Source organism: Thermobia domestica, chromosome 3, assembly GCF_964235325.1.
Source record: "Thermobia domestica chromosome 3, izTheDome1.hap1.1, whole genome shotgun sequence".
NCBI lineage: Eukaryota > Metazoa > Arthropoda > Insecta > Zygentoma > Lepismatidae > Thermobia > Thermobia domestica.
Window position 1 is genome coordinate 36,654,984 of NC_137456.1, and position 144,179 is coordinate 36,799,162.

The window sequence follows — 144,179 nt, forward strand, 5'->3', positions numbered from 1 at the left end:
AGCCTATTGTTATAATAAATACGGAGACTGAGAGAAATTGCTCCAACAAGGGTTTCGAGGAAGAAAGGATCCTGCAAACCGGAGCACAATATAATTCAAGAGAACGCAATAATATATTGACCATAAAGAGTGTCAATGCTGCTTCGAGCTACATCTGTTACATATTCAAACTATTTCGTTGATTAAGGGCTTAACAAATGCCCTGCTGCACCGGGCCCCAAAGAGCTTTGTTAAGACACTGTTTAATACCTTATGATAAAATAATGTCCAACAAACTTTCTTTGATGCATGATATTTTTTTTTAACTCCTTAACAGCAAAAGAATGGAAAATAAATGTGTTGTTTTAGTTTCACGGTGCTATACCGTTGCGGGAAGATGTCGCTTACGGGAGGTGACCAGAAAATGTGATTTGAATTTTACAGCACTATCCATCTACATAGGGCAACAGAACTATCTAAAACATTGAACATTTAGCTAGAGGGAATAATAGGGGCATTTTTATTCAAGGGATATTTGTTGGTATCTTGAAGATTTGCTACTTACGAAACTGTAATCGGATTGACTATTTTGAAAAACTTGTAAACTTGATTTATTGGATTTTATTGAATAATGCTTAATTTCTTATCCATAAACAGTGGCGGATCTAGGCCAGGGCCGGGGGTTCTAGGCCCTCCAGTTCTTTCAGTGACAAAATAATTTAAGCTATTATTTATATATTTTTGAAAGTTCATATATATCTATCATAGTCTGAGTACTGGCTTCCCGCCCCCAGTTTTTACCTTCTAGATCCGCCACTGTCCATAAATGTTTTTAAAAAATAAAGAGTTGTAGTTGGAAGCGCGAGGTGGCGAGCCTTGGACAGTTGACCTGTTCATCGTCTGTAAAGGCCATCACTGATTCTTGTTATAAATCAGTGGGCTAAAGAAGAAACGTTGTGCAGATAGTCAACATCCATTCCAAAATTCACAAAATAAATTAATGGCTAGGCCTCAGTAGTTCAGTGGTATAGCGCTCGCATCTGGCGTGTGTTCCTGGTTCGATTCCAGTTGCTGCCAAGTGGGTTTTGTGGTGGACAAACACATCATGCATGGCTTTTCTCGCGATTCTCCCGTTTCATCTCACTTTTATTGTTCCACCGTTATCATCCATCTCATCGTTTGCGTCTACCTTAGCCTCTGTACATAATCGACAGATATAAATATAAAAATTGATTAATAAAAATAGCAACTTTCGTCTGCATCTACGAGGCGTGTTCGGAAAGTAACCTCTGACTGGTCATTGTGCGTGAAGTATTGGAGCAGCGCTACCATCTTTGCACAGGCGTCGCGATGGATCAGTCTGCATCCAGTCGTGCTAGAGTGAAGGTTGTCTGATCACTAGTTCCACTTTTGTAGCGTCTCAAAATGTGTGCTGCAATAGAAAACCCCGCCAAGTGTGAGATGCGAGCTGTTGCACCTTTTCTTAAGGTAAAACAATATTCGGCAGCAGCTATTCATCGGGAACTTTATGCTGTGCTTTGACCAAGTGTGATGAGTGAAGGAGTTGTTCGTGAAGGGGTTCCTTCATTTAAAAGTGAACGAACATTCATGATGAAGAGAGGAGTGACAGACCATCAGCGGCCACTGATGAACTCGTTCAGAAAATTGATGAAAAAGTTGCCCATTCCAGATTTGACACCTAGCTGTTATCATCTCTTCATGTATATAAAGAAGTGGCTTGGATCTCAGCGCTTTCATCATGAGGAGCTGAAAAGATGCTCCTAAAGGCATAGGCGGGATGGAATTATGCTGATGGAATTTCTAAGATAGTACTTGAATATTTGTGGAAACTATGTTGAAAAATCCCAGACAGCACAATGCACGTACAGTACCCGTATAGTACATGTACAATTGCACGGATGCAACATATGCATCATCTGTATAAATGCACGCCTGTACATGTGATGCACATATACATCACAAGTCCTATTCAACATCTTCACGTGCACAGGACATGTGCAATGCACACTTACAGGTCCTGCACAAGTGATTTACACCTATAGCGCAGGTGATTTACAAGTAGCACGTAATCGATTTACATGTAGTGCACAGGTGATTTACATTTAGGACAGCGGTGATTTACACGTAGCACACAGGTGATTTACATGTAGCACACAGGTGATTTACACGCAGTAACCAGGTTATTTACATGTAGGACAGAGATGATTCACACCCAGTACCCAGATGATTTACATGTAGGACAGGGATGATTTACACGTAGCACATAGGTGATTTACACTCAGTACCTAGATGATTTACATGTACCACAGAGGTGATTTACACGTAGCACACAGGTGATTGACACGCAGTAACCAGGTGATTTATATGTAGGATAGAGATGATTTACACGCAGTACCCAGGTGATTTACATGTAGGACAGAGATATGATTTACACGCAGTACCCAGATGACTTACATGTAGGACACAGGTGATTTCCTCGTAGTGCAGAAGTGATATAAAAGCATATTCGAGACGCAACGAAAAACAGAGTTATATATTTGGTGGCTTACGCAGTAACACCATCTATCTTTGTATCCAACTGTGCAGGCGGGGCATAGAGCCTGGTTCCTCCATTTTCACCTAGCATCCTTTTCCTTTGCTCACTAGAGCTCGGTTTCTCCTTTATACCAGCGTTTGTGTGAAAAGATTTATATATGCATATATATGAGTGTGATGTATATAAAATCAGAGGGGGGCTTTAGTTTTCCCCTGTATATCGTCCTTTTTTCTTTCCCTTTTCCTTCTGTTTTTCGTTATTATTGTTATTATTAATGCTATTATTATTGTTGTTATTATTGCTATTCGTTGAATAGTTTGTTTTTTGTCGATGTAGCCACACGTGTGGTTGTTTCACCATAAATGTGTTGATTGTTTCTGTTCTTTCGTTATTTTGTTGTTGTTTTTCCGTTTTCTTTATTATGTCTCGTCTTTCGTGTCTCGGTATTTTTTTCTGTTGTTATTGTTGTTTCACTTGCTTTTAATTCTTGTTTCTTTGATCTCTTGGTCCGATCTTTCGGTCTGCATTAAAGCCTTTTTTTTTGTGTGTGTGTGTGGTTCGTTTTCGATCTCTCTTCTGTGGTTTCTGGTTGGGATGTTTGACAGTTTTGGTTGTGTTTTTTTCTTTCCTCATGGATTTTAGCTTCAATTTTTTATTTTTTATTTTCTGTGTTTCCAGTTTCCTTGGTTGGTAAGGTTTCTGTTTATCCCTTTGTTTGGAATTTTCCTTTTTCTATTTACTTCTCCTGATTTTCCTTCTTTTCTTTATTATTTCTCCTTTTTCATTTTTCCTTTTTTCTTTCGATTCATCTCCCAGAGTTTCTTGTTTGTTTGTGGGCTTGTGGTGTATTTTTGTCTAGGAGTCAGCATTGTCTTTTATCTTGCTACATCCAGGTAGTTTGATCGGGTTTGGTTTGTTTCCATGGTGAGTTCCCACACACCTATGTTTTTGGCAGGTTTTTCTGTTTCAAGTCTTTGTGTTGTGCCTAGGATGGGTTTCAGTTCTGTTTTCGTATAAAAGTTTCTTAGGATCCGTTTCTGTCTGAATTAGTTCCATGTGAACGTAGTCGTTCGCATGGGTATTCGACAACCGGTCCCCTGTGGCTGTATGTTCGCACAGGAGAAATGTTTTGTCACCAAGTCTAATGTAATAATATACATAAGACTATCCAGCCCTCTCCTGTCTAGTAATGAGGCTTGTGGTTACAGAATTTCTCCCTCGTATTGTTTTTTTGCCTAGCATGTCTCGAGGTGTGATGGTTTGGTGCGAGTGCTATTCTTTCTTTCTTTTCATGCTTGGTTGTAGAATTTTGGTGTCTGTGGTTATAGGAGGTCTGTGGGGTTTATTTCTCTGAGCTGTCAGTATTCTTTGAGGAGTATTTGTTGTGTCTTTTATTGCTATTTGGTAGAATTATGTTTCAGTTTCTGTGTGAGGTTCTAGGATTCCTTTTGAGAATAATCTGAATGGTTTCGTGTGTTAACAAGTGGAAAGTCTTTTCCCAGTACTTTCAGTTGGTTGTGGGTTTGAGTTTTGTTTGAGAGATTGCGTATTAATGATTTTTTCATTCTTTGTTTCTTTTCTGGTTCTGCTTGTTTTTTAATTTACTCTTCTTTTTGTTTTTTCTTTTCGTCGTCATTTCGTTGGGTTTGTTGGTGGTGGTTTTTCAGTATTCCTTGGGTAGGGTATGTAAACTTTTAACTCTGTTTTGAAGTTTTGGTGGTCCTGACAGGATCTTTTTTTTTTTTTTTCAAGTACGTCAGAAGCTCATGAGGTCTTCCATCGATTCCCTTCTTGGTTTTCTTTTTGGAGTGTTTGTTTCCGTCTTTGTGTGGTTTGTTTCTTTTCGGTTGTGGTTCGATTTTGTTGTTGTTGTGGTTGGAATATTTCTTTTTGGGAGGTCCAGAGCTACTTGTTTCACTCTGGACTGCCTCTTTTTGTATCATGTGGGCTAAAGCGAGACTTGCGCTTCTCTAGGGCAAGTTCACTCTCTTTTTTCCGTGTTCGTTCTAGTTGTCTCTGGTGTTCAATGACTCGTCTGTTTATTTCAATTTGAGTTTTTTAAAAATATATTTTGTGTGTTTGAGTTCGAAATTGGTTGGTGCTTTGGCGTATTCAACCAAGTACATATCTTATTTTTGAAGCCGTATTCGGGGTTTTCCAAGTTGGACCCCCTATTTTTTGTTTGGCTTCGTAGTGTTGCGCAAGGTGTCCTAGTAGACTAGCTTGCGTAGTGTTTTTAAGGTTCTCTTTCCTTCCCCCGCTCAGCCTTTAGTTGGGCCAAGGGGTTCCGGGCTGTTTGCTGGTTTTGGAGTATTGCTCCTTTACTCTTCTCTTCTCTTCTTGTTTGGCATTGGTTCACTTCCTCCGGTCTTGGCTTCTCCATTGTGTTAAATGGTATTCTTTGTTTTGGGTTTGTCGGAGTTTCATAGTCTTGGAGGGTTCGTATTAGAAAGTACGTTTTCACACAGGTTTTTAGAATGTGCTTTTGTACTGACAAGTACAGTTCCGAATTTTAATTTCTGGTCTTGATGACTGCTTGGTGTGCATTGCCCCAGGATAGTAGGGCTCCAACCATTTCGACAACTCGTCTCGTCAGCCGGGGCTTCTTGCGTGGCTTTCTTGTTGCAGTCCGCTTCCAAAATGGCAGGTTGCAGTCTTTCCCTCTGTTTCTGTGGGTGTGGCCTGGCTGGCCGATCACGTGATACCTGTGTGTTAGCGAGCGTGCTTTTACGCCAGAAATTTTTACTTGGGGGGGTGTTCAAAATAAAAAGGGGGGTGTGCTCTCAGAATCTATATATATAAAAGAGAACGCACAAAATCCTTTGTCCGCTCATCACGCTAATACGGCTGAACCGATTTCTTTCATTTTTGGGGGGTTGTTAGGATTTGGACCCTAGATGGTTTTTATCATATCACTTTAATTTTCAATTACCAGTGTCTTGAGATAATTGACCAATCAGGTGTCAATACGTAAAAAAAATCCTTTGTCCGCTCATCACGCTAATACGGCTGAACCGATTTCTTTCATTTTTGGGGGGTTGTTAGGATGTGGACCCTAGATGGTTTTTATCATATCACTTTAATTTTCAATTACCAGTGTCTTGAGATAATTGACCATTCAGGTGTCCATACGTACAAATCCTTTGTTATTAGTTCATCATAGGTATAAAAATAAACGTATTTATATGCAACCCGCATGACCCTGTGACTCGGCGGGTTAACATAACTGACAGGCGCTATAAATCACTTGAAAGCGAAAAAGTAAAAATTATCTAAGTAACAAGGTTTATTGCGTTCCGAGGTGACCCCAGCGAAGCGGGGTGAACGCTGCTAGTAATGATATAATTTTTAAACAAACTCAAACAAGAAAACAGTATGTTTTGTTACGCAACTATTGCAATACTACTACTACTACTACTACTACTAACTACTACTACTACTACTACTACTACTACTACTACTACTACTACTAATAATAATAATAATAATAATAATAATAATAATAATAATAATAATAATAACAGCTCTTCACAGTGGTAGGTCCAATAAAGTAAGTTCACACATTTGAGCATTTATCATTATTACCAAACTAAGTAATACAGTGAAACCTCTCAAAACGGACATCGGTGGAACCGATTACTTGTCCGTAAATGAGAGGTGTCCCTAAAAGGAAGGGTTCTCTCTCATAACACCACACCACACATATTTATGGCATGGAAGAATAAGAAAATTTGTCCTCTTATGAAGATGTCCACTATTGAGAGATGCCCATTAAGAGAGGTTTCACTGTATTATGAATTAACCTCCACTATTTTACCCAGTAATTACATGTGAATTGATTACATACGAATTATTGTATTTATTTTGCAAAATTGTGCTATTATTTCAATTTATTCATCCCAGGAAGTTTTAGTGGGTGATTTTTTAAAAATATTAATTGGAAAAAATTTTCTCGTCTCATGCTGAAATTATATTCGTTTAGTAATTAATACTGTACATAGTTCCAATTTCATTATTTTAATATTCTAACCCTGTTGTTTACGTTAATTGTTGTAATATTATTTGATCTCTTAATCTCCGTTCCAGCCTTTTCCTGTCTACGTTATTCGCTCTGAATATCTATATATATAAAAGAGAACGCACAAAATCCTTTGTCCGCTCATCACGCTAATACGGCTGAACCGATTTCTTTCATTTTTGGGGGGTTGTTAGGATTTGGACCCTAGATGGTTTTTATCATATCACTTTAATTTTCAATTACCAGTGTCTTGAGATAATTGACCAATCAGGTGTCAATACGTAAAAAAAATCCTTTGTCCGCTCATCACGCTAATACGGCTGAACCGATTTCTTTCATTTTTGGGGGGTTGTTAGGATGTGGACCCTAGATGGTTTTTATCATATCACTTTAATTTTCAATTAGCAGTGTCTTGAGATAATTGACCATTCAGGTGTCCATACGTACAAATCCTTTGTTATTAGTTCATCATAGGTATAAAAATAAACGTATTTATATGCAACCCGCATGACCCTGTGACTCGGCGGGTTAACATAACTGACAGGCGCTATAAATCACTTGAAAGCGAAAAAGTAAAAATTATCTAAGTAACAAAGTTTATTGCGTTCCGGGGTGACCGCAGCGAAGCGGGGTGAACGCTGCTAGTCTTTCATAAGAAAACTATTCATTGATTTAGTTGTTTTCCAGAAATCCAGTTTTTCAATTTACAAATATTCTGTATCTTTCTGTTTTGTCTTCTTTAATATGCCCTAATTTTAATAATCCCAGGGCTCATAGTGGTCTGGTCTCTTGTAAATAGTTGAAAAGTAACCAAAAATGGCCAAAAGCACACGAAAAAGTGACCAAAATCTCATCATGCCCCTTTTTTCCTTTGTCAATTTCTCCGTCACCTCTCTATTTGTTTGTGTTTTATTTCTTCTTTACTTCTTTTTGAGCTTCCTCCTTTCTTAGGTTTTCAAAGTAGACCTATGCTTTGTAGTTACGGTAAGCAGACTTAGCAGATGTAAAAAGCTTCTGAGTAAGTGGAACCAGTTCTGGCCTATTTCCGAATTTCTTCATCCCAAACATTATATTTAACTTCGCATTAATAGTTCTCAAAAACGTGAAATATTGAAATTCATCACCTACTCTTAAGAAGAACATGCAAGAAGCATAACACAAGACGAACACGATGATCCACACAAACACACACACACACAACGTTGAACGGAGAGTTAACTATTACGAGAGAAAACTAAAAGATTATTATGATAGAAGAAAGAATAGACACAGAAGAGTTCTCAACCCCACCTTGAGAGCTAAAACATCCACCAACCGTCCATTGTGCTTTAGAAAGAATAAAAACTGAGTGAGAATAAAGCTGACTGTTTTACATGTGGCAGCAAGTACTGAAGCTTTCAGAAGAGTAATGAGTAACAAGTTTCTGCCTTTTTCCATTTATTTTTATATTTTTCTTAGAAAACTGCCAATGCAAAACAAATCACACGAAAAAGTCACTTTACCTCTCAAAAAAGTAACTTTTAGTGACCAACTTGAAAAAAAAGTAAATTTAGTTAAAGAAGTGACTCGTTATGAACCCTGATCCGCTCAATGAATTTCCGTGAATAAAAATATACTTTACAAAAAATTAAGCTAGCGCCAAATGCGTTCCTGCATAGCAGTAGACTCAGTCTAAAATATAATTCTTACTTCGATCAATCTCTTCATTTCTATAAACGTTTTGACTACATCCTTCTAACGTCCGTCCGTTGATACACCACTTGCAGAGGACGCTCGAAACCAGCCACAGAGCTTTGGGGTGCCATGAATATGTTAGGAAGGGCCAAGTCATTAAAAATTGTCTTACAAATATCTAAATTGTGCATTTTGTATTGAGGTCTGAAGGGGACATGAAAAATTTAGGGAGAGCCAGGCCCTCCCTAGCCCCCCGCTGATTGCGAGCCTGTTGCAGAGTAGCACTTACCAACTGAATCTGGTATAAGTTTATTACTATATTGTCACATTTTTCCTTATTGAGGAGGAGGTAGGTGAATGACCGCTCAAGACGTTGCCAATTTCAGTCATCTGCATCTGTTCATCAATCTCTTTTCTCGGAAACGATCACAGAGCCCAGGAGGGTAGGTATCAGCGGTCTGTTTTGTCAATTGTTTCGATCGAAATACTGCCCGAAACAATGAGGTCGTGTGGTTCTCGAAGAAGTACATGAGAACGAGGTCGCTTAGTATTTTGAAGTGAAATAAATAAATAAGAATATTGCCTTCTTTTCTAAACGCTAAACGTTTTTTAACTTGATGTAATAAATAACCTATATGATACTGATTGATACAATTGGATTTGGGGGAGTATTCCTTTTCTATCCAGGGGTGTGTGTAAAGAAATTTGGAGGGGTGTTGGGGGGGTGTAGATTACTCCCTGATGGAGCCCGCGTAGTTCTGTTTCTCTGTTACTCCTTCTCCTTAGTCTGGGTTCTTTTGCTTTGGAATGTCCTTTTTTCTGTTTAAAAAGATGCTATGGTTTCATTTTTTGTGGTAATAAATTTGTTGGGGTCATCCCCTTCCTCCTTTCTCCGGAGGTTTCATTTGGTTTTTATATTGTAGGTTACAAAGGAAAATTTGTGCTTTATACCACAAGTAGTGGTTCTTTGGTGTTCACAGAGGGTGAGCGGGGATCGAAAAGACCTAACTATGTCCCAGTCGACCTAGCTTGGCGACTTCACGTAATCTTTATATCCAAGTGTGCAGGACTGGGGCAACGCACACCAAGCAGTCATTAAGACCAGAAATTAAAACTCGAAACTGTACTTGTCAGTACAGAACACAATTTCACCACGATAACTCCTATACATCGTAAAGTCGTGTGTGAAAACGTACTTGTTAATACGAACCCTCCAAGACTGTGAAACTCCGGAAAACCCAAAACAAAGAATACCATTTAACACAATGGAGAACCCAAAGACCGGAGGAAGTGAACCAAGGCCAAACAGGAAGAGAAGAGAAGAGTAAAGGAGCAATACTCCAAAACCAGCAAACAACCCGGAACCCCTTGGCCCAACTAAAAGCTGAGCGGGGAAAAGAAAGAGAACTTTAAAAACACTACGCAAGCCAGTCTACTACGACGCCTTGCGCAACACTACGAAGCCAAACAAAAAATAGGGGTTCAACTTGGAAAACCCCGAATACAGCTTCAAAAATCAGATATGAACTTGGTTGAATACGCAAAAGTACCAATCAATTTCGAAACCAAACAAACAAAATATACTTTTTAAGAAAACTGAAATTGAAATAAACAGACGGGTCATTGAACACCACAGACAACTAGATCCAACACTTAAAAGAAAAAGGGGGAACTTGCCCTAAAGAAGTGCAAGTTTCGCTTTAGCCAACATGATACAAAAAGAGGCAATCCAGAGAAACACAAGTAGCTCTGGACTCCCCAAAGGAAATATTCCAACCACAACAAATAACAAGAACGAACCACAACAAGAACGAACGACACAGGTGATTTCCTCGTAGTGCAGAGGTGATATAAAAGCATATTCGAGATGCAACGAAAAACAGAGTTTATATATTTGGTGGCTTACGCAGTAACACCATCTATAACACCAATTTTTTAAAACTGACTTTCATTCCCATCTTTCGATGGGCGGGCCGTAGAAGGTTACGCCTTCTCTTTGGCCAGTGGTTTAGATTAATAATTGTTAAGTACTGTAGAGATGATCGTCAGGTTTCAATAAGATGTTGGAGAACCTAGGGTAAAAATGTCAAATTTGATGCGCCTGTGAAAGGAGTGGTAAGCTTAGGCTAAAAGTCGTGGCCTATGTGCTCGCATCTTTATCGATAGAGATGTGGATGGGTTTGGTATATATTGCGCTCCGGGTTGTAGTCAGGTGAATTTGTAGCTCTTTCGTAAATGGCGAGGAGGTGGTCCAGAGGAGGATATCCAGAACGTGGGAGAGCAGGAGTCTGGTCCAAGAGATCGGCGATTGTAAGATGAGATGTAGTTATATGATGTGTGATATAGCGGGTTCGGAGGGTATATAGATGGTCCAAAATTGGGGGCATGGTGGTATTTTGATAGAGGTGAGCGTTTGCGGTTTGATATGAGAGAAAATAGGCGATGCGTAAAGCCTTTCGCTCGAGAAGTTGGAGGCGGTCATAAAAGTGTGGTGGTGCTGAAAGCCACGCTAGATTGCCGTACGTCATAGCTGGATGGACAAATACTTTATAGGTGTAAAGTAACACTTTGGCGCTTAGGCCCCAAGTTGTTCCTTTCAAGTTACGTAATAGGTTTAGACGTTGGCGGATGTTTTTCTCGAGAGTGGCTAAGTGTGTGCGCCATGTTAGATGTTTATCAAAATACACCCCAAGATATTTAACGCTGTTTTGAAGTGGAATCGCTGAGCCGAGTACCGTAATATGGAGGCGTTCAGGATTTTGGGAGAGGCAGTATTTATGTTTCCTGCGAGCAAAGAGCGTCATTTGTGTTTTAAGTGGGTTCAGTTTTAGTTTCCAACGTAAGCACCATGAGATTAAAGCGTCTATTGCTGTTTGTAAGTGAATATTGATGCGGTTACAGAGGAGCCGAGAGCAAGATAGGCAGTATCATCGGCAAACTGTCGGGCATAGATTGGAAATGACGGAGAGGGCATATCGGCTACATATAGGATATATAGCAGCGGAGAGAGAACGGAGCCCTGTGGCACTCCTGCTCTCAAGAAAAATTCATGCGAGTGTCCCTGGTTCAATTGAATGAAGGCACGGCGTTGATGTAGAAAATTTGCTATCAGAAGGACATAATGCAGTGGGAGGAGACGTTTGAGTTTATATATTAATCCCTCATGCCAAACAGTATCGAAGGCGCGCTCTATATCGAAAGAGATAAGCACAGATGGAAGGTGCTTATTCAAGTGATTCTGAATGAGTGATGAGAGTTTGAGGAGCTGATCACTGGTTGCGAAAAATGGTCGGAATCCTGCTTGAGTATGTGGAAGAATGTTGTGCTGTGCCAGAAAAGGATGGAGTCTTTTAACTAGAATCCTTTCCAGTGTTTTGCTAAATACTGAAGTCAGGCTTATCGGTCGATATGAGGTAACTGATGTCGGATCCTTGTGAGGTTTTGGAAAGACTACGAGTTTGGCAAGCTTCCACAGGTTAGGAAAATATCCTGTTGAAAGGATGACGGTGTAAAGAAGGGCGAGCAATGTATGAAATATTGGTGGTGCCTGTGAAAGTTGCTGATAATTGATAGAGTCTGGACCAGGCGCGGTATTAGGTCTGTTATGAAGAAAGTTCTGGATATCCTCTCATGTAATTGGGGCTAGGAGGCCAGTGGCATCAGTAAGTGGATCGCCAAACTGTGCTCGTAGGGTTTGCTGAGTGGAATTACCTTCTATTTCAATATGTCGGTGAGAAGGATGCGCAAATATTGGATCGGAGTGAGGAGTAAAGACGGTTTCAAAGTATTGTGCAAAGGCCGTTGCCTTGTCCGTATCTGTAGTTGGAGCCGTATCATTTATGAGTAGAGGATATTGCGGACCATGTTTCTGAAAAGTCAGGCGTTTAAATAGGTTCCAAAATTTTGTTGTATTGAGCTCAGTCTGGAGTTTTTTACAGGAATTCTGTCAAGTAAGGCGTTTTTTGGCGATGACATAATGTTTTACCATTCTCTGAAACTGTTTATGAAGATGGAAAAAATATGGATCATGTGTTTTTCGGTACTCGGCAAGGTAAGCGTGGGAGCGATTCAGAAGTGAAAGTGCATATGGAGGTAAATTAGGCCGGAGTGGGTGGCAAGTATGTTTCGGTATGGTATGGTCGGTGCCATCACTAATTGCTTCCGTGAGAATCTCTGCTAAATGATCTATGGATTCAAAACTGGTAAGAGTGGGATTAGTTTCGGCGAGTCTGGTCGAAATGTGAGTTTGATATTTGGTCCAGTTGGCCTTATGGAAATTGTATTTCGGAGTTGAAGATACTAGAAGTTGGGTGCCAGCGAGTTGTTGTATCGTAAGTAGAATCGCCAGATGATCACTCCCAATGGTGCCCAGAACTTCAATAGTAGAGGAAGTCAAAAGGTTATTTGAAAGTATAATTACATCGGGAGTGGTTCCACTTTCAGGGCGCGTGGGGTGTGGAATGTCAATGAATGATGCGTTGGTAGTGAGCAGAAAGTCTTGGAAGCGTTCTTTTTGAGCGGCAGTACAAGAATGGTAATTAAGGTCAGCCAGTAGAGCGTATGTTTTAAAATGGAGGTCCAGATAGGTGAGGAAACGATATGGCAATATTTGAGTTGATCGAACATAAATAGTTGCGACTGTGATAGCATGGTCTGGAAAATAAAGGGTAACAACTACGTGTTCCGGATATTGTTCAAAATGAGGTGGAAGAAGTGAACGTTTCGGTAGGTAACACTTGACGGCCAACGCAGCACCGTCTCGGGCTACATTCTGCGGTAAATCGGAACGAAGTAAATGATAATTTGGCATATAGCAGTGGTTAGATTGTTTCAGAAAGGTTTCGTTAAGAGCTATACAGTCGACATTGTGAGCTGCTGCCATCGTTTCCAAAAGCAATCTGTTGGTGTTCAGAGAGCGTACGTTGTTGAACATGATACGGATGACACTCTTTCGCTGAGGTGGATGATTCATACTGCTGTACCAGAATGGAAGTGCAAATAGATGTATAATCCTGAATAAGTAGCTGTCATATGTAAATGGAAAATATCATAGGCCGCCTTCTGAATATGTTCCAGGATTCGCTGACGCCCAAATGGAAAAAGAGTTTGGAGGATAAGAGTCGTAAAACGAAGTACGTTTTCGATAGTAGGTGGCGGAAGGAGTGATGTTTCAGTACTAGTGGTTGTGGTTGTAGTGTTAGGATCATTATGAACACGGAGCGGAACAACAGTTTCTGGTTTGGCAGGGTTTGGTTTCGGTTTGCTGGTACATATAACACCAAAGACACCAAAGACATCACCTTCAAAGTATATCACAAGTAACTAATAATTGTCAGTGAGACTTTTAGTTTTGGAATTTATTATTTGCAACGAGCAAAGCTTTAAGTAGTACCTTTGATATATTTGCCAAGCAACAAATAACGCAACATATTCTGCTGTAATCGGTCACGAAAATAATTTTGTAAACCTGTGAACTGTCCGACAGTAGTTACAAAACTACAGTGCTGTCACCTGTTGATCTTGTATCCTAGCTCAGCGGAAGTTATGAAGTTTCTACAATCATTCAGCTGTCATTCGTCGAAAAGTTTCTGTAACACCGCCTGGAGGAAAAACGACACCTACCAAAATTAAAGGTTACTTTATATTGTTGATGAAAATGATAGTAAAAGAATGAAAGTAAAAGTATACACTTGCACGGTATTATGGACGTCTCATGCACACGTGCAGTAGCCGTTCAATTGAACATGTGCACACAATGGCTTAAGCACCGGTAATTTAAATGTGCTTCATCTTCCCAAATGCACATGTGCACATGCACGGCTCAAGCATGGGTTATGTACGTGCGCTGCACCCATGCAAATACACATGTGTACATAACGGCTTAAGCACGGGTTATATAAATGTGTGCTTCATCCATGCAAATGCACATGTACACATAACGGCTTAAGCACGGGTTACGTACGTGCGCTGCATCAATGCAAATACACATGTGTACATAACGGCTTAAGCACAGGTTATATAAATGTGTGATTTATCCATGCAAATGCACATGTGCACATAACGGCTTAAGCACGAGTTCTGTACGTGTGCTTCATCCACGCAAATGCACATGTGCACGTAACGGCTTAGGCACGGGTTATATAAATGTATGCTTTATCCGTGCAAATGCACATGTGCATATGGACGACTTAGTCACTGGTTATATACGTGTGCATAACCCACGCAAATGCACATGCGCACATACACGAGTTATGTATGTGTTCATCATCCACACAAATGCACATGTGCACATGTACGGCTTATGCATGGATAGGGCACATGTGTCGTACACGTACGTGTTGTCTGGGATAGAACGAGGAAGTAATTTTCAGATGTATAGAATAAATTCTTCGTATTTACTTTGGTGTTTCTTTTTTAACCAATAGGGGGTTACTTTCCGAATGGCCCTCGTATAAATATTTGGGTTTGAATATGAAATAAAAGTCTTTTATAAACTTCATTCTTATTTATGATATGTTTTATTTTTGCATCATATAAATTGGAAATAGTTTCCCTTATGATCTTGGAATAAGCTAATTTCCAATAACATACATTTGTGTAGCCAGATATAGGTTTGATTTTGCTCATACAAATGTTGTTAAGTCAACCCTGTTTTTCCAGATCTAAGCTTCCCTTGGGACCAAAAGGACGAAATCGAAGAATATTGTTGGGTGATTGATCATTGTTGTCTTCTGCTTCCGGTTTCACCACTCTTCTCTCATCGTCTTCCTTCTTGTCCCATGGTTGACGCACTGCGGAACCAAAGATCACGTAAAAGAGGTTACCCAAGATGTACACAGCCGCCGCAATAAAGAATACGTTCCGCCAATTGGCTTGGCTTGGCTGCAAGAAAAAATAATAAAAAATAAATTAGTTATAGTTATTTCAATTAAAGTTTTTTATTTTTGGAAATTTAGTGTTTACTACAAAAATGTGTTACTGTTAGAAATACGCGTGTCACAGTTAGTTACGTGTCACTGTCAGGAGTAGTCCAATAACAATACAATTTCCTAGTTAACTAACTAATTAAAAAAACAAACTATATGGCCTATGTAACCAAGAGGTTCAATGCCGCGTTCACAAAAACTCTCCGTTGACTTCTATCCTGAGCCAACTGGGTCCAGTTTCTCCTTTCTATTCCTATTTCTGTGAGATCCATCTTAATATTATAATCCAATCAGCGCCTAGATCTTTCTAATAGTCGTTTTCCGATTGGTCTTCCAGCGCCTTTGGTGCGGGAGACCCGTGTTCGATTCCCAGCGGGAGCTCATGTGGTTCGGATTCCACGTTAATCAGTAGGTCCCCGTGTCATATAGCCTCGCTGCTGAAAGAGACGCTAAACTAAAATCAACTCAGCTCAACCGATTGGTCTTCCAGTTAAGACCTTGAAAGCATTCCTACTTTCTTCCATCGTGTCATATAGCCTCGCTGCTGAAAGAGACGCTAAAATAAAATCAACTCAGCTCAACCGATTGGTCTTCCAGTTAAGACCTTGAAAGCATTCCTACTTTCTTCCATTCTGGCTACATGACCTGCCCACCTGAGCCTCCTAGATTTGATGACCCTAATTTTGTTTGGTAAATGGTATAAATTATGAAGTTCTACGTTATAGAAATTTCCGCCACTCCCTATTCCCGTTCCTGTTAAGTCCGAATATTCGTCTCAGGATCTTCTCAAATTCTTTCAGTCGACGTTCTTTCCTGAGAGCAAGATACCATGTTTCGCAACCATACAACGTAAGAGGCATGATTATCCTTTTATATATTTTAAGCCTCACATTCCTTGACAGAATTTACGACGACAAACTACTGCTACTAAACACTGCATGTTTTTACATTAAATTGCAGAAGTAACAATTGTCATTGGCATATATTTTAGAACTTTAAAAAGTAGTTTTTATCCTCTTTTTTTCAAAAGAAATGCGTATAAGAATTTACCCTCAAGGAAAAACAAAAAAGATAAAACTGTTCCACGGACTTCAATTCATCTCAAAAAGCCATTACTCACTATCTCTTACTGCTTCTGCTCTATGAATATTAATAATGAAACCGGAAGTGTTAATTGATGTATATCACTTCCGGTTGCAATAAAGAAATAAAATCAGAGTTAAAATATGAAGTACTGAATCCACATTAAAAAAACTGTCGCTTTTTACTTCCGTTTTATCCATTATGCAACGAGGGTTCCAACCGGAAAATGACAGACTGCATCATTTCTGGTTATTCTTTTGAAATCTCTTAACGTTCTTCCACTGTTGGAAATAAACATTTAAACCGAAAGTACTAGAAAAAAATTCAATCATTCATCGGTTTAGTATAGTATTGAGTAAAATGTTCTCTTGAGATGCTGAATCGATTACAAAAAGAAAAAGAAACAAAGAGAAAATCCTTTTTGCTACATGTTCCCATGTGTATTCTATGGCGATAAACTTGAAACCGAAAAAAAAGTACGGTTTATTGTCACACACTTACGAATTAAAGGTGATTCCCTTCAACTTATTCCCCTCCCCTCTTGGAGCTTCTTCGTGGCTAAGGGTTTACCGCACACGCCTTTGGCGTGGGAGACCCAGGTTCGATTACCGCCGGGAGCTCATGTGGTTCGGATCCTACATCAATCAGTAGGTCCTGCCTCATATAGCCTCACTGCTGAAAGGGACGCTAAACTCAAAATCAACTCAACCCCCTTCACCTCTCTATACACATTTTCGTACGAAGTTCTCATTGTAGAAAGGAGTTGTGGAAATCTTCAGGTGTCACTAACTTGAGTACTGCTGCCGTTTTTTGATTCATCTTTTGCACAGTTTGAAAATGAATTCCCTTGAGGGCGGATTTCAGTTAAAAAAAAAAAAAAAGCACGATGGAAAATCCATTGAATAAGATGGGTGTTCCAACGCTGGAGTGTTCTTAGCTGCCAAAACTACTTAAATGTTAAAGCAGTATGCGAAGAAGCATTGTCATGATGCATAATCCATTTATTGTTCTTCTACAAGAGAGCCCATTTCTGTCACTTACAAAGAGTGTGAATTGCTATAAACAAACATATAAACCTAGTATACGTTGCGATAAGTTTGTGGCAAATTTGAAGAAATGATACATGATATAAATTGGAAATATCTTTTCTTATAAATCCATATCGAGAGCGCCTCATGGCGTCTCTACAAGACATTGAAAATATCAACATTCAATAGATTTTATCATTCAGATTAAAGCTAATTGCCTGCAATGCCCATCAACCCGTGATACGTAGCCCTTCTACTGGTTGCCTAACACAAGGATATCAGCCTTAGCAAACGCACTACAATCTTAAAATGATCTCTGAAACATTGAATAGAAAAATAACGGCACTGGTCTTTATTTTATTTTGTTTTATGTCAAAGAGAACTAACACATCTACAGAAAATTTGGAATCGACGAGGGAAAATGGTATATTTCTATAATGTGTGGTTGCCGTGATCTCATCGATGACATGAATTGGTCCCAAACATATAAATGTAGTATTTTAATATATCGCAATGATTTTATTATAGGTCGAGTCTAAATGATGGTCCGGGCGACTTTTCCCTTCACCAAATTTTATTACAAAGTAAAATAAATACAAAATGTATTTGATTTAATGTCTCCTTCTTAATGACCAAGTGAAGGAATATCGATGTTTTGCCGAATGCCCTTTCTACTCATGGCAGTTTCCAGAATACTTACATGTTAGCAGGTTGTAGCTTAGATTGGGATAACCCCCTCAGCTCAAGGGGGCTTCGCAAGGTTTTCAGTTGAAGATGGGATCTTTAGTCCAGTGCGACATAGGATAAAGGAAGAGGTGTGCTCCTAGTTCACTGCGACATAGGAAGGTAATGGTTAGGCGATCAGTTGGTCGACTGATACCAGGTCCTTCGGTGTTTGGGCTTTTATCTCTCCGTTTCGGGTTCTTTCGTGGGGTCCGTCTTCTTCCGGAGGTCCTTGGTGTCTTCCGTGTCGGATTCTCATCTGCTAAACTGTTTACAATCAATAACACGTGTTGTGTTGACATGTGCTTTTATCATGATGTGGGGACTTTTACAATATAAATGTAGAAGTTCTTAATAACAGCCTATGTTTTATTAATTTGTTCTGTGTTTTATTTCCAGCTTTTCTCGTTTCATTTTGAAAATTTTTGCACAAAATTTTTTGCCTTGATTTTCTTTTCTGAATCTAGAATAAGAATCCTTATGTGTGACGAGAGATTCACGAAGGGTGTGATATAACATTCGGATTTATTGCGTAATATTATGCATCTTTAAACGTTAATTTTGTTCGTTAATTTACTTTATTAATTTATAATCTTGTAGTATGAATCATGTAACATGAAAATAGTTTCTGAGATCTAAGATTCGGATGAACTTGTGTTACATACGAGACTTTAGAAACTTCTCATTGGAGAACAAGACAAGCCAGGAAGCAAGATTAATTTTACGTATAAATATTGCAGGGGCGTCATTTAGGGGGCAGGGAGGGGCATTTGCCCCCCTGAGTTTGGGATGTATATAGATTTTATCAATAGAATAGCAGTAAATCAGTGGAAAACGCGAAATTTTGCTTATATCAAGGGGTCTTGCCCCCCAAGCAAAATCTGAAATGACGCTCTTGCATATACAGGGTGAACCTAAAAGACATGCACAAACACAGGGAGGTGATTCGTGACATGAAACGAAGACAAAAAGTCCTCTTGCATGCTGTCATGTACGAGTGACAGGGGTGCCTACTTTGAATGGATAATCGAATCCTTATAATTGGAATGGAACAAAAAGATGTGCACAAACTGCAGGAAGTGATTTGTGACATCAAATCTAGTTAAATGCGGTTATGAACATCAGCAAAATGGTACATTAGGCAGTTGCGCAGAGAGAGAGAATTTGTGAACATCTTTCTGTTCCATTCCAATTGCCAGGATTCGATTGTCGATTCCAAGCTGGTACCCCTGTCACTAGTATATGACGCGAAATTCGACAACATGCATATACATATATGTAGAATAGATTTGAAGAAATAATCAGTAAAACTAAACTATTAAAATCCCCCTCTCACTTTGAATAACACAGAAAAATACTTTTTTTTTCATATATCATTAGGGTACAAAACAAAGAAGGCGACGTTTGAAGTGATTACGAAACATCACAACACCAGTCTATAATTAGCAGCATCAGACGACATACTGGCGACCGACCGAGCTCTAAATTAATTCTGCACATGTTTCCCAAAGCCACAGCCAAAGTTCACCGCAACGAAAAACTTGTGTTTCAAATTTAATTTCGCAAAATAATAATAATAATAATAATAATAATAATAATAATAATAATAATAATAATAATACTTCAGTCTTATTTCCTAATTGCCGCTCTGTGTATGAACTTGTTTAATGTCTTACACTAGAAGTGTCTTGTCAATATGGTGAAGCATCAACAAAGAATTACTGTATGTTCTGTTGCTATCTTTGTACAATTTTATATTAGTATTCGTTAATTATTCGTAATGTATCATATTAATTTTATACTGAATTAAAGGTTTATATTTTGTTGCATTCGATGTTTAATTGTTTTCTGGTTAGTATTGCTTAATTATTCCTAATATTATTGATGACGCATTCAGATTAATTATTTAGGGAAAGAAAGAAATAACTCACCCTGTCTCCAATGATGAATCCAGCTGCAGTTGGTGCCATAAATCCTGCTATATTCGCAGAACAATTAGTGATACTCATTAAAACTCCAGCAAATCTTGGAGATATGTCCATATGGTTGACTTTAAAACCCGAATACACTCCACCGTTGAGTCCCACACCTATCGTCAAAAGAGCCACTGTGAGCACCTGATTGCAACCTGTATAGGACGCAGCGACTAGGGCTATTGCTGGGCTCCATTGTCCTGTAAAAAATAAGCAAATTTATGTAATACTCTTTAAATACTGTAAACAGAACGTTAATTATCAGTGTGAATTAGGAATATTGTTTAGTTACTAAGTTTGGTATATATTTGTTAACCATGCAAATAAGAATGAGGAATATGGGAATATTTTTTAAAGAAGAAACTGAGTCATGATCTGTGTATATTTACAAATACTTTGGAAAACTTGTGGCGTTCAGAGCACAACAGAATCAAGTCCAGTTACGCAACTTCTTGGGAACAGAGAAATAAAGTTTGTACGGTACGCATAAATACATGATATACAGGTTAACTCTGCTTTTACATCATGAGAGTTATTTTCAATATTTGGGCATGAGCCTTCTGAGCTCTGAACAGAGCTTCAAATAGAGATATTAAAGATTAATTATACCCAAAATGCCCAAAAAGGGAACTTAATTCTTTTGTGCACTGAACGCGCCAATTCGCCTGGTGGGAATAGAAAAAATACTCTCAGAAGTGACGTGTAGGTAATTGCACACATCAACGATGATATGTGTTGGAGTTACATTGAGTTGAAATCACATGTAAAGTAGAATTGGAATCACATGTATTCTGCATCATCAAATGCAATTTTGGGAATTGCTCTTCCAAACAATGTGATAACTCCTTCTGTCAACGTGGTAGTGGATGTTGCCTAATCAAGAATTGTGAAGTGTACTGGCCCAAATATTTACAAAGAATTGCTGTTGGATTGAAAATGCCCACATATGCTTGTTGTGCATACTAGGCATTGCTTCGCATATGAGTCACCCACTTTCGAAAGTATCTTGTCTACTTTATTACAAATTTTAATTTATTGTTTTGATTGGTTAATACCGAATTTCAGCTAATTTATCCCATTTAATGTATTCTGATATTTAAATTACATTTTATAAAATTTATCTTGATTTTCTTCAGGCATAGAAATTAAAATTATAAGAAAATATTTGATTTTTCGAAAGTTTTGTAAAGTGGACAAGAGAATTCTTTGGAATTAGCAACTCATATAAAACTGGCATTATCTCTGAGAAGTAGATTTTTTGGAACCTTTGATTTCCTGCACTCTGCTACAAACCAGACTGTAGTTTCTCCTGAATAATAATAATAATAATAATAATAATAATAATAATAATAATAATAATAATAATAATAATAATAATAATAATAATAATAATAATAATAATAATAATAATAATAATAATAATAATTCTCTGTATGACGAATCAGATCACCCTGACATTACATATAAAAGTTATTATTCTAGATCCGGAATTACATTTCGGAAGCTGAGGCAGTTCTCCTCCAACCTGTATTCCTACTGTAATGGAATGATTTGGTTTCACAGTGCCAGCAGTGCAATAGTGCAAAAATTTTGTAATCCAATACTTGCCTATTAAGTACAAATTCGAAATGAAATCTGTTTTTCTCTCTACCATGTTAGCAGCACCATACACTAAATGCAAATGACTTCTCGAAATTAGCGATTTGCATGTTTGCGTTGCGACTGTTGGAAGAAACTCTTATGACTCCTTAAAGTTTGTTCTATAAATTTAGAATCGCTCCTTTAAATAGCAATATAAGAACCATGTGAATGCAAGTTCTATAATAGACGGCTAATTCTGTAAAATTCAGAGACTGACTGGAAAAAATGAAATTCAAATAAAATCTTTTAGATCAACTTCCCATGCTTATGTTCTTTAGACTAAGCGAGAAATATTAAGGTAAGTGAGCGGTATTGTGGGAGAAAACGGAAGTACTTCGAGAAAAGCGACGGACACAATGTTTCCAATACAAAATTACTTGGTTGGGGATCGAAATAGAGATCCCACGCACCGGAAGCACGTTCTCTACCACTGAGCCACAAATTGTCCAATAAATCATTGTGACACAAGAGCGTTTTTTGGTTAGTATAGGAGGGGCAATTGCCTTCCCCCGAGTTTAAGGAGCACACATTTTTTAAAAAATAAATTGTATATTAATTTTTAAAAACCGTGAAACTCTTACGTCGGTGAAACGCCCTGCTAAACCTAAAATGATACTACTGTTGTTACACAAAAGGAACAACATTTCCATTGTATGAATGAAAACAATAAACACTTACCAACGGAATTCAACACTTTCCTGGTTATTGTATGCGACGCACACTCACTTGTGATCATCCAGTCTGCCATATGACTAGCTACTATAGAAAATATCCACATCGCCAAATAGGGAAGCGCAGACAAGATTCCATTCTGATTATTATGGAAAAAAGAAAGAAAGAATGTTAGTGTTTATCGAAGACAAAAAAAAAAAAAACAAAATATATTTCTAGATTTTTTTATCGAAGCTTAACGAAATAACAATTCTTACTATATTTATTCATCAAGTTAATAAACTTCTCTTGATATATCCTGACCACGTAAAAGCAAATAGATTGGATTTGTACGTAGTTTTTGTTAAACCCCGTCTGTACTAACGGTGTTGCCAGGTCGGAAAGTCAAAATATCTGTAGATGTACCGTAAAATATCTACTATAAATCGATATTTTTATTAGAACATCTGGCGAAATATGATATATACTATGGAAGAATTGTTGGAATATGTGGGAGGAAACGGAAGTATCCCGAGAAAAACCATGGACACGGATGTTGTCCACCATAAATTTACTTGGTCGGGAATCGAATCAGGGACCTCACACACTAGAAGTAAGCACATTGACATTGATCTATCGTATACCCCTATATTTCAAATCAGTGGCGGGTTTTAAGGAAAGTCACATTACTAAAAATTAAACTTTTTTCATAATCAACAAAGGGCAGAAAACTTACCTAATGTATTAAGTATTGAGTACAAGAATAGGGATGCGCTCGAGTCGAGACATGTCTCGAATCTCGACTCGACTCGACTCGAATTCGAGTCGAGATTCGAGTCGAGACACACTTTGTAAAATTCGAGACGAGTCGAGACAAACGTATTTCTCGACTCGAATTTTCGAGTCGAGACACGAGTCGAGTCGAGACGGCTCTTAAAAATCTCGACTCGACTCGAATGTCTCGAAAATCTTTCTATAATTTTTAATATTATTTTGAAGAAAGTATTCACTCAGAAACAGCCTTGAAACCAATTCCAGCTTTTATTCCTTCAGAAAGGTACAGAACTCATAAAATTAATAGTTAATCTTTAAAGATCAAGATTTAATTTTCAGCTCAATTCAGTTAATTAGAACTAATAGTTAATGTCGTTGTATTTGGTTGTACTGCAAATATAATGATAATAATAATAATAATTGATTATCTAGTTTGTGTAAAACTATTATCCGTAGTCTAAATCTAGTTTGTATAAAACTATTGCGATAAAGTGAACTTCATAAATTCTCTGAATGAGCAGTTGGTAGTCTATAGTAATTTAGCATAGTTATAATTATTGTGTTTTCGTTCCCATGAACGCAATAGGGATACGTAACTTCTGGATTATTCGCTTGCCCAACTATTCTGAGGCTTTAATATGTTGCAGCATATCACGAGCTACGGATAATATATAATGTAACATTTGTTGTACATCGCATATTATGATACGAGACTATTTTACATAGTATATCTTATCTAATATAAATAAAATAAAGAGTTTGTTTGTGTGTTTGTCTGTCTGTCTGTGCGACCTGGGGACCAGACGAGTGGACTGAGAGTTCCCAAAATTTGGTCACGGGTACCTTAGTCCAGGCCCCAGATCAAGACGAAGCGTTTTTTTTTAAATTTTGAACCAGGGGGTCTCGGGGGGGACGTTTACTGGGACCGACCTGGGGACCAGACAAGTTGACCGAGAGTACCAAATTTTGGTCACGGATACCTTGGTCAAGGTTCCAGTCTAAGGCGAAGCGTTTTTGTCAAAATTGGAACCAGGGGGTCTCAGGGAGGCGTTTAGCGAGACATGTAGTAAAAGTAATCCAAACTAATCGACATTAGTGTCAAATCCATAGTTTTCACGGTCGCTGAGATCAATGGATTTCCATCAGCGATGATTTGCAAATTCAGCTACTACTGTATGTGGGCCGGCTGTCAGCGGGTGAGGAATACCGAGACATGTATAAATAGCCCATATTGATTGATACTAGTGTCAAATCCATAGTTTTCGCGGTCACTGAAATGAATGGTGATACTTCCATAGGTGTTGACTTCCAAATACAGCCCCCATGCGAAGAATGGGTATATTAAGCTAGTATTACAATAAATGGACTGCTTGGATAACAAGAACTAGTACAGATAAGTACCATTCACTTCTATGAATAGGTATTTTTTAAAAGGATTTTTGTAAACACTAAGTTATAAAACAATGAACTACATACAGTAGTTATGGTTTTGGTTCCCAACATAAAAGAAATATGGATTGTTCATGAGATATTGAACTTCAACTTTCACTCTGGAAAATTTCAATTTTGGAGTTAGGCCACTTGGCATCAAAGCAGTTCACTGTAAGATAAATACATTCCGCACATTAGTAACATAGTTGTTCAGGGGCCTTCGATTTCCATCCTCTCAAATGAAAGCTGAACGATTGCTTGATACATGCTGACTATATAGGAGAAATAGTGTATTAAGTTTTCGAGCTTTGGTGCGTATCCGTATTTATACTCTGATATAATTTTAAGTTCACACTCAAATCGAGCTAATTGTTTAATGCATTTCGAAAGCTTTTGTTTTTATGCAGCTCATTAAGGAAAATCTATTTCATAATCGTAACATTTATGTACTAAGAAACTATGAACGTAAAGTGGACTCGACCTAGCCCCGTGGCTGCTGTGACTCAGTGGCACAGAACTCACCCTTGGTGTGTGAGGACTCTGATTCTGTGTGTGTGTGTGTGAACTCCGCGGCTAGTGTATGCGTCTTTGCCGTGGAAGACTCGGGTTCAATTCCCGGCGCGAGCTCATGTAGTTCGGATTCCACGTTAATCAGTAGGTCTACATTTCATATATCCTCGCTACTGAAAGAGACGGTAAAGTCAAAATCAACTCAACAATATATATGCGTGTGTGCTTATGTGAATTTCCTTGTGGCTGTATGGTTAACACATACGCCTTGATCGCGGGAGACTCTGGTTCGATTTACGGTGGAAGCTCATGAAGTTGTTACCGGTATCCCACTTTAAACTGCCGATCCATACCTCATATAACCATAAATATAATATATATGCCTTTGATACACTTATTTTCCGACTTGGAAGCCATCGAAAATTTCCGGACACAGAGTCCCGTAGACCGAAAATGAGAAACATGGGTACAGAGTAAAACAGCCATAGAAATTTAAGCTTTTTAGGCTAACTTAATCCTTACATATAATGCAACTAGCTTGGCCAAGTTATAATGGAGGAAATGCTATCATTGCAACACTCTGATAATAGAAAATGTTCGTCAGGTATTACTATCCCCCCTCTCCTGCAGAATGAAAACCCTGACTAAAACTCAATATATATATATAAAACTATTTTGTGTAATGTAACAAACAGTGGCGGATGTTTCCTTGCAGAGGTCCTTACGAGGGTTCGCTTCCATCTTCCTCTCCCCAAGAACTAAAATAAATTTAAAAATTGCTATTACTTGTTAATCTTGTACAAAGGACGCAATTCAAGTCCCAGTGTAACACCCCTTCACATTTAGATTTTTCCCCTGGAAGAAAGCCAGTTATTATTGTTTCTTGATTTCTCAGTCTCACCTACATAAACATACGAATAGAATTACAGGATAGGACATGTTTAGAGTGCTTGCACGTGACATCTAACTATATTTCTCATCAAATGTGTCACAGATGAAAATTTCTGTTTGTACTGCCTCTATTTTCTGGTACATATGTTTCATTTATGTTATGTTGCTAAAATTCGTTAGGAAACAAGTACAGACTGCGCCTGTGTGCCTGACAAAACGTAAATGTACTGGATAATTATTTCTTCACTTTTTTCCAGGAAAAAAAAGTAACCCATCTCATGTCGGCTAACAAAAGGAGATAGCGGACCAAAGATAGCCGTTGTTTACCTAAGGTCGTTACACAGCAGAGGTTTCATTCAGTCAGAGGGAAAAGAAAAAATAATTTAAGGTTTCTACATTTGTTTTGAACTGCAATATACTTCTTTCTTTTATTTTAAGAACCATTTCCTTCTCATTTGTCTGCATCAGAAAAAAAATGCAAAAAAATCACTAAAATGTGCCTATTTACCCAAAGTACGTACTAGATCACTAGTTCAATAGTAAAATCACTAAATCTAGTACGAAATCATAAATGCGGCATCCCTGGGTTGGAGCGAAAGTAATTGTTGGAGTAAAAACTAGTCCGTATTTCTACTGCGTTCTGTTGTTGAATTCACAGAAATGTTCAAAAAGAAATTCACGAAGTAAAACACGATCCTACAAAAGACTGTTTACTTGCTCACTGGTTTTAGTATTGTGAACTGAAACTCAAGTGTGCAGTCATGTTGAATACTTCTGTCCCTTTCTACTTTACAACTTGAGGTGGGATGAGGGTCAGATCTAGTGATATACCGCTAAAGGAAGTGCTTCAGTAGCGGTATGTATTGTTTATACTACTTACAACGTTACCCCCCCCCCACATAAAATATAAATTCACCCTTTCTCCCTTCCCGTTTTCGAATACAATGAACCGACTATTTTGCTGAAGAAAGATGCTAAAAGAAAATTGAAACATCTGTGTCTAAACTTTCTTTGAAGCGCAGTCTTTCGTATTTGTAAGGTTTTGCGAGTGTTTTCGAGATAGCCAAATCTTTTACCATGGACTCCTGCTGCGAACTGACCGTGAGTAAACACCCGATCACGCTGTGCTCAATTTTTCTCGCATACGTGAAATGGGTTTGTTGTTTCCAAATCAAATAGGAAGTTACCTTGTGCTTTTGCATTTCTGCACGCACACAGGTACTATTGTTGTTTTAATGATCAGAAGAAATATCAAAACCATCCGATATATATGATACAAAACAGCTAACAGAGGGAGGCAAAGATAAAAGTAGGCCTATACCAAGTTTTCCGCGTGGTACCATTATGGAGAATAAATATTTGATAAAGTCACGCAGATGCGCTTAAACCTATTCCATCTGCCCTTATAATTTTTCTGGTCTTATCAATTTCTCAGGAGAATACGTACAACATATGTCCAAATTCTATATATACTCTTTCTAAACTAATGAGTAAACTCACTAAGAACACCAACTGATATCAATAAACAGGAAAGAAAACAATACTTTATACTTCTATCATTTGGTACACATCTCTATGAAGCACAGCTTGTTTCTTTTCGAAATAGCTCCTTCGTGTCACAGCTGTGGTTAGTTTTGTTTTGTGTTAGGATGAAAGAGAGAAATGCAACATTTGCTTCGCGGTGAAGTTATATATATTATTAAGATGAGCGGTGATAAGCGAGGTTTAACAAAGAGTGCCTTTCGGATGCACAATTTAACGGGTAGTTGCAGTCCGTGTTGAGAATCGAACCAAAGCTATGTAAGACATGTTAATATTGAGCTCTTTTGTGGTAAAAGTGAACTTCAGAAACACACAAAAGACTTGAAACATCAAGCTAATGTAAAGCAATTAAAAAATAGCCTACCTATCGCTGCATCTTTTCTGTGGCTAGGAACATGCAGTGTGTAGCAACAAGAATCGTGTTAAGGACTTTGTTTTCGAACATAACATTCCCTTCCACACCATAAAAGACAATATAATGTTTGTTAAAAGAAAGTGCACATAATATTTTTAAATTTTGTTTGTGATCCTATCATGCACAATTATAAATAATGCCTTTCATACTACGAGAATGAGTTCAACTATACGTCATGGCCCCTCTAAAGCGGGGCCGCGGTGGCTCAGTGGTAGATCGTTCACCTCTGGTGCTTGGGGACCCTGGTTCGATCCCAGCTCACACCAAGTGAACTTTGTGGTGGACAAACACCGTGTGCGTGGGTTTCCTCGGGGTTCTTCCGTTCCTCCCACTTTCTTCATTCCACGATTTCACTAATTTCTCATCATCACCCCTCTCCTTTAGCCTAACCGCCATAACCGTGGGACGTAAAACTCAAAGATTTCACTTCATTTTTTCCCTCGAAAGTGATATCTTTCAAAATTATTTATTGTTAGATATTGTAAATTTACGGTATCTATTTTAGTGGACGGGAAATTTTGCATCTAATCGGATAATTTCATGGCTTCTAACAGGAATTCGCAGTTACGAAATTTGCATCACTGTCTTTTGAAAGGATGCCTAGAAAAAATACTACTAGAAAATAACTGAAAACACAAAATGGATTTGATAGCCAAATTCACGTCATCTTGGTGCGTCATCATTTTTCTTTAAATATTTGTATTTAGTATTAGATTAGAGTTTAGTGTCCCTTTCAGCATCAAAACTATATGAGACGTGAACTTACAAATTAACGTGGGTTCAGAACCACAGGAGTTCCCATCGGAAATCGAACCTAGGTCTCCCGCACCAAAGACGCGTACGCTAATCATATGGACAAGGGTGTTCGATATTTAGTAATGTGTACATAAAGTTGTGAAATTGCGCTTGTATAATGGAATGCAATTCCTTCTACTGACATAAACCTTCACAATACTTAGCTGGACAAAGTATCTTAAAAAGAAAATGTCACTCTTTATGTTTCAGTTCCTGGTTCGACTGAAGGATGGAACAAATTGCAATGAGCGTTTTAGGATCCTACTTTGTGTAGTTGATTCATCATAAACTTGGTATTTGATACGGATATGAACTATTACACTTATTTGGTGTTTATTTCTAAATAATAAGTCCTAATACAATTTCATAAAGTTGTAATTCTTCTTTAGTTTGTATCACTTTACACAATGACAAATCCAAAAGGTGTGTTGTATCGGTGCAGTACCAGTTTTTCACGTTTTTCAAAATGTTCCAAAACCCAAAGAATAATCTTTAATTTCTGATATTTTAGTCGTCACAAATTACAAATTTATAATGTAGTCAGTGTTTATAATTACTGGGCAGTTGGGCGTTTAAACTAATGACATCATAATAAAGTCAAAACCATAATTTTGAGTTGAATTGATTCTGAGTTTAACGTCCCGTTCAGCAGCGAGGCTATGTGTGACGTGGACCTACTGATTAACGTGGAATCCGAACCACATGAACTCCCACCGGGAATCAAGCCCAGGTTTCCCACGCCAAAGGCAAGTATGCTAACCGTTAGCCACGAAGGAGCTCCACCATTATTTTAGTGGGCGATAAGAAATATCTCGCCAGTGCTTTTACAATAAATAAAATTTTATAAGTATTAAAGAATAGTGGTAAGAGATTTTATAATAGCTCTTTTATTTATGAGATATGAGTATTTTGAAAAAAAAAACTAAAGAATAGGTTGGCGGAACCACAAAAGACTCGTAAAATAAACTTTCTTATAAATACATACGCACCTTACTCACCTTTTATAATTGCTATGCTTACGTTCTCCATAAAAACAGAAATTCCCTTTTAGTGATACTTTACACAAGATCATGAAGTGGGTTCAAATTTAATTAAAGGCAGAATACAATACAATAATCCACAAATATTGCCTCAAGTGAGTTTAAAGATTTCTAAACACTAGTGCGAAACCGGGCTCTGCCGTTGCGATCGATTTACAGGTCTTGAGACGAAAGTAAGAAGGGACTTACGCACACAGTAAGTAAAAACAATTAATATGCCTGTAACTTTCCCCCAAATGGGTGTATCTTAAAACTAACCTCGCCATTATTTTTCTAATTAAATTCTAGCCCGAAATTATGTATCATATTACCCTATTCCCATTTTGAAAACTTGACCTTAATTCAAAAAGGCGGATTTCAAGATGGCTGCCATCAAGGTCATATCTACCATACGACTTCCCCCCAGGACTTATATGTATCCACATGGTTTTTCTTCACTTTTCTTCATTAACGCTCCGTTTACAAAGGGTAGTAAGGGACTTCTGTAGTAATCTCTAATAACCACATCACAACCCTTAAAAGTAATTAAAAAAAATAGAAAACATGCACCATGGCAAAAATTTGTCATCACAAGTAATGATGCATACATGCCTTCTATCAGCAAAAAAAGTTTCATTGAAATTGGAGCCGGACATTTGAGTGATGTCCCTTGTGGGATGTGATTGAACGTGACGTCAGAACACATCGCCCCCCTTCCCGGAATTTACGGGAATTAGGTGACCTAAGTGAGCACATGTGGTGCCAGCTCTCTCCAGCGACCTATCAAGGATCATTGCGTGTATGCCAAGACGTGTCGCCGTTTTTATCCATGCCAAAAGTCGATATACTGACAATTAGGTAGGTAGTCATGATGGTCTGGCTGATGTGTGCGTATATTTTAACTCGTACATTTTGTCTCGACTCGAATTTCGAGACGTCTCGACTCGAATTCGAGTCGAGTCGAGACAGAGACTGTCGAGTCGAGACACGAGTCGAGACAGAAACATATTTTCGAGTCGAGACACGAGTCGAGACAACATTTTCTCGAGACGAGTCGAGACAGGCTTAAATCTCGACTCGACTCGACTCGAATGCATCCCTATACAAGAATTGGTATATTAAGTACATTTTCTTCCTTTTGTTTGTTACATTAAGAGTTTATTTTTGGTTAGTGTGTCTTCCCTCAAAATCCGCCACTGTTTAAAATATTTGCAATGAAACTTAGACCTTGTTGCTGATTATTTCCGATATGCAATACTAGTAAAGCTATTTCAAAATATTTAAAAAATGAGATCTACATGGAAAACACGCCCTTACGGGTCTGAATAGAACAAAGAGAACTTGAAGTATTTTGACGAGAGACACTTACTACATCGATCAAGCCAAGAATGGCCATATCCAAAGAAGCATTCAATAAGAAAACATCACTCTTAACTAGCAGGTGTAATATTGGACTTAGGAAGAAGTTGGCCAAATACTATCTGGAGTATTGGACTGTTTGGTTCAGACTTGGACATTATGAAAGTTAGATTATAAATATTTAGAGATCTTTGAAATGTGGTGTTGGATGAAAATGGAGAAGATAAAATGGACAGAGCGAGCGACAAGCGAAGATACTTTAAAACAGATAGGAGAGAAGAGGACACTTCTAGCAAGCATCCTTCGTAGGAAGGCCAATTTGATTTGACGCATCTTCTTCATACCGCCATAGAAGGAAAGATGGAAGGAAAGCGAGGAACAGGAAGAAGAACACAACTGATCGGAAGGAAGAACACAACTGAAGTTAAAAGAGGAAGCTGAGGATCGAGAAAAGTGGAAGAAACATTTCCAAACCCAAATCTAATTATAAAAAAACTCATTAGTCCCAGGACCTGCCAAAAGGCAGAATATTAATAATAATAATAATAATAATAATAATAATAATAATAATAATAATAATAATAATAATAATAATAATAATAATAATAATAATAATAATAATAATAATGTCGATACCGAATCAAACTCAATTTATTTCTGCATCGCCACCTGAATTCATTTCTTAATGATTAAATCTTAATTTTCTTAATGATTAAAATAAAATAACGTACCTGTTGTATATCAAAATGCAATATTTGTTTCATGAATGTAGGTAGTTCTGTCATGAGAGTTTCGTAGCCCCAATTTTGAGCCACATGACTGACAAGGATAGCCCAAAATGGTAATGAGACTAGTATAGATTTCCAAGGGATTGGCTGCTCCTGAAATAAAATACAAAATCCATTTAACAGTAAGCTTTTAGACAATTGTAAAGTGGCCACCTACTTAGTAAATCTTGTATGTTCATATTTACAGACTAACGGGGTCCGGTAGCAAAGTTTCGACAAAAATACGCACAATAATTCGTGGATAATGCGATCCGTATTCATAAAGTTTAAGTTGAAAAACCTCTGGAAAGACAAGAAACAAAATATAAATGTTCGGTGCTTGATTATTCTGTCACAAGCGCTAACAAGTGATTTGTGTTTGGTTATTCTTAATACAAATTCGAACAAGTGACTTTGTGTCTGATTATACTTAATACAAATCCTAACAAATGATTTTGTGTTAGGTTATACTTAATACAAATTCTAACAAATGATTTTGTGTTTGGTTATACTTAATACAAATTCTAACAAGTGATTTTGTGTTTGGTTATCCTTATTACAAATACTAACAAGTGATTTTGTGTTAGCTTATTCTTAATATTTGGTCTAGGAATTAATTCGTGCGGGTGGACAAGAGATGGCGCAACGAACGGAGCGTCCCACAGTTCCGTGTATCCACACATGTGTTGCAAACCCCTGTCATCGCGTATCGTTCGTAGTATAGGGCAGTGGATTAAAGCGTCAACAACACCAGTTTGTAGTTAAGTGAACATGGCGCAATTTGTGCCTGATAAAGTGTTTTTGCGGGGTGTCCTGCTGCATTACTTTAACATGCAGAAAAGTGCGACTGAAAGTCATCGTATTTTGGTGGAAGTGTATGGTGACCATGCTCTAGCTGAGCGAACGTGTCAGAAGTGGTTTGCACGGTTTAGAAGTGGTGATTTCGGCTTGGCAGACCAAGAGCGAGCTGGACAGCCAAAAAAATTTCAAGACGAAGAATTGACAGCATTGCTCGAGCAGGATTCGTGTCAAACGCAGGAACAACTTGCAGCAGCATTAGGCGTTGATCAAACAACAGTCTCCAAACGCTTGAAAGCCATGGGAATGATTCAAAAGATGTCACATTGGGTTCCACATGAATTGAAAGACAGAGACGTTGAAAGACGAAAAACCATTTGCGAATTGCTGCTTCAACGACAGAGCAGAAAGGGGTTTCTGCATCGAATTATTACGGGTGATGAGAAGTGGATCCATTACGAGAACCCTAAACGAAAAAAGGCCTGGGTGAAACCAGGTGAACCAGGTCCATCACAACCAAAACGAGATATTCACTGTGCAAAGGTTATGCTGTGCATATGGTGGGATATGAAAGGTGTGGTGTACTATGAGCTGCTGCAACCGGGTGAAACTATGAATGGAGAACTGTATCGACGACAATTAATGCGTTTGAAGCAAGCTCTGGCCAGAACACGACCAGAATGGGAGAACAGACATGATAAACTTATTGTTCAACATGATAACGCTCGCCCACATGTCGCAAAACCGGTCAAAACCTATTTAGAAAATGTCGGATGGGAAGTTTTACCCCACCCGCCGTATTTACCAGACGTTGCTCCTTCGGACTACTACTTGTTCGATTGCATGAACAACGATTTGATTGGACAGCGGTTTACTTCTTCAGAAGATATCGAAACATGGGTCTCTGACTGGATCGCTTCCAAGGATGAGGACTTCTTTCGCCACGGAATCCGTACATTGCCTGACAGATGGGCGAAAGTGGTGGCTAGCGATGGACAATATTTTTCTTAAGGTATTTATGTATTTTGTGTTTGTACTACAGCTTCAATGTGTGCGTACCAACCGCACGAATTAATTCCTAGACCAAATACAAATTCTAACAAGTGATTTTGTGTTTGATTATTCTTAATACAAATTCTAATAAGTGATTTTGTGTTTGATTATTCTTAATACAAATTCTAACAAGTGATTCTGTGTTTGCCTATTCTTATTACAAATTCTAACAAGTGATTTTGTGTTTGGTTATTCTTAATACAAATCCTAACCAGGGGCGGATCCAGGGGGGGCGATCGGGGCGATCGATCCCCCAGTAGAGGAAACTTCCTTATTTTATATATTATATATAAATGAAACCCATCCCGAAGTTTGGAGCCCTTAAAAGTAGCAGTATGACAACCCACCGCCCCCCAGAAGTCGGTCCTGGATCCGCCCCTGATCCTAACAAGTACATATTTTGGTATTTTCTTACAAGCCATAGCAAGTAATTTGATATCTAGTTTTCCTTTCAACAACTGTTTTATTTTTTAACGTGTGGTTCAATATCTACTTATTTTGATATAAATGTTTTCGCAAGTACTTTTTTTTACTTCTCTTCACAAGTGTTTACAACTGCTTTGATGTTTGTTTATGTTGTTTTCATAAGTGTTAGCAACTGTTTTAGTGTTTCAATATTCTTTTTTTCAAAGTGGTTTTGTGTTTGGGTATTTTGATATAAGTGTGTTCGTATTTCATTATTCTTTTCTACAAATGCTAACAACAGCTTGCTTGCTAGTTATTATTTGAATTGTAATTACTTAGTAGGTTTAATATTATGATTTGATAACGTTATTTCTTTCTTTAACTTCACTTTAGGAGTCATAACTTATGATCGCCATTATAAACTTATGTTTAACTAGCGTCAGTTGACCGCTTCATTGTGTTAAAATAAGAAAAAACTAGTAATATGCTCCATTAGTCAGTCACTTTTTACTATTAATGAATCGGTCTCTGATATTGCTCGTTTTCGCCCCAAAAGTTGCGGGGCTGAATTACGATTTAAACGCATCGGAAGTGTCACTGTTCATCTCAGCGACCCTGAAAACTATGGATTCGATACCAATATCGGTCATTTTCCATAACTTTTATACATATCTCCCTCCCCATAGCCTAAGTTACATCGTCAAAGTGAAATGACAAAAAATATTCCAGGCCCGAACCTGATCTATGTCGAAAATTTTATCTAGATCGGTTGGGTGGTTCAAGAGTTATTAAGTCACAAACACAATCACTTAGTTTTTACTTATATAACTTAATAATGTAACTGTATTATTTAATATTGTTTTAATAATTATAAATATGAGTTAATGAATGATTCGGTTGTCTCTTACATTGCCATACCACAAATTAAACTTCATTTCATAACTATTCACATTAATTGATCATTTGTCTCCTTCAGCCCAAAAGAGCATAAGTTTGGACACAGAACTAGAATTATTTTCTATTTTCTTTTACAAACAACTGTACTGACTTACCGTGGACACTCTTTCAGTTCCCCAAAGAGACTTCATGATGTATGATTTTTCCGCCTCGGAAATAGATTTGTGTGAGCTGGGATCTTCATATACCAAGAGAAGAAACGCCACAGACCAAATTAAACTTACTATACCAAACACGTAAAAGATAGATGGCCAGCCGCCTGCAAAGCCGTATCTTGCCAACAACCCGCTTAACGGCATAGAAACAACAGTTCCAAACTGGGCACCTAAAAGCAAGGAAATACATTCAAAATTACTTTTTGTCGTTTGTTATTGTTGTTCATACTTCTTTGTGTGATTTTGATTATCATCGAAAGTTTGTACTTTTTGTCTTGACTAGTTCTCATGCAACTACATTATTAGTGTAATTCTGATTTCCCGGACATTTGAACTACAATAATCTACTTGTAGGACTACTACGCAATCCTTAAAGATTTGCTGAAATGCAGAAACTTTCCGGCTTTTATTATCTTTGACGAAGTAATCACAATCCTTCTACTACCCTATTCTGGAGTATGGCTTCATCTGCAAACTCTTTACCGTCCTAAATTTATTTTTTTCAGTATTAGGCCAGCTCAGAACTGCAACATTATTTTTAATATCAAAACATAATATTTTGGTTTGTGCTGTCAGCGACAAAAGTCTTTTTTTTTTTTTCGTTTTATAAAATTCATTTTGGGAATAAGTGTAGTACAGCTGGAACATATGACTAGAACGTATAGGAAAGTACATTCTTTTTAATTTACTGAAAACTGTACTCAAATTGTCCTTCTGTACTGAAGTTATTTACGAAACCAATTTCATCAAAGGGAAGAACTTTTGTTATTGACTGTACATAATATTCAACGCTCAGATTTTTTCGCATCCAAGATTGTAAAAAGTACAGTTAAGTCTGAATTCCTGATTTCTCAGATTAAGTAATTTATTTATTTTTGAGTTTATGTATAACTTGTCTCTCCTTTAAGACAGAAGAGACCATGACCTTTTGTTTGGTTTGGTTGAGCCTTTTTCAGCACAAAGCCTAAATTAAAAGTGAACCTACGCCTTAACTTAAGACCCAAGCCACATAAACTCCAATCGGGAATCGAACCTGGGCCTTCTGTGTCAAAGGAGTAAACGCTAACTATTACGCTATGAGGTAGCTCTAAAGGAAACCATTAATAAATGAATGATAGTAATAAAACAAAAGGTGAAATTACAATACATAGTGCCCATAACATGATTCCCACAAACAGGTCATTTGATCTCAAACCTCCGATTTCCTGAATATGTTGACCCATACAATACATAGTAAAAGCAATTTTCAGGCATTATTTCATTTACTGTCTTAACTTTGAGTTCATTACCGTGGATGATAAATATCTTCATCAGAGAAAATTATTTTAAGTCAGTTATTTTGAAAAGAAAATGATTATTTTCCACATAGATGAGAGCTACTTCTCGAGGATTAGGTTGATAATTTCTAATTCTAAATTCTGGGTAAGTAAAGCAAATTTAGATGATTTATTTCCATGCGCAATGAAATGACAAAGTGCACATGATTTCTTAGTGGTCAATTTTGTAGCTAGTCTCGAGTAATATGTTGTGTAATCCGTAGTGGATTGATTTATGGTATTGAGAATCTAATGGATTTTCTATTCCCATTGTACTTCAATAAAGTGGAAGATTGAAAGAAGACTGTACCATCTCATGAAGAAAAGAGAAATATTTAGGTTTTCGGTAGCAAAATTAGCTCACTTTAAGCTCACTTCGGTAGTAAGTTATTGACATAAATGCACATATTGTCATAAGTGCCATATTGTCATATATCATAGGTGAAGCTATTAGGACATTGGTATACCTCAGCTCTCTCTAACCTACTATGCAGATCACAAAATAAGTAACGGATGTCCCAGTAATGAACTGAACATATCTACGTACTGTATAACATATTGGGACAACATACCCAAGTTACCTATGGCATATTTTGTGAATATACATGATATGAGAAATATGTTGAAAGTTGTTTGAAACGTATCTGATTGTGTAAAGTTCATAAATCTATTACGTGTACTTTGTGTAAAGTTCATAAATCTATTACGTGTACGTTGTGTAAAGTTCATAAATCTATTACGTGTACTTTGTGTAAAGTTCATAAATCTATTACGTGTACTTTGTGTAAAGTTCATAAATCTATTACGTGTACTTTGTGTAAAGTTCATAAATCTATTACGTGTACTTTGTGTAAAGTTCATAAATCTATTACGTGTACTTACCCGCATAAACAAATGCCCCCATTCGACTTCTTTCAGTGGGTGGTATCCATTTTGCTAACAAAGTATGCGTGCACGGCACTATTGGACCCTGAAAATAAAGTCGTTATAGCTAAATAAAATTCTTAAGGATATAATGTTCATCCTCTACTTTTTTTCTTTTTTTTTTTGAGTATGCGTTACTTAGAAAAAGTAATCTGACACTTTAAGCAAAACTTCGGAAATCTTTATCCATACAAAGTTATATATATATATATATATATATATATATATATATATATATATATATATATATATATATATATATATATATAATGGCAATTTCTGTATCGATTACATCATTTCTGAGAGTTATAGAAGACTTTTATAATATACTCATCAACACCAGTGGTGAATTTAGAAGGTAAAAACTAGGGAGCAGCCAGAACCCAGACTGTGATAGGTATATTATGAGATTAATATAAACTTTCATAAAATATATAAATAATAGTTTGAACTATTTTTGTTACTCAAAAAACTGTGGTCCTAGACTTCCCGGCCCCGTGCTAACATCCGCCACTGATCAACACATTTACTAATTACATTTACTGTTAAAAGAAATGTTATTTTAAAGAGTAGCCGACGCTTTTAATCTTTAGCTTATTAGATCAGCTTTTTCAGAAAAATACAAAGTTATTTTGCAACGACTGTGGATCAGAAGATCCTAGACACGAAACGAAAATGGTCATGTCCATCGAGTAGCCAATTGTTCCCAAATTTTTGTCTGACGTTACAAGTTACTGAATACCCACAACTTCACGATACAATTGTTTTATTTTTTATTGGTAATAATAAAGGGTGTCCCATAAACAACGCAACTTTTGAAATGCCCGTCATTTCTGTTTTAGTAAGTTGGCAGTACTGAACCGTTACATGACTTTTTATCTGTTGGTTTTGTGGTTAGCAGTTACAGAGCGCCTATACACGCATGATCATCAACTGTTTTCTGTGCAGGTAGAAATGGAAGGCTTCACGACGTATTGTCACAGTGAAATGGTATTACAGATATATTGAATATTGTACAGAAACTGTTCGCAAACTCCGTGGAAAGCTTTAGTTAACTTAATGCACCGAATAAGTCGATTTGTGATTAGACTGATTGTTAAATTTCAGAGTTGTATTTTCAGAACTGGAGGTGCAAATATGCCGAAATGTTATGAGAAAATTTCATCGAAAGATCGAAAGTATGCCTGCAGAGTCGAGGAGGGCATTTGAGTAATATCATATTTCATACATAATCACATGTAACATTCAATTCAAAAATGTGTAAATATGTAATATGTAAATTACTTAATTTCGTGAAATGTGTATGTTATTATGGACTCAAAAGTTGGGTTATTTATGGAACACCCTTTATAAATTATAATAAGGTAACCCTATAAGTATTTCTAATGTAATGACTCTATAATGTAGTACTGAGCATTAATGCTGCCGCTTGAAGTGTTGACTGTATAGTCTGCCTCAAAATTGATTTTAACTAATTATCATAAAATTCTTCATTATTCTTAAATTCTAAAATTTTGCGACATATCTTATGGACTGAATAATACTCCAGTTGAGAACCACGGTACTATAAATAATTTACATGCTATCTGTCCCGATATGGCCCTGTGCTATCCTAATTCGATTTAACTTTGTAAGTTATATAGATGTTGCAGTATCCATCTATAGTTTTCAATATTACATACAACAACTTGTCCCATTATTACTCTGCACTGTCCTGATTTTGAAAGCTGCTTGTATTCTTCGTAACCTTGGATATCAAATTATGCGTAACACATAATTGAGAAGTATTCTCGTATATAGAGAGATTGTTTGACACTCACTTTCAATAAGTTCTTGTCTCTATAGAGGAGAACAGAACGAAAAATTCAAATTAAAAAAAAAAAAAAAGTATATAGTTACTTGGTAAGTTAAGAGCTGAACAAAAGCATAAAAAGACATACTCATTTTTTACATAATTTAGTAAAAAGTATTCATTTGGATAGGTGAATATAGAGAATATGCAATGTATGAGGTCAGACAATGAAGATTGCGAACTTGTGGCACGGAAGCAGTGCTGTACAAACAACTCTGTAAGTTATCAGTACGTTTATATTCTAGTATTTCACACCAATGTTTGTGGTGACGCGTGGCAGATTGGTGGTGTATAATTAAATGTTTTTTTTTTTCTGGTGCGAAGGTTATCAACGTTTAGAACAGGTATGGGCGGAAAATAACAAGTAGAACTAACGAAAAATTTAGTCTAATTATGCGCTAAAATATTAGTTAGACTGTACAGAGCATAGCGGACCAAACAAAATAATTAGAAAGATGTTAATTGATAATCTTGACAAAAGAAAGGTGTATGTAAAAATAGTCCCGTGTACTAGGTCAGATGGAACTGTCCGTGAGAAAATATATAGCCAGTAAATAAGTACCCATTGAACATTCTCCCTGCATTATCTGACCTAATTCCAACAAGTTCTTTCTTTATCCTGGAGATATAGAGAGCATTGAAAGAATTCATTTTGCTGTAACAATGGTAATATGACATCTCTAATGGCTATTTTAGGAGAAAAAAAAGGTTCCAAAATTGTTTTGATGAATGGACTAGTCACTTGTGTTGGTGCATATGAGTAGTTTTCGAAGGGGAGTACTTTGAAGGCGACTGTAATGATGATCAGCAATGATGTATGTAAATTGCACAGACCTCGTATGTATTCGTTAGAGAACTTTTTTCGCTAAAACTAATAGTTTGCAATTAATACCAAGACTACATGTGTAATTCCAAACTAGGTGCACGGTGGCTCAGTGATAGAGCGCTTACCATTGGTGTGTGAGGTCCCTGCTTCGATTGCAGACAAATAAGTTTGTGATGGACAACATTGTGTCCGTGGGTTTCTCGGAGTACTCCCGTTTCCTCCCAGTTTCTCATTCCACCAATACTTTCATCATCATTCACTTGCTTTAATTATCGCTCCCTTAGCCTAAAGGACATAATTGTAAGACGTTAAACTCAAAGATTTTGCAATTCCAAACTTCGCTTAATGATGGAAATTGACCAGCTTTAATCACTTCTTTGCAGCCGAAACGGTAGTTCCATCCTTTTTCATAGAAATCATTTGATCTTTTTAAATCAGTTACCTCAAAGTCATGCTTCATAAATTTGTGGAAAGCACTTGAGACATATTAGTATTCAAATGCCTATAACAGGCGAAATATTAGAATTATAAATATACTATACAGGGAGTTTCAAAACAACACCGACAGCGTTTGGCAGATGATTCCTGACACCAAGATAAGACAAAAAGTATAGACCAACCTGGGTGTACAAATGCTTTCTTTCGGAATTATAGGCTGTCGAAAGCATGAAAAAATGAATTTTAAAGGTTTATAGCTCCAAACATATGGGACCTAACCATAGTAGTAGTCGAGTCAAGACTACTTAGGGACTATTATGTGTCCTATCCAAATATCTAAGTTTCAGAATCCTGCGATACTTCTGCAACAATTTTTATAGAGGTAGTTGGTGAGTACTTCAAATTATATACCCGTAGCCAAACTCCCTTGTTAAAAATTGCTACGTAACTACCTTAGGATTCTGAAATATGTATTTTTGGATAGCGCACATATTAGTTCCTAAGTGGAGTCTTGACCTTACTATGGTAGGTCGCATAGTTTTGGAGCTATAAACCTTAAAAGTTCTTTTTTTTTCATGTTTTCGGCAACCTATAACTCCGAAAGGAAGCATTTGCGCACCCAGGTTAGTCTATACTTTTTGTCTTATCTTGGTGTCAAGAATCATCTCCCAAACGTTGTCGGTGTTGTTTTGAAACACCCTGTAAATATCCTTACCTCTCCCAATCCTTGTATAACTCTGGCAATAATGAGGGCTCCATAGCCACCTTTCTGTGCAGCAATAGGAACCAGAAGACCAAACAAAGAGTTGATAAGCATCCCAACTCCTAAGAAATATTTGGCTCCAAATCTTTTGGACAATAATCCAAAAGGAATCTGGGTGACCACGTATCCATAGAAGAAGGAGCCGAGGATAAATCCTTGAAGGCGACTATCCCACACAAATTCTCCATCAGAGTCTTCGATCTTGGAAGAAAATTAATAGCATGTTTAAAAATAAGACTTTCCTGTATTATTCTATACAGTAATGACTGTAAAATATGGATATGTTTGCAAAACAATTTTTGTAAAACAATTTTCATAGCCCAAACTTATAAAGCTTCTGAGCTGCTATACCATTTTTAAATTTTACTGTGAGCTGCCAACTAAAAGAATTACCAACTTTAAAACCATCTTACATTTGTTTTTTGAGGAATCAGTCAAGGAATCAAGGTTAGCCAACCGGAGCGTTAACGTGATCTAGCGAAAATGTCCTCGCGAGCTATTAGTAGCTTGTGATGAACGATTTGGCGATCACTCGTATAGTATAAAGAGAAGAAAGAAGGAACATACAAAATTAGGTAACATGCTATTCAATTTATGCTGTGACATGAGGAATGGTACAGTACAAGAGATATTCCAAGTTTTTTTTTTTTTTTTTATTCAGTTGCTTACACAATTAGATTTTAACCAATGGGTAATGTCTAATGAGCAGATTTTATTGTACTGTACGAGAGTACTATATATTGGTGTACTGGTATATGTAAGAATCATGTGTTGCTTTCTGTATACATATTGTGTTGTATATCATGTTAGTAATCTAGTGTTTTGTTGATTTTGTAATTGTATTCAGTAAATTAAGCGTTTGTTGAATTTTGAATTTGCTATACTTTCAATGCATATATTGTTTTCCTATATACATTGCACAAGTTTACTCGTAAATATCTAGTGGTCTTTTGTTCTAGCCAAGAAGAACACTTTTGGTGGGCTTTTGTCCTATGTTTGGAAATTTAGAGTGCATTTTTACTCGATGGGCTTTTGTCATACTCTCTTTTTACTTTTCTTTTTCTTTTTTTGAGAACGATCTATTTTTTCACTCCCACGAGATCTGATAGTACCCTGATAAGGGAACATCTTATATTGATAGTAGCAGTGCTTAATCAAAAAATGCACAATCGATAGAGGAGTGAAGAAAAGTGAGAAATCCAAAGTTTTACGGGCTGACAACCAGAAACAAAGGAGATACAGAGGAAAGAAGGATCTAGAATTATGTGAAGATGGCAATGCAAAAGATACACTGACACAGAAAGAACTTCAAAACGATTAAAGTAATCAAAATAACATTTACACAACAGTATAGTAAGCAAACATTGTCCCCACAGACATGCTTAATAATAGCATATGTAATGCAGTGTTGCCAACTGAAGACAAAATGAAGTTTTGTTAAATGGCACCGAACACAAATTATAACATCTAGAAAATCTAATTAAGAGTAGAGCCATTCCTGTGAAATCGTATTGTATGGTGTTGCCAATAATGTGTGAGGTGCTACAATATTACATGCATCAGAAACGTGAGCCTGCTAATCAATTGTCAATCCAAGTACAAGCACCATTTCAGTTTTGTGTATTGTGTTTGATACTATTCTGATTTTCCACTTGGGCAAAACCGCTTCGACACTGCTTCGTCTCTTATTTTCGTACTTCAGTGATTATATTCTGGTTTGTGCTCTCATATTTTGGTTTAAACTACTTCGAATCGTGTACTGTATGTACTCTTCTACATCCAAGATTCATATGGGAATTCATATAGGCCTATCTTCAAACGTTGGCAACACTGTACATCAAGACTTCACAGGTATGGTTCTACTCTTAATTAGATTTTTCTAGATGTTATAATTTGTGTTCAGTGCAATTTAACAAAACTTCATTTTGTGCTCAGTTGGCAACACTGCATTACATATGGTGTTATTGAGCATGTCTGTGGGTACAATGTTAACTTACTATACTATTTTGTAAATGTCATTTTGATTACTTTAATCATTTTGAAGTTCTTTCTGTGTCAATGTATCTTTTGCATTGCTATCTTCACATGATTCTAGATCCTTCTTTCCTCTCTATTTCCTGCGTTTCTGGGTGTCGGCCCGTAAAACTTTGGATCTCTCACTTTTCTTCACTCCTCTATCGACTGCACATTGTTTGATTGGGCAATGCTACTATCAATATAAGATGTTCCCTTGTGAGACCTGCATTGCGGTCATTCAAAATGATTCCCCAATCATTTCAGTTGTTCTAAGACCTGGAGACTCGTTACCTTCTACTACTTCCTGTTAGTATTGAACGTCTTATTACACCCATAAAAGCATGGCAAGGATTGATACAAATGTCTCCATAAACCTTTTCTTGAAGACTTGAGATCTTTCCGTTGAAGATTTCTCTAAGCGCGCACAGAACTTGACATTTATCATTTGTTTTATTGTTGGAATGGGTCTAGGTCAAAACTTTCACAGCCTAAACTACCACACTCAAGAAATGTCAAAACACCCACACAAGTGGACAAATCTCTCATATGCACGAACGGTCAAAATTCCCACAATCAAGAAATGTCAAAATGCCCACACAAACGGTCATAACTCCTACACAAACGGACAAATCTCCCAAATGCACGAACGGTCATAACTCCCACGGCAAAACCCCCACACCGAAGAAATGTCAAAACGCCCACAGAATCGGTTACAACTCCCACACATATGGACAAAACACCCACACATGGCAACGGTCACAATCCCCACATAAATGGACAAAACTCCCACTTGTAGAAATTGTCACAACCCGCCACACAAATGGACAAAACTCCCACGCAATCGGACAAATCTCCCACACTGTGAAATGATCCTGGTTACACGTCTTGTAAGTTTCACTCGGTGAAAATAATAAAAAGAAGTAAAAAACGCTTATGATCCAAAGTCCAAGAGATTTGTCCACCTTTCACCTTATCCACTTTGGATCATAAGTGTTTTTGGACTTCTTTTTATTATTTTTAGCGTGTGAAACTTACAAGACATGCAACTAGGATCATTTCAAAGTGTGGGGGATTTGTCCGATTGTGTGGGGTTTTTGTCCATTTGTGTGGCGGTTATGACAATTTGTGCGTGTGAGAGTTTTGTTCGTTTGTGTAGGATTTTTATCCAATTATGTGGGAATTGTGACCGTTGCTATGTGTGGGAGTTTTGTCCATTTGTGTGGGAGTTATGGAATTGGGGGGTTATGACCGCTTACTTGTGTGGGAGTTTTGGCTGTGGGATTTATGACCGTTCGTGCATTTGGGAGATTTGTCCATTTGTGTGGGGGTTATGACCGTTTGTGTGGGCGTTTTGACATTTTCTGAGTGTGGGAGTTTTGGATGTGGGAGTTTCGACCTGCTCCCGTTGAAATATCGGTGAGGTATCAAAGCATTAGTCCATACTTAGGCGCGTCACGCACCACATTAGCAACTGCTCAAGCTAAAAATGTCTGCATATGTTCCCAAGATCTCACGCAAGAGTCATCCCTATGAAATCTTCACTACCAAAACTAACTTCGCAGCAAGAAAAAATTAATCACTTTTTCTAATTAAAGTACTGTGTAATGTTTCTTGCTTTCTTGTGTAAGTTCCGAATCTAAAGTGGATATAAAACACCAAGTAGAACACTTCCTATCTACAGTTAACGGAGACGAAGTACCAGTATTATATGGCGACTGGACCTATCATATGGAACTGCATCAGGACAAAGCTTCAGGTATCTCGGGAGAAACATCTCTGGCCTTCTACCGTTGCATGGAAGCTTGAACTCGTATCAATACTGTTCCATTCGAAGATATTATAATTAAGTATCAATATATTAACCCCATAAATTACTGTGTTTTTGGATTTCTCAAACGGCACCTTTTGTTATATCGGGTTTGCCTGTAAATGATCTCTGGGAAGCCTGCAAGCAGGAGTGGGAGAATATACCTTTGTTGCAGTTGGAACGAAGTCTGCTGCAGGGGAAACTGCGATTTCGTTCAATGGCCATCACATGAAGCATGATCAATAGTGGCGGGATTTAATATCTTTGTAAGCTACAAGTTCAATTTGTTCCGATAGAAACGAATCAGTCACTTTTTTCTCCTTCTTCTGTGAACAATCCGATGTAGCATAAGTAATCTGTTCTCTTAATGTTTCCTCAATGTGCTACAATAGGGACTATTTTCCTTATTTTCCTGGGGGGGGTTGTGGTTTCAATTCCTACATGCTTTTAAAACTAATTATTTGTGACTTGATGGACTATGGGACACAGTGGTCGGTTATTAATTAAACTTATAATCCCATGCCATAAACGTCGTCAATACCTACTGGCCCACTTGCTGGTAAATGTCAATCGTCGATATAGCAACGCGCAGAGGTATTGTTGCTAGTGTCCCACTGGCGGCAGGGTTTCGTCGAGTCGAAACAGATATCTTGCGTCGGGGTGTTAAAGTTGCCACCGCGTCGCAGCGAGGACTTCGTTTTGGTCCGCGCTCCTTCGATTCGTAACGAAGAATCGCGAACGGACCAACACGAACTATCGCCAGTCATGTACATCCGATTATTATTATATATTATTTTTTCGTAACGAATTGTTCCTAAAGTGAGTTCCTGGGGGTCAAGAGTAGAACCTGCCTCTACATCATGAAGTGAAAAGTCTTGAGACGAGTGCATATAATTGTATGAATTTAGATGGCAACGGTCGCCAATCATTAGAAAGTGAATATGGGAGAACTATGAAATAAAGTAAATAGACACACGTCATTTTACTATAAAATTATATGGCAAACGCATTTTATCTGATCCCAAATGGTTATCGTCGAATAAACACGGTTAAAGGAACATTCTAATTGGCCAAATTAAAAAGACCTCAACGATTTATCCCTCTACAAGCGAGGTTTTCTTCATCTCCTCCGAGGCGAAGTCGGAAGAACGCGCGCCTAGTAATCATAAGATTGGTGGTTCGCGACACCGTCGCGTACTTTTGCAATGTTTTTAAAGTCACCTTTATATACAGGTAATTTTACATATTTTGGGAAAGTAATTTTGTGTTTCATTGGCGTTTCGTCGTATCTCTGCCGCTTGTGCTATAATTTTAAAAATGGAAGTGAGTCCACCGCGTTCGTAGTTGCGGGGCCGCCATTTTTTGACGAGATATCGCAGGTTGGCAATCGGTGGTCCACCCACGCTTACGGCATGGAGAAACAGCCCGTGACATACGAGGACATATCCAAGGAAATGTATACTACCTATGCAACATGAACACCATACTTTGACTCAAACTTAAATTAAAATATGATATTGTAGGAGTAATAAAGCACAAAATAGAGGAGCATAATTACAAAGTTTGGCTACTTACAATCTCTATTAATGAGACGTCTTCATCGAAGAAGTCAGTTGACGAATTTGACGTTGCGAATTCGTCTGAAGTTCCGTTTTTCTTCAACTCTGCTGCGCACTCATCACTCGTAACATCATCATCTTTAAGAACCGCTGTGTGATTCACCATGGCTACTATAGCCACTGACATATTCGTCCTCATCACATAAGCGTTGGCCATTCCCAAGAAAAGCATCAGGGTAACGATATGTCGTGCTCCAAGGCATTCTGAAATGAAATAATAATAATAATAATAACAAATAATGATACATCATCTTGTCATTACATCAATTGAGGTTTTTGTAATTTATCAGATCCAGACATCTTTGTCACCTATATCACTTAAAATTGTTATCAGCAGTGCCGAATTTAAATATAAGCTAAATAAGCTAGAGCTTAGGGCTCCATACTCTAGGAGTCTCAATTTAAAAAAAATAGTGGATGTACATTTCCAAATTATAAGATAAAAAAATATAATAAAACTACAATATTGTGTTGTGTAGGTTCGTATGATGTATCGGTAAGTACTGGGGTCTCTCTTGTAAGAGTTGCCTAGAGTATTGCATTAACAAAGGAATGTTCGACAGTTAAAGACGCACATTACTTTCAATAGCTTAGGGTCCTGCCAAACTTAAATCCGGCTCTAGTTATCAGTATAGGGTAGTAGCTTTAAACAGGCAAATTGGCTGCAAGTGTAATACCTGATGGCGCAGATAGTGACAGGTAGGCTAGCGATAGCACAGACATGGTATGACTAGTCTTTTATTAGAACTAGCGGGATGCACAGATTGAGAAGACTTTCACAGTTTATTATCTGAATTTTATAACAATTCAACTATTGGACAATTTTGGCAATTTATCCAAATTTTATTATTTAAATTGTTTTTAAAAAATCCACTTGTCATATATCTAGTTACTTTGAAAAATGTACCTGCATAGATTGTTTCTGCGATTGAACATTGAGTCACAATGGTAATTTGAATCTAGAGAAAGCAAGAAATAATATTCTATTATGTGTGAACATTGTTTCTATTATTATATACCTAGGTAATATTCTATTTTAATTCATAATGATAATTCGATCACCAAGTAGAAAATATATTAGTCAGTCGAATCTCTTAAAAGAGTCTTTAATGCATTCATCGTTCAATTATTCCTTACTTCGTTAAGTGAATGTAATTAATTATTTAGTTGTATGATCATTCCCGGATTCTCGAAAATGTTGGATTTAGAGTAGTTATAGATGCTATATGCTACATACTGTAAATGACTACCTTCACAGTCCCTTTTTAGTAATGTAAGTTATAGTCAATAGCAGTGGGTGAATTCGGCCAAACCCATCAGGGAATTAGAGACATCGGTTGATTTTACAAAGAACGACTAACAGGTACCATTGGATACGGAAGGTGGATGTTGGTGTGTACATGGCACCTGAGCATAACTGTTGAACAATCTGAGGTAGGCAGGGCCGGGAAGAAGTGACATCCGTCTGAAATTCCAGAAGATTCCGGATTTTGCTGGACTTTGGTCATATCGTGGAATCCGGTACCCTAGCGCTTCGGGACTAGGAGGAAGGAGGGTTCTCCTTAATGGTCGGGTGCCAACACTACTGATAGATACTCAGAAGTTGAAAGACTTCAACTTGCTAAGAAGAGTTCCCTCAATCAGTACGTAGTAATTGAAGACAGAATCTCTAACAACATGAATAAGGAGATTAAGGTCTTTTACGTCTGATGCGCGTAACCAATTACTTTCTTAGAGTGATTGAGAATTGCATGTGTAATATTGAATCCAGCATTTGTATTCTTGAGACTCTTAATAGATTACTGGAAACCACTTCTCGTTATCTGTTATTGTTTTCACGTTAAAGTCGGAGGAGCTTGATTTCTACTACTTTCATTGTAAATACGGGATTTAGACGATCCCATAAAACTGCTTTCCGTTATCTCTTATCATTTTTGCTCTATATACATAAATATTGAAACCGGCAGTCGCTAATTTCTACCCTTCTCTGTTTTAGTAGAGACTTAAGGATGGAAGTGAAATGCATTTTCGAGACGCCTAATCGATTGCAGGAAATCCCTCCTCTCTCTCTCTCTATTTGTTACCGTTTCTACTCCGTAGCGATAAACGTTGTAAAACCAAAAGTTGTTGATTTTCAGCTACTTCTAGTTTCAACAGAGAGACTAGAGTGGAGACGCTTAATAGGTCGGATACTTTTAGAACTGCCCTCACACTTTGTTTAAAGTGCATATTCTAAGAGGAAAGCAGGGGTTTCAAAAATGGAGTATCTGGAAATCCTCTCAATTCAGGAAGAAGAAATTGAGTATCTGGAAAGCCTCTCAATTCAGGAAGAAGAAATTTGGTATATAAATTTTTCATTTAAAATAAATGGACCGTGACCCAGCGTTTATGAAAATTTAATTTTAAGGTGGAGGCAAAGAGCATGGGCGCCCGAAAGGGGGGGGGGACTGGGAAGCTCGGACCCTCCCTGGCTCACGAAAACAACTAAAATTTCTTAAGATTCTGGGATTCCCTGGGATTTTTAAAATACAAATTAAAAAAATACCAAACGTAATATAACAAAATAGGGAAATGGCAAGAAGGGCATTTTCTATACATAACAATGTGAATGAAACTATATTTGTCCACGAATTCCTCCTAGATTGCTGCAAAGATTTTAATGGTTTTTGATACATGAATGGACTCTGACCTAACTTAAGTCTTAAGTACATGTTTAAGCAAGAGGAAGGGAAGGCGTTACGGGGTGACATGTAAAAATAATAGAAAACGTTCAATATTAGTGTTCAATCTATGAGATGAAGAGTGACATTGTTCATCCCGCATGTATATCCTAAGGGAAGGATAAGGTTCAAATATTTTACATAAGCCTGTTCTGCTCTTTGGAAGACCTGGGTTCGATTCCCGGCGGGAGCTCATGTGGTTCGGATTCCACGTTAATCACTAGGTCCACGTCTCTTATAGCCTCGCTGCTGAACAGGACGTAAAACTCAAAATCAATCAATAAATCCTCTTTGGAAGAACGGACATTCCAGCTAGTCAACTATAAAAATCCACAGTTGATATTTTGGCTGCTTCCGGGTCTGTCCGGGCAGGCCCGTAGCCAGTCCAAAAATTTAGGGGGGCCCGGTCGAAGTTAGGGGGGGCCCGACCCAATCATATTATACTTCATCACTATATTATAGTTCATTTGCAGGCCTACCGTGAAACTTTTATTGGGGCCAGCCAAAGTTTAGGGGGGGCGGCCCCCCCTAGCCCCCCGTGGATACGGGCCTGTGTCCGGGTCACTGGATCTTTCTGAATCACCGGGTCAGACCCCGTTGACCCGTACTTACATCGTGAGACAAGTGACACGGTGATCCATGACTTCATCACATTGGTATGACCAACCTTGAAGTTTCTGTGCAATATCACAGCTACATGAATATAGTTTGTATGACCGGATATAAATGTTCTTTGTATGACTGGAAAATATGCCTGTTGTGACCACTTATGTCGATAACTATAGTCGTGTCACTGCATAAACCGTCTTCCATTCACATAGTACTACCACCTAAAACAAACGACAGCGCCATGCAGTACGCTTGTCGTTGACTGCTATTGACTTCACGTCCTTGAGCGCACTTGGCTGTTGCTACGTCACGCAATTTATATGATTGGTTTAAGTTGAGGGGGGTGGCTTTATTGCAACATAGCATTAACTTCACGTACTTCCAGGCCAGCGAAGGTAGCAAGTGGGTTTGACCAGGTCGGAAGTATCAACGGAGGAAGTAGAGTAGCTTGTTTAATAGTGTCCAATGGTTTTTATAATCAATTTTGTGATATTGCACCTGTGACCTGCTCTCGGCATTTCTTACTACATATATGACCTTGCTTCCAGTAGAACCTACACGAACTGAATCATTAGTGAGATGGTCAGGAGAAGTAAATCTAAAAGTGTATTTTTTGTACAATTGTTAGAGCCTCTTATCACTTTTGAGCTCTCTTTCCTGGATGATAGTGTTATGTAAAGGTAAATCATATTGTGACCATTGTCAGTTGCATTTTGGTATGAATTACTACCGTCAAGAAAAGAGTTTTCTTATGAACTCCTTTTTTTTAAAAAAAAATCAGTTTACACATATTCGTGACGTCACTTAGTTTACGTCATCACTGGCACGCTCTTCAATGCTTATTTTGCAACACGTGTAGACCGGTAAGTCATGCACGTGCAGCAAGCATGAACATATGAACACACACCTTATTTGACACAATGCAAATTAAGTAGTGAATTCGTACTCTAAACACTTAAAGCGGATGCGACACTTTTACTGTCTATTCTTGTTTAACTGGAAATAACAAATATGTGCTCAACTTGTATGCTTAACAGTCGTGACGGCTTCATTTCAAAGTGATATTATCAGATAGTTTAACATAATGGCTTGTAGTGTAAATGAATTATCTGTTCCAAAGAACTGAAGTCACAATAAACAAACACATTCAATCAGTTTTATCTTCTTGTTTCTCTGTCTACTGCATTTTTACTGATACTTACGTCGTGTAAAGACGGTAAATAGAGTTAATATAAACTAGTTTTCACTCCAAGCCTTAGGCTCGCTATATGCTATAGGTGGAAATCGCTATTAACTAAAAGTTCTAATTGTTTACATTATTAGCTTGTGGTTACACAAATAGGAACTCAAGTCTAAAAATAGTTAGGCCTACAGCCCATTAATGATAGTAGCATATCCCTTATGTTGGTTGGCGATAAAGCTTGTTAAATATGTGGTCTCCACGGGCGTCACTGGCGGGGGGACAGGGGGGACGCGTTCCCCCAAATATTTTGAGTACGAGATAAGTGAATCAATGCTGAAAGTATTTAGATCTATATGGAAGAAGTAAAAACATATACAGAACAAATTAATGTCTGTTCTTAAACATTAGGGTAATGTTATTAAAATGTCCGCCCGACGTGTGTCACTTTCAAAGATATATATATATATATATATATATATATATATATATATATATATATATATATATATATATATATATATATATATATATATATATATATTATGAATTTCTTGGTTAGTCAAGGTAGTCTCATCTGCAGGCGCACTATTTTTTCATTCCTTACCCAGGAAAAATTGGTTTCCATGACGAAGGAAGACTGGAGAAGGGAAAGAAAGGATGTATAGCTACAAATTAAGAAGGGGAATCTATAAAGACAGGGAAGTATACAATAGAAGCGAAAGTGACAAGAGGAATTTAAAAAGATAGAGAAATTTCAATATTTTATTGAGCTGAGCGAAGCGAAGCTCTTATACTCGGGTTAGCCGTTTGGTTGTCCGCGAACTCCTCCTAGACCGTTTGGCCGATCTCAACCAAACTTAGCACGCTGATAGAGTATGTCGTGCTGAGTGACAACATAGGTCGAAATCAAAAATCCGATGTACCATCGAGGAATAATCACCGAAAAACGCTTCCTCCTAGACCGTTTGGCCGATTTCAACCAAACTTAGCACGTTGATAGAGTATGTCGTGCTGAGTGACAACATAGGTCGAAATCAAAAATCCGATGTACCATCGAGGAATAATCACCGAAAAACGCTTGCATAGACTTAACATGGGGAAAAAGTTTTCAGGCGATTTTTTTGTCAACAATTAAAAATGGCATTTATTATTGCATAATGGCCAGGAATGATTACGTAGTTTAAGCTCGCTCAGCTCATTTCATTGCAATCGGGTGCATCCATTGCATTCCTAGTATAAAAGTAAATTTCATGTGAATACTGTAGAAGGGTAGTAAGGGACAACTACTATGACAATATAGAAACCAAAGATAGAAATGAGCGTTTAATGAGCAAATTGAGTTTGAGGAAGATGGAAAGAACATATTGAGAAGTCGAATGACAGCAAGAATAAACCGTATATTTTAGACATTAAAACGGAAAACGAAGTAAACAATGATGGTTTATTGGACAAATTCAAAAAACATACAGTGAAATGAAGAACAAAAAGCTAGATAATATGCCTTTTGACGTAACTTTAGTTGGGGTCTACTAGCATTCTAGGCGTCCCCTCCAATTTTAACATGCCAGAGACGCCCATGGTTGTCTCCACCATATGTGCAACACGTGCGTTTGCACGCGGGGGGGGGGGGGACAAGTTTCGAGCGGCAGCAAAATCTGTGATAAGATCATAACTACATTATTTAAAATAAATATTTCTTATTAGAAACAGACTTCATGGCGATCACATTCTATATCAATACTACATTTATAAATTATGTTTAGGTCGCATGAGTTTATTATCACATGAACAGTGCTAAAGTAAATGGACAAACAAATCCCAACATGAATTGCTTGATTGTTGTCAAATACAAAAACTAAATTCTCGAACAGTAGCCAACACCTGTTTCATTTAGTTAGTTATCACAGTTTTGATATGAAAACTAGTCATGTCTTTGTAGCAAACAAGTTCCTTATCATCGAATGTGGAAACAAGTTTTTCATTTCTAAATTTTTAACAGATGTAGAACGAAAATCAAGAAATAAATATAAAAAAAGCTAGTTGCACTGGAATTGCAAACTGATATATTGAGATTGAAGCTTGATATTGAATTCTATAAAAAGGATTACCATCTTTCCTCTGCAGGTGTGTTTACTTTATTTTTTACTAACATAATAGAATATTATTTAAAGAAAACACAGACATAACGAGATTGATTGTGTTAGACCTTTCTGAGTGCGAGTGCTCTTTCCCTCCTCTTTGTTGTTCATGATGGGGCAGCATGGCTAAAATCGTATCATTTAAGATTTGTTCTTTCTGGATAAGAGGGGCGGGAATTGATGCCATTGCACAGGGCAGCAAATTACCTAGGACTGCCTATGTGGTTTATATACTGTGTTCATGTTACTTAGTTAATACATTATATTGTGCATGACATGGAATAAATATTTTTGAATTTTATGTAAGTAATTGCAACCTTATCTACTTTTAATCGGTCCTTCCCTTAGTAATAAATAGCAAAGCACGCTTATATTCGGCATCGTCACCATTCATTTTCAAATAAAGACAGGCAATTACTTATAACAAAAAATAATTTCAAATAAAAGCTGGAAGCGAAAGTAACGGAGTGGGCAATTCATAACTCCACTCACAGACTGAGATGATTTTGTATTATACATAGGTTAGAAAATCTATCCGCACAATGATAAAACAATGATGCAGAAAATGCCCATATCACAAAGCCCTTGCTCACTACCTGCTAACGTTTTGCCTCTACGGAAATTAATATTCAAACCAGAAGTAGTAGTAGTAAATTTCTACTATTTCCGGTTTTAAAATTTTAAATTGAAATGAAATCTGTCAGTTTAATGTCCCACAATTATACCCTTTAGGCTAAGGGAGACGATGGTTAAAGAAAGTGAAGAATTAATGGAATGAGAGTGTGGGAGGAAACGGAAGTAGCCCAAGAATATCCACGAACACGATGTCGTCTACCACAAAGTTACTTCGCTGGAGATCGAACCAGACGTTCCACAAACCAGGTAAGTATTCTACCACTGAGCTACCGTGCCCCTCATTTTCAATTTTAATAGAGCAACGCATATAAACCCTAGAAGCGGAAACATCTTGCAAACCGCTTGCTGAAAGCTTCAATTGCAAGTCGGCCAAGCTTGCATCCAGCTTGATTGGAAAATGTGCAAGCATGCTGCAAGCTGGATTCCAGTGACGAAGTTACATAGAGGTAATCTTGCATTTAGTGTCCCATTCAAGCTGGACGTAAGTCAAGTCAGCAGCAATGAACGGCCAGAGATGCTATGACTCTCTGCAAAGGGTCTAAAGCATCGCTTACAAGTACAACAAAAGGAATATTCTATGAAAGCATGCGTTTCAAGTGCAACCGTAGAAAGCCAAAAGCCAAGCACGAGCCAACTGGCCGTAAGCTTTCTTGCTACTCAGGAAGATAGTAGGCCTATCATTTTTCTCCAAGAGATGATCGTTTCCAAAAGATAGCTTCTCGCTATATCTTACCGTTCTTAAAATACACCAATCGTTGCTGTCTTTCACCACGTTTGCTTTTATGGAAACTAATACTTAAAACGGGAACCGGAAGTAGGATTCAAGTAGTAAATTTCTAATGTTTACAGTTTTATTAGAGAGATTTAGATGAAGATAAGATACTTTCTTAAGACGTTGAATCGATTCAAAGAAAAAAAAAAGTTTGTTAGTGTCTGTTACCTTTCTTGTTCAATGGTGATCAACGTCTAAACCAGAAATGTTTAATTTCTACCACTTCCGGCTTGAAAAAATGGTTAACGAATGAAATGGAAGCTACTGTTGGGACGATGAATAGATTCCAGAAATCTGCTTCTCAATATCTCTTCTCGTTTTTTGCTCTTAAACCCATCGATAGACAGATAGAATAAGACATTGTATAGAACTTCCCGCTGCATATCCATTATATACTCTGGAAATCTAAAAATCACGCTTTTCCTGAAAGGACATGATTTTCAGTGCCCAGACTCCTCCCCCTTTTGATGAAATTCTGCGTACGCCGCTAAGCTAAAATACAGTAATATGGAGTAGTTTCCAGTCAGATAGTGCAAACATAATTGCTCAAAGTTTCTAAGAAATGCTGAGTAAATAGCAAACGGACAACGTAAGTTAAAGTCGAAAAATATCCACCTTTAAAATGCTAGGTTGGGTTTGTCTCTGTAAAATCTATAATTTAACTAATAGGGTTTAGAACACATTACACTGATTAACTATATTTTATATTTTACATTTTATATTTTATATTTTATTTTCATTTAGTCTATTGGATCCCGAATCAGCAGGTTAAATGGATTCTAACACATCAACCAAACATTTTTTCCCTTTTTACTGCTTCTTTTTTTCTTTTCTTTTTACCTTTTACTATTAAATGATACATATAGTCCGCACACGAGCAAAATCTGGGCCGCGGTGGCTCAGTGGTAGAGCGTTTACCTCTGATGCTTAGGGTCTCGGGTTCAAACCCTGCTCTCGCCAAGTGAACTTTGTGGTGGACAAACACCGTGTGCGTAGGTTTTCTCGGGGTTCTCCCGTTTCCTCTTACTTTTTTCATTCCACAATTTCATTCATCTCACATCATCACCGTCTCCTTTAGCCTAACCGACATAAGCGTGGGACGTAAAACTCAAACATTTAATTTCATTTTCACGAACAAAATCGATTTCTTTCCATGGATCTCAAAACCAACAGGTGACATTATTCAAGGAAAAAAACGAATCACTCTCCTTTGTGTCTCTGTAACGATGGCTAAATTTGTCTCATAGTGGGTGGGCGTAACAATTTGAAGTGCCTAGGGCGCCGGGGAGGTTACAAATGGCCTTGCTGCAACATGCAGCAAAATATTTAGTAGGAGTGTTCGTAGTTTAAAGGAGATTCCTCTAATCTAGGGAAATTTCGCACGTAAATTTAGCAAAAAGGGAATATTCAAATCCAGAGAAATTCTCCTGTTGACTGATTGACCAACATATATACTTAATTTTTTCTTCTTCAGAAAAAAAAAAATCAATACAATAGTAATAGTGGGGTGTGTGTGTGTGTCTGTTGAAAGTAGCTTAATTTGCAGCCATTGTTAATTGACTGTATTTGTGTGTGTGTGTTTCTTGTAAAAAAAAAAAAATTAGGAAGACAAAGTAAAAGCAAAAAGCAAATGAAGAAAACAAATGTGGTTGGCACTTCCTTTAATATAGCTAAATTAATCGCATAACTCCCTTCGGTCATAGGAGGAATCTAGGGAAATTTTGATAAGAACAGGGAAAGTTTTGTCAGTCGAGGGAAATTTTGTTAAGGAAACTTGCGAAGACTGTTTAGCAGGAGATAGATTGTCGGCTAGATGTGTGCCGTATTACGCGAGATAATTCTATAGGAGGTTTACGATATGTTTGAGGAAAACTTTTACAGTTTATCTTCCTTAGCGCATGTCTCATAACAACGTATGTTTATTAGATTTTACAGAATAAATTTCTGAAATTGGCTGTATCATTTTGACTTGCCCTGTATAGTCTAGATCAGAATGCATCACAAGCTTTTTTTTTTTTTTTTTTTTTTTGTCCATTTCCACTAAGGCCTATCTGAAAATCATGATGTCCGCTAATGTGGATATTTCCTTTCTTTTTTTGCACTACTTACTTTATTCAAACAGTTAGTTACTAAAAGAAATTAATGTAAGAAAAATATATGAAGCTTTAAAAAATATGGTAAAATACAGAATTAGAAATAATAATAATAATAATAATAATAATAATAATAATAATAATAATAATAATAATAATAATAATAATAAAGAAATACTTTAAAATACAAGTAATTGAAATGAAATCAAAATTGTATTAAAAAAAATCTGTTGAGGTCTATATAAGAAAGTATACATCGAAAACTGACATATTTCTACATTGGTCATTAAATGTTTGATCTCTTTAATTTACGATTTTACAAACCATTTTTTCTCTAATTCGACATAATTTATATTAGTACTTTGTTATATTGCAAAATTTCGCCCATTTCTACAATTTATATTATTTAATGGTGAATGTAATTCCTAACTAGAAAGACTCCTGTATATTCAGTTGCGAAATCATAAGCGGGGTACACGAGCCTTTATAAGAAATAAAAATCAACAATGTTTGTTTAATTTTCTATCATATTTAACTGTGAACTTTATTTTTCATCTTATAAATTGTTTGACTGACGTGTCTAACTCTAACAAATCAAAATGCCGTTCAGGTGGGAATTACAAATCTAGATGACGAAACGTAACCACATTATATACACCGTGTATATATATATAATTGTTGGAAAAAGTAATTAAAATTTTGATAGATTATTTTATAAAAAACTAAGCCTATTAAAAATAATAAACTAAGTTAAAATCTAATGCTAAGGAAACAGTAACAATTATAATCAAAATTTAATACAAATCTAATTTTGTTGGCGGCAAGTGTCACGGAAGGATATGTATCCATAGTCTGTGCTTGTCAAGTTGAAACAGTGGTCACTAAGATAAAAAGATATTGAGAATATTCAGAATGTCGTCAGTACAAAAAATATAAAGAAATAGGTCTATAAGTATATGGATTTGTAATATTTAGAGGAGAATACTGTTAAAAAGGTAAAAGAATAAACGTAAGATTATAAATGAGAATAAAGTTTACAGATACTTATATGCAGTGAATACAGGAGTTCTGATTACTTAAGGAATACGATTACGGATAGATTATGATAATTATAATTTAAACTGGGGCTGCAGTGGCTCAGTGGTAGATTTTCACCTCTGGTGCATGGGATACCGGGTTCAAACCCTGCACCCGCTAAGTGAACTTTGTGGTGTACAAACACCGTGTGCGTGGGTTTTCTCGGGGTTCTCCCGTTTCTTCCCACTTTCTTTATTACATCATTTCATTCATTCCTCATCATCACAGTCTCCTTTAGCCTAGACGGCATACACATGGGACGTAAAACTAAAAAAAAAAATCATTTAATTTAAACTACCAATACTAGCCAAAACTCCTCTTGGGAAGTAACAAATTCATGAATATTAATGATTAATTACAAATCTAATACACACACACACACACACACACACACACACACATATATATATATATATATATATATATATATATATATATATATATATATATATATATATATATATATATATGCTCTTGACATAAACAAACACGATTGTAATTCTAAATATAAACACATACCTTTTGGTTTCTCTGGGTTTTCATTGTTGTTCTCGTTGTGCAAAACATGAATATTGGTAGTCATTGTTGTCACTTGAATATTCACTCCAACAAACACTCAAACACACAGGGCAAGAATTCAGGTGTCACACCCACTCAATAATAAAAGAAAAGTACAGCTACCCAGATAACAATAAAAAAAATAGAGATTCAACAATCAAACACACACACATTCATTCTGCTTCTCACACATGCAACAGACAACACAATACACACACATAGTATACATGAACGTAAACTCTGTTATCACACACACTCACACCAGATTTCCCATTGAAGACAGCTCAATTTCTAAAATAGTCTACTTTGTGGAAGGTCCTATATGTACTCGAGAATGAGTTTGCCGTTTCTATCGATATATTTGTACTTTCGTTATGAGATTCTTTACTTTCAGTTAAAAGCGAAGCGATTTTTCTTTCGTCAAATATTGCTAACAAATGCTAATTTCATTTCTTCGGAGTGAGTACAATGATTGCTGCTGTCTGTGCTTGCAATTAGTTAAAAAAAATCAAGGTCAAACAATTTGAAGCCACGAGCGGGAAAAGATTTTTTTTTCCTCGAACCATTTTCTTTGATGAAGTCATGTCACGTAACACAAGATCGGTTTAAAGGAAAAGAAAGTTCGTCATTCAAATGATAAAAGTCACATTTCCCATTAAAAGACAAGTATTTACATTGTGTATTGCATGGAAATATTTATAATATTCTCTCACTGTTCAAATGTGAGTCAGGTATGGTGTCATTTGAGAAGGGCAGGGGACAGCACTCCTCAGTTTGAGAAATCCGTGCTTTTTTAATAAATGGAATACTTAACGATAATAAAAGACATAAAATTCTTTTGTAGGTTTACACTCTTGTCCCCGACCTGGTAAAATCTGAAACGACGTTACTACAGTCACGTTCTTAGAATTAAGTTCTGCTATACACTATAGGACATATCCTAAAAAATCTCTTACGATTTTTTTTTAAAGTCAAAATGTCAATATGTATGGCACACGGCATTATATCGCATGTCATTTCCTATATCCTACGTGATTTCTTTTGTTTAGAGCACGCTCTATTTCGGAAAGAAAATTCGTAAGATTTCGATTTAAGCGACATCAGGTGGGAGAAAGTTAAAACAAATTTGTTTTCACTCCGCCAGCCGTATGTTGATGAAAGGCCAAAAATACTCACTTGTCAGCAAAAATGAAGAGAGGTGCAGGGACTGATGAGGTATGTTTAGCTATTTTTTTTTTTTTTTTTTTTTTTTTTTAGAGGTGTGCAATTTAATAATACAGCGCCTGGTATGAACATCAATAGGTAGTATAGTTACGTGTATGGCACAAAAGGGTAGGATTTCCTACAGGGGCGTCGTTAAGGGGGTTAAAGGGGGAGCCTCCCCCAAAGTTACCAATTTCTTAACAAATTTTCAAATTAAAATATCTAGTTGGCAATTTGAAGAATGCCGTTTTGTTCAATTGACTTATTTGGTTTAGCATTTTCTTAGGTATCCAGTTGCTGTAATTTATTATCAGTTCTTTTATAGACTTGGCATAAATTTTGTTTAGTTTCCTATCTTGAAATAAATTGATATATTCGTTTAAAGCTTCTTTACTTGTTACAAGTGATCACACTTCACATTTGCCATTTGATATTCCTAAACATTTTGAAGAATCTTTAATGAAATTCGGGAAATTGTACCACTCACAAAAGCAGAATAGATGTGGCGTGGAGAGCCGTAGCTATGGGGGCGGACGCCCCGGGCGCTGACATAAGAGGGCGCTGAACGAGTAAGAAGAAAGGAAAAGTGTTGGAAATGTTTAAACGACGCGTCGCCCCGAAAAAATATTGGAGCACTATTAAATCAATATTGTTGTCGGTTTGTAAATAGAATTGTTAAAAATGTTCGTGCTCGCTTCGCTCGCAACCCAAGGTTTTACTTATTACTTTAAAGACAGATATGATTTGTTAATGACAATGTGATATACAAGGTACCAAGTAATGACTTATAGTGTACGTAGAATCGTTTTCAAAATCAGAAACGGTCAAAACAATGAAATACGTGTTCAGCGTTTTGATAGTGATGAGTTTGCTGAATTAATCTACCCAATCGGATTAATCACGACGGTGAGAATTAAGTTATGAAAATGAGAGGAGTGTAGACACACGCAAGCTGTTGTTTGCGCGGTAGTATTAAAGATAAAGGTAAACTACATTAATAATACCATGTTCTAACTTCAAGCACCTGTAGACAGAGCAGTAGCTAGAGGGGGCGAGCGGGGTAGTTGCCCCGGGCGTTGATAGCAAGGAAGCGCCGAACGAGCAATAAGAAAGGACACATTTTGGAAATGAGTAAACGACGCAGCGCTCCGATAAAGATCTGGCGCCCTATTAAATCAATATTGTGGTCGGTTAGCAAAGAAATTGATTTTTTTTTTAATCTTGCTTGCTCCGCTCGAAACTGAATCGTTTCAATAAGACTCAGAGCAAGTTTTTCACTTATGTGACGCTGAAACCAAAAATATGGTAACATTGCTCTTTATTGAAGGAATTGAAAAGATCATTTTGAATTAATATGCTTTTTAAAATACATTTTTCTCTCTTGCCTTGCTGCAAGCTAGTAACAGAGAAAGGAAATACGTAAAACTTTCTGAAGGTGACTAATGTTGCTATTGCTGCGCAATTTTGTAGGAAGTTTACTTGTCGAAGATTACTCATAATTATCATAGAGAATACATTAATCATGATTTTGACAACGTGACGCCGCATTAATAAACGGAAATTGGTTAAATAGTTAGGAATCTATAGATAAATCTAGAAATCATGCTATTGAATTCTTCCAGCTGTGACAGAACACGTGTGTACATGTGTGTCACGCCACGTATCATGGGTGCGGCAGTCTCTAAGAGCAAATCAGAATGCAAACGAGCAATAAGTTTCCATATTTGTGGAGATGATAAAACGGATGAACTGACTGATATGAGGTTTGGGGTGTGTCCCTCGAAGATAATATAAAACGACCTCAAGGTCTCAAACTGTTGTTCAGACGTTCAGAAGTTCAAAGGCCCAGAGGTGCAGAGGTTCAAGAAATTCGAGACGTCGGTTGTGAGCTGACAAAATCATCGTCACAACTTCTAAGAGTTACAAGAATACTACCATAAGGCATGTATAAGCACTTATTGCATCATAAATTTCAAGTTTAGAGATGTCATGCAGTACGTCAAAATGTTTTGTTTACCCACCGTTAAACTCTCAAGATTAAGAACTGTTGTCGCATACTTGTATTTCATTTTCCATCTCCAATAACTTAAATATTTGAATATCTTGCCTGTTAATCGAACTAAATTAAGGTATCAATCTATCAATTGAACTATCAGATATCAAATTACTCTTGTTGAATCATTCAATTAAATGTTGTTGTATATTACTATTTTAGTTATGTAATAAACTTACTTTTTAGAAATATTGTTGTCATTCCCCTAGATTTATCCACGTTTCCCATGAAAATCATGGTGTAATTTAATTATAATACTTTTGTGACACCCGCTAAATCATAGCGTAAGCAGTTCTCAATGATATGTGGAAATTAACGAGCTAAGTAATCAGAAAGAGACTGCACATCGTCAGAAATGGGGGCTCGTTCAAAGCCTTTCTTCCTTTTTCATTTTTCGGGACGAAAAAGTTTGTGGTGCTGCTATGACATCTTTCTTTTTTTTGTTTTTGTTTTGTGTTTTATGTTTATGTTTTGGTATTATGTTCATGGTGCATGTTAATTTAAGTGACTTATGTAAGTTTTCACATTATTACAATTGTGTTATTGTGGATTCTAATGACAATTCGTGATCTGATTATATTGTTCATAGTGCAATACCCCCCATAATATTTTTTTTGTTTTATTATTGTTTAGTGGAAACAAACAATTAATGAAGTAATTCGAAAGTCTTTCCATTGATTCCCCTTTTTCAAACCTAAAACATCTCCACCAAAGTTTCATGCTTGGTATATTGCAAAATCGGGTGAATCAAGTTGCAAATATTGTAGGAAATATCTTTCTCAGAAAACCGCGCTCACGAAGGCCTTGCGTTCCGAGTTATGTCCCATGGCAAAGGAAGCAACAGATTTGCGAGTGCAGCAGGCCAGTTTGCCAGTAGCCAGTTCGCCTACTTCACTTGAACTGCGGATAAATCATCCACAGCAGTATAGTTTACTGGATCCTGTGGATAGGCAACCGATACCGCAAACGCAGCGTTATAAGGAAAATTTAGCTAAGTTTGAAGAAACTTGTAATAAAATGTCATCCCTGACTCCTTTGGACAGTACACAATATAAACCAGTGGCCGCGAAACGCAAAATTTTTCTTAATCCAGAACAACTGACTAACCCTTGTAATGATGGTGCAGTTAGTTCTTCCAAAGAATCTCCTGGCATTATGACGAGTGATTTTGAGTTCGATCCCAAGTTAGCGTCAACGCCTTTAAAGGAAGAAAAACAGCAAATAGTTGCTTCAGAAGCGGTCGAGAATGAAGAAGTTTATTTTCCATTTGATATAACACCTCACGTGGAAAAATCCTTGAAGGGTAACCCAGAAAATTCACTACCAGAATCAAGTAAATATGATTCCGATGACGAAATTAAACAACTGGCAAAGAAGGAGCTCTATCAGGAGAGGACTGCACGTGACGTACTAACACTAAGTCCTTTCTCATATGACTCAGGTGAAGAATTTGTAAATGAAGATTTTGTAAATGAAGAACCTTGTGTTGAGGATTTTGTAAATGAAGAACCTTGTGTTGAGGATTTAAGTTTTCCTAAATATCCGCAAATTACTTCTCACCCTCCTCAAGTGAAATATTCTCCCACTGCTGATAACGCACTTGCACTATTATTATATAAGAATATTAGGTAAGAAATTTTAGATAATCACGAAGTGAAGACTCCCCCAGATGATTCATTACCCTTGGACGAGAATAAGGCAATAAATGTTAATTCACCCCGTCCGAAAGGACCCCAAATAGAAAATAGACAAAATATTGATGAATCAAGTGCACGGGAAGAAACAGAAGATTGAGTAGCCAGTGTCCCGGTATTGAAATTGCCGAAATTTAAAGGAATCTCTAAAAAATCTGTTACAAGATTCCTTGATGAATATCAGACCATAGCTCGTGCCCTCAACTGGCTTGACCAGGAGCAATGTATTTATTTAGCTGCCTGTCTTGAAAACTCGGCTCTTGATTGGTTCATATGTCATAAGAATGCCATTCAACAGTTGCAGTTTCGAGAATTAAATGATTTCTCGAGCATTTCCTGACGATTTATATAAAGGTCAGCTTGAACAGAAATTAATGAGAAAACGACTCCCTCCTCGTTTCCCTCCTGATAACTTCGCGTATACCTTAATACGAGACTGGAAGTTCGTAAGACCTGAAATGGAAGAAAGAATTGAAAAATGAAATGAAATGAAATCTTTCAGTGTTACGTCCCACGGTTATGCCGGTTAGGCTAAACGAGACGGTGATTAGGAGAAATGAATGAAATGGTGGAATGAAGAATGTAGGAGGAAACGGGAGAATCCCGAAAAAACCCACGAGCACGGTGTTTGTCCACCACAAAGTCCACACGGCGCGAGCTGGGATCGAACCAAGGATCCCAAGCACCTTAGGTGAACGCTCTGCCACTGAGCCACCGCGCCCCCCAGGGAGAGAAAGAATTGTTACGCCTATTGTATAAGGCGTTGCCTTCAAATTATGTCCAGGCATTAGTATTAAAAGAAGTATCAACAATAGATCAAGCCATTCATGTGCTCCGATTATTGTATTTAGCTGACATTTATATTGAATCTCATCGGGAAATGAAGAGAAAATGTAGAGAATTAAAAAGAACACATCATTTAAAACCTTATATGGGCGCTAGAACCAATTCATTTGTCAAAAAAAATGTGGACGTATAAACGCGAAATCGGAAGAGATGGTAGGCCAATTGAAGTGAAAAGAGCTCGAACAAAATTGTGTGATCACAGATTGCCCAAAATTCCCATTCGAATTTAAATAGAAAAGTAGATGCATTGTTAGACACTGGTTCGCAAATCTCTGTTTTGACTGAAGAAATGATTCCTCAAAATTTTCCAAATGCTAAGCGAATGCGTGCCACAATTCGTTTGCGCACATTAGGGGATAAGTTAACTCAACCACTCATAGTGGTTCGGATAAGTTTCCAAGTTGGAACCTATGGTCGAAGATCGCGTCGTTTATGGCTAAACGTAGCGTTAGTTAGACAGTCTCAATTAGACGAGAAAATGGTTCTAGGAATAGATTTCATTCAGCGTTACACATACGGTATAGGGTTACAGTCTATGACTATTAACGGCAATCGAAGACAGCCAAATATGAAGTTTCATGTACATTATTTGCCAAGCCGCAAGGAACAAACAGTATTAAATCTGTCACATGTTCAGTTTTACAACAAAAAGGGTAACCCTCGGACAAATAGAAATGTTAGCTCAACATCAGTACCGTGTACGAACGCTGAAATGACTCAAAATTGTTTAGAGCTTAATGATTCAGGTTCCTCTTCTGAAGATGTTATTCTAGATTCACAACCGGAGATCGAATGTCCTATCTTGAAGATTAATTGTATTGAAACTCACTCATTGCGTAATTTAATTAAAACAGCTTAGTGTATGCACATACCTGCTGGAAAAGTTAGTTTAGTAAAAATTAAGCCAAGTTATTCTATAGTTGGAAATTATTATGTAGAACCGAATAACGTTTTACATCGATCTTACTCATGTTTAATACCACCCACAATTTTTGTGGAAGAAAATGGGTTTGCCAAACTGCCTGTGTTCAATTTGAGTAAACGGGATGTGATTATACCTGACTCTCAAATCGTAGGACATCTAGAGGAATGTGTTTCTACACCAAAGGCAAGAGTGAACACGGTTAAAGCCAGCTCACTATTCGCTGAGAAAGTTGAAGTTGAAAATTCACGATGGAAAAATATGATCATACTTTAGCAAACTATTTGCGTAAATATGTATGTACTTCTCAAAAAGACTGGTCTCTAATTGTTAGAACTGCTTGTTACTCTTATAATACTACGAAACACGAATACCATTCTTGTTCTCCTTTTGAATTGGTGTTTGGTAGAAAGGCTGAATTATGTATCGAACTCTTGACTCCATGCCGAACCCCGTATGGAAAACTCGTGAAAAAGAATCTTAGTCGTATAAGGAAATTAGCTCAAAAGGCCTTAATTAGTCAGCAGTAAAAACAAAAAGCTAAAATTGATAAGCATAGGAAAGCTTATACGTATAAAGAAAATGATTTAGTTCTCCTTAGAAATTTGGCAACTAAGCCGGGGTAAACCTCTTAAATGTATGCGAAGTGCAGCATGTACACGGGGAAGATCAGCCAAAGAAAGTTAATGTTGAACGAACGAAGTTATATTATCCAAGTTATCCCGATAGGCGTAGGTACTTCTAACGTGAAATTCAATGTTGATGCAGGCTTTCTGAAAGAAATGTTATGTTAATACATAAATAAATAAATAAATAAATAAGTAAATAGGTACCTAACCAATTAAGTAAATATATCTATGTGTATAGGAAAGAATAAATAGAGAAAAGAGTAGTTTAGAAAAGTACAAGATAATTTTAAATCCATATATGGTCGGAAACCCTGCTATAAAAAAAAAGAAAAGAAAAAGAAACGAGAATAAGAAGAATATATATACAACTAAGGAAACAAATTGATTTCTTAAGTAGGTATTACCTTCCTGGTGTTGACAGACAGACCAATTTCCAGACAGACAGACAAAACAAAAAAAACACCAAGTGAAAAGAAAAGAGAGAAATAGAGAAATGAAAAAAAACTATTTATTTGTTAAAAGTAAAACTTCCGTTAGAAGGATTGAAAATCGCATTAATGAGAGAGAATAAGAATTAAAAATAGGATACGCCTTCGTATTTTATAGGTCCAGATAGGCTTTTGCCTTCACAGCCTCCGCTAAGCTTGGTGAACCATTGCCTTATTGGCAAGGCGGAATAAAACACCTCATGAACGTTATCGAATTAAGTATACAGTTCTAAGAATATGTAACAACTAGAGTTAATTATGTAGTTAGGCCTATGTAACAACTAGAGTTAATTATAAGTAAAAACGGTACATATTAAAAGGTTTGGACTCCGCGTATTGGAAATTATCTTTCTCGTGAGCCAGGTCGTGTGTAAATGAAGTTGATAGACTACTAAAATTGTATGAATTGCTAAGGTTCAAGCAGGTTTACGTGCCCTCTTTGATGCTCCCTTGGAGCTCCTTAATGTGAAATGTAGTCAACCCAAGTTAAAATCAACCGACAAAGAATATTGATAAATCGTGGAGAACAATGATTCCATAATAATGAAGGCCGTGGTATAAGAGGTCAGTATAATAAGAAAAAGCCAGCCGTGAAAGACGGTGGAAGATATCGTGAATAACCGTAAATAATAGTGGAAGACAGATTACCAATGAGGATAGAACTTAAAATGCAGGACCCATAGATAATACTCAAAAGTAAGCCAGCCTTGGTAATTATTTTTTTATCTTAATCATTGTATTTCTTTATTTTTATTTTCCTTCCTTTGCTGTTAATGTCTATAATGCGCAGGTAATTTGTAATTAGAGGAGTTAGCTAAGGAAATAAAAAAAGAGGGACTGATATAATAATTTATATTCTCTTATATCGTAAGATAACCAATTATGAATCACTGAATGCTTCGTCCTCGTATAGCAGAATGGTGTACGATTTCATAATTCTATTAGCATTATTTTAATCTAGAACACTATATAATGAAGCAGTGAGAACGTAGAAGTTGTCAATTGAAAACAAAAACAAGGACAAGAAAAGAACACGAGCGACAACAATCTTAATTTTGTATAATCATGTTTTGCTTCCTTTTACAGATAATGCCTCTATTAATTGTCATTGGTCGTAAGTAATTACGTCTTGTTTTGTTTGTATTAATGCAATGCAACATTATAGTATATTCTATATAAAGTATTATAGTTACATACATTATTGTATTACAAATATTGCAGATGGATGAAAATTCACGATTCACCGTTTGCGTGAGCACTATAGGTTGCCCCGAAATACCTGTGTACCCCCCTTTATTTTTTTGGATTGGCATGAATGTAGGCATAGTACTCTTTTACGAAGCAAGCACTCCTTCTTTCTCCTTTATTATTTTTTTAAATTTCCGGTCTATTTCCGGCCTGATCCTGCAACGTTCTGTACCTTTTTCAAAGGTCTCTCTCCAAACAAGTATATGTTTTATTATGTATTTCATTTATTAAATAAAATATTGTTATATACTTCATATTTGTTAAATCAAATATTGTTTCTTCTCTCAGCGATCTTCATAACAGTATTATCTGCTATTATGTAATAATGTTCTCTTGCATAGTTTCTGCATTCCGGAAGTAAGTTATCTACTTCCTAACTCAACTGTTATCAGCACACACTCTTAGCTCTACTATTGGAATTAGGTCAAGTTGAATAGCAGCAGCCTTACCCATAAGTTTTCATGCAATACTAATAATACTAACACTAATAATAATAACAATAACAATGATAAAATACATATAATTTGTACTGTCATCTGAGTTAAATAGTAATACTAATGAGCATATATAAGCTATTCACTTTTCGATTCCCCGTGTAAATTACCATCGATCCCCATTTACTTAAATTCGTTACGTTCAATTGAAGAATGTACATGTTACATAACAATTGAACTCATTACTCTTCCTATAACAATTATTGTATATAACAAGTATTACTTCCTATAACAAGTATTATTTGAATACCTTCTTCTAATACCACTACTTCCATTGCGACTACTTGCATAGCTTCCTGTGCGTATTTCTTGTGCGCTCAATATTAGTTACGCTCCCTCCTTATACTAGTAAGGCTTTCTAATCGTTGTAACTACCATTTACTATTGCTAAGAATTTTATTTTTCTTTACTCTAAATTCTTTTTTCTTTTAATTTTATTTCCTTACTATAAGTTCAGTTTTTCTTTTTTTTATTACTTAATATATATCTATAATTTTTATCAACATTGCGTTAGGAAATTCTGCTTATACTATTGTATTATATCAGTCTTTTAGTTAAATGGAGAATTACCTTATTATTTATTTATTAGTTATTCAAATCTTTTACTTGAAAATGGTATATTATAAACTAATAGTGTTTTGTTTTATTTTCATGAATCTAATTGATATCTGAGTGCGAGTTCTGTTCCTTGCAAAATGGAAGAATGCCTAAGACGAGTAAAATTTGGAAACTCTCCCTTTGGAAATAATTTGGAAATCCTTACTGTACTTCGGACATCAGACTACAACTTCAAGAAGTAATCATCCTTAATCGTGTATAGTGGTGTATTTCAGTGGCGTATTTCATTCAAAACGTGGCATTACATTCAAATGTTAGAGTATTATACTATGTAATATTATACTATGTCAGAATATAGTTTCTACTTACCACTGAACACTTTTCCCATGGTAATCCATAGGTAGGATGCTGAAGTAAATCACGCCGACGCGATTATAATATTTCCAAAATGATTTAAATCCCTAACTACCTGTAGTATTAAACACACTTTTATATTTTAGTAAGAATTGTTGTACTTGCATTTAATATGCATTTCTTACTTAAACAACACTCACACAAACACCTATATTACGATCACTTCGCGACTCTCAAAAATAAAAGTAACTACGATGTGCATGTCAATCCGCGAATTACCAACGTTTGATTACGTGGTCGCATGCTTTGCATAATAAAATACAAAATATCCGGCATCCGCCCATCTGCTGTATTAAGAGACCAAAAAGAATTGGGACACCTATTACTTTCTTTATATGATGTATGGTGTCATCCTTAAAACATTAACTCGAATAAGGACTATCCAACCCGACGCTTTATTTGTGAATTATGAAAACTCAATAACACTCAGAATTAAGCCCCTGATTCTTGTGGGTTCCAACAGTAAAAACAAAAAGGAATATAGCATTACTTATTCAGTTGGAAATTTTGTAAACGTTTTCCTAGCTGAATTGGCACACGCTTCCTGTCTATGCAAATTATACACAGTAAACAGGAAATGCCTGCGGTTTTAACTAAATCTAAGACTGCGAATAATCGCCTGTGGCAATATACTTTAATGCCAGCGAGAAGTTAATAAAATGTGAATGATTAAAATTCTCCAATTGGCTAAATTCGGTATACCTGATAACTCGCCCACGACCTCTAGCGGAAGTAAGAACCACTAGGTGTGGAGGCTCCAAATCTAACTAAGTATTGGTTCGATTCTCCGAAATCCCCGACTAATAAACAACAAAGGATCCTTTTCTTCCTCGCTTCTTTTGAATACACCTGTAAACTTTTAAAACGCACAAAAGAGGAGAAAGGAAAGAGAGGAAATCACCCCTTATTTTGGGTTCAAAATGAGAGCACTCATAACGAAACAGGGTTCCAATATTATGGTCTCACCGACATGTAAACTCAAGGCGGCGACTACCGGTCAATTCATTATTAAACTTCTATTTATCTTGTTGCTTTTGTCATGCATTACATAATATAAAATACAATAGAATAGTAAAAAAAATTAAAAATTGTAGTATTAAAAACCTGCAAAATCTAGTGACAGTAGTCCATCCTTGATTCTTCATGATCTTACATACTAGGATTTCATTGTTAAAACAAAAAAAAAAAAACAAAAAAACTAATAAATCAATGGTAGTCAACAATAGTAAGTCAGCCCCTCTTAGATATCTCGAATCTGTATGTAATCAAATCTCTGCATTGCTATGTAACTACAGAAATTGACTTCTAAACCCCGTTAATTGTTGTTGTTACCAATTACTCATTTGGGGTGACTAATTTATAAATATTCACTTATCTTTGTAAACAACGTAACAAGGCTGATTTGCTACTTAATCTACCATAACCTATGTACTGGCGTCTCTTCTTTCCCATTCTTTCCCATGAAATTTTGCTCTTCAATTGCTAATGTCGTTCAATTAGATGCCACAAATGCGTTAATCTCTTAAACAATTGCTGATGTTTCATTCATTCAATCACTTCATAAGCACAATATTGAAAATAAAATCTTTGTACTGTAATGGAATAATGCAAACTATTTTCCTCCTGAGTATATTACTTTGTTAGTAATTATAACAATACTAATTCTTACTTACTTGTGTAGTGTTAAATTTCTAATGGGACCCTATTTCGTTAAGTATGAGATCGTACACATCTCACTAGATTGTAGTATTTAACATACGTCACCGTATATCAATACTTATTTTTAATAAAGTTCAGAATTTGCCATTAGGGACCCTACTGTACTAAAGAAACTGAATTCGTATCTGAGATAGTGTTCTGAACATTCTAAATCATCGTTAGAATGATAAACCGAACGGTTCTCTGTTATTGTCAAGTAGTCTAATTACTTTCTCTCTAATTACTCGTAGTCTCTGTCATTACTTTTGCTCTATGTCCTATTTTTGCACGTATTACAATTCCAATAAAATGTGGATGCTTCTCGTTAAGGTTTTTATGCAAAGACTCTTTTGGTAATGAATCTTTGGAACTGAGGACTGTTAGTTGTTAATGAACATTATGTAGGTTGTTCTCCTGTTACATTCTTGCAATCGTAGCATTTGTGAAAATAGAGAAAATTGACTTTTTATCTTTAGTGTAATATTTCATTCAAGTAACTTCTTGCAAATGTAGCATGCTCAATATGTTATTGACTTTTCAACTTGAGTGTAGTATTTCGTTCGAGTAACTTCTTGCAATTGTAGCATATTAAAATGTTATCTTTAACTTTGATATAATGTTATATGTAATGTTATATGATGTGTCAAACTAAAATATTCTTGTTAGTTAATGTTACTCATTCATGATCACCTGTATTTCCATTTAGCTGTGTTATGTGATGAAACAGACACACCGTCTTTGTTATAAACGTTCTCTGTATTATTGTTAAGAAAAGATGAAATGCAACTACGCTGACAACAGGCTCATAATTATGTGCATGACCGATAATATTCTTCACCTTAACAAATTTTATTTTTATTTTATTTCATATTTTTTTTCTACGAGGGCCACTCGGAAAGTAAGTTTCTCATGTTCCGGTGAGGTCGAAAATTATGAAGCAGTGGGAATGTGACGCTGAATCAAAAAATATGGTTACATTGCTCTTTATTGAAGGAATTGAAAAGATCATTTTGAATTAATATGCTTTTTAAAATACATTTTTCTCTCTGCCTTGCTGCAAGCTAGTAACAGAGAAAGGAAATACGTAAAACTTTCTGAAGGTGACTGATGTTGCTATTGCTGCGCAATTTTGTAGGAAGTTTACTTGTCGAAGATTACTCATAATCATCATACAGGATACATTAATCATGATTTTGACAACGTGACGCCGCATTAATAAACGGAAATTGGTTAAATAGTTAGGAATCTATAGATAAATCTAGAAATCATGCTATTGAATTCTTCCGGCTGTGACAGAACACGTGTGTACATGTGTGTCACGCCACGTATCATGGGTGCGGCAGTCTCTAAGAGCAAATCAGAATGCAAACGAGCAATAAGTTTCCATATTTGTGGAGATGATAAAACGGATGAACTGACTGATATGAGGTTTGGAGTGTGTCCCTCGAAGATAATATAAAACGACCTCAAGGTCTCAAACTGTTGTTCAGACGTTCAGAAGTTCAGAGGCCCAGAGGTGCAGAGGTTCAAGAAATTCGAGACGTCGGTTGTGAGCTGACAAAATCATCGTCACAACTTCTAAGAGTTACAAGAATACTACCATAAGGTATGTATAAGCACTTATTGCATCATAAATTTCAAGTTTGGAGATGTCATGCAGTACGTCAAAATGTTTTGTTTACCCACCGTTAAACTCTCAAGGTTTCTTACCCACCGTTAAGAACTGTTGTCGCATACTTGTATTTCATTTTCCATCTCCAATAACTTAAATATTTGAATATCTTGCCTGTTAATCGAACTAAATTAAGGTATCAATCTATCAAATGAACTATCAGATATCAAATTACTCTTGTTGAATCATTCAATTAAATGTTGTTGTATATTACTATTTTAGTTATGTAATAAACTTACTTTTTAGAAATATTGTTGTCATTCCCCTAGATTTATCCACGTTTCCCATGAAAATCATGGTGTAATTTAATTATAATACTTTTGTGACACCTGCTAAATCATAGCGTGAGCAGTTCTCAATGATATGTGGAAATTAACGAGCTAAGTAATCAGAAAGAGACTGCACATCGTCACACTTACTAAAATAAAGTTATTATAATTAAACAATTAAGGCCCGGAAGTTGAGGAAATATCCTCTTTTTTACGAGTGCCCAAAAACGAGGCTTAACATAATATGTGTTCATTTTGGGTCATTGTAGGCCAGAAAATACTGGATTTTATTTGTCCTTTTTTTGTCTTTTCGGCGTTTTTTGTTTGTTTATTGGTCTTTTCTTAAGTTTTTCGTAGGTCTTAACGTTTTTTTCACTTCATCTTTCGACAATAAATTTACTGACCATTAACTCGAATCACCACCACCTCTTAAACATCTTTAGTAAAGAAAATTCAAAAGATAAGACAGTCTTCAATGACTGGGCTGATAAGACCAGATCTGCAACAGTCACAAGTCACATAAGGAGGCGTAACAATGACCTCCAGCAAAAAGAGGGTGAGGGTGGGGAAGTTTCCTTATTTTAGTTTGTACTTCAATTTATGGAAGAAGTACAGACTGTTAACCTTACAGAAGCTTGTATTTCTTGAGCATTATATTCATTAAATATGTAATTCTAATTGGGTCTTATTTTTATGTCCTTATTTTTAGTTTTTAGGTCCTTCTCTTAATATTTATAAGTCTTTTTATAGGTCCTTTTTAGGCAATTTTTAGGTCTTTAACTTCCGAGCCCTATTAATGATGATGTGATATCAAGGTGCCGAGTAATGCCTTAGGCCTATAGATTACGCAGGAGTGTTTTCAAAATCAGAAACGGTCAAAGTCTGAAACACGAGTTCGGTGTTTTGATGGAGATGAATTTGCTTAGTTAATCACGTTTTATACTCAATCGGATCAATCATTATGGTGAGAATGAAGGTTTGAAATTGAGACGAGTGAAGACTCACGCAAGCTTCTGTTTGCGCTGCAATATTAAAAATGACGGTAAACAAGAATAATATTTTCGAACTTGAAGCAGTTGTGGAATAGGGGCTTAAGAATTCAGAACTTAACCCAACGAATTTTACCTTTTCCAAAGACTGATCACTACCAGTGGCTTTTTTATTCCATTGATATATGAATTGTTTCCAATTTGAACGAATTTATCGGGATCATTTCTTCATGAATTTTTTTTTGTAGATACGTACCTAATTGTGTGATATTTTTTTATCTATCTACATACATAAAAAATATACACACATTATACGTATATATTCCGTTATATTTCACCAAATATTTTTTACTGTTAAAGATTCGTAATTAAAGTGCTATTTGTTCGTCACATAGAGAATAAAATTAAGACAGTTTAACATTATTACTGGAAGTTAATGCTGTGACCCATTTCGAACATTTTAAAAGACCATAGTTTCTAATGTATTGAAATTTGATTTTTTGGGTAGTATAGGATAGTATGAAACGTCGTAAATAGCTGTGAAGAGCTTAGAGAAAATTCAATTAAAATCCGCCTACTTTAGCGGTGCCGTGTTAGACATGGAGTTAGTGGACGCAGGTGGTGCCATTGAAAAAGTTCGGGTCTCCTGAGGAAATCGGTAATGTCATAAATCGGTCGCTTGTCTCGAAGCTCCAAAAATGAGGTCCCGAAATTTTGGGCTCAGGTTCATTCTACTTTTCGTTTAAGCATGGAGTTATTGAATCCTATTAAACACGGAATTCTTGTACTAGGGTGTTGGCGTTTGAGAGGTCGGGGTCGATTAACGAAAGTGGTAATGTCAGAAATTGGGCCCTGGCCTCGAAATTCCAAAAATAAGGTCCCTAAATTTTGGACTCGAGTTTATTCTATTTTCCATTTAAGCATGGAGTTGTTGTATGCAGATGGTGGCGTTGGAAAGCTCCGGTTCCCTTCACACATTGGTGATGTCAGAAACCTGACCCCAGCCTTAAGGCGCCAGAAATGGAGACCCGATGTTTTGGGCATGGATCCCTTCTGGAGGCCTAATAATATGAATTGTAGTACGGGGATGGTGGCGTTGGGAAGATTCGGTTCGTCTGAGCATACCAGTAATGTCAGAAATCGAGCCCTATATTTAAGGATCCGGAAATTGTGTCCCGAAATAATGGGTTCCGGTCTCTTATATTCGGCTTTTAAACTTTTTTGGACGCAGGTGGTGAAGTTGGTAAGGTCTTGGTCCCTTAGGCAGTGCGGTAATGTCAGAAATCAGGTCCTGGCCTCGGAGTTCTCGGTTGTGTTGTAACCATTTGCTGTGGCTCAATCCCAATACTTGATTGCGCGAAATAAAACCATCAATTCAGCTATAAATCTGGTTTTATTTTGCGCAATCAGGTATTGAGATCAGTCCACAGAAAAGGTTTACGACACAAATCAAAAGTTGGGGACCCTGAACCGATTTCTGAGCTTATTCAACGCTGTGTTCAAGGGACAAAGACCTTCCAATGCCACTACTTTCGTCCTACAACTCCATGTTTAATAGGGAAATAAAAGGAACCCGAGCCAAAGATTCGGGACCTCATTTCTGAGTTTTCAGGGCCCAAGCCCGATTTTTGACATCACAGCTGTGCTTAGAATATCCGGACCTTTCCTACTTTACCATCCTCGCCCAAAAATTCCACATTTAATAGGCAAATATAATGGACACGAATCCAAAACTTCGGGACCCCACTTCTGATGCTTTGAGACTAGGGCAGGGCCTTTCCAATGCCACAACCCACGTCCAACAACTCCATGTTTAAAAGGGGAATAGAAGGGATCCGAACCTAAAACTTCAGAACCCCATTTCTAGGGCTTCAAGGCAAGGGTCCGATTTCTGACATCCCACTATGCTCGGACGATCCGGACCTTTCCTACACCACATCCTCGTCCAAAATCTCCACGTTCAATAGTCAAATTGATTTGGTCCGAATCCAAAACTTCGGGATCCCATTTCTAGAGCTTTGACACGAGAGCCCGATTTCTGACATTGCCATGTGCTTAAATTCTAGAACCTTTCCAATGCCACTATCCGAGTCCAACAACTCCATGTTTAAAAGAGGAGTAAAAGGGACCCGAGCCCAAAACTTCGGGATCACATTTCTGATGCTTCGAGGCTAGGGCCCGATTTATGACGTCACAACTGTGTTCAAGGGACCAAAACATTTTCAACGCTAACATCCTCGTCCAACAAATCCATGTTTAATAAGTAAATAGAATGGACCCGAATCTAAGATTTCAGGACCTCAATTTTCGGGCCTCGGTTTCCATTACTGACATCACCAATGTGCTAATTGAATCCAGAACTTTCCATCAGCATCACCCGCGTCCAAGAATTCTACGTCTTTTAGTTGGAAAGAAGGAACGCGAGTCCAAACTTTCAGGACCCTATTTTTATGGATCCCGGGCCTGGATTCGATTTCTGATATCACCAGTATGCTCAAGGGACCAAGACCTTTCAAATGCCACTAACTCCATCCAACAACTTCATGTTTAATACGTGAATAGAAGGGATCCAAGCCAAAAGCTTCGGAACCCCATTTCTTTGGCTCAGTGGTAGAGCGTTCACCTCTGGTGCTTGGGGTCCCGGGTTCGATCCCAGCCCCCGCCAAGTGAACTTTGTGGTGGACACACACCGTGTGCGTGGGTTTTCTCGGGGTTCTCCCGTTTCCTCCCACTTTCTTCATTCCACCATTTCATTCATTATTCATCATCACCGTCTCCTTTAGCCTAATCAGCATAAGCGTGGGACGTAAAACTTAAAGATTTTATTTCTTTCTTTTTTTCTTTTCTTTTCTTTTTTTTTTTTTTTTTTTTTTGCTTCTTTCGGAAAGTTAAACATAAATTGGAATTCTTTCTTTATAATATTATAAGCCAAAGCATTATGTAAGTATTGTGTTACTTATGCAGCTCACAGGGCCGCAACTATGGTGGAGCAAGCGAGGCACTTTCCCCGGGCATGTGGTTGGAGGTCAGCTAAAATAGAGGTTATATATCAGTATTTTTCCTGCCGGTATTTAACACTTTTCATCAGAGTGCAAAATCCTGAAATCGAAGTGGAAGGAGAATGGATGACTGAAGAGTAAAAAAAAATGCCCTGCGCACTTTCACACTTCAAAGTTTCAATATAGAAAGTTCACGTATTCATAAGTAGTAAACTATACAAAATTAGGTATCACGAGTATACTGCTGGCCACTTGGCAATTTCAAGTTTCATCCTCCCTCCAATCTTCTAATGCTCGCTACGCCGAAGATTTCCGAAGAGATATGTCGTAACATTATTTTTCAGATAAATCCTAAGATATTTCCTACGACTTATCTCGTAGTAAATAGCAGGCCTAACTCCCTTGCTTCCCAATCCCTTCAGGCATGGGCGTAGCTATCGTGTGCGTCTGTGCACACCCTAATAAAATTCTTTGATTCAGATCATTTTTCTTTCTTCAATTGCCAAACATTCTAATACTTTTATCTGCAGGTTGGCACCACTTACAGTCGACCTAGGTTAGTAATCTTCCACATAGATAAGGTAAGTTCGTTAAGATCAAAAGTATTCATTGGTTAATTACAGTGAATGTCTGGGTATAAACTTCAGACATTGCTTGGTATCACTGCAAACTTATATTGACGGATTCGTAGGAGGCTGAAGAATCAAAATTTTCCATAATCCTGACGAGAAACTGTAGTTGTAAAATAACGTCGTAACTTACTCAAATTTTATAGTGCAAGAAGCTCGTCTGGAATTAGTGGTTTAGTTGAAAATAATGACATTTGTTTCTTTTGAGGCAAACGATAGGGTGGTCGATTACTGTATTCTTGCCAATGAGCCAGTGGTGGAGCTAGCCCGGGTTCTGGGGACCTAAGCCTTCCCCCCCCCCAGTTTTTGAGTGACATAAATAATTGAAGCCATTATTTATACATTTTTGAAAGTTTATAAGAAACTAATGATATATCTATTACAGTCTGGGTTCTGCTTCATCCCTTCAGTTTTTACCTTCTAGATCGACCTCTGAAAATGACCACTTTTCTATAGTTTACCAGCCTGGTCGACTAATATCATTTTGTAAGTTTATTAGAAATCAACTAGAAACGTATATGTTTTTGAAGGTGTGCAGTTAGTATGCTGTTTACATTTCAGAAGTATAAAATTAAAGCAAAGGAAACGATAGGCAACCGGGAAGGTCGACTTTGTAATATACAGTAATTGGTCGACTTTAGATGTCTAAAAAAGTGCTATTAGGTATCATAGTATTTTAATGCTGGATCTGTATGCATTATTCAGACCTGGCTTTTATTCCTCTGATTTTAGATACTGAAGAAGTTGAGGTTTTGTCTCCTTGCAGAATATTGACCCACTACTGAACTTGCTAAGAATGAGAAAGGAACCAATTCAGACTTTGAAGGCACCAGAAACAGTATGGCCCAAAGAAGAGGTGAAAAAGCTTGCTGAATGGTTAACATCAGTGGCGAAATTTAGGTTCCCAAGGGAGAAGAACGATTTACGTAGTACCGTTCAACATATTGTATAACAAAATAACGGAACTAGAAGACCTGGCGCAGGTTAATGTTATGCACTTCTCAGAACACATCCAGAAGTAAATTTGAGAAAAGCGGGCAAAGTATCTGAAGGATATTCGTGCTTTATAGAAATTGCAGTTAGATGTTGGTTTCAGAAATTGCAAGTGTAATAAATTGTATAAATTGTGGCTTTTTGTTGCAAGATTCAGAAAGAATTCTGAACGCTGACGAAGCGAACTTTCAATTATGTCTAGGAACTGAAGTAGTTTTGGGACCCAACGTTTAAAAGCATTAGGAATATTTTGCTAACGTTGTCCTCTCTTGGTTGAAGACCTATAAGTTCTCTTGGCTTTTCTTTCTTGACGAATACAGAAATCATTTAATCTTAAATACTGATAATTTGTGTTCTGAGAATGGCATTAGTCTGTATGCCCTTTATACCCCAATACCAGCCACACATCGCAACTCGCTGATGTGGGTGTGTTTAGAAGCTTATAGGGTCCTTGACAAAATACTGCCTTTCATGCATTTCCAGAATTTGCGGAGCGTTCTTTCCTGATTTGGAAGCTGATACTACTAAAAAATTCCCAATGTTTAAAGTATTTCCATGCAAGTGAAGAAAGCAACAACAGGCGATAAAGATTTTCTAGTAAGTTAATATGGCCCTATGAAATGACTAGACTTATGAATATATTCGTTGTAAGGGTCATTTGTGTCTCTGGTACAAAAGTGAAATTATTATTTGCAATGTTTTAAATAACATTTGTAGTGTTTTATGTTAGTTTTTCGTTCAACTTCAGAAATTACCTGCATACATATATTTAGCTATAGCTTGCATAAATTGGGCATATACTGTATATCATATAATTACTTAGGTCTATGTTTACTGAAAGAGACTTTTGTGGTTATGGTGGGCCTAAGTACAATAATTGTTGCAATATTTTTAATTATATATGTAGACTTTTTTTTAAATTTAATTCCTGAAATTACCTGTACACTTCTATAACTAACATGTCCTGATCGACTATGGTATACATAGTGATTGAACTTAGCTTTTGTGCAGTCAATAACTGTACAATTTGTCACAATTTTCATTAAAATTTTAAATGAATTGTTATAATAAATGTTTTTATAACTAACCTAATCCGATTATTCCAGAGAGATTACGGTATACGATACCCATTTTTTCCAGAGCTATGCTATTATAAAAGAACACATATTAATCAAATTCATTGGTTACAGTGTAGTTGACTCTACCTCAGTTCGTTGAAGTACAGTATTAGTTTATCAAATTTTAAAAACACTTGAAAATCCAATAGAATGAGCATGTAATAAAAATTTGTTGTAAGAGCGTAGATGGAGTTTAATTACCTTAGTTCACACTCACATGAAAATTTATACTTCAATTACGTTTGCGCATGAGACGTTCTCGGGAGAAAGACCAAGTATTGCTTCTCTAGTCGATCACTTACTTCTAGCACTAATATTTAGTGAATACTCGTGTGGCCGAAGTACGAAGACAGTGGTATTTCCTGGATCAGAAGACTCGTGAACAGTGTGAAGGTTACAACGTCGTTCGACAGTATTTTGTCTATTTCTAAGTACCATTTACAAATTTAAAACTGCTGTAAGTGTAGTATGGGCTCAGTTTTAAGTCTGGAAAGCTACTGATATTCCTGTTAGAGATAGGACAAAGTAGCGTGCTAACGACGTGTTTGTCAGTAGGTTCGACGTAGTTCAGTCGATCTCTAACAGATGGCGTTGGAATAGCTTAGGCCCATGAAAAGGTTATTTTATCAGTTCACCTCTTACAATAATATTGGGCAATAATCACAGTGCAACGGAATCAACTCCAATTAACAAAATTGTAAGAAAAATAATTATAAAATTTACATGTTACACATAAGCACATGGAAAAGGTAACACTGATTTTTTTAACATTATAAGAGTTATCTCATTTATAAAATCTGGACAGGGATCTGTTAAGCTCTGAAAGGAACTTCCGATAGAGCTCTTAAAGATGAAATATGTCCAAAATGACTAAAATTTCGACTTGATTCCCTTGTGCACTCAATGTGCTGTGTAAAGAAATTAGTATACGTACCAAGCGTAGCATGGCCCACTTTCCTGTGCATCTAGTTGGGTTGTCGTATCTTAAGTTTTACATTTTTCTTTCACGTTTTACTTTTTTATGTTTTATTTTCCCTGTAAGACGATTTCTACTGTCTTTTCTTAAGTAAATAAAAGAAATATTAGTCCTGGGTACTTTGAAAAGTTTCTATCTTCCAGCTTTGTTAATAAATAAAAGAAGTGACAGTCCTGGACGCTTTAAAAATGGTTTTTATCTTCCGGCGTTCTTTATAAATGAAAGAAACGATAATCTAGACACTAAAAGATGTTTGTATCTTCCGAATTTTTTAATAAATAAACAAAAAGATAATAGTCCTAGTACTTTAAAAACGCTTGTGTAAGTTCGTGCGAAAGAAATAATGAAAACATTGATATTAACACAACTCAACGATATATCTTAATATACAGATAAAAATGAAAATTGTATTCATTCAATAATTACGTTTAATGGATCTGCCTCAGTTGCTATTAAAATTATTCTCTGTTACTATATGAAACCATTATGTTTCAAACATGTTCTGGAATATCTACCAAGTGAAGTGTTCGTTGTGCAATATTTCGAGAACAGACAGTGTTCTTATCTTCAAGATCAGTATGAAGACACAAGGTAGATGAATCCTGTATATATACTATCTGATGGCAAGATGGACAAGATGAGCTCTGATTGGCTGATGGATTGACCAATCAGTCGTTGACTTGAAGACTGGCTGTGATTGGTCGGTGGCTTGTTCTCTTTGATTGGTTGGTAAGTTTTCCAATCAGTTTTTGGCCTAATGACTGGCTGTGACTAGTTGCTTGCTGATGCTTCCTGAGAAGAATGCCTGGGGGGGGCGGTGGCTCAGTGGCTAGCCGGTGGGTGTAGCCGAGCGGTCTGAGGCGTTAGGCTGATGATCGGGAGGTGAAGCCCATTGGGGGTTCGAGTCCCTCTGTAGTAGCAAGGGTGGAATTTTAACTGTCCTCGATGTTTCTGTGTTCGTGTCCCTGTCGTGTCTAGTAGTCCTGAAAAGTGGTTGAAGTAGAAAATAAGTCAGGAAGTTTTTTTTAAAAAAAGTGGTAGAGCGTTCACCTCTGGTGCTTGGGGTCCCGGGTTCAATCCCAGCCCCCGTCAAGTGAACTTTGTGGTGGACAAACACCGTGCTCGTGGGTTTTCTCGGGGTTCTCCCGTTTCCTCCCACTTTCTTCATTCCACCATTTCACTCATCTCTCATCATCACCGTCTCCTTTATCCTAACCGGCATAACCGTGGGACGTAAAACTCAAAGATTTCATTTCATTTTCATTTTGAGAAGAATGCCTGTTCTCGAAACGATGGAAAACGAACATTTTACTTGATTGTCATCCCGAAGTGACGGGAAATCTTCAGCTACTACAATATGTCTTTGTTATATGTAAATTCTGAGTTTTACACATCTTCCCTTTTCCCTCCTAAAAACCATAAAATGTTCCTTGTTGTCTTTAAAAAATCTGGAAACCCTAGTATCCAGGTCCGTCGAAGGAAAGTAGTTTTCGGAAAATAAGCGTATTTCGTGATTCGACCTTTTATGTGCTCTGTTTTGCCAGTTCCAAACGCCTACCAATTGCATTGAAAAGGTACCTCAGTAATGGGCATGATAGGCCTAAGGTCCCAACACCATAATCAACATTGGTTATAATAGATGACCACTGGTTACTGTGCAATACTCCTGAATTCTAGCGCGACTGTTGTTGATGTCGCTGCGCGTTTCGTAATAACAAAACGCAGAAGATGGGTGGTCTGCTATGTTGTGTGACGGATCCAATAGCATCCTCGATGCCTCTTGCAGCTTAAGTGAAAAAATGAAAATGAAATTCTTGAGTTTTACGTCCCACGGTTATGCCGATTAGGCTAAAGAAGACGGTGATGATGAGTAATGAATGAAATGGTGGAATGAAGAAAGTGGGAGGAAACGGGAGAACCCCTAGAAAACCCACGCACACGGTGTTTGTCCACCACAAAGTTCACTTGGCGAGAGCAGGGTTTGAACCCGAGACCCCTAGCACCAGAGGTGAACGCTCTACCACTGAGCCACCGCGGCCCCCAGCAGCAGCTTAAGTGAGTCAACGATTCACCATTTGCATCGCTGTGGTTGCATTTGGTTCTACATTTGCACGAATTTTACAGATGGAGAGCAATATTCCTAATGAGTGATGGCTCAGACGATTTTCCCCCACAGAATTTCAATACACACGGGGAAAAATAGCACTGTGTAAATACTAGCAACTAATTTTGTTAGAAACTTAATCTGGGTATACGTTTTTATAGCATGCATTAGTGGAAGTGACAAATGAGAAGTAAGAATTTGTTGCCATTTTCGAGTTTCAGTCAATCACCCGCACGAGCTACGCAATATTCAGTTCTAGTGTGACTCAGGAACCTTGTGCAAAAGATGTATTTCTTGATGTAGCATACTTCGCAGTAAATTTATAGAGGAAGTTCGGGTATTATGGAATACCATTTTTGTTTCGCTTGTAACTCAGTTAAAAATTCCACATTGAAACAAAAAGGAAAACAAATATACGCCTTACATATTTGGCTTTATTTATGCGTATCTTGATAAAGAAGTTTCGGTACAGGGGTGGGCAAAACTTATAATTTATAAAGAAACCACTTTGGAGGGTAATATGGAATAGTCGGGTAATATGGAATACCAAATTCTATATAGAAAAGAAATGAGTTTTCGGTTGAACATACAATGAATACAATGACAATATATGAAAATTCTGCATGCCAAGCCATAACTGAATGTGATTACTTGCAAAAGTCATAAATATAAAACTCTGCTTCAGGATCGGCACAGTCATTGTGTGCTCACATTAAACATGATGAACGCTGGACCCAAGGTCACCTCTTGTATCATCAGAAAATTTGCTGTAATAACAAATGCACTTAGCATTGTTGTAATCATATATGTATATTTACTTGCCCAATACCGATAGATATTTTGTGATCAGAATACCATACGGAATACCATGCTTTTCTTGCAGGTATTCCATATTGTCCTCCTTGCCAAGTTGGAAACGAAAGAGCTGTTAAACGCATTCGAAGACATATAGGATAATGGTGCTTATCAAACTACCACTCTGTATATCCAACGTCATAGTAAACAAAGAATTGTTGTTCTTTTACACTTCAATAGGAAAATACAGGTTGTAAAACACTTAGCTGTAAAAGTTTTCAGGAATAAGAAATCAGATTTCCACGTCTACCAACACAACGAATGTCACAATCAAAGGAGACTGACTGTAGAGCATCATGGGAACGTGAGGTAGTAGTTTCTTTCCTCTCCGTTTGGAAGCAACACATCACAGGCGAGCTAATGAAGTATTCCATATTATTCGACTATTCCATAATACCCGAACTTCCTCTATACTCCGGAGATGAAATAAAATGAGGTCTTTCAGTTTAACGTCCCACGATTACGCCTTTTAAGCTAAGAGAGGCGATGGTTAAGGTAAATGAATTATAATGGAAGAATTGATGAAATGGGAATGTACGAGGAAACGGGAGTACCCCGAGAAAACCCACGGACTTAATGTTGTTGACAAGTGGTCTTTGTAATACCGTGCCAGTACCGTGTTCTTCGATTTTCTCGAGATTCTCAACTTGTCTTTTACTTTCTTCATTCTTTCATTCTTATAATCTCGGAACATAGTTATGAGACGTTACACTCTTTTGTTTAAAACAATCATGTTCCATTGCTTCTCTCCAACGCATTCACCTCATCTGTTGCCTACTGAACATGTCTGATCTACCTTTGTATTACTAGTACATCAGGAACCTATCGAGTCAGAGCGGATGAACTTTGACAACGTATTACTACCACAAGTCGATTCTTTACATCTCCCTCTTTATTTTTGTAAAGGTTAAACCGATCAAAGGGTTACGCCCTTTCTTCGGTAGGAGGAAATCTAGGTATAGGGTTTTACTTTTATTGATAGTTGGGTATTGAGAGTGTGAGGAGCATTAATTTATTTATTCTTTTGTGGTCATTTATTTTCTTTCTTCAATATGGCTTTGGAGGCATCAGTTGGCATAAGGAAGGCATCAGTATACGTAGGGTCCGTTTATTATTCACTATTGCATTAAGGAGGCCAGGCTATGGTTGTGAAATGAGAGATGAGGTGAAGTGCTGATAGACGCCTCAACAAACACAGGGATATGGTCCTCTTTATTTCAGCTGTTCTTGGTATCGGCTGTGACAATATGAGGTACGGAACTCTGATGATCAGGTATCCATGTACCAAAAAAGTATCTATCTGCCACGATTGGTTTCGCAGTTCTTTCCTAATATTCCAGTCTTAATACCCAACAATGTAATAATTCCATGCTACAAACAATATGAACTTTTGCTGTGCGTCCTCTAGTATATGAGAAACCTGATTCGAACCTAGATCCATTCATATGGGTCTTCCGTCGGACAAATACCGTGTGAGACGTTTCTCTCGGGGTGGTCTCGTTTCCTTCCACTTTCTTCATATCTCCATTTCGGTTATTATCACAATCTTTACCTTCGAATCGAATCATTTGACATTCAACTAAAATAATTTACAATATTATTAGTGCTTAACGAAAAAAATATCAAAAGATGAAACACATACCAATCGACAGTGATTTTTCTGGTGGTACGGAACGGTACGCCGTACCGGCACCTTCCTAAGAGAACGGAATATTTCCTCTTCTAAACTGAACTAAACTGAATTAAACTTAAAGCCAGTACGAAAATTCTGTGTGACTCCACCTCTGTACTTTATCCGCAGAAAAGCCTTTCTGAGTACATTCTTATTTTAATGTATCCAATTAGTTGCTTTTATTCATTATTAGGAAGAGGATTAAGTGAAAACATCCCCTAGATTTTTTTTTCGCAAAGTTTATCCATCAATTTAGTAGAGGTTTGTAGAACCTTTTGTTAGCATGATTAGTATTCTGAAGAACATTATGTGAACATGTATGTTGTTATTGAAATTCAGCATTTGCGGAACTCGTGATGACTTTTGAAAACAAACAATAGCATCTTATTTTCGCCCGCTCACAGAAAGAGAGAAAAGCAAGAAATTAATCAGTAAGTATTATTGATTATCATTATGTTTATTTTACTATAAAATTTAAATGTAAGAATGAGACGTTTTTAAAGCATATATGTACGTAAGAGTTTTGAGTTACAAGACTGCAGTGATATGCTTTTCACGATTAGCTTTACCGGGGTTTGAGTCCGACTGGAGTCGAACCTCGGTTCAGCTGAAAACGCTACAGATGCGGGGATTCGTCCGCTGGGCCGTCTGAATATGACTTCCCCTCCTACTTCACTCCTAGACCAACCCCTCTCCGAACGGATTCCAGGGCTTTGGAGAAAGGAAAGTCTTAAAAGTGGAATAATAAAAAAAATTGTGAGCGCCAAAGAAAATGCTTTGCTCCCGATCTTCTTTCATATGACACATGCTGCATGGCTGAAAAAGGAAAATGTTTCTCTAATTTTGACTTTTAGGGAATAGCTGCACTGGCTTTCATTGTGCTGTATAATTTATACAAAAAGGAAAATGGGTAGCCAGAAAAATTATTAGAAATTAATTAACGAAGAATATTGCCAAGTTACTTATAAAAAATATATATATATATTTTTTTTTAAGTGAAAGTCAGTTCAGCTAGATCCCTATGTAGCAATACTCAAAGCTTTGTTATTCTGCCTAAATTGAGATTAGAGGTAATCTGAACTTGATTGAATAGAAAAGATAACACTGAGTTTGGATAACATTGATAGAATTTTTAATTTAGATAAGAAAAATAGCAACAGGTAACAACATCTGATGAAAACATTTGCATTTTAAAAAAAATGACATACTTATTCCATTGAACTTTTACTGTAAAGGTTATCAATTAAAAAAAAATACTACAATAACTTTCTAAATTTTGAAAGTCTGCAAAATTACATAATGCTGATATGTAACATTAATACAAACGGCATTTTAAACCACATTACGATTCTTTAATTAAAATGCAAGTTTGTAACAAGATTTTAAATTACAAGTTAATTATCATATTTCATTTGATAAATTTGAATAGTTTCCCTATCATATACCAATTACTTGCATCGACAATACCAGAATCGAATCTATGTTTGATTAGTTTGATCAGTTACTTAAATGACGGAAAACTTTTAGAAAAGTATAGAAGAATAGCAAGATAGAATATTGCTTAATGAAAATTTAAGATTATAGGGGTCATGACCTTTAATTTTGAGTTACTTGAAAGAAGATTGACAAGGAAAATGAAGTATAGTGAATGATATATTTTTAGAGTATATAAAATTCAATTTCATAATTTGCTTTATATTTCTGAAAGCAAACTAATAATACTAGTTAATACTAATATGAAAATGCCATAGTTGTATTCACACACTTGACATAGATGATTCACACTTGACATAAACATACATTACTATAAATCAATACACAGGAAATTAAATCACAAATCTACTTCTAGAGATCGATCTTTCTGGGCCAATATTTATACTCTACATTACTTTAGGTCGTCGACGCCTATTTTCTCTAACAACTACCTATAGAAAGAGACTAAAGTTTAAATATGATTTTAAAATTAATCGTAATACTTTATGTTTGCTTACACACATTTCGTCATATGTATTCCATTTTCTATACTTCGTACAATAACCAAAAATTATCTGAGATACTTTCTTTCCAACACAATGGAAGTGTAGTAGTAGTCTATCAATAACAAAACAAATATTTCTTGTTTTAAAGTAAAATCTATTCCTGTCCCTTGAGATACCTTTTATCTTAGCGGGCTGAATAACTGAATAATGACTAATTATATTCTGAAGTTATTATTTAAAATAATTTAACGTAAGTTACATTTCGATTTTTTTATAGATTATATTAATTAACAATGACTATGTATAATAACTGATGTTTCCAAAATAGAGTAAAATGAAAAAAATAAAGCTGGTTTCCGTAGTGATGAAGATACGATGATTTAACTGCACTTGAAACTTTTCATAATTCATTTCAGGATTCTCTCTAAAACACACACACAAAAAAAAATGTACTTCAAATAAGTTTATCACTGCATGATCAAACTTTAAATTTAAAAAAAATGAGTAGCGTTTCTGGGAAGTTTGCCACTAAAAATCCCTCAAACATTTATGTTCTTTTGTCACTTCAATCGCGGGCAAATGACTGTTGAGTCAGTAGTAGTCAACATCTGAATAAATAGGTCAAGAAAAGGAGCAATTTTAAAAAAATGATAACAGAAGTCTCATTTCGATCATCTGGACACCTCCAAACTGACCCATATAATACAAATTGTTTGGCGTCCCTTTGGGCGTCTTGAAAGTATTCGTGCCAAGAAAGATTTATATGAAAATGGAAAACGCCTCCCAATAGGAAAGCAAGTATAGATCCTACCTTGTCTTTTAATTTTACACGACACGTAGAATCCTCATGTCCCACTTGGAGTCCGGAGTTAGAGCATCCAGCCGGGCCTTGCACTCGCTTTGTAGAGAAGACACAAAGTCTATGCACCAATGTATACCCACATTAACTTTCCATGATCATAACGAGAGCGAGTTTGAATTATGGAGAAAATGTGGGCTATGAGCACTTTCGTTTCAGCGACACTAACACTAAGACTTTATCCTAAACACATACTTGTATAATCAAGATAAACAAAAATTAACATATATCTGCAACGATGTTGTGAAGGCGTTTCTTTTTCTAGTGTTCTCGCTGCACGTTTCCTGTAGCAACTGAACTAGTTTTTAAAATTTTTGTCTTTCTCTCTCTTCTGTTAATTTTTGAATTTTCTTCTCTCTGTGTGGGTGTGTTAGTGTGTCCGTTAGAATGGCTTGGGTTTCTCCGCCACCCGAGAGCGATAAATTAGCATGGTGACAGCAAGGGTCCTCGGATCTTCAGTGAGATGACCACTGCTCTGGGTCTTAAAAATATTTTCTTCTCTGTTCAGACTCCAAATAGAACACGAGAAAAAAAGTACATACAAAGTGAAACAAAAATAAATACAAATTTTATTAAATAATACATACACAATTGTGAGAGGTGACGACTGTCATATGCTACTGGACATAATAATAATAATAATAATAATAATAATAATTATTATTATTATTATTATTATTATTATTATTATTATTATTATTATTATTATTATTAAAACAATATAATATAATAATAATAATACCCTGAAAGGTATGAAACTTTTTAACCATTATGAACTTGAGGTCCAGCGTACCGGTACTTGTATATTTACAAATAAAACACTACAAATGGATATATCTTATTGAACTTCACAAAACAATATACATAAGTGCAAATGCTCATGCGTAGGTTTCGAGAAAATGCAATTAAAAATAAATATCTTATTAATCTAAAATTATTGCTGACTCGAAACTAAGCAACTGATTAAGAGCTTTTCATTATGTCACTAGTAAACGACGATATACACAATATGGTTAATGCGATATAACCAAAAATTTTCATTATGTCCAAAATTTTAATTTCTATTTAATTAGATATTGTCCAAATACGACATACATCAGATACATCAGCTTGTTCATTACATCGAGCTGAACGTAATAGCACACTTGAGACTAAATAATCATATGTTGATTTCAAGAAAATCGATAAAAAACGAACTTTTGTGGCATTGAAAAAATACGTCGTTTGTTCCCAATTGATCATTTTACTTTGCTAGGAATTTTTATTCATTTATTAATCTATGTATTGTGTAGGTGGCAAACCACACTCTCAAATAGTACACCGTATCTATTGTATTTGTCATTTTCTAACAATGACATAAGTATTCTTCATGTACATACAATACTTGTAAAATCTTCTTTATGTTTCAATAAGGCTGTCATTATATGCAATTAAAAGTTTATCACGATCAGAAGTTCCAAATGTAATTAGAACCTTACTTCATTTATGTTTCGATTGGAACCTTACTCTTATATTTGCATTTCCTGTATTTTATGATATAAATTAGCGAAAAGTATTCCCATATAAACTCACATGTGCTTATAATTAAACCAAACATCAATACAACAAATGCCCCACTCAATTGTTTCAAACTAATGGCAACAATTTCATCTTCCTCGTGTCTTTTAAATTTAAACAGAATATCCTCTTGCCATTTGAGGGGTAATCCTGCTTCAAACAGTTTAGTTGAAAGCGTATATACTGTGCTAGAAAACAATGAATTTTTTTGAAGGAGAAATATTCCAAAATAAGTACAAATTACCTCGTCTACAAGATGAACTAACGGAACACCCTCATTATTTGTGTATTTTTCAGTAACAGTATATTTCAGTGAGTGTGAATTCATACCCACAATGAAATTTCTTTTCATTGCAGTACGGTATAATCCTTCATCATCATTACGAATTACCTGGAACTTGTCATATATTGATTCCGAGAATGAATCATGTGAACCTTGGTAGAACCTGCGTATGTTGAAAGTACCTCCAAACACAAGTCCTGACTTTAAGATTTCTTCCACGCTGTTAATATTCGATGCATACACAGGAATTGTTAGGAAGCTTACGAGCGAACTATTATAAGCTGTCGTAATTATTAGTCCATAAATACCCCACATAATAAAGAGTAATCTCAAGAATGTAATTTTGGGAGTGTTGACTGAATCTCCGATTAACAAAGATAGTGAACTCATTGTAATATTTCTGAGAAACGGATCCTTAATTCCTGTTAATTTCTTAATCATATGAAGAAGTAAGTTAAATCCGAGTTGTATAATCAAAACGTGTAACCACACAATAAGAGAAAATGGTAGAAAAATACTTTTCCATGAAGGTAAACGTGAAGCTTTTGGTACACCCCATACCATGTCCATCTGAAGAAATGTCTCACTGAAATCTAACGCTTTATATCTTCCTACTGTTGGCAGAAGTCCTCCAGCCCCTATGTGTACTCTGTTATAAAACACATCACCTGTAATACCACAATAAGTTCCGTTTCGATATTTGAAACCCCACGCCATTCCATCAGCTGGAGTCCTGAGTATAAGTGTTGCATTCATTTTCTTAGACACTACGTTCAAAATGTTACCCTCTATTCCATTGATCATAGTAATAGAATTATTGTTATCCATTGTCAGCATTGTTAGTGGTGGATGATGTAAAGTACTAACATGCAGAGGACATTGGTTTAAATTAAGAGTTGTGCTTGATTCACGATTCACAATTTCCCAGTTTCCGTTCTCACTGCACTTGTAAATAGGGAATTCAGCACGCAATAGATTGTTACAATTTATGTAAAACTTCCAAGATTTTGTATACATCAGTAACGTTGAATTACATGTAACAAGCACAGCCACATTAAAAGGTTTAACCTGCATTACAGCGTCAAGAATTCCAATTAAACCATTTTCTTTAACACATAGATTATTAATAATAAAAATAACATATTTTACCTTACGGAAATGAAATGATTTAGAAGCCCAACTAATCTCAAGAAATTCGATTACAGAACATTCTATGATAATTATATTTTCATCGTGAACTAAAACATTGATCGCTTTTCCCAAAGATTTAAAGTTATCAACTACTGCAAACTTTGAATTTAAGCACTGCAGATTAGTCAAATCAGTTGGTAATTCTGTGTTCAGAATCTTAGAAGAAAACAATACGATATTTTGGTATACCGTCATTTTGGATTGTGTTTTGATCAATTCACAAATACAATTTGATTTTAAATAATCGTAGAAATTAATTTGTTCCTTCACGTTCAGTATTTCATGGGTAAAGTGCGATGAAACGATTATCATTAGAGAAACCAAAACGATGTTCATATTCTTCATGTCCTTCACTTTCACACGTACCTGTAAAAAGATTTTGAAATTAGATTTATATTGTTTGCACATCTTAACGGAAAATGTTTTTATTGGGAACGAGGCTACAGTCACGCAACGATACGGAATACTGGTACTTGCCTGTATTTAGAATATTGGTTGCTAAGATAGAACTATGATAACCAAAACAAGTCATGAAGGATTGCAATTAGATCAAGATCGATTAGGACTCGCGGAATCTCGTATGGTCTCTCATGTAGTGGAATCTCTATCTCTTTCTCATGTTAATATGATTATATGAAAATTAATTGGAGCACAATTAGAATCGGATAATCATATATGAAATGTGGAAGTAAGGAATTATAAATATCTCTTGAGCAGAGATGGAGTGGGTCAGTGGGTCGTGGGTCAACAGCATGTGACCCAACGTGACCCACCACCCACCATGACCCACTGTGACCCACCACCCACCATCACCTACTGCGACCCACCACCCACCGTGACCCACTGCGACCCACCGACTTAGTATGATCTACCGGCCCTCTCTGCTCACTGCATTGTAGACAGTATCTTCTGAAGACTGGTAAATTTGTCTTCGTTTTACTTTCAAGACCTTCATTTCCCTTCCTTTTCCACTTGTTTCTGTCTACTTACCTGAGGTGAGTATATCTAACCAAGTGAAAAAAGAACTTCAGGACTTTTGGATATTGATATTTTTAATCGTAATAATAGAAATAGGACTTATACTACTACTTGGCTTTCGAGATCTGTGAGTTTTTAGAGGAGCTAACTACTGAAAAAAATACATTTTTGAATAAAAAATTGAATGTAACTATGTGTGCCTGATCATCACGGTCAAATTGCAAAGTCAAATGAAATTACTATTGGTATATCAGTGGTAGAGCGTTCACTTCTGGTGCTTGGGGTCCCGGGTTCGATCCCAGCCCCCGCCAAGTGAACTTTGTGGTGGACAAACACCGTGTGCGTGGGTTTTCTCGGGGTTCTCCTGTTTCCTCCCACTTTATTAATTCCACCTTTTCATTCATTAATCATCATCACCGTCTCCTTTAGCCTAACCGGCATAACCGTGGGACGTAAAACTGAAAGATTTCATTTCATTTCATTTTTACTTTTGGTATATAGTTAGGCCTTAATCCAAACTGAGATGTTATATTGCTTTTATTATAATGCATAATATCCTAAGGAGATAGAGAGGATCCGAACTTTTGCGGAAAAAATGAGTATCTCGCAAACCGTTAAACTTACGGAGCTGAAATTCAGTGTATTAACTCTTTATTGAAAATAAACAGAATGTGTCCTAGCAATTTTTTAAATTCTCCTTTATGTGTATATGGGGGAGGGGGCACTTTCTATATATGGAAAATTGGTAGTGAGTTGGTTTGAAAAAACAATCGACAACGATCGATGTTATTTAAGAAAAAAAACAGAAACAAAAAATACAGTGCTTGGCTTCATATATCCATTGCTTTCTACTATAATAATTGCTGAAGCTTATGTTTATTATATGGAGCGCTTACAGCACAGGGCAATCAACCCAAAAACTTGTGACTAAAATAGGCATAAAATTTGTACTGTAAGCTTAATTACATGGAAATTTTAAGTTTGGATTGTACGCATAATTGTATGGAAAATTTTACACTCTTTTCCCTTTACGTTGGTCTACTTACTTTGGTTTGGAACTTTCAAATTTCATCCTTTTTTCCACTGAAAAGTAGTGATAATTCAACAATAAAATAATTATAGTTTGATAATTTAAATTCATCGTAATTTGGCACATGGCAAACAGCAGTGTGGTAATTGAAGGGGAAGAAGGAGGGAAATTCCCATTCACCTCTGAACACTACAGGAACCTCGTTCCCTTTCGCTTTCTAGACGGGGGAGGAAACTTGGTAATGGCATCAAACCTTCATGTGTAATTACAAAAATTAAATTTATAAACAAATAAGAAATCATCAGTTTATCAGGCTTTAATTGATAATTTATTCACAAGATTCCCTATCGAAGGCGTGGTAGATGAAGTTTCTGTTCTCCATGAGTCGACATTGCCAACTGACGTGGTTGATATGGAAAAGATGTTGTATGGTGATAGAGAGATTATACCTTTTGCTGAGTATTTCAAAACTGACTAAGAAAAATCGTTGTCAGACTTAAGTTTAACAAGCAGATTGTCGATGAGGAGTTGCAGAAATCTGATAGAAATATTATCAATTTTCACGACAGAGTGCGAACGGGGATTTCCCCTTATGAATTTACAGATGACTGATATTAGAAATAGACTAAGTGCTGAAACATTGTCTAACTTGTTGTTCATCAATGTTAATGGCCCACCGCTAGACAAGCTCAAAATAGACGAGCTAGTTATTTCTTGGCTGAAGGATGGACATCATTCCGCTGCGGATGATTTACCACGAAAAAGTTACCAACAGGAAATAAACCCGATTTCAGATTTGTTTTAAGGTGGAAAATTTCGAGTCATAGAAAATGTATACTTGTATTAGTAATGGCTTGTTTGTTATTCAACTTTGTACCTATTTTTTAATAAGTCTCTTCTTTGCTTTAGGTAAACTACTTTGAATAAATATTCATAATAATTGCAATTATGCATATTTGTAACTTAAATTTAACGTGGTGTTTTAGTGATTACACAAATTACAATTATGAGCATACTTTATGAAGATGCTCTCAGGTAGGGTACCCGGGCACCTTTATAAACTATGAAAAACTGATTTTTCAAGTTTTTTCTGAGAAAAATACTGTGAACTGAGAAACCATAACTTTTTCCATATTGGACAGGGATATTTTCCTGCGAATAGAAGTTTCTTTTGGAATGCGTTCAGAAATTAACACTTGCAAGAATACTCTCTTGGTACAAGTATATTTTTGGCACACACTAATTTCCCCCCACCTCGAACTGTTTCAATTTCCTCATTGACAAACACTTTACCATTTTATATCGTAAAGGTCAGATCCACCTTTATTGTAACAGAGTGGTGCTTAAGCGATTGACTAGAAATTCAAACTCCGATTAGTGACAATTTCACAGTCTTGTTTTATTTAAAGTGTAAACTCTTTAGTCAGTACAGAAGAGGCCGTAGATCGTGTTCAGAGTTGATGACGATGGATTTTGGTTAGTCAGAATAGGTCACAGTGGATGAGAGTGGTTCATGGTGGGTGGTGGGTCACGGTGGGTGGTGGGTCAGTGGGTTGTGGGTCAGTGGGTCGTGGGTCAAGTTTTCATTGACCCACGCCAACTCTGCTCTTGAGTTAATAGTGTGTTGATGTTTAGTTTTGTACAGATGCTTAAGCATAACTCGGAACTTAGGAATACATTCTTAAGAATGTGGAGGTACTGAGTTGTGAATAATAGTTAAAAGTAATTCGTAGCACAGTTGCAAATTATATGTTCCTTCTTCAAAACTAAGATTGGCTTAGGCTTACTATACAATTGCATAAATTTATACAAAGTCTTTTTTGTTTTAATTAAGCTGCTAACAATTTCGCGCAGTCTAATTCGGAGAGAAGTTTCAACAGCTTTACTTTGAATATACAACGAGTTGTTTTGCATTTAATATAACGTAATCTATGTTTAACTATATATAACAATCATTATATTAATAATAAGTTATCATGACTATGTGAGATATTAAAAGCTTACACTTCTTTTATTTCAAAGGATGACTACTGGAAACCATTACATCACAAATATATGTCAAATATATTTCTTCGTGACATCAACTATATATCTTCATGACAACCACCCTTATGAATAATCTCTTTTTCTTGACAACCTAATCAACAAACTTTTTTCTTTTTCAATATACCTATTTCTGCTCATTTATTGCGCCTCTGATCATATTCATAAAACAGGTACAGATTGATAATATTATTACATCATTATGATCGTATCGTTATAGATAGTAGATACCAGTCACTTAAAGTATGGTCTTCCATAATCTTAACTGATGTTTTATATCGTCAGGTGCAGATCCCCAGTTACCTTTATCGCTAAGAATTGTTAATAGTAATCGTTTTGTAATATAATAAATTCAATATTTAATATAAAAATTGATTAAAAATAATTGACAATAATGAAAGATAGCCGTCGTGTTTGTACCATATTGTAAACCATATTCATAGTTTACGGCAGCTCAAGAAACTGCCATACTAGTCTGCCTCATGAAAAGTACTTTTAGCATACTTACGTTTCTAGAGATCAATATGGAGAAATGCAAACTAATATCACTTCTACGTATCAAATTTTATTTCTTCAGTTTATTAGTATTAAAGAAATATGCAATAACACTTCTAAGGTTGCTTAACAAAGAATATAGAACTTGGCCAGAGGTAATGAAGAATATAGAAGCATAATATTAGTTGTCGTACCACATAAATCATGGCCATATTTAATGTAAAGAAATGAAATATTAAATTAATGTTAGTTTCTGTACTTGGTATGTTTATCGCAACCACTAGATGTATACACAGGAGTAAAATATATATCAAAACATGTGATTAATAAGACTACCATATCACGTTTTCTTCTAATGATAGTTCATCTCTTTAAGAACATGCTTTACGAAAAATATGCTCGATTTTAAATTTGCTTTTTAACATACAACGGAACGTAAATGTTTTCCTAAATGCCTCACTTTCTATCCATTTATTAATACTTAGTGCTAAACAGTTTTTCCCATACTAACAATCTGAAATACTACTTGTCAAAATTAATAATAAAACATTAACACAACTATACATATCTATAACTCTATGGCTTATGAAACCCAATGGTTCAATGCCGCGTTCACAAAAGCTCTCCACTGACTTCTACCCTTAGCCAACTGGATCCAGTTTCTACTTTGTATTCCTATTTCTAAGTGATCCATCTTAATATTGTCCTCCCATTTGCGCCTAGGTCTTCCTAATGGTCTTTTTCCGATTGGTATTCCAGTTAAGACTTTGAAAGCTTTCGTACTTTCTTCCATTCTGGCTACATGATCTGCCAACTTGAGCCACCTAGATTTGATTACCCTAACAATGTTTGGTAAACGGTATAAATTATCCAGTTTCACGTTATAAAGTTTGTGCCATTAACCATTCCCGTTCCTCTCGGGTCCGAATATTCGTCTCAGGATCTTGTTCTCAAATACTTTCAGTCTACTTTCTTCCCTCAGAGTAGGCGATCATGATTCGCAACCATACAGAACGACAGACATGTTTATCGTTTTATGTATTTTAAGCTTCGACGTGCTCAACAGAATTCGCGACGACAAGAGATTTTGAAATGAATAATAATATGAATTCCCTGCTTTTAGTCGACATTCAATTTCTTCGTGAATATGGTTTTCGTCTCTTAATGTTCCTAGATATTTCAAAGTACCCACTTTATCGAAAGTATTATTTGACATTTTAACGCATCCATTATTTGCCGTATTACGATCATAACGAACTTCCATGTATTTAGTTTTCTTTCCATTTCCTTCTAAACCCATTCCCTGCAAGTGTTTGATAAGACCTCTGCATTTCTCTCTATTGTTATTTAATCCCCTATTAAATTTACTTCACCAGCATATGCCATAACCTGGTGAACACTACTATTCAACTGTAGGCCCTGGTTGCTATCTTTAATTTTCCTTATAGCATGTTCCAGGATAAAGTTGAATAATAATGGCGACAATGCGCCTCCTTGTTTCAGGCCATTCTCGACGTGAAAGTTTGTTTACAAAAGTTTTCCTACCCGGACTTTACTTGGGATTTATTTAAACATTCTTAATTATTCTAATTAGTATTTTTGGTATTCCAAATTCTGTAAGAATGTTGTATAATGTTACTCTCTTAGCCGAGTTTTAAACCTTTGTGAAATCAAAAAATTGTTGATGTACCGGGGTATTGTATTCCCACTTCTTTTCGAGTATTTGTCGAATGGTAACTATTTGGTCGATAATTGATCGGTTTCGTCTAAATTCGCACTGATACTCTCGAATAATTTCATCTGTGTATGGGATCAATCTTGCTAATAGAATATTTGTATTCTATATATATTTATGGCGTGAACCAGTGATAGCGTGACTTATTACTGCCAAGTTTCTTTGAGAAATTAGCTGTCTATGAGCGAATATTGAGTCATATTCAAACGTTTGTGTCTCCCTAAACATATACAATGTTCGAACTGAAAGTGACGTTCAGATCTTCATATTGGCAATGTTGCTTGGTTGACATGATATGAGTTTTCAAAGTGAAAAGGATCAATTAGGCAATCGCAGACAACAATGATGACTTTTCCGCTGGTGGAATTTGAAATTAAAGTTAAAATGATATAACAAGTCATTATATCTCAAATGGAAATGTTAGATAGACATGATTAATTCTAGACAAACTGCTGTAAATGGCTGGCAATGCCATGTTGTGTCAACTTGTAAACAATAGCTCTTTTAGCGTCTTATTTCTGAAGACTGAAGACCTAAACTAAAACCCCAGCGAACATAAAGAGGTTGAATCAGCAAGAATAAGGATTCTAATAAGAATCCAAAACTTCAGTCGGATGAATAACTTCAAATATCTTAGGGACAGTTTAGTGATAGTTGAAAGCAATACAATGTGTAAATAACTTTGAGCTAAACTGTGCAAGATGTGACTGGCAGAAGATGTAAATGAGGCAGTATTTCTTTACACAGCAAGAGACGAACTGATTACAGGTGATCTTTTTTGGCCAGATTTAGAACATTTACGATTATTAATTATGATGGATTATTAAAAAAGTGTATATTTATTTATTTAACAGTCAGCAGATACAGCTCAGAGGCCATTTTACACTGGATATCTAACAACAACAACAACAATAAAAATGGAAAATTTTTGGAAAGGTATCGGCCAGGGCCTATTTAGTAGGAACCATCCCAAATCTATAAGTGTGATTGGCGTACTGTGCTCCCATTAGGATAAAAAAGGAAAGTTCACATCATCATTCAGGATATTTAAAACAAAGATTGCTAAATTTGAAGTTCTGGAATTCCGAATATGACTGCAAAAGTAGTTTAATGGCAATTGGAGCATAATACGAGATCAAGCGCTGACTAGCTTGTCAAAATTTGAAGTTTAAGAAGTGGTTAATATGTTATTTTATTTCGATACGAAATCTCTTTAACCCGTTTCGTTCCATGTGTTATTTTCCTATGTACGTGCTGTAATACCGGTTTCATTTACTGTTCAAAGACTGTCAATACCGTTATATAAGGCATAGATATTATGCCCGCGTGAGGAGAACATTCACATTACTGTTAAAAACAATTATTTGCATTGTAGAACATTTGGACTTAAAAAGGGAAATTATGCTGTTTTGAAGGGATTTTATGCTGCTTCAAGTTGGCAGCACTGACCAGAGAGCATTTTCGCGGATCCCAAGAGTTTCAGATATCCTTTGATCTGATTGGCCGATACAGATAAGACATCACGATTCATGACATATATATAGCACAAAGTAAACACTATCTGCTGTCGACCCTCGTGGCTGAGTGAGCTAGTGCAAAATGCTAGTAATAAAAGTCATTTTTGGCGTGGGTTCAAACCCTGCCTCCTGCCTAAGGAAAGCTTTTTTATTTAAATTTTTTATAACATTTCTTTTGTTAAAATAATATTAAAAATAATATCCAGAAAGTGATTTAACGATTATTTTTTAACATTTTCATTAAACTTCTTTCATTAAAATAAGTTTGCCCTTGTACTATACAGATCCAAAGTGATTTAACGATTTTTTTAAAAAAAATTCCATTACTCTTCTTTCATAAAAATAAGTTTGCCCTTGTACTATACAGATCCAAAGCAAAAGCAGCAGTAGTAGCAGTAGTAGTAATAATAGGTGACGTCATCGTTACGTGGCCAATAAGAATGCTACTTCAGTCATGTTTTGGCTGAACCTCTTGGGATCGGCGAAAATGCGGCACAGATCAAAGAAAAAGTTTTCGTTTTTGAGATCTCGAAATAGATCTCGAAGTTGCTCATTGTTTAACGTCAAAGCAAACACATGTGTCTTGTAAATGAATGCTCCTTTAAGCGTGCCATCTACTGAGACAACTCTTTTATCTATTCTATAAGTAAGGTGCTGTCACCTAAGGAGAAATAATTGAACTAAGTCTTGCCTTGCATCCACTAACAAATTTCATCATTTCTAGGATTAATACGACCTTAATAAGGGATATATTTTCATGACATCCACATGATGTCATTGGTAAGCAAGAAGTTAAGAAATCATTCTTTCAACTGCGGCGGAACACTCAAAGAACACCCCATACTTACCTCTTTTGCCTTAAGCATTGCAAAATGCACAGCAAGACATCCAAAAATTCAGGAAATGTTAGTTCTGATGCTTTTATTTTGAATTTATACTCATATCTTTTATCTAAAAGAAGAAATATATCAATTTTCTTCGCTTGCAGGTAGAGAGAAAACTGTAAAAATGAATGTAGTGGTTTCTTACTCTCTTCTTTATTCTATGGCGTAATTGTCTTCACTCGCTCGTATCGTAACAAATACAATAATGAAAAATTAACTTTGTGAATATGATTGATCGAAACGCATTTTCCATTAAAAGAGCTTTTAGCTCTATGGATCCAGATACACATTACTTCTTCTATCCATTATAAGCCTGTATTGATCGCCAGCATTAGTGCAGGCTATTTTAGATGTCAATTTGTGTGTGATTATGCGTGTCTACTGAAATATTACCTCATAATTGTACCCTTTTATGCGATAGAGAATTGTGCCAACTTGAATAAAGTCTTTCTTTTTTCCTATAAAAGGAACTCTTGAATAAAGAAAGACCTCATTTTTTAAACATTTTATTTAAAGGATGTCAAAGTTAGAATACTTCGTATCAAAATAATAATATGAGTCAAAATCCATAGTCATTTCGAGAGAAGAATGATATTACAGCGCCATGTGTATGAGCGTATTTTCATGTAAGACATGGTTAAATCCACGTAGCGTGCCAGAATATAAATGCCCCTGAATCGCTGTGTTAATGCAAACCACAGTGTATGGAAATATCATCTAGTTTTATTCAATTTAATCTAATTAGCAAAACATGGGACCTCCTTACTTACAAGTTTTCTCAAAATTTGCGAAACGTAACGAAACGCACAAATGTAAGAAAAGTTGGTGGAACCATTGTTTGGAGTGTAGTGGACAATACAATCACATAGGTTGTTCCTAAATGAATATCAGGGTTTTAATTAAGTAAATATTTTATTACATATAGAATAAAGAAATTAAACATACCTTAACAGAAACTGTAATTCAAACATTTTTTGTTACAAGTTACAAGGGTTCCATAGGTTATCCCTTTGTGATATGGCTCACATTTAGTCTGTATTTAGTTTCTTCCCACCCTAGTATGCACGGAGTTACAGGCAGGTCGGTAGGTAGCGATGGCATATAAACACGATTCTTTACATACTTCCACAAAATGAAATCATATTGAGTGAGGTCGGGAGATCTTGATTCAATCCACGGTTGTAAATGAGCGCGCTCGTTTTTGGTGGGCTTTATCATGAGCTAACTCATTTTGAAAAATGTGAGTGTAAGTTGAGTTCAATTCAAGAAGCTACCAGTCCAGTGCAGTTTGGATAGAACTTGTAGCTACCTACGGACATTGGTCTTGGATGTTTGGAAAATTATCTATTTTGAGACTGTCGTTGATTAGCAATGGCATCATTAGTCCGTCTTCTTTATTGAAAAGATATATTTCTATCTTCCGTGCAGTAGACTATTAACCGTTGATGAAACTCCACTGGAAGTTTTGAGCACTATATGTAACCGACGTCGTAGTGTATAGTGTCGTGAAGCATATAAAAATATATAATGAAAGAAAGTAATAACTCATAATGAACTTTTAATTAATAAATGTAAGATTACAAATAGTGTATTACATTTATACAGTATAAATGGAGATCTACTGAGTTTGTAACCAGCTAGCTAAACTAGAAACGGAAATGACGATTTCTGCATGAATGTATAGTGTTTCAGTACTAAATTTTGAATGTGTCATGGCCTTATCTTGTTACAGAAGACTGTAAATCTTGAATTATAGCTTTAGTCTTAATTGTCTACGTAAATTCAAGATTTTTAAACAAGTCACATTAAGATAAATTTAAATCCAATTTATATTTTTTGTCATGTTGTTGTTGGCTAAATCTGGTTATCTCTTACATTTTTTATGATTTCGCCTACATCTTATTACAGGTAAATATTCGCAAACAAATTGGGAAGTACTTATGATAAACCCACATATCAAAACCACAAAGGCCCCACTCAATTGTTTCAAGCTAATGGCAACAATTTCATCTTCCTCATGTTTTTTAAATTTAAACAGAATATCCTCTTGCCATTTCAGAGTTAATCCTGCTTCAAACAGTCTAGTTGAAAGCATATATACTGTGCTAGAAAACAGAGAATTCTTTTGAAGGAGAAATATCCCAAAGTAAGTACAAATTACTTCGTCTACTAGATGGACTAACGGAACACCCTCACTATCCGTATACTTTTCAGTAACAGCATATTTCAATGAAAGTGAGTTCATACCTACAATAAAATCTCTTTTTGTTGCAGTACGATCTAATCCTTCATCATCTTTGACAATTACCTGAAATTTATCATATATTAATTCCGAGTAAGAATCATGTGAACTTTGGTAGAATCTCCGTATGTTAAAAGTGCCTCCAAATGCAAGTCCCGACTTGAGAATTTCTTCCACGCTGTTAATATTCGATGCATAAACAGGGATCGTTAAGAAACTCACAAGAGAACTCTGGTAGGCTGTGGATATTATTAGTGCATAGGTAACCCACATAATAAAAAGTGACTTTAAAAATATTATTTTCGGACACATGTTAATTGATTGACCTAACAGTAAAGCTAAGGAGTTCGTTGTAATACTTCTGAGAAACAAATCCTTAAAGTTTCTAATTTTCTTAATCGCAATAAGAATTACAATGTATGAAATCTGCAATACCAAAATATTCAACCACACCGCAAAGGAGAGTGGTAGAAACACACTTTTCCATGAAGATAAACGTAAAGCTTTGGGTACAACCCATGCCATGTGCATTTGGATAAATGTCACACTGAAATCTAATACTTTGTATCTTTCCACTGTTGGTAAAAGTCCTCCAGCTCCTATATGTACTCTATTGTAAAACACATCGCCTGTTATACCACAATAAGTTCCATTCGGATACTTGAAACCCCACGCCATTCCATCAGCTGGTGTCCTCATATGAAGTGTTGCATTCATTTTCTTGGACACGGTGTTCAGAATTTTCCCTTCTATGCCATTGATCATAGTAAAAACATTCGTGCCATTGTTTGATAACATTGTAATCGGAGGATGATGTAAAGTACTAACATACAAAGGACAGTGATTTAAATTAAGAGTTCTTCTGGATTCTAGATTCAGTACTTCCAACCTTTTGTTTTCACTGCACTTGTCAATAGGAGATAGAACATATGATTGATAGTCACAATTAAAATGTGACTTACAACACTTTGTATACGTCAGGAACTTTGAACTAGATGTAATAAACACAGCTACATTAAATGGCTTGACCTTCATCATACCGTCAAGAATTGAAACTACATCACTCTCCATAACAAACAAATCGGTGACAATAAAAATAACATATCTTGCGTTACGGAAATCAAATAACTTAAAATTTAATCTATACTCACGAAATTCACTCACACTCGTTTCTATAACGACTATGTAATCATCATGAACTAACAGATTTGCTGCTGTGTCCAAGTATGTAAAGTTGTCGACTAATATAACAATTGACTTCAAGCACTGGATACTGATAAAATTAGTCGAGAAGCTTGTTTTAGAAACTTTTGTAGAGAAAAATATAATGTTTTTATAAATATGGAATTGTGTGTTAATCAATTCACATATACATGTCGGTATGTACATATTCTTATACAAAGCCATGTCTTCTTTTATCTGAAATATTTCGTGGGTATTATGGGACGAGAGAAGAATCATAAGACATATAGCACGAATGATACTCTTATCTTTCATTGCAGCCATTTCCAAACATATGGTACCTGTGAAAAGATAAAGAAAATTATCTTGTTGGTAAATAGTTGAATATAAATATTTTGTATTATTATTGTGTTACATTTATTTTTAGTTTTAAATTTCATATTTTAACACATGTGTAGTAGGAAAGTGGAAACAACGATTTTAATGTTTCACTGCGTGTCGAATCGAAATAACGTGTTTAAAATTTTCATATTTCATGATTTTTTGAGAGAATTTTCATATTTAGTCAAATTTTTAATATTTCTTCATATTCTGTATATTTGTTGTCTCTAAACTGATCTTCAACTTCAATTAACCCCGTCACCTAGCATCACCTTCAAACAGTAATGCAACTGTAAAGTATTTAGTAGGTATACTCCAGTGTGGTAATTATAGAAGGGAAAAGGGGGGATAAATTGCCAGGCACCTCTGAACACTACCCCGGAACCTGGCTCCCTTTGTGGTTTCTACGGAAGGGGAAAACTTAATAACGACGTCAAACCTTCATGTGTAATTAGAAAAATTATATTTATTAACAAATAAGAAATCATCAGTTTTACAACTCACTACTAATGAATTTGTGTAGAAATGGAATCTACTCCGAGAAGACAGAAAGTTTTAGTGATTACACAAATTAGAATTATCAGCATACTTTATGGAGACGCTTCTCACACAGGGTACCCAAGCACCTTCATGCACTGTATATTAGAAAAACTGATTTTTCAAGTCTTTTGTGAGAGAAATACTGTGAACTGGGAAATCATAACCTTTTCCATAATGAACAGGGGTATTTTCGTGGTAGTAAACGTTTCTTTTGATATGCGTTGAGAAATTAACAATTAGTCTCCAAGAGTACTCTCCTAATATAAAGTATATTTTAGGAACACACTAACTTCCCCTCACCTCGAAGTGCTTAAATTTCAACACTGGTATACACTTGACTGTGAACGAAAATACGTGGTGTGATTGGAAAGTTTTAAGACAGTTGGTAACACTGCTCAGGAGTAGATACAATCGCCTGTTAGCATGAAAGCGGTGGCTTAGTGTGTCCTTGAGACATGTTGAAACATGCGCCGAGATATCTTTATTCAGTATGGCGTAGCAACCAGTTGAGTGCGGGCGTGTGTGTGTGTCTTGGCGGAATTTTAAGTGCGCAAAATGGATGAAAAATTGGAACAACGCGTTTGTGTGAAATTTTGTTAAAACTGGGAAATCTGCTCGGAAACTTACTAACTCTTAAAAACAGCTTTTGGAGACAAATATCTGAACCGGTCAAACTTGTTTATCTGGTTTCACAGACTCAAAGATGGCCGCGAGTCAGTAGAGACTGAGCCCCGGTCTGGCCGGCCTTCAACATAAAAACTAACGAAAAGATTGCGAAAGTTGGCGATTTAGTGCGCTTGAACCATAGACTTACAATTAGGGAGATGACTGAAAACCTGAATTTAAGTTTCTGTGCGGTTCAGTCAATTTTAACTGATGATTTGAACATGCGTCGAGTGTCCGCGAAATTCATTCCAAAAGTGTTGTCACACGAGCAGAAACAACACAGACTTGAAGTGTTCCATGAACTTTTTAATCGAGCCGAAACGGACTCAGTTTTCTTGAATAGGGTAATAACAGATGATAAATCATGGGTTTATTGCTATGATCCAGAAATAAAGGCCCAATCTTCTCAGTGGAAGAGCCCAGATTCAGCAAGACCAAAGAAAGCGCGACAAAGTCGGTCGAATGTGAAGACAATGTAGGTCTTTTTTATATTCTAATGGTATCGTGCACCATGAATTTGCACCTAGAGGGCAGACAGTCAACCAGGAATACTACAAAAGTCCTACAGCGTCTGCGCGAAAATGTGCGGCGGATAAGACCTGCCCTCTGGAAAAAAATGAATTGGATTCTCCACCACGACAATACACCAGCGCATTGTGTGTTCTTGATCCAGGACTTTTTGGCCAAATTCATCATTCCTATGCTTCCGCAATCCTCTTATTCCCCAGATTTGGCCCTGGGCGACTTCTACCTCTTTCCTAAATTAAAATTGAAAGGGAGGAGATTTGACTCAATTGAGGATATTCAAGCAAATACGGAGAGAGTGTTGCACACTTTCCCGGAAAACAAGTTTCAAGAGTGCTTCCAGAAGTGGAAACACCAATGGAATCGGTGTGTTCATTCAGCAGGGACTGCTTTGAAGAAGATCCCTCATAATAGCCTGTAAGTATTGCATTTTTAAATTACAAGCCAAGTCTTAAAACTTTCCAATCACACTTAGTATATCGTATACCAACAAACCAGAAAACAAGACTACACATTTTTGTTCCACATTACCCTTTCTCAATCATTATCTGTCTGTACCGTGGTCTCAGTGGGTATAGCCATATGCGTGTAATGGTTGAAAGCTTTATCTTTTGTCGACTACTTACTACAATATAATTCGTATGGGCTCTTGCCTAATAATGTATGTACACTATAAGTCGCCAACGTGAGGCATGGGTCAAGTCTCTTCTTCCCCCTTTATTGCTGTTTTTGGATACTGAATCCATATATTTTTTAAAAATATATTTTTATCTATTGCTGTTTTTAGATACTGAATCCATATTTTTTTAAAAAATATCTTTTTATCTCTTGCTGTTTTTGGATATTGAATCCATATTTTTTTAAAAAAATATATTTTTATCTATTGCTGTTTTTTGATACTGAATCCATATGTTTTTAAATATCTTTTTATCTATTGCTGTTTTTGGACACTGAATCCATATATATTTTTAAAAAAAGAATCTGGTTATCTATTGTTGTTTAATCTCTGGCATCTGACCATAGACACACAGGCGAGCACACTTACACATAAAATAGTTGTAAGTTTAAAATTAACAGAAAAAAATAGTACAGGAAAGTGGTGCATGCCATAAACCCCCTGTTGGCTTCTAAAATTACCTCTTCAATTACCGAGGAATCCAGTTTCCCACTCTTCACTAAATGCCATTGTTACTTTTCACAAAGTATACGTAACCCCAACCTTTTATCCTTGAATAAAATAAAGTAAATATTAACCTTCTTCTTCATTGTGCAATTAACGTCTATCTCTTGTTTGTGCCGAGTCTCGTAAACAGATGAATAATAAAAAAGAAAATTGGTCGTTTCTTGCCAATTGATCAATATGTATTTACGTTGTTCAAACTCATCATTTTCTGTTTGGCAATACATAATTATTTTCTCGTTCACTGAACTGACCATTTATCAAAAAAAAATCTTTTGTTTTAAATTATCATTGCTCAATGTTTTATAATGATTATTTCATTTTATGGGAAACTACCTAGGTAGAGTTGTCAGTTAATACATATGAGGGTGAGTCAAAAGGTATCTACACAGCCATAACAGATTTTCATGGTCGTCATAGTGTCTTCTGCGCAGGTATGCTTGGTGTAACTACGACTGTGGTCACGTGTACAAAATTTGATCCCGATCAGGCATTTATCTTCTGGCTATTACAGTGTAAATACAGGATGAGACATTGGAAAGTGAGACACTTGTAAGTGGTAACACTGCCAAACTGAAGCATACGGTGGCTCTAGTTGCAATGCCGTCTACACCAAGAAGTCTGCCATTTAGTTTACCATGAGAGATTCGCCAGTGCACGTGTGTGTTCAAACGGTGGAAGCCTTCGTTCGCGAGAAGAATATAGTTGCTGTTCAGCGGGCAGGACCAGCATTTTAGTGTGCCAAACAGAAAAGCAATTACAACGTAAGTGAAACAATGTCACAACAACACTGATGCCACACCAAACGACTGGGGAATCTCATGCAGAATTTGAGGATTTACATTGGACTAGTAATGAAAATTCTGTTTATTGATACATCCATTCAGGTGGATATTCGCCTCATAAGGTTGTCCAGCAAGTTTTTCTTCATCGCGATTCAGTTTGCATAAGAACAGTTCACAAAAATCCTTTCTAAGATTTTTGTCAACCAGTCATAGCTATTGCACTGTCTGTATCTTGTATGGATGATAGTATAGATCTTCTTTCAGAATTAGGCACACTGATGTTTGGGACGTGTGCTGTGTTCTCGCGTGGTGACAAGCTGATCTTTGCCGTTTTTGCTGCAAAGCCTGGAGTATACGATCAATGTTTTCTGGTGTATGGACTGTCCTTCTCCATGCTTCTTGTCGACGACAGAAACAGTTTCTCTCCATTGTTTCACCCACTTGGTAATTGCTTTGCTGTTTGGCACACTAAATTGCCGGTCCTGCCCATGTCGCACCTCTCGCTGAACAGCATCTATACTTCTCGCGAACAAAGGCTTCCACCGATTGAACATACACATACATTGGCCAATGACTCACGGTAAACTAAATGACAGACCTCTGTGATGTAGGCAGCATGGCAACTAAAGCCACAATACGCTTCAGTTTGGTAGTATTGCCACTTTCAATTCTCAATTTCCCGTGGCTGACCCTGTATGTCGTCTCCGCTAGCAATCTGCAACAAGGAGGAGCAATGAGCAATGATCTGACTTTATTCTGATAGGAGAGTCTCAAAGGGCCGAGTTTCATTGTAGACTTTTATCACAATACGAGGCAGTACAGCTCACAGATGACGAGAAGAACCCTAAAACAGGGGAGCGAGGTAAGGTCAACGACACGGTCAAGTCCATTTTCGGTTTTTGGGGTGCGGTCTATACTTAGATGTCATCTTCTACTCCGGGTAGTTATCTGCGTGCTATTCCGTGGTGTCATTTGAAACCCCTATGCGAAAAGTGGGCGAGCCCATACCTAGGTTTGCTAGAGTTCTTCTCTGTGAGCTGTACGTTATTATTTTTTTTTTTTTTGTTTTGTTTTGGTCGCGGATCAAGAAGTTTAAAAGTGACCCGACGAGTATGACACACAAAGAGGAGCAAGTCGCTCGTTACCTTCCACCACAGACAACAAAATTTGAACATCAGTCATGGTTCTTGTCCATAGACTCAACCGTGTGCAAAAGGCAGTTCGAAAGTGGCTTTGCGACCATTCCAAAACCTTCTTACAAGCTTATGGGCCACTAGATGAAGTACATTGGCGGGAAGGTGACAGAAATTATATAAACACGTTAAATCCCTACCTTTTTGTAACTAAATTGTAGACCGATAAGTAAATAAATTTTGGCTGGCTATCTTAAACTAGAATTGTTAGATAAAATGATCAGGATTAAGAGTCTTCATCCCGGCGAAATTAAAATATCGCTAATTTTACAGTAATTATATGATATCTTCAAACAGATAAAAGATAATTGAAATGTGGAACAAGAGCGCCCTAAACAATATTATTTTGCGTGAGGTACCGTTATCACAAGTCACCCAGTGGCTTTATGTTTTCAGCTGTTTAGAAACGCGAAAATAAATCCCGATTTTCAAAATGGCTCGAAATCGAAAGCAGATAAGTGAGTCGTGATAACGGTTTCTCATGTAAAATGATATTGTCTAAGGCGCTCTTGTTCCACATTTCGATTATCTTTTATCTATTTGAAGATATCACATAATTAATGTAAAATTAGCGGTGTTTTAATTTCGCCGGGATGAAGACTCTTAAGAGAGAAAGAAGTAAAAGATTAATAAACTGGAGAAATGCGTTTCTAATACATGAATTATGAGATAGATTGTTAGAACGCGAGGAAGGATAAAAATCACGGATATAAGAAATTATTAAGAGAAGCAATAAGAATAAAGTTATATGATAGAACATTGAATTGAGAAGAAATTCAAAATTAAGTGATATTTAAAATAATTTATTAAAATGATAATAATAAAAGAGAAAAGTGGAAATAATAATGATTATAAAAACAGTTAAACAAAATTTACTGTTATCATTTTATTTTCATTCAAATATTTTCCATTTGTTTGTTTTTCATTTTGTTTTGCTACTTTCATCAGTGTAAAAGTTTTAGGATTTGCTAGATTTACCTATTGTATTGTTAAGCTTAGACTAAAAATATTGTGGACACAGAATATTTGTAAAATTTCGTATTAGGAAAAGTTTTACTACAATATGCAACAATAACGATAACAAAAAATTTTTAAAAGCAGATAAATTATTCAAACTAAAATGTATTTTTCATGAATGGTAACTCAAATAAATGTTTAAAATAAATATTTTAAACCAAATAGTAAATTATAACAATACCTGATCATTACATATATAAAATTATAAAATATAACAATTAAAAGTCTACAACAATATTATTTTAACGTTATGAAGATATTTTTGCCAGTTAACGTCTGATGAAGGTAACGTTAAGTTATTGAAACTGTTACGACTTATTTTAATTTTAATAAATAAGAATGTACTCTGTTCAGAAAAGTATTAAGTATTTGAAAATGATTAATCACATGATCTAATTTTCACACACCAAGAGACATTTAAATACAGTCAGGGAATAAAGTGAAGGGTGTAACGTGCCTCTAAGTGCTGCGTCCTGGGCCGCTGGTTATAATAACCAGGACAATTATTAGTTTGCGGGTTTCGTAATTTCTATGTATAATGGCTATATTTTGGAAGTTAGCATTTAAAAATTTCCATGGAGAATTATCGGGTATTATTCTAAATTTAGAGTGAATTTTTGACTAGAACTAGCTCAAATATTTCCAGAAAACAGCAATTATCTTCAATTTTTTTTAATGTAAAAACTAAGGTAATATGGATAAGTAAAAATAACTGATTTTTTAACTTGATAAATTTTATAACAAAATTCGTGGAAAATTAAATATGTAATACAGAAATGTTTTAAACAGAAAATAACAATTTTAAAGCTATATTGAACTTATAGAATATAATATATATATATCAAATATTAATTTGCTTTATATAGCTAAGTTGACTGGTACTATGATTTCTTTACAACAAGAATACAAATTTCTATAATGAATCTAATAAATATAATACCTCCTAATTTTTATAACTCCAATATGAATTCAAAATTTGATCTGCAGGAAATTTAGCAATATATATCGAGAATATTATATAATCAAGAAATAACACTCACCCAATTAATTATGCTTTGAATAACCATCTAACACCTTCAGGAGGACAGTTTCGCATCGCCTCTGTTAACCCGAATATCATATATTCACACCGAATGTTGATATTTCGATATAGAATATAAAACTCTCACCAATAAATAGGATGATTTTTTGATAACTATTAACAAATTCACATAATTCTTGGTTTTATAACACGATAATTTTCCAACTAAACCACTTCCATGAAAACCGTTACAGATTCACAATTTAAGCAGAGATTAACCTTGCCCAGTTCGACATATCGTTTCGAATGGCTGTTCAAGCTACCTACAGCTCATTCGAACGTATGTGTTTCAGAGATTTCCGCTAGAGGCGCTCCAGTACCCTGTGGTTCAGCATACCTTCTAGGATATCATTGACCTTATAACTTTTTTTTTTTTTATAATGTGATAACTCATCACACGTAACAAGGGGAACGCAGGTGGATGACGTTCCCCCAATTCCAAAAAAAAAAAATATTTGTAGCGTCCCACCACTTCTTACATAAATTACAATGGGCAAAGATAGGCACGGGAGACAGCGTGACGTCATGCGTCCAGCATCTTTTTCAGATCCACTTTACCCCTAAATACAGTTGAAGACAGACTAATAAACTAAAACAATTAAAGTTCATTTTAAAAGAAAGAAAAGTATATCTTATACAGGATGTTTCAAAACAACACCTACAACGTTTGGGAGCTGATTTCTTACACCAAGATAACACAAAAAGTATAGACCAACCTGGGTGCACAAATGCTTCCTTTCGGAGTTATAGGCTGCAAAAACCATTTTTAAAAATGAACTTTCAAGGTCTATAGCTCCAAAACTATGAAATCTACTGTTGTCGGGCCAAGACTTCACCTAGAAATTAGTATGTGCATTATCCAAATACCGAAGTTTTAGAATCCTGTGGTACTTCCCTACAATTTTTATAGGAGTAGTTGGTGAGTCCTTCAAATTATATGAGGCGCCTAATATCAAAGTCCGCCACATCCATTTCGCTTAGTTTCGAGTAATCTCGCCAAACTTGCAGTGAAACTCCATATACACGCGTACAAAGTCCCATATTTGAACGAGTTTTTTCGTATGAAATATTAAGCTTTTAAACAAAACTCTGTTTCCATGGAATTCCTTTAGTTCAAACATATAACAAGCGATATATAACTCAATTTCGCTAAAATAATAATAATAATAATAATTTGGCGGTTTTTGATATTAGGCGTCTCATATGGCCTTAGTCAAACTCCCTCTATAAAAATTGTTGCGTGAATACCTTAGGATTCTGAAACGTATTTTTGAGTCTGGGTCAAAACACCCACAGCCAAAACTCCCACAATCAAGAAATGTCAAAACACTCACACAATCGGTCATAATTCCCACACAAATGGACAAATCTCCCAAATGCACGAACGGTCATAACTCCCACAGCCAAAACCCCCACACTCAAGAAATGTTTAAGCGCCCACAGAATCGGTCATAACTCTCACACAAATGGACAAAACACCCACACATAGCAACGATCACAATCCCTACATAAATGGACAAAACCCACACGAATGAACAAAATTCCCACACGCTGAAATTGTCACAACCACCACACAAATGGACAAAACTCCCACACAATCGGACAAATCTCCCACACTTTGAACTGATCTTGGTTGCACGTCTTGTAAGTTCCACACTCTGAAAATAATAAAAAGAAGTACAAGGGAGTTTTGACCGTTCGAGCATTTGGGAGATTCGTCCATTTGTGTGGGAATTAAGACCGATTATGTGGATGTTTTGACATTTCGTGAGTGTGGGAGTTTTGTCCATTTGTGTAGCAGAATTGTCCATTTATGTGGGGATTGTGACCGTTGCTATGTGTGGAAGTTTTGTCCATTTGTGTGGGAGTTATGACCGATTGTGTGGGCGTTTTGACATTTTCTGAGTGTGGGAGTTTTGACCTGCTCCCGTATTTTTTGGATAGCACACATATTAGTTTCTAAGTGAAGTCTTGACCAGACTACAGTAGATCCAATAGTTTTGGAGCTATGAATCTTTATTTTTTATTTATTATTATTATTATTATTATTATTTTTTTTTTTTTTTTTTTTTTTTTGGCAGCCTATAACTCCGAAAGGAAGCATTTGTGCATCCAGGATGGTCTATACTTTTTGTGTTATCTTAGTGGCAGGAATCATCTCCCAAATGTTGTCGGTGTTGTTTTTAAACATTATGTATAAATCAATAGGTAGAAAACAAAAATGGTGAAGGTATTCAATTATTGGAAACATTGTGGTGCAGTAGCTATAGTTATTTGTTTGTTTATTTATTCAAGTTTTCAGCACTGAAATTATATAAACATCGATCCACATTTTAGAATGCAATCCACGTACCGTAATTCCTTCCAAAGATTTCCTCGCGGGGATGGAATCCAGTACCCCGTGAACTAAAGTGGCATGTGCAACTCACTAGCCCAGTGGGGAAGGCGGGTTGGTTATATAGCATTCGAATCTGGAAACATTGTGAATTATTTTATGAGAATCCTGCTAATGGTACTAAAGTCTGTTTCAGGCAACCTGATAGGAAACTCCCCTACCTTCCACTACTTACTACTACAGAAGGGTAAAGCAAGTCGTTGACATTCACAAGGAAGGAAGCTTTTCTAATAAACAGAATCGTGTAAACTCGAACTTCGTACGTCAATTCGCTCGCACCTGATGTTGAGAAAGCACTGCTATCAACCCCGAGTAACGAACAATTACTGTTTTTAACTTTTGTCTTATAGAAAAGTATTGCATACAGTTCGCCTTACTGTAAATCATCTTATTGTCTTAACCAGTGTTGAATTCAGACATTTTCATCCGGGGGGAAATATGAACTCCTCGGGGGGAGGGGAGTTTGGATGAAGTAATTTCTAGATTTTGTGATTGAAATTTTGAGTTTCTTCGGGGAAGAATGAATTTTCTTCGGGGAGAGATTCCCCCCGGCTACCCCCTGAATTCATTCCTGGTCTTAACAAATATCGAAAACATTAAAATCAATAAGAGCTCAATCTGCCCAATTTTATATGAATGTGGAAGTTGATCCCTAACACAAATACAAGAACGGGAACTGCGCGGGGTTTCGAAAATAAAATGTTGATAAAAATATTTGGAGCGAAAGACGCAAAATTCAAGTGAATTAAAACGCTATGCAAGCTTCTTTTTCACAACTACATATCACCGAGTGTTATAGAAATGGTAAAGTTAATATAAGCATGACATGTTGCTTGTACGAGAAATACGCAATAAGTCACCAAGCCCTATTCAAAATGCCTAGGAGAAAGAGATTATTAGGTGGACGAAAGGGAAAGCTTCCAGACAATATAAAACAGGATATTAGAGGGATGGAAAATCTAATGGAAAAGTTTGTTTCTGCTGCGATGAGCCTTTGAGCTCTTTAAGCCAAAGCGTTCGTTATTTTTGTATAATTGAACGAACTCGTATTTATCGTTACTCTTTCTTTCTTATACACTAATCAACTCTTGTTACAACATTAGGGTACCCTGCAGGCCATAACTGTCTCTCTCTTGCAAGTTAATTACTGCAAATGATTATTCCTATTGATGGAGACTAATAATCTCTTTAAGACAATAATAGGTCGTTTTCCCCTCTTCTGCATGAGAGGCTCAGCATTTGTGTATATATAGTTCGTTTTTTTCTTGTTCTTTTTAATATAAGAACATCTATTTATAAATGAGGAAACGGAAAGTTTTTTTTTTTTTTTTTTTAATCATTTCAGGTTGTACTGTTATCATCTTAACTCTTTGATAATTTACGCATACATATTGTACTTGGTTTCCGATTTTATATTACATAATTATTGTATCAATAGTTAAATAACCTTCGAATTACCAACTCTGCGATCCCTTGCCATTCCAACGTTGTGTTACAACCCCGACTGCAAAGAAGAAGGAAAATAAACAAGAGAACTGTTCAATAAAATTTTCATTATAATAACACATGTGTTTCTTACCTCAGTAATACAAGTAAATGTAATTAAATGTTTTAAAATACGTAGTATTATTATGAAAATGTAATTTATTATTTAGACATATTTAGATACACTGTATACCTCCATGTGCGGGGGCTGACGGTAGAAAACGGAACACCAAACTCACCTGTACTTGAGCGTGGTGGGGGGAAACTTATCTTTTTCCTATCAGGCTATGTGAAATAGATTTATTATATTAGCACCTCCGTCCGTCCGTTACTCTACATGATAACTCTTATAACTCTTGAACGAAAGTGAATGTTTGAGCTTTTTTTTTTTTTTTTTTTGCAACAGATGGCTAGAATGGTTATCTCAGCCAAGTGTGTTAATGAAGTCAATCCATTTATATCTTTACGGGTAACGGTGCCTTTGACAGTGGCCGTCCATATCCTATTCAGCCATAAAAGGATGTTCGTGTGATCCTCTTTATTCTCTTAAAGTAGAGTTTATTAGATAGTGATATGGGTTGGGAAACAAAAACATCTTACAAATACTAAAAAACTTTTGTAATAGAGAAAGCAATACCGTGTGTCCGTAAGTCTGATTGTTCTTTCGTTTCCTCTAAGATTCTCATTGTACCAATTCTTTCTGTCATATTCATTTAACACTGCCATGTTTAAACATTAATCATCCCTCTCCGTCAGCCTATTCTAGGCCATATCGTAAACCGTAAAAACTAAAATATTTTATTTCATTTCATTTACCATAAACATGATTAAAGTAACATTTTAAAAATTCTCAATTTAATGTAGTTTCTAATCTTTGATTTCTTTCAGGTTAGCGTCTCATGTTTATGCCTTTCAGGCTAACGGAGACGATGATTCAGGCAAGTGAACTCTATAGAAGGAAGGAAACTGGAGTACCCCGAGAAAACCCACAGACACGATGTTGTTCATCACCAATTTACTTGGAAAGGGATCGAACCAGAGATCTCAAGCGCTCTACGACTGAGCTATAGCTTCTAATCAAAGGAAGGAAGTATTATACATAAGCTATATCAAATGATATTTTGTGTAGCTAACCTCCTGTTCACTCGTTATCATCTACTTCCTTTCGTTGATAGTCCAATGTAGGCATGAAGCTCATTATGCATATATATTTTCTTATTTCAACCTAATACTAGTAATGTCAGTTTATCTTTTACATTACATCTAGCCTTGTGTTTATGGCCTAGAATACAACACTAGGAAAGCATAATCGTTGTTGCAAAAGGATGATATAATCTTACACGTTATTTAATATTGTTTTGTTGTATACGAAACGAAATAATACATTTTGAAATGCTGCGATAAAAGTCTAATGTCTTCAATATTATTCTGATAGAATTTATTGTGTTAACAATGAATAAAACAAGTATATTTTCTTCCATTTGTCCATTAATAACCAGGTAGTATAGATTTATTAGCTATAGATTAAGTAGTTATAGATTAATTAGGATAGATTAATAGTAGGTTAATTAGTATAGATTAAACATAAATTTTCTTGTTGGTAATCTGCGTATTTTTGTTATCAACTCTCACTGTCAGGAGGCTTTCCATTTATACCTAGCTATTTATTTCATTTTGGTCCACTATAATAACATAATAATTTTTTGAACGTATTTCTCCTTGTGTTATTCAATAAATCAACCCACAGCTATTAAGTGGGAGTGTAAGCATTATGCAAATATTATTTCAGAGTTCCACGCTTAGTGTAGTCGCTAACGCTCTCGCCGGTCCTAGGTTCGATTCCCCGTTGGGACATTCCGTCGAAAAAGTGGGAAAGCTTTTCCAGGTCAACTATCCCGAGAGAAGTTTTCCTGAGATTTCCTTATTCACTCCAGCCAAATGCCGGGATGGTACCTCTTATAATGGTCCCAGGGCGCTTTCTTCCTTTCTCATTTCTTTCTTCCTCCCCAATACCACGGATAATGTGAGCGGCGAGGTGTGTCATCCCTCATATGTGAAGGGCTAACATGGCCATAGATCCCCAGAAATCTAATTCCTAATCCTAATTTGATTCCAGGATTGCCAGACACGGTCGTCGATCCTCGAGTAGCCGAGAGGACCCGAACCCCAGTGAAATTTGCTTATTTGTTCATATCTGTATTGATATTATCGTTGATGTCTTGGTAGACGATAGTTGACAAACCTGAATGCTCTCTTCCCAAGGAATCGGCGCCAACTGTGAAAGATTTATCAATTCTAACATTCTTAAATTGTTATATAGACCTCCCCGCAACCCTAGTGGTTAACGCGTGTAACTTTGATCCAGGGTCCTGGTTTCCGATTCGATTTCCGGCGAGGAAACATAAGAAAAGTACCTCAATCATTCCCTTTCGTCCATCTTCCAGCTCCTTTGGTTGAAAAGGCATAACAGTGGGACGTTAAACTAAAAAATATATAATTTATGCTGTCACAACCTTAAAACAAAGTATTGTCATTACTCAACTAGCAAATTCATTATGTGTCACACGAAAGCAGGACACTTGCTGTATCGACATTTGCAGTACTTCGAGTATTGACATATCTGGTACTCGGACATTTGCGGCATTATTCAAAATAACTTCTTATTCTCTAAGCTGAGAGAGGATATTTTCAGGTGTTCAGTTAGAAGATAGATACACAGGCAGCAAGATGCTCTAAGGGGAAGTAACATAACTTTTTCAAGGAACCAGTGATTTTTGCATACTAAAAGCAGACTAAAAATTTTCAGAATATGAAACCATTATTAACTCACCATACGTACAAACAAACCTTTTTCGCGGGACCTAAGAACATGTAAATACAAATATTGTGATCAGTTATACAAAAAAAGTAAAAGAACATTTACTAGGATACAAGTAAATACATCTTAAATATATAAACAAATGCTTGTTTGTGATTGGCCAAAACTGGAAAATGTAAATAAATACTTACGTCTGGTTGGTTGAACGCCTGAGTATGATATTGAAAAGAATTTCTTGTTATATATGTTGTTTGTTTTCTTTTATAGTTTTCGTTAATAACTCTTCAATAAATATTTGCCAATGGTTATTCAGAGTTGAAATATAATATTCTTCTCTTTTTGCTTTTAACATATTGACATATTTGTAATTACGCGTAAATATTACGGAATTATCGAAAGAGCAACTTGCTAGCGGAGTAATTTGTCACAAGTCACTGACTTGGCATACAGTTGCCTATTGTTATGAGTATATTTAGGGATTTTTGGTCAGATCTAACCCGCAATAAGTATAAGAAACAAAGTCAAAATTTACGTTTAATGAGTGAGTAGTTTGTTTTTCTTATACATAGTAGAAAATGAAATGAAATCTTTGAGTTTTACGTCCCACGGTTATGCCGGTTAGGCTAAAGGAGACGGTGATTATGAGAAATGAGTGAAATGGTGAAATGAAGAAAGTGGGAGGAAACGGGAGAACCCCGAGAAAACCTACGACACGGTGTTTGTCCACTACAAAGTCCACACGGCGTGAGCTGGGATCTAATCAGGGGCCCCAAGCACCGGAGGTGAACGCTCTACCACTGAGGCACCGCGCCCCCTTTTATGCATAGTAGAGTTCAATTAGTATATTAGCAGATAGATTCTTTTCTGGAAGAAACAAAAATTACTCCAACGTTCGAATGTGTGCCATTTTTCTCAAGGATTGCTTGGCACCTTTTGAGGCTATATATTCAGTTAGTAAGTTTTCTATTCTTCTGGGCAATCTTATGTCCTAATTTCGTCTACATTTCCCTTCAATATTTAAAGTTCTTCTTTCATACAGTTAGTCATTGTACACAGCCTCACTTTTTAGATACTTCACCAAATAGTATTCATTAGGAGTTGACTTACTTATTAATGATTTGAGTCTGTGGTTTCCCCCTTTAACAGCATTATTGCTTCTGTGGTGTTGATTCGAACAGTTCCGCATGGAGATGTCAATAGAGGGATTATTTAAGCACTGTACTACAAAATAATCTAAAAACCTCTTAAGTCTTTCGTGATGTGGTGCATCTTCCATAATGAAAGGCCACCCAACATGGACACCATCCACTGGAAGAAATGCTAGCATAGAACACAATCTGAGAAAGCTTCACTTCTGGAAGTCATTTGAGTCCTAATTCCTGAACCTACCTCCACAAGTGCTGATTAAAATGGAAATTACACCCACTAATGTGCGTTTCGGGAACAGTGTTCTTAGAAATGTTATTGCAGCCTGCTCGAAATCCAGTTTGATTAATTTCGGATTCCAATTATTAATATTAGCCTTCACCAAACTGAAAAATCTCTGATGTGTCTTACTATCTCTTGCTGGTAAGACGCCGAAGATCAATGGGAGAATGTTTGTTTTCCTCCAAGTTACTTCGGATGTCTGCGTGTATTGTATATAATTGGCAAACTGCCGATTACAACACTTAAATGTTCCGTCCGTAAAAAAAAAATAAATAAATAAAATAAAATAAATAAATAAATAAAAATAAAAAAAATACTGTGCTTACATGCGAGTTTGCGCAAGTTGCGATTGCAATTGCAGTTGAGTTGTGGTTTGTATGAATATGTTTGGGGTGCTGATTACAAACATGTATAAACTAAGTGTCATCGCCAATTACACTGTAAGCTACGAAGATGCGATATCCCGGCTCACATGATATTGTGACGTTAGTAACTGTATTCATCGTAAACAGTGTTCCACTGTGTTAGTTACACACTGTCTTCCCTTCACAGAGAAAGCTATTAACAGTCTTCCTTCTTTTGTGGTGTCATTTGCAGGCAGGAAGTTTGTCTTGTCATCAATCTTCAGAATATACACACGTTCCAAGGTGTGTACTGGAAATGTCCTACTATCTAAGGAAAAAGTTTTGAACAGTACCGCAAATGTCTCAGGAAAAAATGTTTTTCTCATTGTACCACAAATGTACTGATACCATGCAACACAGTGATGATGAACAGCTTTAATTCTTGCAGGGGAAGGGAGCAAGCAGAGGAACAGAGAAAATTTTGGGCTGTAGTTATGGCATTTTTTGTATGTCGAAAATAATAGTTATACATTAATTCGTTTACACTGCAAAATATCTGGGGAGCAGGCGAAGTCATCTAAAGACGCCCTTTGCCCTCCTCTACCATCGCCACTGATGTCACATGGATTATCTATCTTTTGTGGTACTCCCGTCATGAAACTCATGATTTCAATTAAGTGAATAAACTATTCGCCTTTGCTGAAGCACAAAATTCCCTTCTTTCTTACTAAATTCGTGAATTCTTCCTCGTCTTTATTTTTTAAAATGTCCGACAATTCAAAGAGATTTATAGTAGTAAAATTTCGTTTTCAATTCCTCTGTAGTATCAGACTTTTGAAAGCAATATTGTGCAGTGGAAAATTAACTCCACTATGAGGTTTGATCTTAGAAGGTTCATCCGCCAACTGCATTGAATTCAAACCTCTATCATAATTCGAACCACATTTATAGTAGCTTCGATCCTTCGGTATTTTATAAGGACAAAGAACACAAATTCTTTAGTCTACAGAATATATCGTAGAGTATATAAGCTAAAATGTTTCTATTTCATTTCATTTACCAAAAATATTTGACCAGAAACAAGATTAAAATAACGCTTCAAAAATTTTCAATTTAATGAAGGTTCTAACCTGGATTTCTTACAGCTTAACGTCCCACGATTATGCCTATTTGCACTGAGAAAAATCCGTTATCCGGAACGCTGTATATTGCAGAAATATGCAGTATCCTTTTGCTTACTAAGAAATCAGTAAGGAGCATACGTTATCCGTATGCTACATACACACTATCCTTATATGTTACATCATGCCGTTGCAGGGTGTCTTCCTTATATTACATACATATATGCATGTTACCTTCGTTAGCTATATGTTATATACGTTCATTTCTATGTAAGATCCTTATCGCCTATATTGTTTCATACAGAAAGTAAGCATTGATGGAACATTTATACAGAAAGTATTATAAAACATGCGTTTTCAGTTATACGTTTACTGTACGTTAAGTCCAAAAAATACAGGAATTACGCATCTAACCTAAGTTTTTAAGTACGCCACCAGCATTGTTTTCTCAGTGTGGCTAAAGAAAACGATAATTCAGACAGATGAAGGATGACGGAACAGTTTAGTTGATTTTATGTTTAACGCCTTGTTCAGCAGCGAGGCTATATGAGACGTGGACCTGCTGATTAACGTAGAATCCGAACCACATGAGTTTCTGCTGGGAATCGAACCCGGGTCTCCCGTGCCAAAGACGCGTACGCTAACCGCGGGAGCTCAGGATGACGGATGAATTGGTGGGATGGCAATATGGGAGGAAACTTGAGTACCACGAGGAAACCTATGAACACGATATTGGCCACCACATACTTCCTTGTAGAGATGCAAGGGCTCGGTAAAAAACCAGCTTTTTTGGAAAAAAAAAACTCGGTTTTTTCTGCTTCGCTTTTTTGCTTGGGAAATTTTGGGCTTTTTTCAAAATTCTGCCTTAAATTGATAAAGCAGACTTTGTTTCGCTTCTCTATAACACAAAAAGTCATTTAATTAGTGGTTGATGCTGATAATAATATAAAACCTCGAAAATAAACTATGAATTTCGAAAAGATATTTCAAACAATTTTTCTTCAACATATTTACATTATGAATTCCACAGGATTAACCAATGTATATAATAAGAATTTTTTAACCTCCTATACACAAAAGTAAGCAGAGTTAGCAAGAACCATGGTTGTTTTTGAAAATGCCAAAAACCCGTTTTTTGGAGGGATGTTTAAACTAGGCTTTTTTGGGTTTAAACCAGGCTTTTTTGATTTACATTTTTTGCTTTATGTATTTATATTACATACTCACAGAAATAAGTTTGTTTCGCCTTGGTGTTATTATGCAACAGCGGGATTATGCCAGAAGAACTCCCATCAGCTTAAAAAAGTCCGGTCAGTAAATTTCTTAAATTGAGAATCTCCCGCTCTAGCCATCGGGAAAATCCCGTCATTATTTTAAATATAAAGCAATAACGGGAAAATTCTGTTATTGCTTTCCATGTAAAATTTAAAGGTCAACGTATTAAAATCAGAACGCTAAATTGAGGTATTAAATTATAAATTTAGTATGTAGATATCATTGAAAGTCCAATTCAAGCTAATGTTGAAAGCTACGTAGGCAATCGATAAATTTTACCAATTTCAATCAATATATTTAAGCAACCTTGGCTTCTTTATAAAACAACAGGCATGCAGAAATATATAATTTGGTTTCGTTTCGTATGTTTAGGCTTAACATTCTTACGTAATACCGAGGTTATCAAGGAGAAGACTTTCGCTTAAAGTGATATCCGAACCGCTACTTGGTTTACACATGAAAGAAGGATTGTGGTTCGAGCAAGAATTGAGCATGGGATACCTTGATTAAAAGGTGAAAAGGAAATAAGACTAATGCAGATGGTTTGTTTGACATGTGGAAACGTCACCATGAAGTTCACACGATTCGCATTTTTGTTCTTTTTATTTATTTATTTTTTTTTTTTTTTGGTTTAAACCAGTTATTAAAAAAAACAGCTGGTGTAAACGAGCCAACCCTAAAAGTAAAAACTTCTTTTTAAAAAATATACAAATAACTAGCAAAATTGTATGTAGTATTTTTACATCAAAATATTCCATACCCTCTTTTTGAAACAAAATAAAATTAAAATAAAACATAAGAGAAATACTTAGATTTATATGATGCAATTAAAGGTTGCACATCTGGAACTTTTGGTTCTGTATATTCTTGAAATTCTACAGTTAAAGTTTTATAACCACCATCGAGGGCGCCCATCAGGGGGGACAAGGGGGCGCTCGCTCCCCTAGAAGAAAATGTACTTCAGAATATCGAAAATCCAATAGAATTTTTACATTAGTTACAGCAAAATTTGAAACTATTTTTGAAACGTCGCTTATACTTGCCCCCCCTTGGAAACCACAACATGGGCGCCCTTGACCACCATCACGGTTTACCCAGTCCTCAAGTTTTCAGAATTTTTAACAAGAGGGATTCAACATATCATTACGGAACTAAAAAAAAAAAAAAAAAAAAGAACCACGGAATATATTTAAATTAAGCTAAATACAACTGCACAACAAAGATGACTGACTGGCTTGACAGATGGTTGGCTTTTGCGCTTCTATCGGGAAGTCCGGGATTCAACCCAGCATTCGACCATTCTGACCAAGCTTTCCTTCATTCCATCTGTGAATGTAGAAATAGGGCGTGTACTGGCCGACTAGGAGTGTAGGAGTTGGCCGACTTCCTTTCTTATTGTTTTTAAATCGTTATTACAGTGAAACCTCTACTAACGGACACCTCTATAAAGCGGACACCTTCAAAACAAAACAAACAAAAAAAAAAACTACTGGACTGCAATTAATCCACAAATTAAAGAACATACTGAAAACGTAGTAAGTAAGTAGTAAGTAATGATAAATATAAAGTGAAGAGTACTATAACATCTTATTTCCATGTTGTGCCTCGAACATAGAGTATTGGATAGCGGAGGATAATGCAGATACAGTAACATTTTGGTAATAATCGTGAATACATAATTCATGCAAAAATATTTTATCTAATTGCATATTACCATGTTTACTAATTTACGTAAGAAAATATTGAAACCTCTTTAAGGCGGACACCTCTCTATAGCGGACATTTTTTGATTCCCCACGCCTGTCCGCTTTAGAGAGGTTTCACTGCATTACTAACTACCAGCAGTGACGGTTTTGCGAAGGTTAGGGGGTCGATCTTTCGGACTGAAGCCTGTACCCCAAGTTGCGGAATGTCTAAAACTAACGAAATATCTATTAGTTATGCCTTTACTCATAAACTTTAAGCTCCCGTCAAATAAAAATTACGAATGTTTAGAAAAACTAAACATTAGTAGTAAGAAAACTCCTCCCAAAATATTTTTCTAAATTCGTCACGGATTCTCAGTATAAAATGATCTTCAAGGTTGTATCCGGAAGATTATTGCTAAACATATAAACGAAACGAAATATTAGTTATGCCTGTACTCATAAACTTCAAGCATCTCCCAAATAAAATTAGGACTTTTTAGAAAACGAAACAATCAGAGAAACCCCTCCCAAAGTACTTTTCTAAATCCGCTACTGATTATTTGTATAAGTTGGTATTCAAGGTTGTATCCGGAAAAATACTGCTAAATCATTGCACAACTACAGTATAACAGAAATGTGGAAGTACGGTTTGACGGACATATTGATAAACGTATGCTTTGACGAATATATAGAAAAATGTAAGTTTAACTTTTGTGCTAGAAGCTAGAGTACTAAGCTCTTAGAAATGAAACACGGATGACAAACTAAAATGATCTAGAGAAGAAAAACATGTCTATAACTCAAAAGTTAAAATAAAGTTAAATAGCCTGTAAAAGTGCACTCAAATACTACAGTCTTCATGTTAGCTTTAATTCGTAAAACATGTGCTCCATCCATCTTGATGGTGAATTACAGAGCTAAATATGGCATTTAGGTCATGGAATTCTTATCTAACTATAGAATATACTATAAGAAAGCTATTTAGATAGAAAAATCATGAAAATGAAAAAAGCCAAAATTTCCAAAATTCTCGTTTTTTCCCCAAAAAAGCCGGCTTTTTATGTGAAAAAAACCATCGATTCAAAAAAGCCGGCTTTTTTGCATTTCTACTTCCTTGGCTGACATGGGCGCCCAAAGAAAATTTTCTAGGGAGGGGCCCATCTCCCTAGCTGCTACATTACGTTTTGTATTTGTTTTATTTGTATTAAGAAAATTTTAAGACATTTAAGTTGTTTTCGTGAGCCAGAGAGGGGCCCGGGCCCCATCCTGCCCCCACCTTCGGTCGCCCATGTTGACCGAGGACCGAACCATTGACCCCAAGCGCTCTACCATAACTTATAATCAAAGGAAGGAAGTATTATACATGAATTATATCAAATGATATTTTATGTAACTAACCTCTTATTTTCGTCTCCTGTGGTTGACAGTCCAATGTATGCATGAAGTTCATTATACATACAGGTACTTATTTCCTTATTTTGACCTAATACTAGTAATGCCAATTTATCTTTTACATCACTTCTACCCTAGAGTTAATGGCCTAGAATACAATACTTGGAAAGCATAATCGTTATTACTCGAGGTTGATATGATCTTATATTATCTTATATTCTGTTTTGTCTTTTACGAAACATAATAATATACTTTTTAATGCTGCGATAAAAAATTCAATGTTTCCACTATCATTATACCATAATTAATTGTGTTATTAGCGAACAAAAAAATGAATATGCTTTCATTTGCCCACTAATAACAAGTTCAGTATAGATTTGGAAGCATTAAATACAAGGATCTTATAAAATATAGGATCTGCCCTTACAACAAAATCTTCAAGTCATATGTCACAGTTTCGCCACCCTTACTCTTCCCACTCTGCCCAATATTATCGCAATGTTTTGAGCCAACAATCATGGCGGAAACAAAAGTAGCCAATCAGACGAGGCAAGAAACGAGAGCAGCCAATCAGACTTGGCGATGCTCGGTTGTTGTTTTTTTTTTTTTTTTTTTTTTTGACTTCATTGATTTAATAGGATGAAGATACATATGGGCAGATCCTCTATTTTCTAACATCCTTGAGGGGGCGCGGTGGCTCAGTGGTAGAGCGTTCACCTCTGGTGATTGGAGTCCTGGGTTCGATCCCAGCCCCCGCCAAGTGAACTTTCTGGTGGACAAACACCGTGCTCGTGGGTTTTCCCGGGGTTCTCCCGTTTCCTCCCACTTTATTCATTCCACCATTTCACTCATCTCTCATCTTCACCGTCTCCTTTAGCCTAACCGGCATAACCGTGGGACGTAAAACTCAAAGATTTCATTTCATTTTCTAACATCCTTGATTAAATTATTAATTGGATACTTGTACAGAGTAGCCAACCTCAGAAAACAAAATTATCGATTTTCGGTTTTAAAATTATCGTATATTACAAAGAACCATATATTCGTTATGCACGTGATTGATAATTCTAGAAATAAGTACAATATTACTAATAATAGTAATAATATATAATTACTTTATTTAGTATTTTTCGGTTTCGAACTCCAAATCGGTGTCATTGTTCTCATCATTACAATGATTGATTAAATGTGATTGGGTTTAAAGAATGGGTGCAGGGTTGCTATTTGAAATTTCTCAAATTGTTATTGATTCATTTTAGCGGAAATTATTGTTAAAAACCTCAGTGTGTGTGTTTTATAATTATTTAAGGCACGTCTACAATTTATTTGCACATTCAAAAACTGCAACAGCAAAAAAGTATTCGTTCTAAAATTATCGTATATTCTCGTATTATTGCAAGGGACTTATCGTATATGTACTCCCATGCGCAAAAAATATTGCGCGTATACTGTAACTCACAATTTTTCGCAATTATTCCATTTTCCATATGTTTATTGGTAAAATTCAGTTATTAGTACGTGGAGATAATAGAAAGCAATCCATCTAAGGAGATATTTCCAAAAAGTATAATAAAATAATAAAAATATAAGCAAAAAACAAAATTATGTTCGGTTTTGTGTATACTGGCAATAATGTTTTCGAGGGAATTTTTGGAGTAGCACAGCACGATTGCAGAGGGAATAACAAGATTAGTAGGAGAAGACCTGAACCAAGGAATGGAAATTGGAGTAAAATATTGCATTGATTGGGTTAAATCTAGGGTGTAAATTGTCTGCCAAATATAAATTAGCTTCTGTAAGCAAGATGTTATGCGAAAATATATAAACAAAGACAAAAACTGTTGTCTTAAGTTTGGAAGTGACATGCTCTATAGCCATGAGCATTTATTTCTGAAGAGAAAGATAAACAACAGAAGAAAATCTGTGTGGTCAAGTGGGTAGAGTGACGGACTAGTAGTTGTTATACTGTTTTGACACCAGATCGAATCCCATCCGGTCCTGTTCAATTTTTTTTCTTTACAAAACATTGTAGAAAGTGTATAATTTTTATGTTAATAAGAAACGAAATAATATAATAATGAAATAACTTTTTGTTTTTCTGATGACGTATTTTTTCAGAATTAGCTTACTATTTATTACTAATAGCGATTGTTTTTAGTTTATGGTATGGTATGCTTAACCGTTCCCTCTCCGTTTTTACACAGCTTCAACTCACTGCGAGTGTCTGTGAGTCAGGAACAGGAAAAAACAAAACAAGAGCAACCTGCAGCTTTACACACAGCGTGAGGAACAGTCACAGCGATAGCTCGTTGTCATGAAGAAAAAAAACTGTTCTAGTGTTTCTGTGTGTGTGTTTCTTTTTAAAGTATTGACTCTCTCTCTCTCTCCTTTTGTTTCATATCCACAAGTGCAACGAATGCAAGTCTGTGTGAAAAAAAAAAAATCAAGAGTGCTTTCTTTAAACAAATCTAAATTTTACAGCTCTCTTTGTGAGGAACGCGAATGCTTCCAAAAAATGCCATGAATATTAACTATAATCGTACCGAATTATACAGTAGCATGAAAAACTGATAATAAAATGATGTAACATGCATAAGCTTTTTTTTCTAGAGTAACCACACATTAAACATAACAAATTAAATTTTTGGGATTACAAATTATCACAGTACGTGTCGGTGTAGGCCTATTCGTTTTCACATTCGAGCGACGAAGGAAGAAAGTGTGGTGATAGTTATAAAAACCGAATACTAGATTTCAATAAATTCAAGTTACATGGCTCCTACATATCGAAAAAAATGATTTTTCGATGTCTGTCCATCTATTTGTCTCTCGGTTCATCACGCTTTTACACGCACTCAAATAGAGGCCATACTGTTCAACGTATCTGCACCGAATTTTAGACATAACGTTTTAATAACATAATATCTTTCGAATTTTATGTCCTTCGACACCTAAAAGCAACAGTAATTTACTGAAGGATTTAAATTTAAAATAATTCAATTTTCTCAAATAAAAAAAAGCTGTGACGATTATATTTACTTTTGATAAATATATATTTTATTAACAAATCTCCACCACATATGAATAATTTTTCTGAAAAAATATATATGGTGTAATTTACTGTATGGTATGCGTTCTTTTTGCACAATTTTCTCAACCACATTTCATAAATAAACGTATCATTAATTACCTAACAATATGACAACTCGTTCGAAGGAGTAGCTTAATCTTAGGGTGAGCTTTCCCCCGATGGTTTTCCCATTAACGCCTCAGGCAATTTTGTTCATATTTCGTAAAGAAATATTTCATTAATAAACTAACATAGAGCATAAATAGTTTATTCCGATAACATACAGAAGAAGTGGTTTTCTCAAGGGTTGATTTTTTTTTGGACAATTGTCTGAGTAATAACTGAGACAAATTTGTTCTAATTTCAGTAAAAATATTTTCTGTAATAATCTTACAATATGGTATAACTCGCTTGTTCCGAAAAGAAAAATCCAAAAGAGAGAGTTTACTTTGACAGTGAAATTTTTCCCGACGATTTGCTTAAAAATTACTCGATATACTGTCAAAAGTACAGATAGAAGAGTTTACCTTTGGGGGTAAGCTTTTCCCGATGACCTTCCTAAAAACAACTCAGGAGATGTTTGTTGTTCATATTTTATAAATACGTGTTACATAAATAACCTAGCTATATGGTATAATTCCCTCATCCGGAAAATCTAGAAATGGTATATTACTTTTGACAGTAAGTTTTACCCTGCGATTTTCTCAAGAACGACTCAGGCGATTGTGTTCGTATTTCATAAATAAATGTTTTATGAAAACACTAACAATATAGCATAGCTCGTTTGTACTGAAAAGATCCACAAGGGATAATTTATTCTTGGGGATGACTTTATGCATAATTTTCTCAGAAATTACTCAGACGCTTTTGCTTATAGTTCACATACAATAATATCCTTTATAATTCTAATATATGAATCAAGTTATTTCTAACGGAAATATGACCAATGGGTACTTTACTTTTGGGCCTGAAGTTTCTTCTAGCAAAGTTTTCCAGAACATTATTTTATTCGCAATTTCCCAAATAAATGTTTCAATAACAGTTGCAGCCTAACGTAAGTCAGTATAAAAAATTCGAGCGAGAAAGTACAGTGCGTTTACTCCGTACCCTTTCTTAAATATATTTTTAAATGTTACACCTAATCACAATTTTCCGAACAAAATCGAAACTTCTTTTTAAATGTGCCTTGTTGTGGTCAAATGGTTCAAGTGCATTGGTTCTGGATTAGATTTCCAGTGAGAGCTAGTGTATCTTCATCCAAGAGATGTGACACGTCGGTGCAAAGAAGAAAGTGTTTAAATAAGCCTAACCAAGCTAATCAACAAAAGAAATAATACAAGTTACGAAATTATCGTAGAAACGTTGTTAATATTAGGTAGGTTCGACTGGAATGTCCAAACAATTGTCAATTCCAAAGGTCTTTGTTTTCGTCCGGCGGGAGCTCATGTGGTTCGGATTTCACGTTAATCAGTAGGTCCACGTCTCATATAGCCTCGCTGCTGAAAGCGACGATAAACTCAAAATCACATCACACATCTTTGTTTTCGCCTTTGTTTTAGCTCATAAATGTCTCAGTCATAAGCTCTTTAGTGGTTAGCGTACGCGCCTTTGGCGTGGAAGACCCGGCTTCGATTCCTGGCGAGAGCTCACGTGGTTCGGAGTCCACGTTAATCAGTAGGCCGACGTCTCATATAGCTTCGTTGCTGAACGAGACGTTAAACTCAAACTCAATGTCTTTGTTCATAAATGTCTTTGTGTATGGTTTTGCATATACGTGGCATGGACATTAAATTTTGATTTCTACGCCATATGTATCTAATTACATACACACCTATAGAACGAACACAACAAACTTGGAATATCTACATTGTTTGCGTATGGAAAATAATCACGCTCTACTGTACAGGACAGCCGTGTGTATGGAATTCCATACACATGGCAATCAACGTATTAAGAAATGTATAATAATAAGAATTATTATTATTATTATTATTATTATTATTATTATTATTATTATTATTATTATTATTATTATTATTAATAATAATAATAATAATAATAATAATAATAAACAGAAAACGATACGATCACTTACACAATTTATAAATATAAGTTAACATTTAATAAGCATATAACTGCAATGGAATTAAGTTGTTTCTCTCTCTCCCTGAACGCTACAGCCCTTATTGTTCTAAGGCGTAGAAGAGAACTTGTGGCACCCACGATTTGGGGCGGTGTGTGGTCACAACTTGGTATCCCTTTGTTGTTAGTCCTAGCTTTCTAGACGGATGCAGTTATTACCGGTAGAATATACAAGCAAATAGACTTTTGTATTACTATTAAAGTAAATAATTACACTCATTCCTTCAATGTGATACTTGTGGTTGCTTAACCGTATACAGACAGCTGATCCATGAAAAAATCGTTAATAATAATAATAATAATAATAATAATAATAATAATAATAAATAACAGGAACTCGACAAATATTCTTGCAAATAATAGGAAAAAGTTTGCGTCACACTGTTCACTTTGCTGGACACACCAGTGTGGCGCGTTATACCGATTGTGGCACACTGGAATATAGGGTATGTTTTTTTTTTTTTCAACTATTCCAACTGCTTCAATTGAAATGGATCTATAATAATAAGAGAATGAATTTAGTCTTCTTACCCTTCAATTTAGAAATAAGGTTCGCGAGAATTTCATAAAAGAATAATATACTCAGAATTGTATATAGTAGTTTGTTTTATTCGAAATTACATACCGGTACTTCCTGCAACTGTTTTTTGATTGAAATGATTTGAAATGAAATTTTTAAGTTTTACGTCCCACGATTATGCCGGATAGGCTAAAAGAGATGTGATGATAAGAAATGAATGAAATGGTGGAATGAAAAAAGTGGGATAAAACGGGAGAACCTCGAGAAAACCCACGCACACAGTGTTTGTCCAGCACAAGGTTCACTTGGCGCGAGCATAGATCGAACCAAGGACTCCATGCACCAAAGGTGAACGCTCTACCACTGAAATACCGTGGTCTCTGAAATTACTTATGGAACTACCGAGAACTATGCTGTAATATTTGAATGTGCTCCAAGTTTACAATAATTAGTTTAGTTAAATTCATTATTAACAATTAAATAATTGCATTCATTATTAACAGGTAAATGCTGCTGATGCAAAGACTTAAATCTAGCGATACCGCGAGCGTAAGTATTAAACAGAGGGATTTTAAAGAGCCCCCTGAGCTGGGGGCCCTGGGCTCCATTGGCTCTGCCCTTAATCCGCTAATGCCTATAGATTATAAATTAAAGGGGACGGGCCGGGTCCGTTCTAAAAATTCCGGCCCGTGCAGACCTCTAGCTCCTGTGTATATGCTATCTGAAAATACAGTAGAGTTTCGCTTATCCGACATAAAACAGGCAGGCAGAACGCCGGATAATATGGATGTGTTAAGGAAAGACCTATAAAAAGTCAAACTATGATATAATTTTACACATTACGCATCTAATTATCATCTTTGCAAGAAACAAATATAATGCATTGACTCAGTGATATCCAGCGTGAGGTCCTGGAAGCTGTCCTTTACCAAACCTCAAGCACTTTTTAATAAACCTACTTTTTCCCTTTTGAGGTTTTTTTTTTATGTCAGATTACTTTGAGTCAGTGTCCAAACTGTGGACAATGCGTTGTTGTTATAATTCTAACAAGTAACACTTCCCAAGTGTAACACTCCGATTTTGATAAAATTTGGCAGGTAGATACTATACATAAAATAAACAAATAAGTGCTTTTTTATTTTTTTATTTTATTTTATTATTATTATTATTATTATTTTTTTGCTGAAAAACGGTTTTAGGGGGCAAAAGCCCTCACCCAAAATTTGAAAGTTGACGCTCGAAAGGCAAAAACAAGTGGACCAAAGTGAACGAAATTGTGAACAGATATTGCGGACATAAAATTAGGGAATACGTGTTTTGTATTTTCCTGGAAAAAACGGTTAGGTGGGGCACAGATCCCTCCAAACCTTTGATCATGAAATATCAAAAGTGCTAATAACAGTATGTCAGAAGTGCCTAAATTTACATGAAGAATTGGAACAAAACTTTGTGTTAGGACAATAAGCAAAAAATAAACAAATTCGGCTTTTTTATTTCCTGCGAAAAAACGGTTTTAGAGGACAAAAGGTCCCCCCCCTCCATGAATTTTGAAATTTGACGCAAGAAAGGCAAGAAAAAATGTACCGAACTGAATGAAATTGTTCACAAATGTAGAGGTAAGATGAGGAAATACGTGCTTCGTATTTTCCTGAAAAGAGAAAAAAACCTTTTGAGTGGACCGAGGCGTTGAGTGTCGGAAGGATTAGACCGAAGCGAATGAAATTGTCTGTAGATATTGGATATGAAAAATAAAGCCTCTCGTGTTTCACAAGTGTCTCCATCAGATTTCTTCAAATTTGGCAGATCAACAACAAACACAAACAGTATAGCGTATTTTGTAGTATTTCACGAGGCAACTTTAACCCTTACAATGTTTTTCCGCATAAACAAAAACACGTGCCGATTAATTTCCTGTTTGCTGTTGATGTGCCAAAATTGATAGGGACATCTTTAAAACACGAAAGTCCTTATTTTACATACAGTCTATACAATATCTACACACAATTTCATTTGCTTCGGTCCACTCCTTCCTGCACTTTTACGGTAATATTAACTTTTTTTTGGAGGGGCTCTAGGCCCCAACACTGTTTTTTCATACAAATTAAAATGCATTTCATTTATTGTTTTGCAAATTGTCCCTATACGAAGTTTCGTTGCAATTCTCCATACTCTTTAGGAACTTCTGACGTATACATACTTATTTGCACTTTTGATATTTCCTAATCAACAGCTTAGAAGGTCCGAGCCCCACTCAATCGCTTTTTTTCCAGGAAAATACGAAACACAATTACCTCAATTTACGTCTAGAATATCTGTGCACGATTTCAAAATTTGGGGGGGGGAATTCTGCCCCCTAAAACCAATTTTTCGCAGAAAATAAACCTTTTTTTGCGTATTGTCCCTACACAATGTGTCGTTCCAGTTCTTCATGTCCTTTAAGCACTTCTGACATTGTTTTGGAGGGGTCTGTGTCCCACCGAAACTTTTTTTTTTTTTTTTTTTTTTTCAGGAAAATACGGAACCCATACTCCCTCATTTTTCGTCTACAATATCTGTGCACAATTTCATTCATTTCGGTTCACTTCTTCTTGCCTTTCGGGCGTCAACTTTCATCATTTTGGATAGGGGATTTTGTCCCCTAAAACAGGCATTCGTTTAGTTTTTGCGTATTGTCCATACACAAAGTGTCATCGGAATTCTTCGTCCTTTACACACATCAGACATATTGTTACTAGCACTTTTGATATTTCATGATCAAAGGTTTGGAGGGGTCTGCGTCCCACCTAACCGTTTTTTCCAGGAAAATACAAAACACGTATTCCTTCATTTTACGTCTGCCATATCTGTGCACAATTTCGTACACTTTGGTCCACTTGTTTTTGTCTTTCGGGCGTCAACTTTCAAAAATCGGAGTGTTACACTTGGGAAGTGTTACTTGTAAGAATATACCGTAATGCCATTGATACCAGGTGAAATTAAAGAACACTTTTAAATGGGATTACAATTTCGTTTCCGGTCTGTTTATAACATTACTGTATTAGAACGATACACTCATTGCCATTTGCTATTTTTGTTATGTGATATAGGTAGCAGACAGTTTTCCTTACATGTCTCTAGAAAATATTTTTTGATTTCGTGTGAGTTAGAATTAAGTTTGACCGGTTCATAAATGACAAGTAAGAAACGTTTAAGAGAAATACAGAACTGTTGCATTATTATTATTATTATTATTATTATTATTATTATTATTATTATTATTATTATTATTATTATTATTATTATTATTATTATTATTATTATTATTATTATTATTGATATTTTTGAAACATTAGAATTACGTGCTTACGAGGATTCGTGTCGGGTCCCCTCCGAAAAGAAAAGCTGGATATGTGCCTGCACTGAATGATAGACGTATGAGTCAAGGTATAGACGAGCGTGCTAGGCGATCGAGTCCGGAGCATCAAAAACAGACTAAGACCACAACTTGCAGTTCTTCTTGCCGATTGATGCTGCTTTTTACCTGCTATGATATGTCGGATAATAATGTGAAATAAAGAAGGTCAAGACCATGGCGTATTGGTGTTTCATGCACCTAAACCTGTAAAATATTTGTGCCGAAAACATCTTTCACTCACTAGCTAAATTTGAGGGTATGATCGCTCATCTTGCCTTATAAAGTATAGTCTTATAAAGAATACATATAGCACAATAAAAACCTTAAGACCAAATTCAATGATTTTCTATAGTTTTGTTTTTTAATAACGGGAAACTTATTCATTTCATCACGATAAATCACGTTTGATACTAAGATGTCTGTTTCTGACTATATATATTTTTCATACTTTATTGGAGATTTTTTTTTCAAGAAAAGAGGATGATAAAGGAAGCTATACAACACCATAAACTGAAAGCAATCGGTATTACTAATAGTACACTAATTCTAAATAAATACGTCATCAGAGGAAACAAAAAGTTATTTCCTAATTGTATTGTTTCAGTTTTATCAACATAAAAATTATACACTTTCTACAATGTTTTGTAAAGAAAAAAAATTGAACAGGAGCGGATGGGATTCGATCTGGTGTCAAAACAGTATAAGAATTTCTAGTCCGTCACTCTACCCACTTGACCACACAGATTTTCTCTTGTTGCCTATCTTTTTCTTAAGAAATAAATGCTCATGGCTATAGAGCATGTCACTTCCAAACTTAAGACAACAGTTTTTGTCTTTGTTTATATATTTTCGCATAACATCTTGCTTACAGAAGCTAATTTATATTTGGCAGACAATTTACACCCTAGATTTAACCCAATCAATGCAATATTTTACTCCAATTTCCATTCCTTGGTTCAGGTCTTCTCCTACTAATCTTGTTATTCCCTCTGCAATCGTGCTGTGCTACTCCAAAAATTCCCTCGAAAACATTATTGCCAGTATACACAAAACCGAACATAATTTTGTTTTTTGCTTATATTTTTATTATTTTATTATATTTTTTGGAAATATCTCCTTAGATGGATTGCTTTCTATTATCTCCACTTACTAATAACTAAATTTTACCAATAAACATATGGAAAATGAAATAATTGCGAAAAATCGTGAGTTACAGTATACGCGCAATATTTTTTGCGCATGGGAGTACATAACATTAAGGCTTAAATTATCGTATATCACTATAAATTATCACATAGCTGGCAAGTCTGTAACCTGTATTTTCCTGGTACTTGTTGGTAGCCTGCGTATAGATGTTATCAACTATCACAAAAACGGCTTCCTTTTATTCCTAACTATTTATTTCTCTTTGGTCCGTTGTAACAAGAAAATATTTTTTTTCAACATATTTTCCCTTGTATTATTCAATAAATCAATCTACAGCTATTAAGTGGGAGTATAAGGATCACATCAATATTATTTCAGGATTGCCAGACACGCACGGGCGTCGATCCTAGGGTAGCCGAGTAGGCCCGAGCCTATAGAAGGCACACATATAGCTATGTTTTATTTAAAATTTTTATGTTAGTTTCACCCGAAAATTTTGCATAATATTAGAATAATTTACATATCTATATGTTAATTAAGAATACATAAGTTAGTTTAGCATAGAAGTATTTTCTTTTCACTTATTTCTGGAATTATGCATAGGATTAGTTTGATAACATGAGGGATGACCATATATATATATATATATATATATATATATATATAGTGTTAGGTTAATTAGTATATAAGATAGGTGAATTAAACATTTTTTATTTGGAATATAATAATATATGTAGGGAAGAAAACTGAACTTGGAAAAGCACCACTGAGTATTAAAAAAAAAAGAGAGAGAGAGAGAAAATGTTCAGTAGCAGTTAAAAGCTGCGTACGTGCACACAGGATTGTTATCTACAGCTAAAGAAGAATTGTGGTATGAGAGAATTTTTATCTAGGTCATATATTTAAATCATACTTCTAACATAGTTAGGTAGAAGTGAGCAGAGTTGCTAACGTTGCTGCAGATAGAGCTCTGGTGACATATATCCTATTCCAATATCTTTGTATATTTCTGCTCATATATTTTTGCAAGTCGGTTAGAATTCTTGGGAACAATAAGGCGTTATATTTTCTTCAAGTGACCAGATTTCACACTAGAAACTTCGAAAGCTTGGGTTAGATCCCGCCAGCATATCCAACCTATATATTTTTTCTCTTCAAAGCGCGGTTTCGATAGTGAAGAGCTGCTGCTCTTCCTGCGAGTGGGTTTCCCCCCATTGAAAATAATGAATGCAGTCATATCCTAGCGTTATTACATATTTAGAATTGTAGAAATGTAAGATAAGATGTAATTTTGATCAGAGAAGAAGTTTTCGTTGTTACCTTAACTTTAAAACAAAAGCTTATTACTTTATTGGGCTTGTTGTTGACATTGCTGTAATTGAGGCAACAGCGATACGCAGTACCGTGAATGTCATAGCAGCCGACATGTGTATATTTACTGATTATTAATTCTAAATTGAATGTCACTGCTGGAATCCGATGTAAATATTGATTGATTCATGGAATGATTCATGGATTCATAGAGGAATGTTGATTCATGATAATTTTTGTGTAAAAAAGTGAAAAGCCAAGAGCAAGTATGTGTGTGGAGGTTGCGAGAGATCACCACTAGAGTACTCTAGCGAGGTAAACTAAAGCACATGGACTGGGTTCGGCAAGGAAGGTTGTTTACAAAGAAAATGGATAGTGACGCCGAGGAAAACAAATATGTAACATTTGGATAACAAAGTGTCTGATACACCATTTTAAAGCTTAGTATTTACTCTATTCGGTGGTCAAACTCAATACAGATGACAAGCAATAATAATTTAAGAATAAATGAAAGATTACATGAAAGTGTACTACCCAGACATTTTGGCGACAAAACCATTAGAGTCCGCGAAAAGGGGCTATACATTGAATTTTGGGTAGGTCAAGAGCAAGCCTTTGAAAATCATGATATTTCCTCTAAAAGAAAACGGTTTGACACGGAAGGAGTGAGTTAGTTGATGTTAAGACGCGGTACACAGAGGTCACGCTCTGTAATAGTTAGTGCAAGACTCATCGTGATAATGGTCTGTTTTGTGAGATAGCACATTTAAATAACAGAATCGCGAAGTTACTCGAGATTGAATTTTTTTTTCGTCTCGATGTAAAATATCAATGGTCGTAAGTCTGTCTCAGAACTTAACGTCATCTCAGTGTATACTTTACGGGCAACGCATGTTGCGACACGAGATCTCGAAAAGAGGAGAGTTAGAATATTTCTTTTTATATATATATAAATGCAGAGGCTGAGTTTTGAATCTGCAGCTAGGACAATGACTACTAGCATATAACTCTCATATGTAGTTCGCCGTGTAAAAAATAAATAAATAAAAATCCGACTAGTAGAATTTAAAGTGCATTATATGTAACCAGTGTAGTGTGAACTTTGAAACTGGGCCGTAGAGACAGCACATTTCCAGAGACTTTGAGGCAATGCAGATGAGAATCATCCAGAGATGCTAAGAAAGAGGCAGTGCAGCAAAGAAACAACCAGAGCAGCGGCCAGTAGTAGCAATTGATATCATCTAGGAGATTCCAGGATTCCGAGCGAACTTCTGTGAGAAGAAAGAAGACAATGAAAAACACATCAAAACAACACGTGCACGAACTATGAACGAAAATATATAAAGGCCAAACTTTCACAGAAAGAAATTAATAAATCATTTTTTTTTTTTTTTTTGACTGGTCACTTCAATTTAATATTCGTGTGAATATATTTTGTGTGTGTGTGTGTATCAGTGTGTAAAATCTGTATGATATATGTGTGGGAGTGGAGTGTCTACTTTATCACCATTAAATAATTCAAAAAAATCGCATGGAAGTCTTTCTTGTACGGATTCCCGACATCAGTCAAGGTGCGGGGAAAATTTCGCAAATGTTTTTTTTCTTCTTTTACAGTATGGCAAGAACATGAACAGACAAGGGTGTATGGTTGTTATCTGACCATTTCAGTGGAGCATCTGTGTTGAAGTAAAGCCACTGACTACATGAGGTAAAGGGTATCTTGTGTATTAGCAAATCACGTAATCCTTAAAAAATAAAAAGCTCTACCTCATATTTTTTATATTTCTAAAAATTTTAAGTAATCACAAGTAATTAATGTAATTCATTTGCATAGCTTCTGTTAATTACTATATTTGAATACTTCTTGGGAATGTCCATTAAGGGCACTCCACCATTCTGGTGCGAATAGTTAAGTATTTCAATTTTAAAATCTGCCTATGCCCAGCGCGTTCACTTTAGCCCACCACAAGCCTCAATGAAATTTGTTTATTTTCCCGTATTTGTATTGAAACCATCATTGTTGTTTTGTTAGATGATATCTTAGTCTAACCTGCTACAAAGGAATTGGAGCAACTGTTGCCAGATTTATCAACTCTTAACATTTTAAAACTGTCACATAGCCCTTCCCGCAATCCTGGTGGTTAGCGCGTGTGCTTTTAGTCAAGGTTCCGGTTCCGATTCGTTTTCTGATGGGGAAACGTAAAAATTTAATTTCTGAATCATTTACTTTTCATTAATCATCCAACTCTTTTAGCTTAAAGAATATGAGCGAGGGACGTTAAATTAAAATAATATAATTTCAATTTAAAGTGTAACAACCGTTAAAAAATATTATTATTCAACTAGCAAATTAATCTTGTGTCACGCAGTGATGTCGCCAGCTTTAATTCTTGCGGGGGTTGGGAAGCAGAAGGGCAGAGAAAATTTTAGGGTGTGGTTATGATAAATTTTGTATATAGAAAATAATACTTTAATATTATTTCGTTTACACTCCATATATCTGGATAGCAGGCAAAGACATTTAAAGACGCCCGCCCCTTGTCCCATTTAGCGTCTCCACTTACATCACAGTGATGGTTAAATGCGAATGGAGATAAGGCAAAGATAAGTTACTTATGTGGGTATATCCAACATACTATCTGGTTGTAACAGTTTAGTTTCACCGTGAACTTGCGTAAGAACAGAATGAACATGGGACCTTTACAGAGCGTCATAAGGGCGTGTATACTGTACGAGTTCAAGCTGTGGTCAAACGCCGCTGCAGCAGGGCGGAAGATTGAAAGGCCTTGGGTGAGGGTGTCGTGACCACACGGACTATGCAGTGGTGGTTTAACAAGTTTAAGGACGGTGACGAAACAGTCGAGCACGCACAACGTGCCGGAACACCAACACATATACAAAATGAAGATCTTCAGGCAGCAATTGAATCGAACAGTGGACAGACATGTGACGAATTGGGACTACAATTCAGTGTGAGTGGAGAAACCATCTGGCAGCACCTCTATTAACTTGGGAAGCACTACAAGTTAGGTCGATGGGTCCCACAATGATTTGACTCCGGGCCAAAGGGCAACGCGAGCAGACACCTGTTTTTTTTTTTATTTATTTTTGCTGTTTCGTCCATGGTGGAAAGACTACAAAGTGGTTGCATGCGCATGTCGCCTGGAGCGCTGTCGTGTCTGTGACGTCATCTGGGTTGCAAGGGACAACGGGAAAAAGCGCGGCTGGAATCGACAAGTGGAAGATATTTGTTACTTTGTTCTATTAAATGATATCGAGAATGCCTAAGTGTGCAGTGTATGGCTGTAGTAATTACTACAGAAAAACTAAAGGAACTAATATAAAATACTTTAGATTTCTTCAAAAAGAGGGGGAATGTCTCCAGAAATGGATTTTAGCTTGCAGACGACAGGGCAAAATAAACCTAAAATATGGTGTTTTACAAAAATAAATAAATAAATAAATGCAATGTTAAATGAAATTCTATAAACACGATTTCATTATGTAGTTTCTTTTTAGTATTAATAGTATGTAATAGTAGTATATACAGTGGTTTGTGGTGATTCTGCATACAGAAATCCAATAGTACGATTTAAAAAGACGAACTTCGAGGTAAGACCCGGATTCGAAATCATGGGGGAGGGGGAGCGACAGAGGTGATCATTTCTATCATCATTTCCTTCTACATAAGATATTGAGACAAAATTTTCCCCATAGAGGCAGGCATGTAACTCGATAAGAAAGGCACGATGTTCTATTGGGCATTACCTCCCTCGAGTTACGTATATGGAGAGCATTAACGCATTAAAGTAGTTCAGAAACCATTTCATTCTGGAGGTCTGCATTCCCTGTAGCCTCGGTGGTGAAACGGGACGTTGCACTTCAAATTAACTAACGAGTGGAAGGTTCGTAATAACGATTAACGATTACAAAGATATATAACAATGTATTAGATCAAAAGAATAAAGTATCCACCTCCCCGTCAGGGCGACATTGTCGGGACATTTTTATACTCACATTTTGAAATTTTTGTGAAACTTACGTGGGAGCAACCTCTGAAAAAAAACTGTCCAAGCATAACGAAAATATACGTATGTGCATCTCTGTTCGGAAACCATGAATTCGCCCCTGAGATATTCTCAAGATTTATATGGGGTCATCAATAAAGAATTCTCTTTCAAGCAAATAATAATAATAGTACATCGAAACCGATCAATGTGTTACGAAAATATACTTGAGCATAATAAATATATAATCATGAAATGTGTTAACGACACACTGCATTTTAGACTATTCAGGCCTATACATACTCGAGTGTATTACTTCAGATGTTTAAAAAAAATGTAGTGAGCAATATTGGTTTGTTCAAGCTTCAAAGTTGTTTAATATGAACTGATATTGCTGTTTCTTTTGCTATTGTAAATATCTTACTTTGAATTCACTTAGCGTAATCATTGATTACATTACGTTTATATAATTACTGTTTGAACTAAAAAATTTCACTTCGTTGAAGATCACTACAAGAGAAGTTTGCGTATGAGATACCAGCCAGCAAGCGCTTGTTAAAAGTTCATCTGCCTCTCTTTGACCACTTCTGCGACCAAGATGACGTCATGCGCCAGAGCGACAACAACGTAGCACTGCATTGCATCCATCTTGTAGTCTTTCCACCATGGTCTCGTCTGAGGAAGGAGCCATTTGTGGACAGGGTGTTGACATGTGATGAGAAGTGAGTCCTGTACGAAGCTCAACGGTGCCGTTATCATTAGTTAGCATCCCATAAACCGGTTCCAAAACATCAGACACCAGCACTGCACCAGAAGAAGGTCCTCCTTTGTGTTTGGTGGACTGCTCCCGGCATTGTGCATCGTGAACTGCTACCAGTTGGTCAGAGCATCAATACAGCTGTGTAGTCTTAGCAGTTGAGTCGTGTTCAAGAAAAACTCAAAACTCTGGAGCCAGCACTTCTGAAACGCAAAGGGGTCCTCCTATTACAGGACAATGCTAAGCCCCGCGTGGCTAGGATGACCCGACACACCATTCTACGCCTTCGATGGCATCCACCATACTTCCTGGACATTACACGCCTGATAACACCAGTTCGCATCCATGGCCATCCAGAACGTTGGCAGAAGGCCGTCGATGCTGATGGGGATTATTTTTGATCTTCCAAATATGTCTTAGGTGGCATACCGGTGTTCGAAGGTGGTGGGTGAAAAAGCGACAGAACTTTCTTGGTTATCTTTCTAATAAAATTTTGTTTACAGTTTCTTTTTTTAAGACTGGAACTTCAAAAATTGGTGTCAAAACTCACATTCTGTATATCACAAATCCCTAAGTGCCGGCAGGGTATTGTGGAATCATCCTGCAATCTAGGTCTCTTGGAAGCAATATAGTGCGGTGGGTAACTACACGTGAGGTTTAAACTTCTAAGGTAGTTTGTTCATCCACCAACTGCATTGGATTCAAACCTCGATCATACTTTGAATCACGTTTATAATTGTTTCGATCCTTCGATGTTGTATAAGGACAAAGAACACAAAACCTCAAAGCACTCAGCATATGTTGCTTTGAGCAGGGGCGTACGCAGGGGGTAGGTCCTGAGGGTCCGGACCCCCGACCTTTTTGTAAATGTAGTCTACCTTTAGGGGAAATTTTAGAAATTTTCATACAATTTAGCCTCAAATTGTATTTTGACCCCCCGAAACGTTTTAGAACCCTCCCGAAATAAATTCCTGCGTACGTCCCTGGCTATGAGTACTATTATTTTTGTAGATAAACGAAAGTGAGGATACATTCAAGTTGGTTATGTAAATAAGATGGCCTCACCTTTCAACTTATTTGTTCTATATTACCCTTCCTCTTCTCAACCCGTTACCTGAATACTTTAATGTATTTCGAGATATTCATAGTATTCAGAAGAATTACCAAGTCTTAAGATTAAAATTATCGGTACCCACTCTTAATCTTGAAAACAGATAAATAATAATAGAAGTTTTAACCTTGAAATATATTTAAAAGATCCATATACCCACACGCCCTGCAAGCCACATTTTTCACTACAAACATGTGTTTTTACAATTATAAACAAACTGTGGCAGACAGCAGAAAGAGACTACACCTCCAGGAAGAAAAGGAGAGGAATCGGAAAACTAAGAAGAAAGCCAACAACCCCTGCACAAACCCTCCGTCCAACAGGATAGCTATAAAAGATAACGACGGAACCAAGAAGTTATCAGTGCCAGTGTTGATCGCTCACCTAAAATACCCTTCTCCCAAGGCCGCCATAGGCTATGGAGATTTCCTTTAATACCTACTCCCGGTGCTGCTAAGAACGACGGAGTTTAATCCTTTAAAACCACTTCTCGAGGCTGCTATGAGCTACGGAAACATCCTTTAATACCTACTCTCGGAGCTACTATGAGCTACGGAGTATAATCCTCTAAGACCTTCTCCTGGGGCTGCTATGAGCGACGGAGATATCCTTTGATACCTATTAAGGGGGATGCTATGAGATACGGAATATAATTGATAATGTCTGAGATGGCTGTGGGCTAACGCGTAAGACAAATACCCTTTATATTCTAGGCCACATCATGTACCGAAGCACTTTGCACTTATTGTACACTGGATACATTTAAAGACTTAGAGAAAACACTTGCGAGCACTTTGTAAATGTTTTATAAAACATTTTTATAATAAAAACATGAAGAGTTAAGCTTGACAAGAACACCGGTCAGCCAGTAAAATACCAATCAGTTAGCAATCGTATTCCTAATGCAGTATTCTGTTTGGTTCTACTAATATTGTGTTTATACGATCTGTAGCTATTCAGTTCTGTCAATAACTATGTCATGTGTTTCCATATTGGTCATTTTCAAAATTATGATCTTATTCGGTAATTCTTAAGAACAGCTACTTCTCATCTCCGGTGCACGAGGATACTTCTTACTGTTGCACTAGCTACAAAATTGATTCCATTTGATGTACAAGTGGTAATACAACACATAAGAAACTCAGATCATGTTGTATTCACACTCCAATATGGAGTGAGAATACAGCGTGATCTGGGTATCTTATGTGTTGTATTACCACTTGTACAGCGGGGGACACTTCTAAATGGTACACCTTAGCCGCAAATCTCCACATGGCTGTACCATTTAGAAGTGTCCCCCGCTGTACATCAAATGGAATCAATTTTGTAGCTAATGCAACAGTAAGAAGTATCCACGTGCACGAAATATGCGATATGCGTTCAATTGCCCCCACACATACTCATACATTAAGTACAAAGGCACTAGTCAAACATATAGATTAAGTACAAGGGCACTAGACAAACATATATATTAAGTACAAGGGCAACATTTAGACATGCAACGAAAAGGAGAATAACGGCCAGGAAGCATTCATTTTCACATACCTCAAATGGTTGGAGGATATAATCTAGCCACTTCCAACAGGAACATGTGAAACCGCGTTGTGGGGGGATACTTTTTTTTTAAAAGAAAGGAGACCAGATGTCTGACGAAATGATGTCTTTTGTTCCCATATCGCGGGATGCTGTCCTTCGCGTCTCGCCACAACCGCTTGATATTTTGCGTATGAGCGCCAGTTTCAGGATCTACGAAATTCAGGCTATGATTCACGCTGAAGTGCTGAAATCCAACCTCAGCCAACCTATCATATAACTTCCAGCAGTCGCTATGAATGGTTGTACCAGGTTTCACCCACTGTTGAAGAACGCTTAACGGCTCTTCAGCACTTCTGTTCTTCACGACACACATGAATACATTGCCAGAACCAACCTCATAACCTCCAAAAACCCATGTGCCATCGATCACAAGACCGCAGTGATTTTTGCGTTTCCCGAACTTGGACTCATCTATTTGAACTGTTATCCCTGGACCCTCAAGTTTAGTAGAGGAATCCATAGCCCAGCAGACGCAAACCTCACGACAAAAGCTAAACCAATCGACACATGTGGGTGTGGAAATATTCAGATTCATAGTAGCATTACTGATGTTTGGACGACTATTCAAACACCAGTAACCCATAAGGCGCATCACCGTTAAAAAATCGAGTTTAGCCCTAGATAAAAACGTTCCCTTGAAAAGTGAGAAGGAAAAGGGGCACTTCGTCTTCCTCCTCGAATTTCCAATGAAACGTGTTTTCTGACAACGAAACACATTCTTTTCCTTACAAAAAACCGCGTCCCTACAACATTCAGAACACAACTTACCTGTAGGAAGTACGCCATGCTCCTGTAGAAGTTTTATACTCTCGTCTCTCCTTTCTTTTACCGTTATTTCGACT

The 144,179-nt window shown here is 36.2% G+C and overlaps 2 protein-coding genes across 3 annotated transcripts; both read right to left on the reverse strand.

Moving 5' to 3' along the window:
• Positions 1-14,735: 14,735 nt before the first annotated feature.
• On the reverse strand, positions 14,736-88,177 carry LOC145680284 (putative inorganic phosphate cotransporter). 2 transcript variants are annotated; one of them, XM_081750643.1, is made up of 9 exons: positions 87,785-88,177; positions 46,642-46,889; positions 41,196-41,444; positions 37,323-37,410; positions 35,065-35,294; positions 31,721-31,870; positions 22,281-22,413; positions 19,920-20,161; positions 14,736-15,110 (listed from the first exon to the last, which is right to left on the reverse strand). In XM_081750643.1, the coding sequence occupies exons 2-9, from the start codon at positions 46,855-46,857 to the stop codon at positions 14,871-14,873; spliced, it is 1,548 nt and encodes a 515-aa protein (XP_081606769.1). In that variant the 5' UTR covers positions 46,858-46,889; positions 87,785-88,177; the 3' UTR covers positions 14,736-14,870. The 2 variants fall into 2 exon arrangements, with proteins under 2 accessions (XP_081606769.1, XP_081606768.1); XM_081750642.1 differs by lacking the exon at positions 87,785-88,177 and adding an exon at positions 58,433-58,737.
• A 13,232-nt stretch (positions 88,178-101,409) lies between these two features.
• On the reverse strand, positions 101,410-102,858 carry LOC145681745 (glutamate receptor ionotropic, kainate 4-like). Its single transcript, XM_081753355.1, has one exon. It carries the CDS (start codon positions 102,856-102,858, stop codon positions 101,410-101,412), a length of 1,449 nt encoding a protein of 482 aa, XP_081609481.1.
• Between the last annotated feature and the right edge of the window lie 41,321 nt (positions 102,859-144,179).

What these genes read in the sequence shown, in the direction of transcription:
- LOC145680284 (XM_081750642.1), bottom strand. Translation starts at nt 58,496, where the DNA reads ATGACTACCAATATTCATGTTTTGCACAACGAGAACAACAATGAAAAC. An exon ending in TTATACAAGGATTGGGAGAG is followed by an intron (nt 37,411 to 41,195) that starts GTAAGGATATTT and finishes CTTTATTTTCAG; the next exon opens with GGTCCAATAGTGCCGTGCAC. An exon ending in GATTCATCATTGGAGACAGG is followed by an intron (nt 15,111 to 19,919) that starts GTGAGTTATTTC and finishes TTTTTCTTGCAG; the next exon opens with CCAAGCCAAGCCAATTGGCG.
- LOC145681745 (XM_081753355.1), bottom strand. Translation starts at nt 102,858, where the DNA reads ATGGAGAGTGATGTAGTTTCAATTCTTGACGGTATGATGAAGGTCAAG.